General features: G+C 42.0%; 2 protein-coding genes and 24 non-coding genes across 26 annotated transcripts in view; all 26 read right to left on the reverse strand.

Moving 5' to 3' along the window:
- Positions 1 to 29,269: 29,269 nt before the first annotated feature.
- On the reverse strand, positions 29,270 to 121,629 carry efl1 (elongation factor like GTPase 1). Its single transcript, XM_070828464.1, has 22 exons — positions 121,539 to 121,629; positions 120,445 to 120,512; positions 120,246 to 120,330; positions 119,562 to 119,695; positions 117,971 to 118,108; positions 117,560 to 117,768; positions 114,592 to 114,715; positions 111,684 to 111,763; positions 110,499 to 110,635; positions 109,714 to 109,836; positions 107,255 to 107,354; positions 100,864 to 101,021; positions 100,207 to 100,364; positions 99,693 to 99,828; positions 56,879 to 57,010; positions 54,739 to 54,886; positions 42,635 to 42,764; positions 42,229 to 42,355; positions 41,039 to 41,243; positions 40,017 to 40,546; positions 36,515 to 36,699; positions 29,270 to 29,727 (listed from the first exon to the last, which is right to left on the reverse strand). Exons 1-22 carry the CDS (start codon positions 121,624 to 121,626, stop codon positions 29,539 to 29,541), a joined length of 3,384 nt encoding a protein of 1,127 aa, XP_070684565.1. The 5' UTR covers positions 121,627 to 121,629; the 3' UTR covers positions 29,270 to 29,538.
- On the reverse strand, positions 60,412 to 60,518 carry LOC139206784 (U6 spliceosomal RNA). The gene has a single exon (XR_011585019.1). It is a non-coding gene; the product is annotated as a U6 spliceosomal RNA (small nuclear RNA).
- On the reverse strand, positions 60,953 to 61,059 carry LOC139206791 (U6 spliceosomal RNA). The gene has a single exon (XR_011585020.1). It is a non-coding gene; the product is annotated as a U6 spliceosomal RNA (small nuclear RNA).
- On the reverse strand, positions 61,661 to 61,767 carry LOC139206723 (U6 spliceosomal RNA). Its single transcript, XR_011585006.1, has one exon. It is a non-coding gene; the product is annotated as a U6 spliceosomal RNA (small nuclear RNA).
- LOC139206541 (U6 spliceosomal RNA) lies at positions 62,217 to 62,323 on the reverse strand. Its single transcript, XR_011584866.1, has one exon. It is a non-coding gene; the product is annotated as a U6 spliceosomal RNA (small nuclear RNA).
- On the reverse strand, positions 62,910 to 63,016 carry LOC139206553 (U6 spliceosomal RNA). The gene has a single exon (XR_011584877.1). It is a non-coding gene; the product is annotated as a U6 spliceosomal RNA (small nuclear RNA).
- LOC139206652 (U6 spliceosomal RNA) lies at positions 63,573 to 63,679 on the reverse strand. The gene has a single exon (XR_011584976.1). It is a non-coding gene; the product is annotated as a U6 spliceosomal RNA (small nuclear RNA).
- LOC139206564 (U6 spliceosomal RNA) lies at positions 64,114 to 64,220 on the reverse strand. Its single transcript, XR_011584888.1, has one exon. It is a non-coding gene; the product is annotated as a U6 spliceosomal RNA (small nuclear RNA).
- On the reverse strand, positions 64,655 to 64,761 carry LOC139206731 (U6 spliceosomal RNA). The gene has a single exon (XR_011585008.1). It is a non-coding gene; the product is annotated as a U6 spliceosomal RNA (small nuclear RNA).
- On the reverse strand, positions 65,211 to 65,317 carry LOC139206575 (U6 spliceosomal RNA). Its single transcript, XR_011584899.1, has one exon. It is a non-coding gene; the product is annotated as a U6 spliceosomal RNA (small nuclear RNA).
- LOC139206586 (U6 spliceosomal RNA) lies at positions 65,904 to 66,010 on the reverse strand. Its single transcript, XR_011584910.1, has one exon. It is a non-coding gene; the product is annotated as a U6 spliceosomal RNA (small nuclear RNA).
- Positions 66,460 to 66,566, reverse strand: LOC139206597 (U6 spliceosomal RNA). Its single transcript, XR_011584921.1, has one exon. It is a non-coding gene; the product is annotated as a U6 spliceosomal RNA (small nuclear RNA).
- LOC139206608 (U6 spliceosomal RNA) lies at positions 67,168 to 67,274 on the reverse strand. The gene has a single exon (XR_011584932.1). It is a non-coding gene; the product is annotated as a U6 spliceosomal RNA (small nuclear RNA).
- LOC139206619 (U6 spliceosomal RNA) lies at positions 67,724 to 67,830 on the reverse strand. Its single transcript, XR_011584943.1, has one exon. It is a non-coding gene; the product is annotated as a U6 spliceosomal RNA (small nuclear RNA).
- Positions 68,069 to 68,175, reverse strand: LOC139206712 (U6 spliceosomal RNA). The gene has a single exon (XR_011585003.1). It is a non-coding gene; the product is annotated as a U6 spliceosomal RNA (small nuclear RNA).
- Positions 68,732 to 68,838, reverse strand: LOC139206530 (U6 spliceosomal RNA). The gene has a single exon (XR_011584855.1). It is a non-coding gene; the product is annotated as a U6 spliceosomal RNA (small nuclear RNA).
- On the reverse strand, positions 69,440 to 69,546 carry LOC139206630 (U6 spliceosomal RNA). The gene has a single exon (XR_011584954.1). It is a non-coding gene; the product is annotated as a U6 spliceosomal RNA (small nuclear RNA).
- LOC139206641 (U6 spliceosomal RNA) lies at positions 70,103 to 70,209 on the reverse strand. The gene has a single exon (XR_011584965.1). It is a non-coding gene; the product is annotated as a U6 spliceosomal RNA (small nuclear RNA).
- Positions 70,811 to 70,917, reverse strand: LOC139206663 (U6 spliceosomal RNA). The gene has a single exon (XR_011584987.1). It is a non-coding gene; the product is annotated as a U6 spliceosomal RNA (small nuclear RNA).
- LOC139206674 (U6 spliceosomal RNA) lies at positions 71,352 to 71,458 on the reverse strand. The gene has a single exon (XR_011584996.1). It is a non-coding gene; the product is annotated as a U6 spliceosomal RNA (small nuclear RNA).
- Positions 71,893 to 71,999, reverse strand: LOC139206685 (U6 spliceosomal RNA). Its single transcript, XR_011584999.1, has one exon. It is a non-coding gene; the product is annotated as a U6 spliceosomal RNA (small nuclear RNA).
- Positions 72,753 to 72,859, reverse strand: LOC139206719 (U6 spliceosomal RNA). The gene has a single exon (XR_011585004.1). It is a non-coding gene; the product is annotated as a U6 spliceosomal RNA (small nuclear RNA).
- On the reverse strand, positions 73,309 to 73,415 carry LOC139206696 (U6 spliceosomal RNA). The gene has a single exon (XR_011585000.1). It is a non-coding gene; the product is annotated as a U6 spliceosomal RNA (small nuclear RNA).
- LOC139206707 (U6 spliceosomal RNA) lies at positions 73,865 to 73,971 on the reverse strand. The gene has a single exon (XR_011585001.1). It is a non-coding gene; the product is annotated as a U6 spliceosomal RNA (small nuclear RNA).
- On the reverse strand, positions 74,413 to 74,519 carry LOC139206743 (U6 spliceosomal RNA). The gene has a single exon (XR_011585010.1). It is a non-coding gene; the product is annotated as a U6 spliceosomal RNA (small nuclear RNA).
- An 8,636-nt stretch (positions 121,630 to 130,265) lies between the features above and the next one.
- The window catches only part of adamtsl3 (ADAMTS-like 3), a 172,449-nt gene continuing 158,535 nt past the window's right edge, over positions 130,266 to 144,179 (reverse strand). The window contains exons 25-31 of the mRNA XM_070830721.1: positions 143,948 to 144,073; positions 143,184 to 143,438; positions 136,800 to 136,983; positions 133,563 to 133,767; positions 133,372 to 133,475; positions 131,799 to 132,013; positions 130,266 to 130,797 (exon numbers count right to left, since the gene is read on the reverse strand). Coding sequence (XP_070686822.1) covers positions 130,679 to 130,797; positions 131,799 to 132,013; positions 133,372 to 133,475; positions 133,563 to 133,767; positions 136,800 to 136,983; positions 143,184 to 143,438; positions 143,948 to 144,073 — 1,208 coding nt within the window. The 3' untranslated portion in view covers positions 130,266 to 130,678. The remainder of the gene's footprint in view (positions 130,798 to 131,798; positions 132,014 to 133,371; positions 133,476 to 133,562; positions 133,768 to 136,799; positions 136,984 to 143,183; positions 143,439 to 143,947; positions 144,074 to 144,179) is intronic.

Raw genomic sequence — 144,179 nt, forward strand, 5'->3', positions numbered from 1 at the left:
AGCTGTTGAATAAAAAAATGCAGGAACCTCCATTATTGTCAGAGTGGGTGGCATGTAGAGTAGTAGACAGCGAGGAGGAAGAGCAGAGAGCAGACACAGATAGAGATGGAAAGATATAGTGCACTAGTGTGGTTTAGGCACCGGCTGGCACATAGCACACACACACACACACACAGCACACACAAATAAGGTGGTTTTCACTTGGTGTTGCAGACATTTTTCTTTTGTGGTACTGCAAAAGGTGAACTACTGGTTTGTGGCAGGTTAGAAGGAGAAAACTGAGGCGGGTGTGTACGTGTGTGTGCGTGTGTGTGTGTGTGCGTAAGCCACAGAGTGTAACCCGATCCAGACTCAAGGTTAGAGGAAAATGGGACACTTTGGTGTTGGTTGTGGTGCATTTTTACACAAGGTTCTTCCACTACAGGTTTTTCCACCACTGGATGCCATCAGTAAAGTGAAAGCCTGTTTGTTCAAATCAGGGAAATCATTTGGTGTGTAAGTTGTTATCTTCCCACCACTATCCACACACCTCAAAACACAAACACAATCAAAAACCCTTCATAGAACTGAGTTGAAAGATGAGAGCTGTCATTCAGGATCTCTTCAGTGGGAGGAAATGGTATTTAAGTCAAGAACATAATTGGTGCGTGTCTGTTCCGCCCAGAATCCAGGCAAATAACAAATGACAAAGGAAGGAAGAGGAAAATATTTTTTTCATCTTTATGCTGACAGCTGAAGAGGTAGAGGTAACAGAAGTTGGATACGAGCTCATCAGTATGCATGTATTCTCTTCTTGTGTGTGTGTGTGTGTTTTTCTTTTGAATATCCTCCTAGATATTGGTGGAGAAATGAAAAGCTTTTTATTCCACATACATGCAGAGGGGCGGCCAGCTTTGAAGTGTTTGAAGCTGAAATGCTGAAATGGTGCAGGCTATTTGCTGGGATCTGCAGGTATGGATGCAGCACTGTCTGCCTCTCCCTCCCTTTTCTCCTTCTGCCTCCTCCCATTTCCATCTCCTTCTTTCATCCCTCTCTCCCCATCTGCTTCCTCCGTGCCTCCCCCCTTTCTTTCTCCTTGCTCCCTCCTCTCATCTTCCTTACGCCTCTGTGTCTCCTCCCTCCCTCCCCTCTTCCCTCCCCTGTTCGCTCTGACACACTGAACTGAAGTGGCACTGCTTCCCTGCGCTGTGATTGGCTGCCTGCCAGACGCTGGTTGAGCCAAGCAGCACAGCGGCAGGGCAGCTGGAGCCGCCAGCCCACAATGCACCACAGCACACCGTTCACCCTCCTCCTCCTCCTCCTCCTCCTCCTCCTCCTCCTCCTCCTCCTCCTCCTCCTCCATCATCCCACCACCTCCTCCCCCACCTCCTCCTTCTTCCCCTCGACAGCCAGCCACATCCAGCCACAACCCAGCTCTTTGTCTTTGCCTCCCTCCCTCTCCCTCTCTTCTCATATTCAATAGCCGAAGCTCATGGTGTCATGTGAAAAACCCACAACTTCACATTTTAGCTGATTTTAGCCATATGTCATGTTTTCACGTAAAATGAAGGATAATATAGTTCCTCTGGGGGTTGAGATATTCTATGACCCTTTGGGCATATGAAGCTTCCAAAGAAGGAAGAAAAATCCAAAGAAGGAAAAAATAGAAGCAGAGTCTTCTCATTTGTTCAGATGCTTTCAGCAACCCATGTTTACATTAGCTCGACAAGCAACATCTTGTGGTGGCGCGAATAATGACCGTCGTTTCTCCGAAGCATGGGAGAAAGCATGGTGTGACGACAGAGCACAAAACCTCTTAGGGAGTAGGTCATGTTCAATGGCTGAGTCATCAAAAAGTGTGAATTTGACGTGGGACACCACAACAGTCAGTGTTGGTTTCTTTGAAACATGACCACGATCTTTCCCAAACCTTCACCAAGTTGTGCTTTTTAATCATGATTGCAACCTTTTCCCTTTATAACACGACCATGATCATTCCTGTTTTGACTATGATCTCAATCATCCCTGCTCTAACCATGATCCTGAGCTTTCCTTGTTGCACTCTCTCCTCAACCCGAACCTTAACAAAGTAGGTTTTTAGCCACAATCACAGCCGTTCCCTTTTTAACCATGATCGCAGTCTTCAGTTTTAACTCGCTATCTTTCCCGACTCATGACTACATTTTAAAAATGTTTCCGTAACTTAAACTAGGTGGTGCGATCTTTCCCTTTGTATCCGTAATTGTAATGTTCAACCACTGTTATGATCTTATCCTGTCCTTAACCAAGCTTTTTGCAATCACAATTACTATCTTTCCCTGTTTAGCTATGATTACAATCATTTCCTAAACTTCACCAAGGTTTTTTTGAGGTTGCGATTGCAATTTTCCCAATCACAATCTTTCCATAATGTGATTTTTTCCCATTGTCCCATTCCCATGATTGCAGTCTTTCCCTTACCATAACCAAGGGTTTTAGTTAGCTACACTTACCATAACCACAGAGGATGTCATGTTCTGCTCATATGAATTATCTTCAAAACATTCAAATGCATCTTTCTTGAACACTCTACACTGACAAACCTATTTAATCATTTAAGTATGAGGGTGTATTGGAATTATGTTAAGAGGAGCAATGCAAACAAAACAAAAATCAATGTAGGTGTGCATTTTTTTTACAAAAGCAGCAGCAGAATGTTCCACAGAAAAGCACTAATTTCCACCTTTGCAGAGCCTAATCAGTTATCTTCTACCAAACACAACAGAGCCCCCCCCCCCCCCGAACCCCGTCTCCCCAGACTGCTCGCCAGTCACTAGGCAGCCCAGCGGGAAACCCCTTCCCTCTTCCTCGCCAATTCCTCTGCCAAATGAATATACGAGGCCGGTGTATAAACAGTGAGGAGGGAGAGCAGAGGAAAAGAAAACGCTCCATCACGTCTCCTCCTGGCTCAGCAAAATTTAGTGGCCCACACTTATGAATGGAGCAGATAGAAAAAGTGATTTTTTTAAAAACAGCCACACTACAAAGAGATATTTTTCTGGGCAACTGGCCCTTTGAGATGTGCTTTCTATATGTCATTTTCAACGCTTCGTTTTCAAGTCCTGGTCAGTGATGCATTAGTGTATTTAGTGCTGCAGTGAGACAGATGAATGGTTTTGCAGATGTGTGCTGCTGATACTGGCCTCTGATTAAAAATCTAAGCCTGTGGATGAAATCAGTCATTTCTTCTAATTGTGATATGTTGGATGTGATGCAGTTTGTTATACGAACCAACAGTAGTTTATATATGTGAAAACTGGTCACCCATATGTGATTCTTGTTTCTGTTCTAAAGGTTGCTGAAAATGTGCTGGAACAGGACTGATGCTGTACTTTCACAGATCTGCTCAGTTTATAAAAGGATCGTTCACATTTTTTTTCAAGTCTGTCATAAAACACAAGCCCACATGTACATAATTACCCCCAATGGAATTCCCCCATTGTACCTGCCTTAGAATCTATTTATCTGCCTTAGATCTATTTATTGCCAGCATGAGCAGGATATATGTACATGTCAGTTTTGTTTAATGCCAGATTTCAAAAACGTACAACTTATCCATTGAAGTCTTATATTTTCTAGTCATCTTAAGAATGCACCCGTATGACAGAAGTCTTGTCCAAGGTGACCAATGTAAAAGAAAAAAAAAATGACTGAAGTTTCAAATTCCACCGCCTGAAGCTTTAGAGATAAAATATCACCAGCAAAATTCACCTGCTTATAGCTTTAGTGCAAGAATGTGTGTATTGCTTGGAAAAAAAATACTCCAGCTGAAGTGAAATTCTTACACAGCTACTGAACATTATATACAAACTGATGTAAAACTCTTGGTTTTGGTACTGGCCTTAAAAACTCTGCGTCGGTCAACTTCTGATCCTAAATCCTCCTTCCTCAGCCAGAGAGCTGCAGGCGTTCCTATATAAACATTAGGTCATGGTTTCTGGCTCGCTCTGGGTGGGGCTGCTGGCCCAGCTGCATGCAGAGATGAAGGGATGGTGGGGTGGATGGATGAAGGGATGGATGATCGCTCCGGGCAAGCTGGCAGTGATGGTACATTACAGACGTGGAGACAGAGAATGGGCTCTGAGTGATGTTTCCATGGCGGAAATCAGATCTAATGGACTAGAAAATGGCACCAGTGGGCGAGATCCAGTAGAGCTCAGAGGCTGCGGTAACGCACTGAGAATAGAAGCTGCCTCCATTAGTGTGTGATAGAGATAACATACAGTCAGCTGTAATGCCTCTTTGGCGACACCTTAAATCACAGTGGAACGACTCCTTATGATCCTGTTTTCTCTGCTGCAATGCACAGGTGCATTATATGTTAGCTATTACCAATATGCCGTACATAGTATATTGATAACAATAACAATAAAAATCATAATAATGATAACAACAACAACAATAATAATAAATGGAAGTATTCAGTGTGTGACAGTATTATATAGTTTATTTGTGAGAGAATAGTATAGATGAAAGTTAGCATGTAAGGCATACATGCTATTTCTGTGAACATTTATTCAGGAGTTATTCATAGTATGTATAGTACTGTCTGCCATTTATGCACATTTAAATATCATCTGTGTTTTCATTAGTGCAAAGTATACTGACATGCACAGCACTGTTACAGTTGATGGGAACGTCATTGATTTGAAGGTTTTTGCTCATTAACCAGGTTACAGTGATCTGACGATTGGCAGCAGATGGGAAGTCAAGGAATCATAAATGTTCACAAATAGCATCAGTGTCCGCACCCCACTGCATGCCAATCCATCCAACAGCTTCACTCTCAACCACGAAGCTCCATCTTGTTGGTGGCGCTCAGGAAAAAGTCAAGAGATCATCAAAGTCATTAGGACTCATCCTCTGGGGAACAAGAATGTCAGACAACAAACTTTGTGACCATTCATTTTACAGATGTGGGGGATATTTCACAGAATAAGTGAGTATTTTGACCTGTTTTGGCTCTTGAGTGACAAAGATTGATGAAAAATGAATTGATGCAGCAAAGGCCAAAATGACTATGACTATCAGTCCTTGATATATGTAAAACTCCAATAACCAAAAGCAAATTCTGCTTTTCTTGTAATGCAACTCAATCTTTTAGTGCCTGGTGAATGTTCATGTATTTCAAACACCATACCTTCAATTTGTAATAATTCATAATGCCCGCTTTCTGTTGTAAATTTGAAGTTTCAAGCCCAACTCTGACAACAACATCATCATACTTATCTTGTCACACTTGAGATGGTTTTAGAGCCATGGAAGCTTCACAACTCTATTGCTTCAAGCACTACAAATATAATTCCATTCACCCTTATCATATTGACACTGTTTCACAATGATTTGCTCTTTCAGAGCAAAATAGGGCAAACACTGAATCACTGAATTTACTGGTATGAAATCGGTTAAATCCCAAAACCAATGAATACATGTTTGTTGTATCCACTTGTAACCACAAGTGACTTTCAAAGACTGAAGTATCGACGTTCAAGAATCAAGTCAGTCAGCAGTTGTGCAGTTGTGACCCATCTGCTCCTCGCATCACTGTCGTGGACTCGTCCTCCAGCAGTAATGTTGGTCAGGCAATACGGTCATGTGTTTGTGTCGAGTGGCTTTGGAGGAAAGAGTGATGGGAGGGGGTGAGATATTTTCGGTAGAATACATTTGAAATGTAGATACTCTTCAGTGTCAGACCCTGTCTTTAACCATCCAGACTCCTGCTCGTGTAAATGTGCTGACTCCCGTGTAATTAGAGGGGACTTCCACCTGGACTAACGGTGGGGGACCTTGGTTGCAGAGCACTACAAGGTCTCCACCCTTAATTCAGAAGCAGCCAGGCCTGCACTGAAACAAGCACCTAATTTACTGCCATGTTTTCCTGCTGCTGAAAGTGTTTTTTTTTTTTCTTCTTTTAATGGGAAGCTGACTGTAGCAGGTTTGGCAGCATGAATCCAGTCTTTGTCCCAGTGACTGCGCCTGGTTGCTACTTTGAACTGCTTTGGAGAGTGTGTGTGTATGTGTGTGTGTGTCACTAGGTCCACTGTTGCTGGTTGGATTACTCTGAAAAATGTATTCTGGGTCCATTCCAAATGTAGTCCTATATAGTCCACACTGCCTTTTGAAGATGTGGTCTAATCAATCACAGTCATTGACAGGTGACTACGGCTGGAATGGAAAAGAGCATATTTCACTCAAGTGTGTATTTCAAGTGTATACTATTCAAAAGTATCTACGGGTGAGGAAAAGGTTCTATGATCTTTCTTATTAATAGACAACGGGCAAAAGATATGTGTTTTTTGTGACTTGAAAGCAAGAAGAGATGCACTTTTTTAAATAAAAAAAGTGCATTAGCGTTATGTATTGAATCAGATGTTGAGACTGTTAATAGATGTTGCAAGTTCATATATATATATATATATATATATATATATATATATATATATCAAATACTGTGGTAGGTGGGTGTACAGGAATGCTATGCAGCTTGCATGTGCATGGGGAGAACCAGTTATGAGCAGGTAAGACCAGCAATGCAACAACTACTGTGAACAGTGTTGTATACGGGAGTTAATAAATATATACGTACACTGTGATGCATGCAAGTATAAACGATAGTAGACAGTAGTAATAAATATGTATATGGAGATAGAGACACAGGTAGTAAACGGTAAGTCATGGTAGTATGAAGATAAACTGTGAAGCTCAGGAGCTCAAGAGTTAAGCAGTCTTATGGCCTGCGGGATGAAACTGTCCCTGAGCCTGGTGGTGCAGGACCGGATGCTGGGGTTCCGTCTGGCAGACGGCAGAACAGTTTGTGACTGGGGTGATTGGGGTCTTTAATGATCATGTTGGCCTACTTCCTGCACTGCTGGGTGTAGAGGTCCTCCATGAATGGCAGCTTCATCCTGGCAATATGCTGTACAGTTCTCACCACCCTCTGTAATGCCTTGTGTTTGAGGGTTACGCAGTTGCCCAACCAGGTGGTGATGCAGCCAGGATACTCTCAGAGGGCCTCAATATCTTGTCCTGCATCAGAGCAGGGATGATGGTGTTGACATACAGGATTCTGAGCACATCTTAATATAAAGCATTAGCACAGACCACAGCAGTTATCCAGCCAAGTAAATCTTTATTAACTGGGCAAACATTCATTCATATCCAACTAAAGCCAGAAAAGTACCTCAAGTAAGTCAAACAGATGTTGCAGAGGCAAGCTGAAATGACACACATTCATACTGTATAGCGTCTTGGTTTTTAATCACAGCATGGAACAGGAGTCTATAATTGGTTTGACTTCCACTAATCTAGCTTCAGGCCCTCCAGAGTGAGAATAAACAAATATCATGTTGTAAATGTTTTTATTTCATTCAGTGTGGAATTGGGTCAGCCACTGAAATTAGCCAAGCGTCTCTCCCTCTTCCCCCCAGATGACACACCAGCAAGCCTGTACAGGAAAAAAAAAAAAAAGAGGAGAAAACCAAGAGAGAGCAGATTGGTGTTTGTTCAGTGGAGACTGGGGAGAAAAACAGGGGGAGGTGAAATGAGGGAACAATAGTGAATAATTTTCACCCATCTTGGGTGTTGCATATCCTTGTCCTGCAGAGAGACAGATGGATGGACAGTAAAAAAAAAAAAAGGAGCTGCGATTCTTGTTTCCATTGACTCCAGGCTGCATTGATTGGCTGCTTGGCAGAGATCCAGGATGAGGTGAGTCTCCTGGCCTCTCAGCTCTCTCAGGAAGGCTCTTCGCAGCGAGGCTCGCTGGAGCTCAATGCTGGGCCTGTTCTCACCATATGGGTCAGGCCACTATCTGATAACGTAGCAGGTCTCAGCACACAGTGGAGGGCAAATACTCTTGTTCCTCAAATTGTCTCCCTCTTGTCTGGAGTGTATATGTATAAAGGATTGGAAGTCAGCTGAACTGGAAGGAGCCAGTTTACACGAAGCCTTCACTTACTCCGCCTGTTTAAGGCAAAGAGCTGAAAAACAGCAGAAAAATACGCTGGAAATGTAGTTTTTTTTTTCTGTTTTCAGTTGAAAGTGCCTGACAAAAATCAATTTGAAGTGATACATTCAAATCCACTCAGCAGTAGTCCACAAAAGCTCTTCAAACAGGGAGAATGACCTCATCTCCCTCTGATCAGGTAATGGTGAGTGTAATGGTAATAAGGGGAAATTATCGGTGCAGTTTTCACATCCTTTAGATGAATGCACTGAAATTACAATTAATGATGGCAGGTGGCAGCAGCAGCTCCTTGGGCTGCAGTTCCTCCAGTGTGTGTGTGTGTGACTGACTGAGTGGTCCTGTCGTGAGTGGGACTGTCAGTTCATCAAGGCAGAACAAGAGGGAGACCAGAAAATTAGGATCCGTTCAGTGATAAGGTTTAATCTGAGGTACCAAGGGTCTCAGTCTCAGGTATTACACTTTGATTAAAAGTAATTAATGTTCCTTGAGTCATTCTACAGACTGAACTCTCTCTCTCTCTGCTGCCTCGGAGAGAATCGAGACCAACTTCAGCCCTCCATTAAAACACGCAGCCCTCTTACTCATTTGAATGGAGCCGGTGCAGCAGAGCAGTGGGGATGCCAATGCAGGGGGCTCTGACATAACAGTTGAACTTAGCTCAACTTTTACTGCAACACAATGGTGTGTCATCTGGCAGCGTGCTTTGCTGGCCAATCATATGCATGCTTCCTGGTAGATTTCTTTGTACTCTGAACCCTGTATTTCTACAGTTTATCTCACAATCTTCATGACAAAAGATGTAACAGTACCTGCTGTGGTAACCTTCTAATGTTGTAAAATCCTGTCAATGAGTGGCGTCTGTTGTGCCTTTAAATGCTTTAATCTGTTTGTTCAACAGGACTTCCTGTATCGCATTTCACTGTCTTACCTGTGCCTTAAACAACAGGCCCCCAGCAATACAGCCCCCCCTGTGTTATTTTAACTCAGGGCTGTTTTTAGTCTGAAATACCACAAAGAAAGAGTGATGCCGTATGCTGAGGCTGACATTTTTCTCACAATGTGGCATGAATGCACTGTTTACTTGCATTTCAACAACCATATTCATAACTTTCCCAATGTAACACAAGTCATACATCAAATGCAATAGTATTGAATATAAAGAGTTAAAAAATAACAAGATGTTAGATTTAAAAAAAAGACCCATATTTCATGGTTTTTCATTTCCCACCTGCACTCTGCAAGGACCCGCCTCACTCTGCCTCTGATTGGCTAGTACTTGGTTAGACTGCCCCTGGAGGCCCACTGCCCTGCATGTTTTAGATGTGTTCCTGCTCCAACACACCTGATTTAAATGAATGGGTCATCATTAAGCTCTGCAGAAGCCTGATAATGACACATTCATTTGAGCAGCTTTGGGAAACACTGGGTTAAGGTAAAAATATCAGGACTAGAGGCCTTTTTGGTGATGACCTTATATATTCTTTACATAGGTCCATCAGCAAACCCTGCTGATGGATCTACACTACTCACAAAAAGTTAGGGATATTCGGCTTTCAGGTGAAATTTCAGGATGAACCACCACCAATACATTTCCTGGTTCAGTTAGAATTGGTATTTAAACAGTCCTCCTCATCGTGCTGTTCACATTCTGACATCATGAGACCAAGACGACACCTAACAGTTGATCAGCAGCACCTCAACACTGGAGGCTTCAAACAGGAAGTCCTCAGACAGAAGTGTCCACTGAGCTTAGAGGGTCACAGAGTGTCATCAGCAGGTTGCAACAGAGATACAGAGACTGGAAGAGTCACAGAAAGGAGAGGAGTGGACGTCCTTTGGCCACATCCCAATTTTACGTTTACCCTCGTTTACCCTCCACTGTTGGTAGATTTTCTTTCAATAAATTGTTTAAGATGAAGAAACTACCATTGCATGCTGATATTTAAATGTCCTACTTTCATGATATAGTATCACTGTAGCATTAACTTTTTACATTTTCCATAAATTTCACCTGAAAGTTGAATATCCCTAACTTTTTGTGAACCCTGTATATAATACTGCTGAGAAGAAAACAACTTTCATTGTGCACTCTTTTTGCAATTTTGGTAATTTCTTTTAGACAGTCAACTCTTCTGGGCTGCTTATGTACTCTGTGCACACAGACAATGCTTTTTCAAGCCTAGCTAGCGTTACTGTTGATTAGACACAGCTGAATTGTGTTAGTGAAACAGCTTGGGCCATAAGTGAATGTTGATGTTAATTAAAACTGAGCTTTTTCAAGTAAGCAAAGTTTTCTTTGGATACACTGATGGAATACCCCCCAGAAACCAGTCATAGACGGAGGCAAACTGACAGCAAACAAAGGATTCGGCCAGGTACATGTAAAGACTGACTGATGAGGGGAGTGAAGACAGGTGAGGTTAACAAGGAACATGTGCTAGCAATCACAAGAACTGGAAAACACACAAAGGCAGGAGGTCAGAGAAACAAGAGGAAAATACAACAAAACAGGAAGCAATAAATGAGTAAAAAGACCACAAAATAACATAACAAGGGACACGTTTCCGAAATGCCCTTAGACTGTTGTGGAATTGTCTTATTCTGGGACACAACTAAACAGGAGGCAGATCATCACAACTAGTCTTTGTCTGGTATCTGATCTCTGCAGCTTCAGGGAAGCAGTTCAGCCCCCTGGGGGCAACATAGGACACACACACACACACACACACACACCAGCTGTCTGAGGTGGGAACTGTGTGGTTGGCTCAGCCACTATCCTACAGTGTCATTAACACTTCATCACATCATAAAAGACAACAGTCGTGTGACATAAGTACCAACTCAGGAAAATAATACTGAAATGGTGATTATTGTTGTTTATCTGTCTGTTCTTGTTGTGATGTGACAACGGCTCGATAAATCATTATCAATACGATTACTTTTGATTTCTAAATTTTCTAAAGTGGGCAGAGAACAGAGGAAACAAAAGCAGAATCAATGGTCACGCATGAAGTTCCTGTGGTAGGCTACAAGTGATCTGAGCTTGTTCACTGTCAGGACAATGTGACAACCCAGTGATGCTGATTCAATAATATAATGTGGTCTAGAATATGTGGTACTGTGTTATTTGACACAGCAGTTTTTGCTTTACTTTTTAGTAATCAGTAATCAGCATACTATCAAGTTGCCAGATTCTGTTGGCAGGTAAAACATCTTGTTTTTTCTCCATATTTGTAGCCCCTGTATACTTATGGTGCTCCCACACAGATGTTTCCACTTGTTTTGCCTGATTAAATCTCTTCTCAGGATTGTGTGCGTATATACATAGCGTGCTTGATTGACATTTGTCTCACACTCAAGTTAGTTTCATTACAACAGCTGGGAAGATCACCTTACAGCCTGGCATTGTTCCATGTAAGTATATTGGTGGTTAGGTTTGAGATGTTGATGTCCTGGTGACCAATCCCTCCACCGCGATCACTTCCTTTAATGGAGGTTAGGAAATCTCATCAAATAGCTATATATTTTCTCTCATTTTTAACCTGTGCAGAGGTCAGGTAATGTTATTGAAAACACCTGTGTGGTTGTAGAAGCCCTCTAGCTGCATGGTATCATGCATGATTCAGCTGCATGTCCACAGTTCAGGCCTTTTTCACAGCAGACATTTTGACTTGTCATGGCAGGAAAAGCACAGGTGTATCCAATATAACATTAGTGATGGCTCTGCTTCATTTAGGTGTGACAGTAAGCCATACCAGTGAGCCAGCATGAACAATACCAGAGCCCTAGAACCAGCATAGCTAAATGGAATGCAGCCATGCATGTTATTTAGTTATTTGTTACAGTAGTGTATGACACTACAAAATGTCTGCCATGAGAAAGGCCTTAGTATCATATGTCACTGTCCCATGATAAAGTTAAATGATAAAATTTTTGTTTTTAAAAATGTTAAAGCATCTTTTAAAGAGGAATTCCACCAATTTTACACACAAAGACCAGTTTGGTCTGGTTGAGTATTACTCAGGTCTTAAGCCTGTGAAAATGATTAATATCAGCATGTCATCTGTGATTTTAGAGGAGCTTTATCATAGAAAACAAGCCTGGTGATGTCAGCGTTACAAACTGGAGGTGTTGACTGCATTATGGGAAATGTTGGCTCCACTGTTTTTAGAGCTTGATCCTCAGTTGGGAGTATGGGTTGACTTCTGCTCCTTGTATTTCAACCCCTCTAACTGAAATCTGTCTCTTGTGAATCCCCCAATTTTGTGGCTGTGCATTACTAAATGACTGGAGTGCCCCTTTAACCGTGCAATCCAAAACAGCTGAAGAAGGAGGATTAAACCGTAACAGATGCTGTCTGATGTTAATAATGCAGGTGTGTCACTCCTCAGTGAGTCACTGCTTAAACCACAAAAGAAGTGAAATGTGGTTTAGACGCTGTGCTTGAAAAATCACTTCAGCCCCTTTGAACACAGAAATATGCTGACTCAGTAAAGTGATATAAGAATAGGGCCTTTTCTTTCTTTTCTTTTTTTTTTTTTACCATCCTTACAAGTAAGTGACTGGGTCATATGCTGATGTATACATTAATTTGCCAGTGTATTGGGTACCCTACAAGCCCTACAATAAATCCTCCCTTCATGAAGGTTATAATGTTCCGTTTTTGTTGAAAAAAAAAAAACCTGTTTTGGAGAGGTGTAGACTGTATGCTCATTTTGGAGGATGTGGTTTGTGATGCCGTTTGGCTGCACTTTGTTATACGGGCAGGTGTTTCTATTATTTTGTTCACCCTATTTATACGATAGATAGATAGATAGATAGATAGATAGATAGATAGATAGTTCAAGGGCACCACAAAATACATCCTTCAAAATGACCATAAAGTTTAATCTAAACTGCCCTAAAACAGTTTCAACAAAAACTAAACATAACTTTCATGACGGAGGATTTATTGTAGGACTGCTGTTGTTTCAGACTACATTAGTTTAACTAGACGTATCTATATAATGAAACAGTTAAGGCATGTTCAATAGCAGTGAGTCTCTACCATGGCATCTATCCTTTTAATAAGTGAGGGTTAATGTACAGCGAGCCTGTCAGGGTCTACTTAGTAGTATTGACCGCCGCTGACTCAATATTATCCCAATTATTACTCAGCTTTGTACTGATGAAACCAACAATTTGACATAAAATATAGATTTAAAATGTTTTTGTTGATTCAAAAATTCTATAACCTGTGCTATCAGAGCTGCCTCCATAACCATGGTCTGCTGTACAGAAATATCAGGTTGGAGACTGTTGTGATTGACCAATCACAATGAAGTATTCATCAAAGCAGTGTAATATCTCTGCTTGTATACGGCTACTGGGGTTGTGTTTTTTGTTTTAATTTAGTTTTTTGATATATAGGATTTCATCACACTGGTGCATAAACTGCTTGATTCGCAGTGATTGGTATTTATCTCATGGGATGAGCTGAAAAGACATCTATTCCTGTTATTTTGTTCAAAAAAAACGTTTCATATGATTTAATAATATCACAATACTGCTTATCCTTAAGGGTTAATATCATAATATGATTCAAAAATTACATACAGAATTATAGACTTACTTTCTGTATACACTTGCATTGTGACACAGTCAGTGCTTGTGGAGCATAATGGCCATCAACCTCAGTCAGTGGCACTGCTAGTTTTCATCCATACAATGAATCAGTCTCTGATTAGTTGGCTGGAAGGAAAAGCAAAAGGGATCTGGGCTGGTCTATTAGTGAGTAATAATAGGTCTATTAGTATATCAGAGGTGAGAAAATGAGAAGTATACACATTTAAAAGTAAAGTTTTAACTGCCAAGCACAGCCTGTTTTTCCCATGACCACGGGGAGAGAATCTGTTGTGAGATGGTGACTGTACAGCTAAAATTAACAGCAGATCTCCTGCAATATTGCTGCTGGCGATAGCGACTATGTGGTGTTTATTTAGAGGTGTGTGTGTGTGTGTGTGTATGTGTGTTTAAGTCAGCCAGTGTTTACAGAGTGAATGACTGAGACACTGCCACTCTAAACCCCTGCTGTGTGTCAGCGTGATGCTGTCAGGGTGAGAGGAGAAACACTCTCATCAGCCATACTCATATCAATGTAGATACATTCAAAAATAGCTTTGAGTCAGAAAGGCTCCCCATCCAAACTAGTTTTCTAAAGCCCCTTTCAGACATGCTCCCTTTTACATTAATTTGATGAATATGTAGTCTCTTGTCTGAATGAGCACCCTGGTCATGTTTAGTCACACTGGTATTCTTACAAGGTCCAACCTTAACATTTCTGTATCACTGGCAACGCAGCACAAGCCTGAACTGAATGCCATCAGATGAATGTAAGCCAGGTTAAACATGCAGAAAGAGAGAGACAGAGAAAGATGTGAAAACCATTATTCACAAAGAAATAAAATCAGTTAAAGAAAACCATGAAACACTGGTACATTCAGTCTTTTCCTAATCGTGGCTGTCAAGTTCAGTTCAGTCTAAATAGCGATGTATATAAGGTTAGTATCTCGGTGGTTTATTAGTTATAACTAAGTTATCAGATTGTGTGACGGTGCTCTTAGTCAGCCGTGAGGAACTCCACTAAAAGATAAAAGTTACTGAACGCCTACACACACTACAAGATGGGTCATATCTTTAGGTTTTAGTAGTCAGATAGCTGTACAAGTATCAATCATTTAAGACACTTCATTGAGTGACTATTTCATAGTCAGTCATAGTCTGAGAGTATTGATGGATATCTCAATGTCCAATGGCATTAAGAATAAGGAAAATCAGGAATACATCTGACATCAGTGGTACGGAGGGGGTAAGAGGAGGGTATGGAGGAAGTTTCTTCCTTCTTTTCTGTCTTTTTCTCCTGCTCCATCTTGCTTTCTATTTTTTTTTTGGGTGAAAATTCTAGGGTATGACATGAAAAGTATTCCAACTTCTCATTTACTGAGCGCTGCAGGCATAACTGGGAGCCACATTTGTACACACAGAAGCAATGCTCAATCCCCAACCTCCTGCTTGCTCTCTCTATTCACTTAACCACCTACTCACCCACCCACACACTCACTCCCAGTATGAGTGCCCAGCCCTACAGCATCCTCTCTTACTGGGAGTCAGAGCTCCATAGCTTCCCTTAAGGCCGGAGGCAATTCTTCTACTATTTACAGACTGGTATATGTTTCTGTCAGCCCAGAGCAGATTGTATACATGTGGAGGTAGGCACATGACCCATCTACACATTACACTGAACTGAGAATGACAGCATAAGTCATTAGATATCTTAACCACATGATTATTACTATGGTGACCATGGTGGTAAAGCTCCACTAACCTTCATAAAGTAGTAATTTTGACATAAACCATGATTGTTCCCCCACAATAACTAAGTGGTTATAATTGAGACCGTAATATTTCCCTTACCCTAAAACCACTCTCTCCAAAGTTAAAAAACACACCTACACATTGTATCTTAACTGCTTAAGATGTACACTGACTAGAAAAAGTTCATGCTCCAATCTTCATGCTAAGCTAAGATAATCGCTCCACCTCTACCGCCTCTATCCGTCAGGGTCGCGGGGGGAGCTGGAGCCTATCCCAGCAGACTTTGGGCGAGAGGCGGGGTACACCCTGAACTGGTCGCCAGCCAGCCAGCCAGCCAGGGCCACTCACTCTCATATTCACACCTACGGGCAATTTTCGAGTTACCAATTAACCTAATGTGCATGGGGAGAACATGCAAACTCCACAAACCGGGATTCGAACCCCGGACCTTCTTGCTGTGAGGCAACGGTGCTAACCACAGCACCACCATGCTGCCCCCTCAAAGAACTCTCAGCACAAAAAATTAATAAGTGGATGTTAAACTCTTTCTTCAAGAAAAAAAAATCCACCTAACATGTTGAAACTCCACCTGACACCACCTCTTCCTACCATCTGAAGGTCAAACGGCTCAACAATAGAGAATTTCCTACACTATAAGTGATGTTAGCCTACTTAGCTGAACTACTGAATACTAGCCTACTAATGCCACCTGTCACATGATGATCTTTGTAGTGTTGTAGTGGTCCCTCAAACGTTGTCCTACTTCACTTTCATTGACCTGGGATGGAACATTTGTTGACAGCCAAAGCACTTACAAACACCAGGTGTAAATGCAAAGGCCCATGATCAGGTGGCATTATCCACACAGTGTATCCTGTAATAGATCACAGGTTGGTGCTAGATAGAAATGGGGCCTGAGTGATGATACAGTAAGATGGTACAGACAGTGAACAAAGCTAAAAATCAAACAAAATAGTAATAAGAAATCATACCATCATCATTCCTTCATCATAATAACACAACCAAGAGACATCTTGACATATCCCAGTTTTACATTCCTGCTAAGGCTCACAGTGTGTAGGTGGGCAGATTGGACACTTTTGCATCCGTAAAGGTGAGGACAAAAGGAAAAAGCTGGCTGGGAGGCTTTTCACACGAGTCAGATAGGAAGCCAGACTGGGCTCACTGTGCCGCAGGATGCCGATCTGCTGGCCAGAGGTCATCTCGGCTTATTTCTCTTCCCTGCTTTTAGGTTTGGGATTTGAGAGTGCAAAGGCTGATCTGAAATGAAATTGGAGCCTTGGGGCACCTTGTGAGGTACCAAGTATTTCCACAGTCTGCTCATAGCAGGAGTGCAGCTGGAGGTTGAGTCATGGGGTTGAGACGCTGATGTTCACCACCAAACACACCCACACAAAGAATACAAATCTAGAGCACCAAAGCTCAACATTTGTATGTGTAACTACTTAAACAAAGAAAACACACATTCATTTGAAATAAAAACAATGGCAATACACACAAAACAGAAGAAAAACATCTTAAATTAAACATAGCTTATAACATAACATTATGTCATCCTATCTCATGAATACTTTCCAGGGATGGCTTCCTAATTTGCTGCTATTGTAACCTCACTGAAGAAGTGTGCCTCCATTCGACGTACACACTGAAATGATTTCATGAAAGACAGAGAACACTTTATGTGCATATACAAATATACAGTGTGCTAACATATCAAATGCATTTATTCAAATGACAGCTTGTTAAGCACTTGAGAGCAATATGGTTTCAGAACAAATGAATCGGAAGCTCAAGGGTACTCTGGATAATTTCTAGCTCTTTAAAATGCAAATACTGATTCCACTTTGCATGCTAAAAAAGATAATACTTATGCAATGGTCATTTCAATAACACATTCTTTTCACTTGACAAAGAAGGCCAACACTTGCATAAATGTAGCTGTGTGGGTGGATAGAGAGCTTGGGGAGAGATTAAGCCATTTCAGAAGACAAATATACAGCCTATCCGAATTCCAACAAGCGAGCTGAAGGGATCAGGCTCTGCAAGAGGTAAACAGAGCACCAGTCAGGTGGAAAAATATTCTCCATTTTTTTTTCAAATCAAGTAATTAACCAGGGTCAGCGGAACTATTTATTCACTTCTATAAGGCATTCGTGTTGACTCAAAGGCTGCCTCAGTGGCACAATCAACTTTCTGAGCTTGGTGCACGCCGAACAACTTGATTACAGGAGCTCAGAGGTGTTTTGAAATGAGTGTGCTGCATGAACTGCACTGCCTGTAGCTCTTAAAATGCTAAATCAAGTGTAACGGATGGCTTCAGAATGTAATTTGTAGGGAGCAGGCAGTGAAAGCAGGAGGGTGGGTCTCCACACTGATACCATCTTCACACACACAAACCCTGAAACAATAATAAGCATGTGCTTAACTGGGGTTTGCCCGTTTACACTAGAGTACTGGTTATGGGTGAATACCAGAGCAATGTAATAAATATACATTATTTATTATAAATAATTCAATAACAAGTTCAGCAAAACACAGAACACACAAAGTGTGTGGAGGATGATGTTCCATGGACGATGTAAAGATCAGCTTGTGTATTAAAGAGCAGCTGATACAAACTACCAAACCTTTGTCATGCACTCACAAGCCCTGTGCCCAGCGGTTGTGTCTAGTGTTGCTAATTGACGATCGACGTGAAGCAGGAGGTGGTGAGTAGACGCCACACATCCAGGGCTTTTTGGAGTTGGTTTAACACTGAATACTGAGGGGAACAAATTAGCTTTCTTTCCGCCCCCCTCCCCCTCAGCAATTAGGCGCCTGGTGGTGTTGATGGTAAGAGTGGAATTTTGGTTCAGAGTTTTGTGGTGACTGTGGCTCAGTGTTCACTAAAATCAGAGACTCTGGATTCCGTTGCTAAAAATAACCTCTGAAATAGTTTGAAGTGTTTGCAGAGATGTCCACAGAGAGTAATGTTTTATCAGGAGCTCGGTGCGAACCCCTCACAGATCCTCGCTGCAGGGGCCACAAAACAACACACACCGGACTCTCATGCTGACACTTTAGACCAAATAAAAACAGATTTGACGTTTTTGCAAAGGCTGTCAAATTGCTGTCTACACAGCACTATGAGCTAATGGCAGAGCAAGGTCTGTTTAATGATACAACCAGAGCCTCTGATGCACAGGGGGAGGAAATACTGCACCTGGAGAGGAAATATAATATTGTTAGCCAGCTGCATTTACCAGGGGGGGGCAGCAATTTAATGTGATGTGTTCAATTTAGATGCAAATCCGTTCGTCTGTCTGTTCAAACACACTAAAAGTGCTGTTCGATTTTAAGTTTGCTACCAGTTTTAGGCAGATGTCAGGTAAGATATAAAACAAAATAATGTTAACATGGTTTTACATTTTGGGGAATACGCTTACAGAGAGTGATAGAAGAAGAGTCAGGAAGCAAGTCACCCAGATTGGACTGGAAACAAGTAAAACTGTATCTACTGATGAGTAGACAAATATAAGACAAAATAAAGATGAAAATGTATTGCTTTACAGGGACCAGGCATTGGCACTACTATCGCCAGACACAGATTTCCTGGGGTTTTGTCATCACTGTGTGGTTTGCAGGCAAATAGAAAAAAAAAGTCAGGCTAGTGATTTCCCCCTGCTTTCAGTCTTTATGCTAAGCTAGGCTAACCAGATCCTAAATGTAGCTCTATACTCAACAAACAAGTTTGAGATGAGAATAATATCTGTCCTCTCATTTCACTCTGCTTGAGTGTGTTTTCCATCATATCGAACTATCACATGAAAATGGGTTTTTTAATGGATAGAAGGCAGAAAATGTTTAAATGTTGTGATTTTGAAATACACTGGCCACTCAAATGCATGTTATAGTTAACCACCATTGTTTTCACAAGAAGCTACCACATAGAAAATGATTAAGACTTTTAAAATCAATTTGCACTGTAACTGCATCACCAAGCAGCAATAATTGACAAACATGATTGATTTATTGATTGTTGATTAACTTGATAACTTGAAGCTGATTTTCATACTGTACATAACTACAAAACTGAATAGCCTACATTTGATAATGGAAAAATGGTATGTATTTATGAAACAATGTACCACTCATGCACCCTTATCATAAGTGTTTATGTTTATGTTATGTGTTCATTCTGAAAAAGTAATATTAGCTGATATTTTGTAATCAGATATTGATGCCTGCCTGTCGGTCGGCCGTGGCACAGATTACTTTTTGTGCTCTGTGATTGCTGCAGTATTGCACTGCATTGCCCAGACATCACTTGTCAGTCATACCGCACTAATTGCTGCTTATCTGTCAGTATTTTGAACTGTGTGTGACAGGCTTTCCCCCAGCAAATTATCAGAATGTTACCAACCAACAAAATGACACTAATGCAAAGTTCTTCAGCTGTTATTCTTATTGTGTTTTTTAAGTGGCAATGAGCAAGGAACTCAGCAGAAAACACTTTTCACTTTTACCGAGCTGTGGGGCTGCAGCCAAAACAACAACTGTAACGTCTGATAATTCAGGGCACACGGGAGTCGGCAAGTCATAGCAAGTCGTTCATTTTAATGTCTGCCTGTAATGTGAATTCACAGTTTGGAACAAGCCAGGCCTCACTGAGCCTGAATGTGACACAGCAACACACACAAACACACACACACACACACACACACAAGACACAGACAAGAAGAATTGAGTCTACTTGGCTCAACAGAACATTCCTACTGTATGACAGTCTAGTGGATTATGTGTCCATCTTCAGCAGTTTGTGTATACAGTAGACAGGAAAGACAATCTGACACAAAGCCATGCACACACACTGACACACACACACACACACACACACACACACTCAGTGTATCTTTGTATTTCTCTGGAGGTCACAGATCTATTCTCTGCAGCCTTTAATAGTAGGACAACTCATTTTACAGTCCATTACCTCAGAGTCTTGAACTTACTTGACTTGCTGCAGCTCATCTGGCTCCATCACACATCATGTCCTCTGCCACACAATGGAAACCTTTACCCGCTACGTAGGTTGTGTTTTTCATTTTCCTTATTGTTTTGTGTGGGAACAGAACACATGTGAAACACTTTCTGCTCCATATCCGGGCGATGGGGGAACAGCGCTGTGTTTCGTGATGCAGAGACTCAGTGTCAGGAGGGCTGTTTCGGTGGAAACTGATCCATGCTCAGTTCAGGATGTTTGGAAAGACAGCAGTCCACCGACAGGCTGGGGTCTTCAGAGAGCGTGGGCGAGTTGGCCTAGCAGAGTTTGGCACAGTCAGTACTGGTTCAGTCCTGAGATTTTGTGAGAGACAAACAGAGAATGTGCTGCAGAACACAGAACGCTTCTCACACACACCTACACATGTTTTTACCTTTTGTACCAAGCAGATTTATTAGTGGAGGTATCTGCAGGTTTCGGGCATTTTTAGAACCTATTTAATGTTATCTGGACATTTCGTCAGCAAAAGGTGAGAAAAGCAGCTTGAGTGCGATTGCACAGTTAGAAAATAATACATATGGTGTTTATGGTGGCTAGTGTTGGCTAATGTTGGCTAGTGTTCTAGATACAGACATCAGACGCTGTGTGGCTGACATTGCTTAGTGAAATTGCTGACTTTATCACTCTTCTCCACTTGTGCTACTATTACGCTACATTTCAGCAAGTCACAGACTTTCAAAGCATTCACATAGTTTTATCACTAGAGTAAAACTAGAAGTAAACACTGTGCAGCTGACCAGAGGACATGTTTGCTGTTGTATGTTGTTCCATTCCATTCAGTCAGCTTGTCTAATAGCCCTTTTTGCAGAAGACATTTTGACTTGTCATTGCAGCTATTGTTACTAATTACATGAATGGTGGCTTGGTTATATTCAAGTGTCCCCTTAAGCCATAAGAGTGTGACAGTGAGCCAGCATGAACGATACCAGGATCCTGAAACTCAAGCAGCTAAATGGAATTCAGCCATCATTCAGCTGATTATTTACACCTATGACATGTAAGAATGTCTGACATGAAAAATACCTATGCTGCTGTCCTGCTGTCCCAGGAGAATCATGGGAAGTTAAAGTAAAGTCACTGTTTGCTCACGTTGGAATTTTCACTTGCGGCCACGCTGTCGAGATTGTAGCCACTGTGAAAAGCAGTCTATGGATGAGTCGACGAGCCTATTCTATTAAGTTCAACTTACAAAGATCTTGGGCTTGTGGGAAATAGTGTCCATTATAGGCCACTAAAAACAGAAATACCAAATAATGTGTCTAAAGGCTGTAGTTTTTGTAATTTGCATTATTAAAGTGTGAGATTTCCTAACTGCAGGACCGGAAACCGGATGTTTTGGTTACACATCAGCTCTCAATACATCCAAGACATTTTAAAGCCATAAAGGCATAATCTGTGTAAACAAAACAAACTGACTTTAAACCTGATCCCACTTTCAAAGTGAATGACTGGTCTGTAAAAACAAGCACTAACATTTAAACAACTATTTGTTTTAAAAAGCACACAATTTCTATAACTCTTTCACAATCTACATGACTATAGGTGGGACTATTGGACGTTCAAAAATGAACTGCCTGCGTATTTCAATTCACATAAGATCCTTTAAAACATTCCCAGACTTGTTAAGGACGTGCAGACAGCCTGCATATGGAAGTGATGAGGAGAGCAGGGAAACAAAAGATGAGGATAAGAGATTACTTCTACTCACAAAACACATGGCCATGCAGCAGGGTTCTCTAATGGATGAAGACTGGGGCGAGCAAACCCAAACCAAATCCATTAAAACATCAATGTATAGAAACACAGAGCAGCAGCACACACTGTTGCTGTCTGCTTTTCTCATCACTGACTATTAGACCAACTTTTATACCTTCTGTCAGTTTCAATCTCTCGGCTGCGTCTCCGGTTTCAGCTCCTGAAGAACGAAGCCAGAGGAACAGAGCCCATTCTCCCACATCATGCTGCAATGCGATCTAATGGGCTCTCCAAGGTGGACTGTTGCAGTACACAGTCAAATAATAATCAAGGTCTGTCTGGCTGTGTCATTGTCCAGAGCTGCTCCCAGAACACCGACACACACCGACACACACACACACACACACACATATTTCATGGTACTTGTGGGCACATTCAATGAAATCAGACACCTAATGCCAAAGGATCACGCTGAGGTTTTAAGAATTTGTCCCATTGCTAATGTCATCGAGAAGTCTAGAAGTCAGTCATGGTCCAAATATGCAACTTAGATGTGATGTGGAAACTTGATGCCTCCATTGCACACACATTGAGAACGGACTTTACAATGAATTAGGACACGTCATGTGTCCAGCAGTTACACTTTTGAAATCAAATATTTTTCCATATTCATGGATTGTAGATTTTTCAGTGAAGGAGACCAAATAAATGTGTGTCAATGATGTTCAAACTAGAATATTTTTCTTGGTTGTGGTTCTAACCCTTTAACAAAGTTGTTTTCATCCAAACCATGAACTTTCCATAACCAAAACCAAGTCGAGTTTGTGCCTAAACCCAACCAAATGTTAACCATAGAGCCACCACCTCATCATTATTTTCCCAACAGCTAATTTGAATGGTTTTGGAAAAGACAGTCAAATGATGCTGTGTTGCTGATGGGGCTTCATATCAGGAAATAAACTTGTGTCTTTCTAAAGGACAGTTACAAACAATGACTTGGTTGTTTACTTTGGTGGACATGTTGAAAAGTGACTTGCATGTGATGAAGTGTGTGTGTCTCAAAAGGGCTTAGCACAGACTCAATCAGCTGCATCTTTAAATAGAAAGTTAGAGCTTAACGACTAGCTTGTTCTTGTCTTTTAAATAATTTTTTACTGACCACACTTGCTATTCAGGATGTGGGCATTGCTGGCCTGAACCCAAGTCAGATGTATCTGCCTAAAAGGTTATAACCGGAACAGTTCTCACAAGCATAGAGCTCCGAGACACAAGAACACACACACTCTTAACAGTGGCCTATTGGCCTGGCACAAGCTGGCACACCGGCTGGGTAATTGGCCTCTTAACGCACTCCACTCCTCTGTGGCCTGAACAAATGAAGAGAGAATGAATGAAGGCAGAGTCAGCTGGCACATGAATAGAGAGCCAGCCAAAGATTTGCCTGGTAGACAATGCAGCATACAGCTCCAGCATCAGAACACATTCACTTAACCACATCACTGTCCTGGCATCAGTAGGAGTCTGTGAGTGGGGCGTGCGTGTGTGTGTGTGTGTGTGTGCGTGGGGGGGGTCTTTCCAGATGGACAGCAGAGAGTGTAAGGGATCTTGTGTGTTGTGTCTATAGGGACTTGCCAGAGAGCTCCTTCAGGGCATTTCTCTGGGAGAGAAAATCAACTCGGCTCTGCAGAACACATTAGCAGAGTATTGTCTCAGCAGAGAGGGAGGGTGAGAGAGATGTAGAGGAACAGAAACCTCTGGCTGCCCGTTGAATGAGGAGATATATAGACAGAGAGGTAATTCCAAACAGACAAAACAAGTCTTATGGAGAGAAGAAAGAGGAGGGAGACATCATCTGTTATTCAACTGAGTGTGAAGCTTCCAGGAGCTTCACACAGATTTCTGTAGGAGACACTGAACGGGTAGTTTACTTCTTTGGATATGGCAGTGGACTTAATTTTAGTGTTAATCTAAATTTTCGGAACGATCTGTGAATACTTCGTGGTGGTGCATTCAGGTTCTGAATTGAGGGTCTGATGAGAGATCAGCCAAGTGCTGATTTCAGAAGGAGTTCTAAAGATAGAGATGATAACTTGTGACCATGATAGAATCTTGTAAAAGAAAAGAAAAAAAAAGCGTCCGTCTGACACTGTACCAACCACCTGTTTCTCCAAAAGCATTTTTTTGGTTCATGAAATGTATCCAAAACCCAGCTCGGCTTGGCCTCCATTGCTGCAATAAAAGCATTTATGAGCTATAAAGTTGAATGGTCGAATGACAAACTGATACTTCCATGTCTGGGACTTCTTTGTCATGCAATTAATAAGCTTTTAGAGGGAGAATTTTCATACCTTCACATCTATTCTCACTTATATCTATATATAGCTATGATAAAAATTAAATTCAACAATTAAATTCATCGTACTTGTAGGAAGTGAGGAAATAGATTGGGTTTAAATGACTTCTAAACTGTCCTTTAAACCTCAATGATTCACCAATGCTCATGCTAACACTGTCTAACACGCTCACACACGAGGCGAGTGCCTGGCCTCCTCAGCTCAATAGGAGCCAGTGTGGTTTGAGCAGGATAGGGGAGGGGAGGGGAGAGGAGAGGAAGGGAGGGAGGGAGATAAATGAGGTAATGGCAGAGGTAGTCCAGCTTGGCTTGCAGGAAACAAAGACAATTCATTTGAGAGCGGCAGCCTCCAGCCGGGCCACGCCTTACCTCACCTCTCAGAAGACATGGGAGACAGACAGCCAGCTGCTACTGCACGCTCAACACAAACCTGCTCCGCTGTGTTTGTCACACAGCTCCACACTCTGTACAACCTGCCATGGTAAAGACAAAAGGAGGTACTGTTTTACTGGCCATGCTGATGCTGCGAAAAAAACTCCAAAAAAGCCTCCAACAAGGGAATGAGAAAAGGATGCTCGATCTGTTTATAGCATTATTTTGATTCAGAGCACAGTCAGATGTGGGACAGTATCCTGATCCTGTCCTGAAAACAACAGCTCTCATTTATTACTTCTGAAAACAGCTTCTTAGCAATGGGAAGTTCTTTTGTGGTATACAGTATGGAGGCAGAAGGTAATAAAACAGGGGACACACAACAGTCCAATCCTGAAACAGACCGATGTTTTAACGTGGACAGTGAGCCACGTCACCAACAAACTACTCCATTTCCTGCTTTTTGTAAGCTGTGGCTCATCAGGTAGGACAAATGGAGCGTTGGGTAAAATAATCCTTTTAATCCAGTATCACTTTTGCTCTTTTCCTTGCCTTCCACTGGAGAAAGGAGTCTGGCAAAGAGTTATCTTTTTTGGAAGGCATACTGTAAATTAGTAAACCATATCAGAATTTTAGATTCTCTGCAGCTAAGTTGTCTCATCTCACATTTTACCGGAGACATTTTAATGCCTTTTCTGGCAACTAATGACTGCCCAGTGAACATCTAGCAGCCTGTCATGCTATCAAAAAAAAAAAAACAATAAGTGTAATAAGCATGTGCTGTAAATTCAGAGTGTTGAGAGCTCCTGACAGCATAGCAGATGATGTGTTTGAGAGCCAACTCTGCAACAGGGCTGAATGACATCATCGAGTATTCACATCATGATATTCTGGAGCCTTTTTTCATAGCACACATGGTGAAAACCATAGGTGTTACTGAGTACTGTTCCATTTAATTGTAACAACAGGCACAATACTGGAACCGCTAAATGGAATTCAGCCATTATTCATTTTATGATTTACACATGTGTTGCCTTAACTGAGTGACACCAAGCGCACAGCTAATCTGACACTCTTTTTCTGTATCATTATGAATTTATTTTTGGACAAGTTCTCTCCAGGAAAGCAGCGGTGCTAAGAAAAGCCGAAGACCTCAGGAGAGAGAGGCAGAGCAGATTTGTTTTCTGTTCCATTTAGTGCAAACTAGGAAGAACTTACCACGCTTCACTTTGTGAATTACTAACAAACCCAAAAGGTAAAACATCTTAAGACTTGGCGCTTCTCTGTGTTTGTTTCTGCACTGGGGGGGTTTGCTTCCCTCAGGTCCTTCATTCACAGTCATACAGCACTACACCAGTGTGTGTGTGTTACGCTGGAAGGTTCAGCTGAGGGACCAGTCAGGGGTTACATGAAGGAAGATGCCCGCGGGGTGCACGTGTGTGTTGTGTGTTTGTATGTGATGGAGAGCCGCATTAGGAGCCACTCCGTCACATCAGTCAGACCACGCCTCAGGCTACCTCCCTTCCTCAGACACACAGACACACTCACCCGGGGGGCATCTTTCTCTGCGTGACCCCTGACTGGTCCCGTAGCACCATCCTCCAGTCTAACACCTGGGCTAAACTGTGACACACAAGGCCTTCATCAATCAGCACCACACTCCCCCCGTGTGTCTTTTGTGCTCTCATGTTACCTCTTTGCACACATTTGTACACACACTGATACAGATCTTGATCTTTGTTTTCTTTGCTCACACTAGGTTGGAGTTAGTATGTGAGGGCAAGGGAGGGAAAAAAAGAGACAAGAGGGATAAGAGGAAGGAAGGAAAGACGGAGGAGTGTGTTTAGACTGATCAGCAGCTGTCTGGTGTCCACAGAAGTCCCACTGACTGCTGAAAGCATCTGACTGAGAGGACAGATGGGGGAAGAATGAAAATCCTTTTTAATTTAATATTATACTTCCCATAATTTTACACGTCAAAGTCAGTCTATAAGTTCTGAGGACTACAACAGAAGGGAGTGGCCCTGCTCACCCTCGTTAGGATTACATTAAATCATGGTGCATCCAAGTGACTTGTACTAAATGATGCAGCACTATACTGCAGTAAATATGTGTTGGTGGTTTCATGTGGACCCCCCTACAGGGCCTCAGTTTCAGAACAGTCACCTTTATCATCTTAGCCTTCAGTTTTAAGCATTTGGGGCCTATAGATGGATATATCAATTCAATGATCAAAAGACAATGAGAATATTTATCCCCCTCTTGGGAATAAATCAGCAGTGTGGAAATATTTTGAAATTCTGGCAAATCGGACACTTGAGAGGCTGCTCAGCTGTTTCACGTGTTGCTACAAGCCTGATGGACGCCCTGAGCAAAAAACAGCCTCATAAATGAGGCCAACCTGAGATGTCGAAGGTTGAGAGAGAATAACATTAGACTCTACAACATATTGTGCTAACTTACATTGCCACAGAGGTTTTGTGAGGTGAGTGAAATTCTGGTGTGCAGGTTCACCTCTTTAAACCTGGTTTTACTCTGCAATAAGTGAAACTCAGAAACGCTGTCCTATACTGGAAATGAGGATTAAGGGACATTATTTCAACATTAAATATTTAAGTTTATTTCTTAATATCCATATACTGTATCCATATATTATGAAAAATAAATATAATAAAATAATAATAATTGGTCAGGTGGGGCTGGTTTTTGTCAGTTGATAAAAATGTAACTGATTGTGTGAAATGGGCATGTGACATTGTCTCATCGATCGTAGGCTCCTGAATTGAATCAAATCGAAATCATACTGCCTCAACTATCAGTTTTCCAAAGCACTGTCCAATCCACAAGCAGCTCTTTAATGCTGAATAAAATCATCTCCGTCATGTTAGCAGTGAACTTGACTGACTTTTTAGACATGAAAAAGCCAATATTGACAAGTAGAAGTGTGGGTGGAGGTTGGAAATAAAAAAAATAAATAGAATCATAGAAAGTCTAAAGTGTGAGGAGAGCTGAGAGGAGGAAATGACAACAGAATATATCAATATTCTGTGCTGAAGCCAGTGTAGCTTTAAGAGCCATTACTCAGTATTTCTGCTTGTATACAAAAACCACCTCGGGAAAACATTAGAACATCTAGATGCAGAAGTCAGGTTGACTTTATTTTTTTGCTGTGATGTGTAAACAGCCGCGGCTGCTAGCGGAGCGCTGTGGCCTCCCCTCCCTGATAATTAAAACACTTCTCATTTCCCAGTTTTCACCACATTTGTATTTTCCAAATTAAAAAGCTGTCTTCAGGGTCCGCGTAATGAAATTCAAAAAAGCAGGAGGTGAAGGGTGGGAGCTGTGGAATTAATTCGAGCCACTTGTCTAAAGCAAAACTGCCAGATTTTGCCGAGATAAAACGAGCTCTTCAATTATGCATGACTGAAATGGACTCTGTGATGCGAGACAAGCCTGTCCCATCCGTTGCATTAGTCGAGGTCTCACAGGAGAAGCTCGCTAGCCATTAGCAGTCAGTGGAAATGCAGGGGCCGGGCTATCAACTGGCAGCACAGCAGCACAGGCCTGTCGACAGGATGAGGCTATTTGCAGGCTTTTCGAGAGTGTGACATGTGAATCAGATCATGATGTGGCGTTTCATTTCAGCAGTGCAAAAATGGAGCTTTGAAGATGCACACAGTGGTTGTGAAAACCAGTTACCTCCCATGACTTTTTTGGAGTATTTGTATGGTTTGGAAATCCACATGAAATTGTCATTTTCTATTGCCATCAATGCATTTTCTGCGCATTTGACAATTCAAGGAACAAAATTCAAGAACAAAATCCACATCCTCTATGGGCTGTTACAAAGTGTATGTCAAATCAAACAAATTCATGTATGAGATAGATGCTTACACTGAAAACCTGAAGATAAGGACTGTCACAGCAAGTTTGAATAGAAATGATATAACTCGCCTGAAGAAAGCACACGGGAGCTTTAGGCGACAATTTGGAAAAATAAAAGATGTTGAGAATAAAGTTGTAACATTTTTAGATTAAAAGTATTTCATAGCTTTCCCCAACAGTGGCCTTAACATCTCTAAGAGGCAAACAGAACTGTATGTTTGAAATTTGATAATCCTTTCATAGAAATCTATTTTGACATGATTGTTTGAGTTGTTGAGGATATGGGAAACATACTGCAATTCAATATACCTTTATTATACTTAAAGCTATATCACACAATAGTAAATCTGAAAAGCAATGAGAGATAATGTCCATGTCCAAACTCTTTGTTTTGTCAGCATTGAATATTGCTATTTGATTTGTGCGCCTGCTATTTGTATGTGTGAACACATATTTGCCTTGAAAACAAATCAAGACAATGTGATGCATGAAAACAGACTTTGTGATACATATTTCATCCTCATATATGAATCATTCACCTCAATTAATCAAGAGTCCAAAATATGTGTATTGTGTATGTGACATTTATTCTCTTGCAATCAACAGCGTGACTGTAAGAGCAGTTTGGTGTTTGTAACTGCAGATCAGCTGCTGACTGCTGCTGCATTTGGACACGACATCCGTCCCTCTGCAAACAACTGTGAATATCACTGATGGGAGAGCACAGTCCACAGTGTACAGTGTGTGTCTGCAGTCCTGGATAGATGGATGTCAGACGTGTCTCACAGCCTGACTGGAGAAGCTGCTGCCAGAGGTATCTTCAGTGTGCTCTCCTGTCTACTTGTTCTTACTGAGTGTCCTCTGCTTCTCTGCATGCTCTACAATCTTCTCCTCCACGTAGAGGCCTTTGCGGCGGCGGACAGCGTTCATGTATTTGAGGGCCTGGTTGGCAGAGTCCGCTTTTTCCCCGAAATGCAGATATTCTTCTTCCGTGGTGGGAACCCAGTAGGGATCACTGCTGATCACCTGGGACACAGAGAGGAGGAGAGGGATAGAAATGTGATACTATAAGACAACATTCAACATCTGTACATGCAATTTTGGTACTTTTGATTGAATGCACAGTTTTGCCACTTATGACCCAGATCTTCAGCCCCCCCCCCTAAGGATGTAACAAAGTTTTCACTTATTCAGTGAAATATTTTCTGAATTACTGGGTGTGTTATTATGAAATTAAAGGTGTTGGGAGGATGAATCTCACTGATGCTGGCAATCTCCTGACTTTTTCTCTAGCACCACCATGAGGCTGAGATTTTTTTTTCCATCTTCAAGTTTTAATTTCTTGTCAGTTATTGGATGGCTGTGGACTCTTAGTCTTGTTACTTTCCTGTTTGAGTTTGGATTAAACATGATACCACATGTTGATTAGTGAGCTTTAGAGGTGTTGGTAGACACTTTTTTTTTTTATTTTGGACAGAGCTGCTTCCCCTGTTTTCAGTCTTTGGCTATGCTAGACTAACCATGACTGACTCCAGCTCTGTGATTCATCCAAGATACTAGTACTAATGCTCTCATCTCACTGAAAAGCAGCAACCAACATTTATTTTCATTACAGACTGATCTGTTGTTTTTTGATTATTTATTTGTCTTTGAAATATCAGAAGATAGTCAGAAATGCCCCTCACAGTTTCCTAGAACCCAGTTGATGTCTCTATGTGAACTTTACTTTTTTTTACTTTACTTTAGCTACTTCTGTCCTAAAACAGCCAAAACAATCAGACAATCAGTTTACAATGATATAAAACAGAGAAAAGCAGCAAATCCTGACTGTGTGTGTGAAAGCAGCAGATGTTTGGCATTTTGCTTACTTCATTACTTATAATCAATCAATGTAAAAACTGTTGTCGATTCATTTTCTGATGATCAACTCATTGATTATCTGTCAAACTGGATCAACTGAAGAAGTGACTGGAGGGATCTCTCTCTCTCTCTCTCACACACACACACACACACACACACACACACACACACACACACACACACACACACACACACACAGTGTCACTTGGTCCTAAGGACATGAGCAGAGTGTTGATATGTGTGTGTGTGTGTGTGTGTGTGTGTGTTTGGGAGAAGTCCAGACAAACGCTGTCACTGCTGCAAACTTATGCGTGACACATACACACAGCCACACACGCGTTAAGAACAATGACAATTACAGTCCTGCACCTGGCTCTGGTTACACTTGGACAGATGGCAGAGAGTGAGCTACAACAACAAGCGGATTACAGTGGACAACACACACCAACCAACCAACCACACAAACACGTATACGCACACCATGCGTGAGCAGCATATGCTGGAGCACAAAGGGATCCAGTGGGGGGTGAGGAGGCATGGGGCATCCTGCAACAGTCAAGAGTTTGACTGAATTAATGTTGGTAGAGGGCTGGCACCAACAAGTAGTTCTGCTGCTGAGTCAGTGCGAGCGAATAAGTTGTGTAAGTAGCAACTAGTATCAAAAAGAGATGCTGGAGCACAGACTTGTGCCGTGGCACTAATCTGAATCATATCAAAATTAAAAATGTTGGTTACACTCGGAGTTGGAGTTTGACAAGTCAGGGTAATTAAAGGAAAGTTATGGTAATATAAGTCTCCATAGTATAGTATAGTACAGTATAGTACAGTGTAGTACAATTCTGGAGATTTTATGCCTTTACTAGAGAGATCCTTTAGAGAGATGACAGGAAATGAGGACAGAAAGAGATGGGGATTGATATGCAATAAAGGTTCTTGGCAGACTGCATCAGCGGCATTGCCATTCACGGTCAGCGATTTAACCTCTTGGCCACCAGGGCCTCCTGTATTTTGGATTTAATAAAGTAAAAATGACCCTCACAAAGCCCTACATATTAGCAGGCCTACAAAATCCAACAATGCCTAGTATACACACATGATTAGCTGTAGTGTCAGACAGATGCATTGGCTGATCAATACAATACTTATTCACACAATTCTTCAGTCTGCAGCGGAACAAAAGCTCCATTCTAATGGAAATCTAATGTAAACGTCCCCACAGGAGCCACTAACCCTCCAGTTACACAACAATACAACGCTCAAAATCTGCTCTCGATGCCTCTGTGCTCATTCATATGTTAATCCAATATCCTGGCCATATCAAATCGCTGTCAGGAGGAATGTTGACATCAGCACTAAGCAGCGGGTGAGTATTGAAGCTAAGATGGCTGGGGGACCGTGGGGGGGTGTGGGTTCAGGATGAACTCTTTGTGAAGAAGCGTCTGCACATAAATGAAATCAGACAGACAACTTTTAATGAGGTAAAGACAATGGCTGCAAGACAATATGCAATGGGGGGGGGGTCCTATGGAAAGGGCCTATAGGTGCTCTAAAGGCTCTATGGAGTTGCAACATGCAGCACAGTGATATTGTTATACCAACATAACGGAGACGGTCAGAAAATTCCTCTTTTAGCTTTACTGCCACACAGCCCCTAACCGGCATTATGTAACTATTTTTGCTCCATTTTCCTCATTCACACAATAATACGCAGCCATCATTCTCAGACTGATCCACCCTGGAGAGTCTTCTTACAAACTCCCGCTTTGGGTGAGAAAAACACAGGCTTATTGCAGATACAAGGCAAAAACAGAGAGGAAAAAGACACATCTTTTATTTAAATTTGCATTATCATACTAAAATGTATTTCATTTGAATATTTACCCAGTTTGAACCTGCTGTGTTTAAACATATTATGGCACACAACCAATGTAAGTCATTTGTGGAGTTGGGCTTATTCAATTCTTTGAACCCAAGGCTGTTTTTGCTCAGTTTTATGTGGAGATTTATGGCATAGTTACTACAACTTGAAAACGACTGCTTCAAAGTTTAAGAATGAACTTTCATGCTCAATGCCACATATTGTTGTTGTAAGATGTGTTAAACTCCTTAAAAATGCCATCAGTAATCAAAAGTTGTGCGTAATTTGAAATTGTTTTTTGTTTGCCTGTATGTCTGCAGGTTTTCAATGCTCAGCAAATACAATATGAATGGATAGAGAAAAGTGTCAGCACAGAAAACAAAGTGAAGAGGTGTATTACAATTCAGTGCCATCCACCAATACTAAATATAAAGCACTGTTATTAGTTTTCCTGAGGAGGTGCAGGAACTTTTTCTTCTTTGAGATAGAGACACATGGTCCATGTCAAAATGAAAAACGACTGATGAAAAAAATCAACTGTTCAATCACAGTGTAGAAGCAGGACCATGGCAGAGGCTTACATGAGCTGATGGCCACCATGACAGACTTTCACATAAAAACAGATGTGTAAGGTATTAAGGGGTCTGGCAATGGTGGGATTTTTGAGAGAGGAGAAGGACCTTGGATTGAATCCTTTGTGGGACGGAGCCAGGGGAGGCTCTTAAGGAAGGGGGTGATGTGGTCACAGGGGCGGGAGTGAGTGAGCAGGCAAGCAGTACAGATGTTTAGTTCTACATGTTTACTGGAGGTCATTAAGGACTTTGGATGATGTACCAATAAAAAGCCTTGGCAGAAGTAGAGTCTTGGTGTAATGAGAGCATGTATCAGAGATTAGGCAGCAGAAAAGGAGGGTGATGGACAAGCTATTGTGGAAAAGTCAGTGGTGAGGCAGAAGTTGTGTGGTCTTGGTGAAGGATATTTGACCTTAATGATGGTATCAGATTTGTCAAAGTTGGAGCAAGTTGGCTTGCATCCATGATTTCATTTCGGTGAGGCAGCTGGTCACAGAGGAGTGAGTAGCAGTAGATGTAGAGCAGGAGTGTTGCAGTGGAGGTGGAGACCATAACAACATATTATTTTACAAAGGGGGCACATGTAGAGCATGAAAAGGAGAGGACCAAGCATTGAACCCTGGAGGATGCCTTGGCAAAGAGGAGCGGTGGACGAGGTGATGTTTTTGATGCTCATCAACTGTTTGTCTGTTCGATATAATTTTGTCCAGGAGAGGGCGTTACCTGTGATGTTGTCGGAGGATTTAAGGCAGGAGAGAAGAATGTCGTTGATGGTGTGGAGGAGTTGAATTGTGTGTGCGTGTGTTGTGTAGTGCACAATCATTAGTGAGCACTTCAATCAGTCTGCTGGATCAAACGACCTGGAAAAAGGCACCACTTGCTACTGTATTTTGCAGGAACACACACACACACACACACACGCACACACACACACGCACGCACGCACACACGCACACACACACACACACACACACACACACACACACACACACACACACACAGAGTGAGAGTCAATTGAGGAGTGTCTCATACATGGTGTGAGGTAGCAGGGATCATGAGACAAGCAAGGAGCTGAGAAGTGGAGGATGGCAAGGCTTAAAATATTCTCTGTCCACATTTGGAGGTTTCAAACAAGCCCTCTTTCTCACACATACAAAGGCTGCATTGAGTCCATAACTGCAGAGTGTTACTGTGTCTTTACTTCTGCTGTGTCTGGATTACATTTCCTTCATACCCCAATGCATTTTGAAAGTAATAACATTTTTTACACATTTGTTCATTTTTTGGCGTGTAGAAACACTCCCTGATGTTTTCATAGCACCCAGTCATAGTGGGCAAAGGTATCAAATGAAATTTTCACTTCTTCACCATGACACATACTGTGTAATGAACTACTCAGACAGAAGTTGTTTAAGGAAAATTACAGTTTTTCAAAACTTTTGTAGCTCTGCGCATAGTCAATTAAATTATGACAACATTTGTGAACACAAGCAGTAAGACGGGTTAGAAACAAACCCTCAAAGTCTCAGCAGTTAATTTAGTGAGAAAAGTGTTGTTATAGCCAAGAGAACCATTGACCAGAGCTAAGGAAATAAACTGTAATAAACTGTTGATTCCCTTTACAATTATAATCTGTTCTGATCTGATTTGGTGGCATCTTTAACATCATTGAAATGTGCAGGATTGGGGATGTGATTTTCAAGTCTTGATAACCAGTATTGCTGCAAATCCATAAATGAAAATAAGGGCCTGGATAAAAAAAAATAGATGAAAAACATTTCAATCATTCAGTCCGTGTTGTTTGGTGGCACTTGGGGCTATTGGTGGTGATGACATGTACATTTAAACAATACTGGTCCCAGAGTAGACAGGGCAGAAAACACACCCTGAACAGCTACTACTCAGAAATGCAGCAGAAGAAGAACAAATAGTGTAACAGTGTACTTATTCTGCTAAGATAGATAAATGTGTCTGGTCAACAATATATCCAATAAAATCAATAGATGAGATTTGTTAGAAATGTGCACATTCTACTGTAGGGTTACAGAAAGCAGTTATCTATGCTGATAGATATCTAACAATAGAACAGCATGGATTGTAGATTCTATGGTAACCAAAAACATAAATCAAACGGCACCATGATCTTAATAAAGCAGGCGGCAGTCAGTCTGACAGTATCCTGTCTTCACCTCCATCGTCTGTGCTTTAGCAGCATGGCTTTTTAATAATAAAATACATGCAGGATTTAAAAAGAAACTGTGAGAATATTCTTACATGTGGCTGTACAGCAGTGGAGAATCGTCTCTCTCTTTACAGACAACATGACCCATTACCCCCCCCCCCCGGCACTGTTCATATGGCCTGCAGGACGTTGAGACGCGTATGTGTAAGCGCACTGCGGCTCAGGCCAGCCAAGCGGCATGTATAACGGTCTAATGCACATGTTGTCTATCGCGGCTTTGATCCCTACTCCCAAGGGAACCATCTCATTAACCAGACGGCCTCATTGACCTACAGCCCTACATAACAAGCTCAGTTCCACTCCAGCTGTGTGTGTGTGTGTGTGTGTGTATGTGTGTGTGTACACATGCGTGTTTATGTACAACGGCTTCAGAAATTACTGCTGTTTCCACAATTTGTTGCCTTACAGGCTTAATTTAAAATGGATATATTCAAAATTTTTAAACAATTCAAGATCTATCTGTCTGTCTGTCTAGGGAGGATCTTTTGCAGATGTATTACACTGCATTACTTTTAGCTAGTGTACCTACTGGCAACGTCCTGAAATGCACTGGCTTAAGCTTACATGCTTAATGTGTACTGTTTGTCGCAAACTGGTTGGCAAGAAAATACCTGACAAAAAAACCCGTGCCACCCATGGCAATGGCAACATCATATCATGAGGTTGTTATTTTATACATTTATAAAAACCCTGCGAGTTTCATGTCTGTACAATTTTTCATAAGAGAGTGGGCAAGTATTTTAAGGAAGGAGGAGAACACAACCTAAAACAGACATCGAGTTCTACAATATTAAATCCCTGAAGAGGAAAAAAAGCTGACACAGCAAGACAAGTATTGGTGCAGCTCTAAATAAAATCTGCCCAGGAAATGGATTGTTATGAGACATGGACTCCTCCCAGGAGTATCCTCCATCGCCTCCCTTCATCTCACATGTCCCATGTTGTGTAGCGCAAAAACAAGTTGATGCTACACAAAAATTGTTTCTGATTTCTTTTCCAATTTCATCTATGTCGGCCTGTATAGTAAGAAAACATTCTGAAGAGGAGGAAAAGGTGTTTGGTTGAACTGGTCACAACCTGTGGATATACAAACTATGCAAGGGGCCCCATTGATATATACAGAAGTTCTGTTTTAAAGTGCTGTGAGTCAAAATTACTTAGAATCACTGGCCTACATAACGCATCCAGACACTGATCACATGTTTAATTCGAAGTGTAAATGGGCTCATGGGGTCAAATTGTGTATATTAGGGCAGAATATATGAAATAACCAATAATCACCTCCCAGTGGCTGAAGATCAGCTGTGGACTGGCCAATCCGCTGGTCCTCTTGCGGATCTCGTCGGCAAATCCGAAGCTCTCAGCCACAGGCAGAACGGCCTTGATGCTGAATACGTCTGTCCCCTCCTTCATGTCTTCCTGGAGGACGCGACCTTCTCGCTTCCCGAGTACACCATAAACTCGGCCTGACACAGGAGGAGACTAACGGTCAGGACCCACCCAATATACACAGCAGAATCATTTTCAAGGTGAGAACATTTTAACAAACAACCTGAACTATCGCCCAGCTAATACTTGATTGGCTGAATAGTTACATCGATATTTGGGAGTTTAACAAAGTCGACGACGGTATATCAGCCAATAGTAATTTTAAAAAACACACAAACAAGTGACCAAGCTACAGACTGAACACAACGTACAGCGGAGAAATCAACTTATCAGGGCCCTCTGGTGGACCAACTATGTACATACACACAACACAGATTTATCTCCAATAAGCTGATATTGACTGATATATCGGCCCGGCTGATTTATTGGTGCAGCTCTAGTTTGAACAATTCGTTAGGAGGGAGGTGTCTTTGCTGAAGGTTCCCATTTCCTGTGTTTTGAAAGCCTTGTGTGATCTGTAGTTAATAAACACTAACAGAATCATCATAGTTTTTAGTAAAATGATGAGGCTCCATTCTTATTGTCCACTATAGCAGGAGATGATCATGCAGCTGTGAATAGGGACAGAAAACGTCAGAAACAGCTTTCAGCTTTTTAGAAAGACCGATGAAAGAAGTGGCTTGTATTAGAAACCCATTACAGATACAGATAGTAATGAAAGCCAGTGTAGAGGCTGGACAGACTTTCACTGTCTATGAGTCAATCCAGCATAGTTGGAGTTAGCAAATCAAGTCGGTATTATAGAGTCTTTAATATGAAATTTCCTCTTGGACTTCCTGTTCCTCTGACACAACTCAGCAAGGAAACACTGTCCTGGGAAACACAAAGAAGGAATCTTGTACCAAAAATAATTAAACTTTATATAACCACTTGAGCTAAATTACTAAGAGATCTGAAACACATCACACACATCTCATCCATTGAAAACACACTGGGGGGGGGGGCATCTTCAGGGCCAAACGTGAACCTATCCTAAACCCTGACAGAACCTGAAGTCTGCGTATGGTCTCGTGAGTTTGCTGAGGTTCATTACTTGCACACATTAGAAAACACACAGTGTGAAACAGAAACAGGCTTCTGCGTGTGTGAACAATTATAAGTGTGTATTGCAGAAACGCTGTATGGGGCCAGAGAACATGCTTCCAAATTATTCTAGTTCAATCGTACAGCAAGAAGTATAATCAACATCAGACATAGTAAATCACTGCACACAGTAGTGTCTGACGTTAGGTAGCCAGAGATGCATTAATACTGATTATACTCTAACACCAGCGACACCTGAGGATTTACCCAAAGTTATTAAATCAAATCTTGTTCCAGAGAGCCTCCTGTAACATGCGACTAAAATAAAAATTGATTCAGTTACTTACACAGATACGAGGGACTTAAATCTAAATAGTCATAGTCGACTTTCTGACAATGGATTTTCCAAAGAACCCAAGCAAATGGCATAAATCTATACAGCTCAGTAAAGCAACACATCTAATTGGACAGGTTAGAATCATCATCAGCAAAGTTGCTTCTCAAACTCCCAGATGGAGCCAAAAGTCAGGTGCTTTTTGGAAGTTTTTGAGTTAATGCCTCCCTTAATCGTCCTGCTCTGATTCAGCTGACAAAGCATTTCTTAGCGTAACGAGCTGCTGTTGCGACTAACAAGCCTGCAGATATTGTTTACCAACACCTTAAATGGCATTTCAAGCCTCATTTTCATCCTAATGACTTTCAGAGGACAGCAGTTTGCGGAGCGTTGTGGAGCATTAGTCAATACTGAGCTCTGTTCCCTGTTGTTCTCTTGCGGAAATTACCAGCTATGACATTTTAAGGACATGTTGCTCCTGAAAATGAGGGTGGTGTGTGGGGGGGAGCACAGTCACAGATAACATATGACTGCTATTTTTATATATACTACTAGTTTTCTGAGAGCAATGGCAGTAATTCAGAGGGAATCTTTCACCAGAGGTCACCTTTATATTAGTATGGCCGAAGGATGTGGAAAATTACATTGTAGAGATACAACCAAACTATAATCTGCTCATCTACTGTGCTGCCTTTAAGACCTCATTTCCACCTGCTATTACCACATGTTCACTGTGTCGAGAAGTCTCTTGAGGAGTGCTGTGCCTTGAGATTAAGACTGCAATACAACTGCAGATGTCCTCAGTTTGGTCTCAAGCAGCTCTTCCTTTGCAAAGTAAGCAGAGGCCATTCAGCAGCGTCGCTTCAGCAGACTCTGCAGGGACTGCTGCAACATGCGAGACGGGGAGTCACTTGACTGACAGGGGAAGCCAGGGTAGCAAACTTGTCCACTGGCTCAGAACTTTCCTGGATATTAAACATTCCCCCGACAGGAATCCTTCCTGCTAGCTTTACTTTCAAAACCAAACTTTTAAAACATTTAGATTTATTCGTGGCAAGCATGCACAGTACCAGTGTGGATAACAGTCTAGTCAGCCAATTTATCTGAATTAAAGTCTAAGCAGTGTTACTGTGGTTATTTGTACTTTCTGTTAACTAATTTGAACTCATAATGTCCAGCAGATGTTAATCAGAGACTTGATATAAAGGTTGTTGCCAGTGGTCCCTGCTTTTCTATATTTGCTCTTTTTAGTCTTTATGTAAAACAGTTAAACTAAGAGGGTCATTTTCAAGGTGGGATCAGCTTCTTTTTGTCACATGTGGTCTAACGGCTGTCTGTCAAAATAAAGGAGCAGCAAACTGGCTGAAAGATTAGGGGGACATTTTTTAAAGAGTTTCTTAAGTGTTTAGAAAAACCAAACCAAAAACATTGATTAAACTCTCCATCAATAGCTCATTCTATACACACTGAGCCCCACCAGCTTATTCAGTTTCATTATATAAACCATGCAGATCTGGTTTTGTTGGTCTAGCTTTTGATTTATCTGTCTCTGATTTTGCTGCCTCCACCTCAATACAATAGAGGTGAATGGGATTTTAATTGTGTTGCTCACAGGTCTGAAAAATGACACATTTGGCGTTTTAAAAATTCAGCAGCAATGTGTTTTTCCAGAAACAGTGTCCCTGTTAGTCTGGATAATCCACAGACCTCACTCTGAACAGTTCCTCTGGGAGCCACTAAGAACCTGCCCTGTATAAAAATTGCATGTCTGTGGATGATTCAGTGCCACAATTACAGTAGAAAGACATCCTGCTGTTGAATGTTTTAGCGTCATGCTGTGAGCACTACAAACAAAACCCCAACCACTTCCACTATACTAGTGTAGAGGTAGGACTTTTAAAGACAGGCATCTCAAAGAGACAGACTGACCATTGTTGGACCTAAAATATTTCCTTTGTGTGCATAATGCTCTCTTACCCAACACCTCAGCGGTGGCCATGATCTCGCAGGTATACATGGCAGCCATGAGTCTCTGGGGCTGAGCCTGGAAAGCGTGACGGCAGGCTTCCTTCATGGCAGCAATCAGCTGGCCAGATACTGGCCCGTAGCAGTCTGCAGAGGCGGCCTCTGGCCTGTGCCTGGCCTGGGTCAGCCCTGCCGGCATGCCTTCCTCCTGTAGAGATGTCTTACTGCTTCCTTCCACTTTGCGGTCTGTTAAAACCTCAGGGGACACGGGGTCCTCCTCCAAGGAGTCCTGATGTTGTGGGAGGCCAGACGACTGGATGTCCCACCTCTCCACGGAAAAGCAAACTCCCATCAGGGGCTCCTCGCACATGGGCCCTGACAGTGTCGCTAGCTGGAAGCCGCTGACGACGCTGTTATCAAAGTCTCGTATAGCAGTACTCTGAGCTCCAGTCTCGTCAGCTTTGTCTCTCCTGTCCAGACATTGCCATACAGAGGGCCGCTGGTAGCCCTCCACATTGTTCAGCAGAATGTTGGGACCATATCTGAAAACAAGAACATGGTTAATAACACTTCTACTAGGTACTAGAAATAATTAATTTGCGTTAGGTATGTAGGACAGCATCATTCTGGAGGACGACATGTAATTTTAAATGAACACTAGTGCATATTAGCTTTGAAGTGACAGGAAATACTATATTTTTACATTTACTGAAACTAATTGAGATTTTTTTGGAATGATTACAAATCGTTTCAAAGTACAAATCAGCACATGACTGTTGTTGTAAAGCAGACAAGAAAAAATATGGACCTGTACTTAAACCTGAATTTAGCAAGAAAAGAAGTGCTGAATTTGCATCAAACATCAACTTCAAATTAAAACAAAACAGGAAGCCCTCTAGCTAACTAACTAAATAAATAAGTTTATCAAAATACAGCAAATTAATGCCTGCCTCTGATAAAAGGCCTGGTCCCTGGCTATCAAACTTTTCAGGAGTTAGTCCATGTGAACCATGTCACTACAGTTGGCGTCAGACCTGCGAGGCCCAAAGGCCCAGATGCGCTCCACAGCATTCCTCCACTTCCTCCCCTGAAGCAGGCTCTCCAGCTCGGCCTTGAGACCAGCGATGGCCTCCAGGGTCCTCAGGCTGATGTCCAGACTCTTTCCCTCCCTCAGGGACATATTTGCCTGCTCCAAAGTCCGTATCAGCTCTGTGTTACTCTCTAACAGACGGGTCACTTCTGAAAGGCAAAACAACATGACTGGCATGCATGATGGAACACTCAAAACAGACACTTCCCAACTCTATAGCTTCAGTCCTCATTATAGATTCCCTTGTTTAAAATCTGATTTTACAAATCACTTCTAGTATTTCGAGAGCAGTTTTAGTGGTCCTTAACCTGACCCACAAGGTAGTTTTCTATCCAAACACATGGTTAACTGCAGGGTCCTAAGGTAAACATCGCTCCCTGATTTGCTAGAATAAAACCCAGAGGGGTTCAGGTGCAGACACAGAAAAGTGTCTGCTATTGGAGTCGACTTTCATCCAACACGCAAAAAATTCAGAGTTTCACTGGATATTGATTGATTGCATTAAAAAAAAGAAAAAGAAAACATCTGAAAATCACTTTTTCACCTGAAAAACTTTATCCAATCAATCAGTCAATCATTCTTCATTTATATAACGCCAATTCATAATAAGTATTATCTCAAGATGTTTTCCATAAAGAGCAGGTCTAAACCAAACTCTTTGAATAAGAGAGAGACCCAACGATTTTAACAATTCAAAATTAAGGATTCAAGAATCCCCACATGAGCAGCATCAGGCATTAGGCGACGAGGAGACACTCCCCTTTAACGGGAAGAACCCTCAAACAGAACCAGGCTCAGAGGTGGGTGGGATTCTGTCAGCTTCCGTGTTGGGAGGAGGTTGGACAGAGAGAGAGAAGGGAGGGGGGTGCACCTATTCATTTCATTTAAATATACTTGAAAAGAAAGTTCTTGTTGAATGGTCTTCACAGTACCTATTGTCACATTTGTTGTAATTTATGCAGTACAGAATACAAAAGAATGAATGTTTGTGATGGTCTGAATGTGTGTGCCATCTTCCAGACAACAAAACATACAGCCTGTTTGCTTTGAAGCATATCAACAGACAATAAAGTTGAATTGAATTGAATTGAATTGAGACCTTTGGCCTGCGTGGTGTGTGTGTCCAGGTCTTACCCTGTGGTAGGGGCATGGCCCGTACGCTGACAGTGGCTAGTCTGTTGGGAGTGGTCAGGGTGATGAGACCACTGGGGTCCACATGTAGGGTGTCAGACGAACGGCCCTGAGAGGCTTCTTCTTTCACCTAGTAACACATACATACACAATGACATGTTGAAAGCTGTGTTTCAGTTTATCACGAAATCCAACAAATCTGCCCTTTGCTCCAAATTCTAACCGCCCAATTCTACTGATTATTCCACCTTGGTAATGTAAAAGAATTCACTTCAACAAACAGCTGTGTACAATCGTCCAGCAAAGACCAAGGACATGCAATATGTTCACAACAGAAAATATAAAAGCTTTCATGAGCTGGTGACACATTGCCATAGACAACAGTTCAAACACAATGGCGTTAACTCACCTGATGAATGATGGCTACTTTCTGCTGCTTGCCCATCTCCTCGTTCACCATATCTACTTTTGGAGGACGAACCACTGTTTCTCTGAATGGAATGATGGGCTTGGATGCACTGATGTCAATTTTAGCAAACCTTTAAAAACACAAGTGAAAATCTTATCATTATTATTATTATCAACAATAAGAATAATAGTTTGCTGCAGCCCTAAGACAACATTTTATGATGGGGATGAACACTAATCCACCCTCAGCAGGTAATAGGGCAGGATATATGAGATAACTTGTCTTTTTTAATATCCCATGATCATCATCCTGCTGCCAAAAATACTAACTAGAGCACCAAATGTGGATTAATCTGCCACTAAAAACAGTTCCCAACAAATGTGTTATTTCTGCCTGTTTGAAAAGCATTTGCTAAAAACTACAGTGCCCGGCTGTTTGACACAATTACACTACACATTTGTGACCCAACATTTAGAAGTCAGAAAGAACTGAGTTCTTTTTGATTTTGGTCTTTTCATAGGATTTATTGACAATGACATAATTATAGAATTTCCTTTATGTCTAAACATTAACACAAATGTATTTCCAAAACAGAATTTTAAATCTCACTGATATTAACTTGTCTGAGGTGAAACAACTTAAACAAAACAACTTAATTGTTGGCAGTCAGTGTGACTATATTTATAGCGGCAATAAGAAAAAAAAGGATGCTGGCTCTCTGCACGGGATGGAACATCGACACTGATTAGGCTGTCTGTCTGTATTATAGGCTTTACTCAACAACTCAGAAGCAGCTTGGCTGACCCAGGGTCACTGGGTCACTCCAAAAAAGATGTGTGTTTACATTTGTGTTAAGGTGGTGCAGACACAGGGCTGAGACGGCATTACGAACAAATACAGACACAAAGACACAGACAGACACATGCTTATCTAATCTAGTAAACAACAACAGTAAACAGGTAATTCCAGTCACTCACTATCCCTGCCAGTGATATTTGCAACCTCTTGTACTCAGTTAGTGATTTAAAATAAGTTAAAGATACTAGAAGGTCCCGTGGAACGGATGTAACAACTTAACCTTTGAAATGCGCCCGTCTGCCTATGCCTATTCATATGCATTGTAAAGCAAGCAAGCAACAGGTGACATTAGAAGCAATTCAATTGCTGAAAAAACCCAACCAATACAACCACTGTCATGGCTGGCTCCTAGGCCACAACAAAGGAAGGGGTGCAAAAAGCTCCACTGCAAGCAACAACCATTTTATTTACAGAAAACAAAGAGCATGTATGGCTGGATGTGCGAAGAGAGAGCGATCTGGTTCTCCAGGCCGGCCTATATACCCTGGTGCACTGGCCAGGTGTGCCAGGTTAGCTGATTGGCTGCTCCGCCCAGCCAGGGACCTGCAAACCTGTGGCTCAGTGGGTCGTCCCTCAATCAGAAGGTCGGGGGTTCGATCCCCTATGGGTCAACATGTCGAAGTGTCCTTGGACAAGACACTGAACCCCAACTTGCTCCTGAAGCATAGCTTCAGTGTGTGAATGAGATGAGTATGAAAGAATAGTCTCCTCCAAATTAGATCCCTCCTGTGTGAATGAGGATGTCATGTAAAGTGCTTTGAGTAGTTGAAATAACTAGAAAGGCCATTTATAATGTGAGTAAAAACTGCAGAGTACAAACAAATAAACAGTCAGTTTATCATAAACAAATAAACAGTAATAGTGACGGATAAAAATGTACACATGCTTTGGCCTTCCCAAATAATAAATGAAATTATTGAATTTGTATCAACTCTTAAGATCCCAAAATTCCCTATTCCTGGAAGGAGTGAATTGTCTATTAATTGCATTTCTGAGCAGCCTCAGAATACTTGGCACCTGGCCAAGTTCTGATGACAGAGAAGGAAAGAGAGAGTGAGAGATACAGAGCAAAGGGGACAGAGCCAGAGATAGAGATAGATATAGAGAGAGAGAGAGAGAGCATGAGAGAGCGAAAGAGTGTGAGTTAATCCCCTTAGAGTGCTGGGGCTGTGATGTCACACTCTCGTGCTCATCTGAGTGGCTGTGCAGAGCTGACCTCATTCTGAGCGTGACACACTGCAGGTCAGCCTGCTTGCCAGCGATGTCACAAAGGGCTCAGACTGCCATCGGCCGGCGGACATGCCAACCAGTCACCTAACCAGTCAATGAGCCAGCCAACCAAGTTAGTCAGTTGGTCAACCAATCAGCTAGCCAAACAGCCACTTTATGAGCCAGTCACCTAGCTATGAAAACATCTAATGGACCATCAAATGACCAACCAATGAGCCAAACCAAAAAACAATGATCTAGGCATCTAGCCATGGCTCAAGTCATCCACTGAGCCAATCAGGAAACCACCCTGTGAGCTAAGTAGCCAGCCAGCAGGCTAGCCCCTGTCCTCCTTTGCCATCTTTGTTGAAAGCTGTCTGGCCTAGCTCTAAACATAGAAGCAGCATTACACATGGCCTCCTTTCTTCTGCTGGAATCCCACAAATACAGTGCAACAGGCAAGAGAGTACACTGATGTGACAGACTGAGGCTTACTCCCAAATCATGCCTCAGACAGCAAAAAGAACCAATTAACTGTAGGCAAACTGCTCCGCAAAGTATTAGTACATTATTTTTATTTGTATCATATTCTTATTATATAATCAATTATATATTAAGTTACCTGAAAAATAAAAGTCACCTCACCAATTATATTTTCAAGTTTCAGCTCTTTGTTTAGCCGTCCGGCTCACAACTTTACTGTTCTGGTTCACTCTCACCACTCTTATAGCTTTGTTTTTGGCTGCAGAAGGCCACTGCCAAAACCTGCAGCTAAAGGAGAGGGTGAGTACTGGACTCCGACATGACCCCAAATGTATGATGCTGCTCTGTAACTGTATATGAGCAACTGTATGCCAACAAATTTGCTGCAACAACTTAAAAGATATTTAGATTTCAGTAGGACAGCACAGTCTGAGTCTTACAGTTAACTTTATATAACTGTGTTTATCTCTGTGAACAGAAGCACCCAAACACCAGTCATATGTGCCGAGATGTGCTCGATGTTGCTCTGCCAAAACCGGCCTATTACAAGTTTTCGATCTCATTCCCTCATTTTTCACTCTTTTCCTCCTTTCCACACTCTCCTTGTGAACTTATTTGTACTTTGAAGTGTTTCTTTGAGGCTGACCCCTTTCTGAAATATGCTTGATTTCAAACCGATGAAATGACTAAAAGTCTTTATCAATTACTAAAAAAACACACAGATACAAGACTTTAGTAATTATTAAATGTAAAAAGAACACAGTCCAGCAGACAAAAAGTGCTCTTTGTATTCTTGAGCTAAATCTGTTTGCATGCATGTGTGTGTGTGTAAGGAGGATTGTTAAGTGTATATTCACATACACACACGTGCACATGTGGTATGTGTGGCAGGAGCATTTCAGACGTTGTTTTTCCAAGTATAATGAACATAAGTCAATGCAAGTAAGGCTGCTCAATGCTGCTGGCATCCCTGGACACCTTGTCAGGGCCTGAGTTAGGCAGTTAACTGAGTGTTCAACTTGCCAGCTTGTCACTGGCCCAAGTAGCTGTCCCCACATGTTTTAGAAACAACTACAATTGTGTGTCCAAAAACACTCCACTGCACCGAGCCTAAAGGACCTTCGCCCTGTTGCATTAACCCCTATCATCATGAGGTGCTTCAAGAGGCTGGTCCTAGCTCATCCTAAAACCTGCATACCACCCACACTGGACGTCATCCAACAGTTGAGGATATCACATACTTGTCCCACCTGGACAACAGCAACACCTACGTAAGAATTCTGTTTATGGTCTTCAGTTCAGCATTCACAACCATTATTCCCTCCAAGAAGATCTCCAAACTAGGTGACCTTGCCATTGGCACTTCTCTCTACAGCTGGATACTAGACTTTGTCACCAACAGATCCTGCTATGTTAAGCGAGACAACCACACCTTCTCAACCCTCTCCCTGAAATCCGGCACCCATGGGTCTGTGTGTGGAGCTCTCTCCTATCCTATCAAATTTGCAGATGGCACAATAGTGGTTGGCATCAACAACAATGAGTCGGCCTACTAGGAAGCGGCCCACCACCTGGTGATGTGGTGTGCCCTTAACACTAAAAACAACAAAGGGCTGGACTTCCAAAAACAGGTCCATCTGTCTCCTCAGACTGACACCACTGAGACTATGCTTACCAAATGCATCACAGTGTGCTTTGGCCACTGCTCTGTCTTTGACCAGAGCACACCGCAGAGGGTGGTAAAAACTGCAGAATGGCCCATTGCCCTCCAGAGAGGTGCGACAGGACTCTGTAACAGTTTCTTCCTCTCAGCTGTCATCTTGCTGAACTCTGCACCATGGTGACACTTTTTGTTCACACAGTTAACACTTTATATACCATAGCATATCTATATCTGCCCCTTACTGTCTATTCAAACATATGTACAGTGCATAGTTATCTTGTTTTTTCATGTCGGTTAGATGCTAAACTGCTTTTTGTTGTCTCCAGTACTCATGTCTCATAAGTACTATAAGTACAGATATGAATGTACATGCATGTGGTATTTTCACGAATCTAGTCACTTCCCCTATAGGTGGTACTAAACACCTCTGTCTGGCTTAGCCATCTTTAAGCAGCTAAGTTGTTATGTCACTTTTGCCTTGGGTGTAAGGTTGTTAATGAATCAACTTCTGTCACGTATATAGTCTATTACTGTTCCCTTGAAATTAGCTAAATATGCATCCATAATGGACTGCAATGTATCTTATCATTCAATTTGCTGGATGTACTGGCAATAGCTCAGGTAAGAATAAGCCAACCAAATGTGCTCTGAATTAATCATACAGCACATGGAAATGTGCTAGTTTATAAAACTCCTGTGCTAAAGTAAAAGGAGTAGCATGTGTGTCTTTTTTTCAGTTGCACATCAAAGGAGCATTTAAGGAGCAACTTTGCTTATTCTGCTTCTAACAAAGAAAACAAATGGGGAAAAAAGTAGAGTAAGAAAGAACACTATTCCGGGATATCCTGTGAAGCAGTTTAACTTTTTGATTTCTTAGATCAAGATTTGCGTTTTGTTTGTACAAAACCCCAATTTCCAAGATGTGATGTATCTGTCCCCTGAACAGAGGGAAAGCAGCATGGGCTCTCAACATCAGTAATTTTACATGAGGAACCATGGCTCTTGTGTCAAAATCAGACACTTTTGCAACATTGACATTATAATAACATGATAATTCCACCACTGCTTCTGAGAAAGGACAGTCAATGTTAACAAGCTTATAAAAAGTTACACCCACCAGATTTTCAAAATGTACAGGAACATGAATCCAAATAAAAAATATCTGGGCTGTCACTTGTTGCACTCTACATACACTGCATTCAAATCTTAGTCCTGACTATCAACTCACTTACCAAATTGACAGTGTGGGGAAGGGGAATAAAAGGCACGGCTATGATTAAGCATGACCAGCACCAGCCACTAACACCCACCCATATAATGTATGGTAATGGATTCCACTCTATATTCAGGTGCACAATGGGTGCACTGCACACTTCTTCTTGCCCCCCCAACAAAGTGCGTCAGCATGTACTACGCACACAGGGTATGATGCACTTCACTGCTCTTTGAGTCCTGTGCTTTGACTGACCCTGTTTCACCCTGTGAGTTGTCTTTAAAAATCCTTTTTAATGCTTTCTTCTTCCTTACTAACAGATGCCTGGCAGATCAAATTGGCTTCTCCTTCATGCTAGTGCTGAACACTGGAGCCCCCCCAGTGATCTGTGCTCATTACAAACTGGCATGGGATGAGCATGGCCGAGGAGAGGTGGGCTTTGCAGCAGGCAACTAAAATCACCCGGAAAAAAAACAAACACTGGTATCATCTACCCAGCATTGGTGATAGGCTGAGATGAGGTGTCTGCACATAGGTCAAAGGATACTAAAAGCCAATGTCCACCCGAGCCACAGCCTGTTTACCCTGCTGTTTGGCAAATGACGCAGAAGTATCCACTGTCATACCACCAGACTACAAAGCTTCATTCCTCAGTCTGTGATACTCCTCAACTCATTCTCCAAACTCCACCATAAATGCATGACATCAAACTTTACACTTACATTGCACATACTGTGAACAGCTTCTGGGTGTATACGTGTTTAGGTTTATATAAATAAATATACATTGTTATCTTATTTCATCTATTTTATTTCACCTTATTTTATTCTAAATGTTTATGTTACATATGCAATATGTATGTGTGTGTGTGTAGCAAGATGGCACTACCACATACTTTTGTACAATGACAAATAAAGGGTGCTGATAACTTGAAAACCCATTGAATCATTTGCTTTCAGCTAATGTGTCTTTCCGTGTCTCTGCTCATTTCCAGATCTGTTTTGGTTGAATCAATATCCGCCGTCTCTTTATTGCACTTAGAGTACAAGTGGATGTTTTGTGCTTTTGGTCAATAAGCACATTCAATCAAATCTAATTGTTCAGGTTGCAGGATAATGTCAAAAGTGACGTGAGGTGAGAGTTGTTGTTATCACTACCAATGTCCCTCTATTTACACAAGATATTATATTCTATGTTCGATTCAGAGATTTGCTGATTTTTTAAAACACAATCTTAATACATTATAATTTAAATACATCTGACCATTAAAATTCAAATAATAGCACATTATAGCATAGTATTATTTGAACCCTAGACCAGTTTTCATTCACTTTATCCACTGGCTGATACTACATATCTAACTAGGCATGCCATATGCTGTTATTTTCAAGGTAAGATAGGTTCTACTATACCATACTATACAACTTATAAAGTTTGTTCTGGTGTCATGGGATAGTACTAGTACTATCTAGAGGTCTCTGCAGGGCTGAAATGATGAACCCGAACCCTACTGTGCACAGGAAATTCATTCTGAAAGGACATGATGTATTTTTCTTGACCCACTCTGGTGCTGCTAAACCTTCTTTTCACTCTTGTAATCTGATCCTAATGGTCAGCTGTCATGTTAGACACCACTTATGCATGCTGATCATGACTATTGATTATAAGGCATGGTCTGGAAGCATCTGGAGTAAATGGTTTTATGGAAATTTATTCTCAATGCAAAATGCTGAAAGTTATGACTAAAGGTGTGTTCAGACCAAATGTGAAGAAAACTTTCATATAGTATCATGGAAATACAGCCACTGGTGTGTTTTTTGGGGTATATCGCAAACTGCTAATATTTGTGTGTGGGGGGGGGTCCTTTTGACTATACCTACTCAGTCCGTTCCATGTATAATATTTCTTACTCGTGCAACAGGTTTCAGTCACTTACACATCTTACTGCTGGAATATACACAGATACCTAGAAAGATACAAAATTACACACCGTTAACTGTCTAATATAATGTGTAATGTCAGCAGCAGTGCTTGGGGAATACTACTCTGACTTTCCTATCAGTTGACTTCTATTCCCCCCCTGAAATGGCAAAGGCAGCTGAGATGTTCTCCACATTGCCACATCCAGCTGAGGCTAAAAACATGCTATCACACATCGTGTGGAATGTTCCAAAGCTGATGATTCAGCAAAATGTACAGGCAACACGTGGGATAATAAGGATACGGATTACCATTTATAAAATGTGCTAATCTCATTGTTAGTAAAGACAGTTGCACTTGTTACATAAAAGATGGGCCAGAGTACTTTGATGGATTACATAAATGACAAATGCATTCTCCTTTAATCAATACTTTGGGTATTACAATTCTAACATATACAGATGAGGTTTCGAGGAAGGTCAGGCTGAAGGGTAGGGGAGGTCATCAATCTCTCAAACACCGTCTGTTTCCACCTACCACTGCAACCAGCAGCCTTTTATAATGTTGGCTACAAACAGAGCCCCAGAAGAACAGGCAATCACATGTATCTTCTGTTTTATTCTTATATGCAGTAGGCCCTGTTTGTATATTTGAGAGGTTAGGAAGGCTGTATGTTTGATATAATTTATGTAGAGCATGTGGTTGTCTTGATAGTGATTCATCCATGCAGCTGCAGCTAAAGAGGAAAACAAGGTTGTGTATTTCTCATTTGTCTATATTTTGTCGACCCCACGTCTTTTGGCTGCTGGTGTGGTTGCTGGTATGGTTGCTTGTCGTTGTGTTGTGTGTGGCTGATGCCAGAAAGTTTATTGGTAACACCTTGGTCTGGTCTTCCCTGAAATGAGTGTGCACCCCACTTGTTTTTCCTTTGCTTTCCATTTTGCCTCACAACACCCCACTTACTATGCAATCATTCATACATACTCTAACACTTCCGACATAATGACTGCTTTTACTTCTCTTGTTCCCTCCTGTAATTTGTCATGGTTTTTAAGCTGGTCATGAAAAATCCGAGGCCCAGTTGTTTTGATGGTGTGCATTTAATTGGTTTTCCTCTTTGTGTTTAAACAAGTCCAGGTGCTACTGATTGTAGGGGTTTCGAAGGCAGTCTGATTGGAGGGACCAATCAGTGATGGGGTTGGTATGCATGTCACCGGGTGTATAACTGAGGTTGGAGAAAACACCTGGTGGAGCAGAGTGTCCTCGTTCATGTTAAGAAGGGCGGGGATGGAGTTGATTTATTTATTCGACCAAGGGAGTGCTGGCATGCTGGTGTGTAATTGTTTTGGAGCTAAAGTTATTTTTATACAAATCTTCATTGATCTTGCAGAAATTCTCAAGAAGAGCCAATGCAGCTTCACAAAGAATTAAGAGTTTAATTTTATTAAACCCCATTTTTGATGCTTTTCATGGCCTGCATTTTCTCAGCAATTGCCTTTCTGTGTTTACCTTCTGTAACGGCATCTCTATACACAGAGGTACTTCTCATTGTAACTGACATAGTCTGCCTTTAAAACTGCATAGCCACACACAAGATATTAAACATTGCATGCACATCCAAGACATGATGTGGAGGACAAAAGACAGCACATGCACCCATTTCACATAATGTGGAACACAACATTTCATCATGAGTTTAATATACAGGCTTGGGTATGCTTCATATGAACTAATCCTAATTAGTTACTAACTAGTTACAAAGTAACATTTGACCACAACTATAGGCAAAACTGTCTTTTTCAAAGGGCAATTATTAGTTCAAAACAGGCCTGTTCACTGCTTTGGGGAGAGTTAGATGAGAGGGAGGACACCACTTTCACATCTGTGCAGTAGATATGAAGCTACCGTTAGCAGCTGGATAGCTTAGCATGGCGCAGACACCGGAAACTGGACAGGGGGTGGACTCCTAAGCTAAATTGTCTAAACGTACCAAAGTCCACCAGCACCTCCAAAGCTCACAAATTGATATTTCCCATATGTTGTATTTGTAAAAACACTAAAGATGTCTGTGAAGATTCTCAGTTATCCAGGTCATAGTTATTCCTTAAGAGTTGAGTCAACTGGACTTGTTGAAGGTACATGAAGACGTTTCGCCTCTCATCTTCAGTTCTAACTGACTGGTAGGGAGGTCAGGCATATAAAAACTGGGTCGTTAGGCCCTGGTTGGGTCCTATGCGTGTCATTAACCAGTCGTCATGTGAGTCGTTAAGTCGCATGCTTCATGGTGTCACCCTAACGACTCACATGATAGCCTGGTGTGTTAACGAACCATTGCTACACGGGGGTGACTCAACACCCATTGACACCATGACTCCATTTTTAAGGAACAAAAGATTAATGACGACAGTGGTCAGTGGATGACTGTGGTTTTACGGGAGTTACGTGATGGACGATGGCTTCGCCAGGTGAGGTTACTTGCTCGAGTTTTGTCACCTGGAGGCAACCAGAGAAGACTCCAGAAAGTTCCTTTGCCCAGGGCAAGACATAGTTTATCACATAACCTCCTGTAAAACAAGTCTAAATGAATAATCTATTTAGCTTTAGTAAAATGCCTGTAACAAGCATTAGCCTGTGTGTCAAACCTTGAGGTCTGTATTAACAATCTGAGCTGACTGTATCCCCTCTTTGTCTATCTCTGTTTTTTTCAAAATGTTCTTCAAGCAGTTCACCATACTTGTTTTTGTAAGTGGTTCCAATACAAAAAAAAACATTTCTTGAAACCGAATGTTTATTTGTATTCATTTGGAAATGTATCCTGTAAATGTTAATGGCAAGTCCAGTGTTTTACAAAAGGGTCTCAAGTGAAGCTCCATAGTTGCTCTGAAAACAAGAACAAACCTGTCTCTCAATTTGGTCTTAGCTGAATTTGTATTTTCATATGAGAACGCAGCAGACACACTGGGACAAAATCGAATTTTCCTGTCAATGAGTCTGTGTTGTTCTTCTGCAGGGACTGGCAGTGGCCAGACAGACAGAGGCAGCAGTCAATATGTAATGATTGCCAGATAATGATAGCGCTGAAATTGGAATGAGAACAGCCCCACTCCCCTTACCCCCCTCACCAATTCAGTTTAACTTCTAAGAGAGAAAGAGAAAGAAAGAGTCTGCCCCTCCCTCTCTCAGGTTGTGGCATATTGATACAGACTGGAAAACAAGATATGCCCCATCTCCTACTACTAGATATATTTTAATTTTTGAGAGGTAATAAAGCTCTTTGGATTCTGAGATTACGGAGTTGAATTTGCTGAAGTAAATGTTCCTTATTTCATTGTACGAGATAATGCATCTCTGTCTCAACTGTGACCACATATTCTGTCTCCTTTGGGTTGCCATGATTTTTTTTGTCTTCCTTTTTTGATGTTCAGTTTGTGGTCACTAAGCCTGTAATTGGTTAAAGCTGGTCTCTGTGTTCTATGTCAGAGGAGAGGTAGTCTGCCAACTCATAATCTCTTTCAAGGGCCAGATAACACTCTAGCCTACTTTGGAATTTGGTTTCTTCTTTCCAATGTTCCAAATAGGTTTCTCTACATTGTGTTTGTTTTACTCTGACTGGTGTTTGGAAAGCAGTAATGTTGTGAGACTGGTCAAAGTGTGTCAGAGGGGGTACAGTTAGTCTCAGCACTAACTGACGTAGGGGGCTCCTTTCTGGGCTCAGCTCTTGGGCTTGAAGGCCTTTGGAAAGCAGGGTATCTGGATTTAAGGTAAATAAAAAATGGGCTCTCTTTTGAATGTTTATTATCAGTGGGCATACGCCTAATTCTGCTCTATGTGCATTTGTAGTTTTTTTCTGTGTACATGTAAAATGTATCTTTAGACTTCTGCATGTAAAGATTCTATATAGCCATGATGTCTGAGGGGACTATATAATTCACTAACATACAGCACAATGGGCTGGATGACACTATTAAATATTTCAAACCAGATTTTAATATCAATTTGCAGATAATTGTTTTCTTTTAATTGCATTCAGGGCTCTTCAGGCTTTTTCTTTTAGGGCATTCACTGCCATGTTGAAACCCTCCAATGTTGTTACGGTTACCCCAAGGCAGGTATAAATCATGCCGCGTTCAGTGATTTTTTATAGTAAACTGGTGTTTGTTCTCCAGAAACCAAGGATGTTTTTGAAAAATCATGACCAGTTTTTTTCCATTTCACTGCAAGGGACCAGTTCTGACAGCACTTTTCTACATGTCCAGCTGCTGCAATAATCCTTCAGTAGGAGATGGCAGAACAAGGTCATCAGTATAAAACAGAGACTTCACTGCCAGGAGCAGCACATTGATCCAAGTGAACAGTACAATCATTTAAATAAACATTAAAGTTGTACTTAAATTACACCCCTGATGAGCACCACTTCTATCTGTGAAGAGTTACGTTTTTTCTCCAATTTTAACAGCAAACCTATTCTCCAAATACAATGACTTAATCACATCATACATATGGGCCCCTATACACTCACTCTCACTCATACTCTTGCACTCTTTGTGTATGACACACACTGTATACAACCTGCACAACAAACTGTAACCAAATACATACAGTCAGTACACAGAAGCCCAAAGACAAATAGAGACAATCTGACTTAGACAGAAATGCCACATATGGACAAGTACAAAAATGGATTTGAATCAAAGCAGACACCACTCAAGGAGCAGAGTTGCAAATAGCAAAAGAATATTGGCAGGCACACACACTGACCGGTCTTGGAGATCGTCCAGGCAGCGTTGGAGATGAACTTCACCAGCAGTCACCAGAACATGTTCACCCGTTTCCTGGATCAGAACCTCAGCACAGGGATCTGCCTGGTTCAACAAACGCATCCCACGCACCAGCTTTGGCATCTCACCTGATGGACAAACAAATAAGTTGAGAACCAAGTTATTGGTTTGTCTGCATTAGATGTTTAGTGGCTATAACATCTACAGGGTGAGGAAAAATGGTATCAGTGCACCCGTAGTAGATGGGATGGTGGCTTTTTCTCGTAATCCTTTAAAACTGAGTGATCCTAATTACAGAGGGATTTATGATTGTGTTTCTGTTCTTTTGGCTTCAAAGCTTAAATCCAACAAGACTAAGTGTCATATTTTCATTGTGCAAGCACATTGATTTACAGACTATCAAGCCTTGGCACACTGCGTGTTTGGGCATCTCCACCTGCTATTTTGGTCCATGCATGTACAGCATCACAAAGGGGTTTAGAGAAGTGGAATATAGATAAGAAGTTGTGGTGACTACTAAATACACTCTCAGCCAGTCACATCATTGGTCTCATTGTTCTGAAACAGCTGGGCCAATCACAGTGAAAATAAAATGACAGAAAATGATGGAGAACCATGGTTATTACAATTCATCACATGGAGAACATTAATGTGAGTACCAAAGTTCATGACAATCCATCATTTAAAACTACAAATATCAACCTCATGGTGGCACTACAAATCAGAAGATCACTTAAGTCATTAAGATTTATCTTCTGAAGACCATAAATGCCTGCAGTAGATGTTGCTCAGTAGATGTTGAGATATTTCCCCTGATAGGTAAAGATTTTGACCTGCTGATGGCGCAAGATGAAAAGTCAGAGAATCACCAAAGTCATTAGAATTCTTTTTGAGCACCACAAATTTCATCTATCCAAGAGTTGTTGAGTTATTTCAGTCTCGACCAAATGGTTGACTGACTAAACAGTAGACGAATATTGCAACGTGTAGCATGGCTAAAAATAGAAGTGCCTCAAATCAGTTTGGAGTTCAGTGCACTAGGTAATAGATCACTACGTAGCAGAGGTGGACCCTACGGGCCTTGAAGGTATTCACTGAAGGCTTAGAAGAAATATTGAAAGTTTTTTCTTTCTTTCTACTGAACTATTTTAGATTGTTGTCATAAATCTGTGTGGGAGTATAGAGAATTTGCTTTAACACTGGTGCATTTTGTTGTAGTTACTTGTAGCTGACAGATAAGCTGCAGAATGGCCTTCGTGTGTTGTTTTAGGTAAAAGAAACCTTTAATATGCTTAACTTCCATGTGAGACAGGGCTCCGGCTTTGTTTGATTGTTTAATGCCACATGCGGTCCCCATTCGAAGGCACAGGGTCTAGACCCAATGCTATGTAGTGATTTGGAACACGCTCACAAAATCAGACTAATGGACCATCAAAGGATAGGGTTAGTGATATTCTGCATTATATCCTTGTCAATAATCCTATGAACAGAGCAAAACCAAAACTAGATGTGTCCTACAGACAAGTATTGTTTGTGTATCCGAATATATATATATATATATATATATATATATATATATATATTATTCCTCTGTGCCATAAAACTCCACTGTTGTACAAAATCTATTAAACACATCAATAAGCCCCACTAGGTGACATGTTCCTTCATTACTATGAACACACAAAGTACTTTATTTTAACTCCCATGTGCACTGTCCTGCTGCTATAATTACTTGTATGTATTTTTAACCTCTATTGAAAAAGGTACAGTTTTGATGCAAACCTAGTGCTTGGAGATTTCTGTCACAATTGTAAACACAGGATCTCCTTGCATTTTATTACCACAGAAATTCTGGCGTTGTCCACTCTTTCTAGATGTCGTGCCAGTACATCAGTAGCAGATTTCATTTGTATTGTTTTGTACTATAAATCACTATAAATCAGCCTTTTCGGTGTTATTGTTGGCCGAACTGTCTGTCTGACAACAGAATGAATCTTACTGTCAGTGTGGTGTGTACTATCTATCGATATAGATAGATATTCCCCAAATATTTAGAGTTACGTAAAATGTAAAACTAAAAAATTAATTGTGTGTGTGTGTGTGAGACTTCCAACACCTACTTGGATGTTTGGGTTCTATTGCAACCCGTACAATGGGCGTGGCCTCAAAGTTGAGAGGGGTGAAGGGTGGGCAGGCGGGGGAGGTTGACAGGGTTGCCGACTTCAAGACACACTCCTCCAGACCTCCAATACCTGATAGGAATAGATAGCAGAAGAACATCAGATAACACTAAACAACATCACAGTAGGGTTAGTGCATTTCTTTTTTGTCGCCACAATCAAAGAGTGGCTGACTCGTTCATACACATAACCGTAATCTTTCATTACTGTCCCCTCACTCTAACTCTCACTCCTAACTCTGTCATGCATCTCTGGATGAGGTCCCATGACGAATACATATGGATGTATACATTATGTTTGTTTTATTTTCATGTACAATAGCAGTCACTCAGAATTGCTACTCCTTACCACAGGCCTATTGGCTGCCAGCTGGCTAGAAACCAGCTCCCAGCGAACTTGGTGCAAACCAAGACTCTTAAATTGCATCAATATCTCAGTCACTTGAGTCTTTTCCTTGCATCTTAGTACCTCATAACAGGGATGCATTGAGGGATTACCCTCAGTCCTTGGTAATACATAACAGCAAAAGTTGTGCAGAGGCAACTTTTGGAGAGCAAAGGGAAAGTGGGCTGGGAGGAGTCTGGGAGGGTTCACATGGAATACACCTGCCTTTTACACCATAAGCCCAAATACACAATACAGATGCTCCAAAAAATAATGTGATTACTGTTGCGCCATTTTCCTCCAAGACAGACAGAGACACAGAGACACAGAGAGAGAGAGAGCTCTGTGATCTATCTTTCAGCAAAAGAGCACCCTTGGCTGCAACGATAATCTCTCTGTCCATGGGTCTGACAGGATTCTTAACAGTTTTACTGATGTACATCACTGCCTCCAAAATACTATTTGCTGCTGTTGCTTTTGTCCATTTGTGTGTGTCTACTGTGGTTTTAACCATACACACCCAAAATATTATTCCTGAATAGCCAATTGTTATACACATTTTCACATCTCTACCTCCTGTTCAAGTTTAACACAAATAACACAGGGATGCTTTAAAAATAAGATAACCAAACACAGAATTAGTAGTGTTACAAAGGCTTTTGCAGTCAGTGTGACAATGCAGAACTTATATAGACAATTAAATGTGAAGAAAAAGGTCCACAGTAATGCAAATCATGTGTTTGGGCTGTCTGACTTGTGAAGGGAAACACATGTTTGAACACACTGTCACACTGTTTCAACTGATTTCACCAATTAAAGTGACCACAATATCCCAAGAAGTCCTTAAGAAATCCCAGAATTTGTATGAGTTGTTGAGTAAGCGAAAACCTTTTAAACATTGTGAAACGCTGTATACAACAAATTCTTAACTACTTAACTTAACTTCATGTCATTTTGGCGAAATGTTACACATGACGTCATTTATTTCTTTGTGTAAAAACCATTGTTGTTAAAATCCATTGTTTCCATGGTTATTTCTTTCTGTATATCATTAATTTCCCACCTGAACAATTATCTATAATTAGCTAATACATAAAAACAATCTGTTTCAGTGTTATATTTTCATGACCTTAATATGATTATGGCCCAGTGAGCAACTGCATCTGGTTTTGCAATTGTAGAAATGTGACTATAGTTTTGTTGAAGGATAACTTGCTATATGTACCACATCTCTCTCTTGCCACGCCAATGTCATGCTATTGTACAATACTAGTATACGAGTCTGCTTGAATGTAGACCAAGGCCCACCTTTTCAGACGTGCTAAGTTCGGTTGTTTGGTCTGCTACAGGGTTCAGTTTACAGCTTTTACAATGGCGTACGGTTAGGTGTGAAAGAACCCTAATTCTGGATACGTGTAACATTATGGTGCTTAATCACAGCTGTCAACATGATTAACTTTACTTGTGTTGGTTAACTAAACAATGCACAAGCTACCCAGCTATTAGATGTGGTCTGAGGTAAAAAGCTTGCTAGTTTAACGTCAACTTCTATCATTAAAGGAGTTCATCATCATCAGCTGTTCTGACATCCACTCGCATAGTGCTGTCTGCTTGTGAGTTTGCCTCCAGTCATGTGGGGGGTTCACTGCTAGACTGAATGACATTCCAGCAAGTTTATTTTCTTCCTCGTTGTATCCCTGATTGTAGATCTATTTTCATTATTGCTTCGGTATTTTCAATTCAACTGTTGACAACTTTTGACAACTGTAGTTATAACTGTATATCTAGTTTCCCTTCTTTTGGGAATATGCAGAAAGCAACAATAAGGCTTTTGAGTTATGTTGACTATAGTGCATTTTTGTGTTTTGGCTTGCTTTTACAACACACTGGTGATCTTTAATAGAAACAGATAAGTAAAATCAATGAATTGTATGAATTGAAATGACTGGACTGCAAGGATTTATCCAAAACACATATTTGATGATCTTTTGGCAAAAAATGATTCCCACTAATAAAATCCTGGTTACTAGGCAGTTAGATTTGCTGCTGTGGAAAAGCAATGCTGATTTTCAGGAACCTACTGTGGGTGTTATGTGGGTAAGGTCACATCTCCTTAAAAAAACAAACAAAAACTTAAGAGCAAGATATAGACAGAGCCTGTTAGAACATCCTGAGGTTCACTTGGAGAGGGATGAGAGCCATCAACAAGAAAGGGCTCAAGGCTTCTGTTAATCGATTCTTCTCCAGTCTTTTGCATCATCCAGTTCCACACTTGTGCAGCGAAGCTCCTCTTACATCTCAAGCTAAATCTGACAGTTGTGGGAAGAGTACTGGTTTTGTTTATTTGGATCACAGGACATTTCCACTGTTATTTGCATACCTGTGGACATGAGGAGCAATATAAAACATATTCACCAGTGCTTTAATTTTGTCAAAGGAAATTCCAGCCCATGAAATACATGTATTGAGTGTACCATAAGCAGCAAAAACTTTCCTTCAGCTTTACAATTCAAAAAAACAAAGACTAATCTCGGTTTTATTGATATTTGCAAATGAGCTAAGACAACAATGTGATTGGATATACTGACTGAAAACACTTACTCCACATGGTCTCAACTGCAGCACTTCAGAAGCGAGACTTGTACTTGAGTCCGACTTACAGTAAGTCACAAGAATGATGACTAAAGGCTTGGCCTGGGTGTGACTGTTGGCTAATTGAGAATTCACTGCCAAATGACTTGACTTTAGACTTGAAAGCAAAAGCATCAAACTCTCCAGTTTCCGATGCTGACTCACTTAAATGAGCAGCATTCAAACAAATGTATTTTGACTAACAAAGTATATGCTTATATTAAGACTTTCAGTCAAAACTATCCCAGAGGAATGCACTACATGCATAAGTGCAGTGCTGCACCGCTGGACTGACCATTGCTGCTCACTGGCTCACTGTGCCCTCCCAGGGTTGACACGCAACCAGCGACTCCAGCTGCTTGCGCAGGACACACATGGCCCCGACCAGGTGCTCACGAACCAGACGCAGATCACCACCACCAATTGCTCAACAAGCGGCTCAGCTTAACGGAGGAAAGTCAAAATGGAAACGCTTCACGAATTTGCGTGTCATCCTTTCGCAGGGGCCATGCTAATCTTCTCTGTATCGATTCCAATTTATTATATGTGCTGCCTGAGCAAGCACAGCAGAACCAAGGTGCTGCCTCTATTTTACTACCCTGCTGGCAGGAGGACTCCTTGCCACCGGTGGCGGCTGGAAACACCAGTGTGCAGCATGCATTAGCATGACAATAGGGAAGACTGCTCTCTCTCTTTTTCATATCAGCTTTGCTATTGGTAAGTCTGCTGATTCTGTCTGCATCTTTATGAATGCACCTGCCTCATACTAATCCAGAGGAATGCACTACATGCACAAGTGCAATGCTTTGTGATTGTCATGCACCACTGGACTGACCATTGCTGCTCACTGGCTCACTGCGCCCTCCCAGGGTTGACACGCAACCAGCGATTCCAGCTGCTTGCGCAAGGACGCACATGGCCCCGACCAGGTGCTCACGAACCAGACGCAGATCACCACCACCAATTGCTCAACAAGCGGCTCAGCCTAACAGAGGAAAGTCAAAATGGAAACGCTTCACGAATTTGCGTGTCATCCTTTCGCAGGGGCCATGCTAATCTTCTCTGTATCGATTCCAATTTATTATATGTGCTGCCTGAGCAAGCACAGCAGAACCAAGGTGCTGCCTCTATTTTACTACCCTGCTGGCAGGAGGACTCCTTGCCACCGGTGGCGGCTGGAAACACCAGTGTGCAGCATGCATTAGCATGACAATAGGGAAGACTGCTCTCTCTCTTTTTCATATCAGCTTTGCTATTGGTAAGTCTGCTGATTCTGTCTGCATCTTTATGAATGCACCTGCCTCATACACTTTGAGTCAAAACTATCCCAGAGGAATGCACTACATGCACAAGTGCAATGCTTTGTGATTGTCATGCACCACTGGACTGACCATTGCTGCTCACTGGCTCACTGCGCCCTTCCAGGGTTGACACGCAACCAGCGATTCCAGCTGCTTGCGCAAGGACGCACATGGCCCCGACCAGGTGCTCACGAACCAGACGCAGATCACCACCACCAATTGCTCAACAAGCGGCTCAGCCTAACAGAGGAAAGTGAGCTCACTGCGCCCTCCCAGGGTTGACACGCAACCAGCGATTCCAGCTGCTTGCGCAAGGACGCACATGGCCCCGACCAGGTGCTCACGAACCAGACGCAGATCACCACCACCAATTGCTCAACAAGCGGCTCAGCCTAACAGAGGAAAGTCAAAATGGAAACGCTTCACGAATTTGCGTGTCATCCTTTCGCAGGGGCCATGCTAATCTTCTCTGTATTGATTCCAATTTATTATATGTGCTGCCTGAGCAAGCACAGCAGAACCAAGGTGCTGCCTCTATTTTACTACCCTGCTGGCAGGAGGACTCCTTGCCACCGGTGGCGGCTGGAAACACCAGTGTGCATCATGCATTAGCATGACAATAGGGAAGACTGCTCTCTCTCTTTTTCATATCAGCTTTGCTATTGGTAAGTCTGCTGATTCTGTCTGCATCTTTATGAATGCACCTGCCTCATACACTTTGAGTCAAAACTATCCCAGAGGAATGCACTACATGCACAAGTGCAATGCTTTGTGATTGTCATGCACCACTGGACTGACCATTGCTGCTCACTGGCTCACTGCGCTCTTCCAGGGTTGACACGCAACCAGCGATTCCAGCTGCTTGCGCAAGGACGCACATGGCCCCGACCAGGTGCTCACGAACCAGACGCAGATCACCACCACCAATTGCTCAACAAGCGGCTCAGCCTAACAGAGGAAAGTCAAAATGGAAACGCTTCACGAATTTGCGTGTCATCCTTTCGCAGGGGCCATGCTAATCTTCTCTGTATCGATTCCAATTTATTATATGTGCTGCCTGAGCAAGCACAGCAGAACCAAGGTGCTGCCTCTATTTTACTACCCTGCTGGCAGGAGGACTCCTTGCCACCGGTGGCGGCTGGAAACACCAGTGTGCATCATGCATTAGCATGACAATAGGGAAGACTGCTCTCTCTCTTTTTCATATCAGCTTTGCTATTGGTAAGTCTGCTGATTCTGTCTGCATCTTTATGAATGCACCTGCCTCATACTATCCCAGAGGAATGCACTACATGCACAAGTGCAATGCTTTGTGATTGTCATGCACCACTGGACTGACCATTGCTGCTCACTGGCTCACTGCGCCCTCCCAGGGTTGACACGCAACCAGCGATTCCAGCTGCTTGCGCAAGGACGCACATGGCCCCGACCAGGTGCTCACGAACCAGACGCAGATCACCACCACCAATTGCTCAACAAGCGGCTCAGCCTAACAGAGGAAAGTCAGCTCACTGCGCCCTCCCAGGGTTGACACGCAACCAGCGATTCCAGCTGCTTGCGCAAGGACGCACATGGCCCCGACCAGGTGCTCACGAACCAGACGCAGATCACCACCACCAATTGCTCAACAAGCGGCTCAGCTTAACAGAGGAAAGTCAAAATGGAAACGCTTCACGAATTTGCGTGTCATCCTTTCGCAGGGGCCATGCTAATCTTCTCTGTATCGATTCCAATTTATTATATGTGCTGCCTGAGCAAGCACAGCAGAACCAAGGTGCTGCCTCTATTTTACTACCCTGCTGGCAGGAGGACTCCTTGCCACCGGTGGCGGCTGGAAACACCAGTGTGCAGCATGCATTAGCATGACAATAGGGAAGACTGCTCTCTCTCTTTTTCATATCAGCTTTGCTATTGGTAAGTCTGCTGATTCTGTCTGCATCTTTATGAATGCACCTGCCTCATACTATCCCAGAGGAATGCACTACATGCACAAGTGCAATGCTTTGTGATTGTCATGCACCACTGGACTGACCATTGCTGCTCACTGGCTCACTGCGCCCTCCCAGGGTTGACACGCAACCAGCGATTCCAGCTGCTTGCGCAAGGACCAGACGCAGATCACCACCACCAATTGCTCAACAAGCGGCTCAGCCTAACAGAGGAAAGTCAGCTCACTGCGCCCTCCCAGGGTTGACACGCAACCAGCGATTCCAGCTGCTTGCGCAAGGACGCACGTGGCCCCGACCAGGTGCTCACGAACCAGACGCAGATCACCACCACCAATTGCTCAACAAGCGGCTCAGCTTAACAGAGGAAAGTCAAAATGGAAACGCTTCACGAATTTGCGTGTCATCCTTTTGCAGGGGCCATGCTAATCTTCTCTGTATCGATTCCAATTTATTATATGTGCTGCCTGAGCAAGCACAGCAGAACCAAGGTGCTGCCTCTATTTTACTACCCTGCTGGCAGGAGGACTCCTTGCCACCGGTGGCGGCTGGAAACACCAGTGTGCAGTATGCATTAGCATGACAATAGGGAAGACTGCTCTCTCTCTTTTTCATATCAGCTTTGCTATTGGTAAGTCTGCTGATTCTGTCTGCATCTTTATGAATGCACCTGCCTCATACTATCCCAGAGGAATGCACTACATGCACAAGTGCAATGCTTTGTGATTGTCATGCACCACTGGACTGACCATTGCTGCTCACTGGCTCACTGCGCCCTCCCAGGGTTGACACGCAACCAGCGATTCCAGCTGCTTGCGCAAGGACGCACATGGCCCCGACCAGGTGCTCACGAACCAGACGCAGATCACCACCACCAATTGCTCAACAAGCGGCTCAGCCTAACAGAGGAAAGTCAAAATGGAAACGCTTCACGAATTTGCGTGTCATCCTTTCGCAGGGGCCATGCTAATCTTCTCTGTATCGATTCCAATTTATTATATGTGCTGCCTGAGCAAGCACAGCAGAACCAAGGTGCTGCCTCTATTTTACTACCCTGCTGGCAGGAGGACTCCTTGCCACCGGTGGCGGCTGGAAACACCAGTGTGCAGCATGCATTAGCATGACAATAGGGAAGACTGCTCTCTCTCTTTTTCATATCAGCTTTGCTATTGGTAAGTCTGCTGATTCTGTCTGCATCTTTATGAATGCACCTGCCTCATACTATCCCAGAGGAATGCACTACATGCACAAGTGCAATGCTTTGTGATTGTCATGCACCACTGGACTGACCATTGCTGCTCACTGGCTCACTGCGCCCTCCAAGGGTTGACACGCAACCAGCGATTCCAGCTGCTTGCGCAAGGACGCACATGGCCCCGACCAGGTGCTCACGAACCAGACGCAGATCACCACCACCAATTGCTCAACAAGCGGCTCAGCCTAACAGAGGAAAGTCAAAATGGAAACACTTCACGAATTTGCGTGTCATCCTTTCGCAGGGGCCATGATAATCTTCTCTGTATCGATTCCAATTTATTATATGTGCTGCCTGAGCAAGCACAGCAGAACCAAGGTGCTGCCTCTATTTTACTACCCTGCTGGCAGGAGGACTCCTTGCCACCGGTGGCAGCTGGAAACACCAGTGTGCAGCATGCATTAGCATGACAATAGGGAAGACTGCTCTCTCTCTTTTTCATATCAGCTTTGCTATTGGTAAGTCTGCTGATTCTGTCTGCATCTTTATGAATGCACCTGCCTCATACACTTTGAGTCAAAACTATCCCAGAGGAATGCACTACATGCACAAGTGCAATGCTTTGTGATTGTCATGCACCACTGGACTGACCATTGCTGCTCACTGGCTCACTGCGCCCTCCCAGGGTTGACACGCAACCAGCGATTCCAGCTGCTTGCGCAAGGACGCACATGGCCCCGACCAGGTGCTCACGAACCAGACGCAGATCACCACCACCAATTGCTCAACAAGCGGCTCAGCTTAACAGAGGAAAGTCAAAATGGAAACGCTTCACGAATTTGCGTGTCATCCTTTCGCAGGGGCCATGCTAATCTTCTCTGTATCGATTCCAATTTATTATATGTGCTGCCTGAGCAAGCACAGCAGAACCAAGGTGCTGCCTCTATTTTACTACCCTGCTGGCAGGAGGACTCCTTGCCACCGGTGGCGGCTGGAAACACCAGTGTGCAGCATGCATTAGCATGACAATAGGGAAGACTGCTCTCTCTCTTTTTCATATCAGCTTTGCTATTGGTAAGTCTGCTGATTCTGTCTGCATCTTTATGAATGCACCTGCCTCATACTATCCCAGAGGAATGCACTACATGCACAAGTGCAATGCTTTGTGATTGTCATGCACCACTGGACTGACCATTGCTGCTCACTGGCTCACTGCGCCCTCCCAGGGTTGACACGCAACCAGCGATTCCAGCTGCTTGCGCAAGGACGCACATGGCCCCGACCAGGTGCTCACGAACCAGACGCAGATCACCACCACCAATTGCTCAACAAGCGGCTCAGCCTAACAGAGGAAAGTCAGCTCACTGCGCCCTCCCAGGGTTGACACGCAACCAGCGATTCCAGCTGCTTGCGCAAGGACGCACATGGCCCCGACCAGGTGCTCACGAACCAGACGCAGATCACCACCACCAATTGCTCAACAAGCGGCTCAGCCTAACAGAGGAAAGTCAAAATGGAAACGCTTCACGAATTTGCGTGTCATCCTTTCGCAGGGGCCATGCTAATCTTCTCTGTATCGATTCCAATTTATTATATGTGCTGCCTGAGCAAGCACAGCAGAACCAAGGTGCTGCCTCTATTTTACTACCCTGCTGGCAGGAGGACTCCTTGCCACCGGTGGCGGCTGGAAACACCAGTGTGCATCATGCATTAGCATGACAATAGGGAAGACTGCTCTCTCTCTTTTTCATATCAGCTTTGCTATTGGTAAGTCTGCTGATTCTGTCTGCATCTTTATGAATGCACCTGCCTCATACACTTTGAGTCAAAACTATCCCAGAGGAATGCACTACATGCACAAGTGCAATGCTTTGTGATTGTCATGCACCACTGGACTGACCATTGCTGCTCACTGGCTCACTGCGCCCTCCCAGGGTTGACACGCAACCAGCGATTCCAGCTGCTTGCGCAAGGACGCACATGGCCCCGACCAGGTGCTCACGAACCAGACGCAGATCACCACCACCAATTGCTCAACAAGCGGCTCAGCCTAACAGAGGAAAGTCAAAATGGAAACGCTTCACGAATTTGCGTGTCATCCTTTCGCAGGGGCCATGCTAATCTTCTCTGTATCGATTCCAATTTATTATATGTGCTGCCTGAGCAAGCACAGCAGAACCAAGGTGCTGCCTCTATTTTACTACCCTGCTGGCAGGAGGACTCCTTGCCACCGGTGGCGGCTGGAAACACCAGTGTGCATCATGCATTAGCATGACAATAGGGAAGACTGCTCTCTCTCTTTTTCATATCAGCTTTGCTATTGGTAAGTCTGCTGATTCTGTCTGCATCTTTATGAATGCACCTGCCTCATACACTTTGAGTCAAAACTATCCCAGAGGAATGCACTACATGCACAAGTGCAATGCTTTGTGATTGTCATGCACCACTGGACTGACCATTGCTGCTCACTGGCTCACTGCGCCCTTCCAGGGTTGACACGCAACCAGCGATTCCAGCTGCTTGCGCAAGGACGCACATGGCCCCGACCAGGTGCTCACGAACCAGACGCAGATCACCACCACCAATTGCTCAACAAGCGGCTCAGCCTAACAGAGGAAAGTCAGCTCACTGCGCCCTCCCAGGGTTGACACGCAACCAGCGATTCCAGCTGCTTGCGCAAGGACGCACATGGCCCCGACCAGGTGCTCACGAACCAGACGCAGATCACCACCACCAATTGCTCAACAAGCGGCTCAGCCTAACAGAGGAAAGTCAAAATGGAAACGCTTCACGAATTTGCGTGTCATCCTTTCGCAGGGGCCATGCTAATCTTCTCTGTATCGATTCCAATTTATTATATGTGCTGCCTGAGCAAGCACAGCAGAACCAAGGTGCTGCCTCTATTTTACTACCCTGCTGGCAGGAGGACTCCTTGCCACCGGTGGCGGCTGGAAACACCAGTGTGCAGCATGCATTAGCATGACAATAGGGAAGACTGCTCTCTCTCTTTTTCATATCAGCTTTGCTATTGGTAAGTCTGCTGATTCTGTCTGCATCTTTATGAATGCACCTGCCTCATACACTTTGAGTCAAAACTATCCCAGAGGAATGCACTACATGCACAAGTGCAATGCTTTGTGATTGTCATGCACCACTGGACTGACCATTGCTGCTCACTGGCTCACTGCGCCCTCCCAGGGTTGACACGCAACCAGCGATTCCAGCTGCATGCGCAAGGACGCACATGGCCCCGACCAGGTGCTCACGAACCAGACGCAGATCACCACCACCAATTGCTCAACAAGCGGCTCAGCCTAACAGAGGAAAGTCAAAATGGAAACGCTTCACGAATTTGCGTGTCATCCTTTCGCAGGGGCCATGCTAATCTTCTCTGTATCGATTCCAATTTATTATATGTGCTGCCTGAGCAAGCACAGCAGAACCAAGGTGCTGCCTCTATTTTACTACCCTGCTGGCAGGAGGACTTTGCTCAACAAGCGGCTCAGCCTAACAGAGGAAAGTCAGCTCACTGCGCCCTCCCAGGGTTGACACGCAACCAGCGATTCCAGCTGCTTGCGCAAGGACGCACATGGCCCCGACCAGGTGCTCACGAACCAGACGCAGATCACCACTACCAATTGCTCAACAAGCGGCTCAGCTTAACAGAGGAAAGTCAAAATGGAAACGCTTCACGAATTTGTGTGTCATCCTTTCGCAGGGGCCATGCTAATCTTCTCTGTATCGATTCCAATTTATTATATGTGCTGCCTGAGCAAGCACAGCAGAACCAAGGTGCTGCCTCTATTTTACTACCCTGCTGGCAGGAGGACTCCTTGCCACCGGTGGCGGCTGGAAACACCAGTGTGCAGCATGCATTAGCATGACAATAGGGAAGACTGCTCTCTCTCTTTTTCATATCAGCTTTGCTATTGGTAAGTCTGCTGATTCTGTCTGCATCTTTATGAATGCACCTGCCTCATACTATCCCAGAGGAATGCACTACATGCACAAGTGCAATGCTTTGTGATTGTCATGCACCACTGGACTGACCATTGCTGCTCACTGGCTCACTGCGCCCTCCCAGGGTTGACACGCAACCAGCGATTCCAGCTGCTTGCGCAAGGACCAGACGCAGATCACCACCACCAATTGCTCAACAAGCGGCTCAGCCTAACAGAGGAAAGTCAGCTCACTGCGCCCTCCCAGGGTTGACACGCAACCAGCGATTCCAGCTGCTTGCGCAAGGACGCACATGGCCCCGACCAGGTGCTCACGAACCAGACGCAGATCACCACCACCAATTGCTCAACAAGCGGCTCAGCCTAACAGAGGAAAGTCAAAATGGAAACGCTTCACGAATTTGCGTGTCATCCTTTCGCAGGGGCCATGCTAATCTTCTCTGTATCGATTCTAATTTATTATATGTGCTGCCTGAGCAAGCACAGCAGAACCAAGGTGCTGCCTCTATTTTACTACCCTGCTGGCAGGAGGACTCCTTGCCACCGGTGGCGGCTGGAAACACCAGTGTGCATCATGCATTAGCATGACAATAGGGAAGACTGCTCTCTCTCTTTTTCATATCAGCTTTGCTATTGGTAAGTCTGCTGATTCTGTCTGCATCTTTATGAATGCACCTGCCTCATACACTTTGAGTCAAAACTATCCCAGAGGAATGCACTACATGCACAAGTGCAATGCTTTGTGATTGTCATGCACCACTGGACTGACCATTGCTGCTCACTGGCTCACTGCGCCCTTCCAGGGTTGACACGCAACCAGCGATTCCAGCTGCTTGCGCAAGGACGCACATGGCCCCGACCAGGTGCTCACGAACCAGACGCAGATCACCACCACCAATTGCTCAACAAGCGGCTCAGCCTAACAGAGGAAAGTCAGCTCACTGCGCCCTCCCAGGGTTGACACGCAACCAGCGATTCCAGCTGCTTGCGCAAGGACGCACATGGCCCCGACCAGGTGCTCACGAACCAGACGCAGATCACCACCACCAATTGCTCAACAAGCGGCTCAGCCTAACAGAGGAAAGTCAAAATGGAAACGCTTCACGAATTTGCGTGTCATCCTTTCGCAGGGGCCATGCTAATCTTCTCTGTATCGATTCCAATTTATTATATGTGCTGCCTGAGCAAGCACAGCAGAACCAAGGTGCTGCCTCTATTTTACTACCCTGCTGGCAGGAGGACTCCTTGCCACCGGTGGCGGCTGGAAACACCAGTGTGCAGCATGCATTAGCATGACAATAGGGAAGACTGCTCTCTCTCTTTTTCATATCAGCTTTGCTATTGGTAAGTCTGCTGATTCTGTCTGCATCTTTATGAATGCACCTGCCTCATACTATCCCAGAGGAATGCACTACATGCACAAGTGCAATGCTTTGTGATTGTCATGCACCACTGGACTGACCATTGCTGCTCACTGGCTCACTGCGCCCTCCCAGGGTTGACACGCAACCAGCGATTCCAGCTGCTTGCGCAAGGACCAGACGCAGATCACCACCACCAATTGCTCAACAAGCGGCTCAGCCTAACAGAGGAAAGTCAGCTCACTGCGCCCTCCCAGGGTTGACACGCAACCAGCGATTCCAGCTGCTTGCGCAAGGACGCACGTGGCCCCGACCAGGTGCTCACGAACCAGACGCAGATCACCACCACCAATTACTCAACAAGCGGCTCAGCTTAACAGAGGAAAGTCAAAATGGAAACGCTTCACGAATTTGCGTGTCATCCTTTCGCAGGGGCCATGCTAATCTTCTCTGTATCGATTCCAATTTATTATATGTGCTGCCTGAGCAAGCACAGCAGAACCAAGGTGCTGCCTCTATTTTACTACCCTGCTGGCAGGAGGACTCCTTGCCACCGGTGGCGGCTGGAAACACCAGTGTGCAGTATGCATTAGCATGACAATAGGGAAGACTGCTCTCTCTCTTTTTCATATCAGCTTTGCTATTGGTAAGTCTGCTGATTCTGTCTGCATCTTTATGAATGCACCTGCCTCATACACTTTGAGTCAAAACTATCCCAGAGGAATGCACTACATGCACAAGTGCAATGCTTTGTGATTGTCATGCACCACTGGACTGACCATTGCTGCTCACTGGCTCACTGCGCCCTCCCAGGGTTGACACGCAACCAGCGATTCCAGCTGCTTGCGCAAGGACGCACATGGCCCCGACCAGGTGCTCACGAACCAGACGCAGATCACCACCACCAATTGCTCAACAAGCGGCTCAGCCTAACAGAGGAAAGTCAGCTCACTGCGCCCTCCCAGGGTTGACACGCAACCAGCGATTCCAGCTGCTTGCGCAAGGACGCACATGGCCCCGACCAGGTGCTCACGAACCAGACGCAGATCACCACCACCAATTGCTCAACAAGCGGCTCAGCCTAACAGAGGAAAGTCAAAATGGAAACGCTTCACGAATTTGCGTGTCATCCTTTCGCAGGGGCCATGCTAATCTTCTCTGTATCGATTCCAATTTATTATATGTGCTGCCTGAGCAAGCACAGCAGAACCAAGGTGCTGCCTCTATTTTACTACCCTGCTGGCAGGAGGACTCCTTGCCACCGGTGGCGGCTGGAAACACCAGTGTGCATCATGCATTAGCATGACAATAGGGAAGACTGCTCTCTCTCTTTTTCATATCAGCTTTGCTATTGGTAAGTCTGCTGATTCTGTCTGCATCTTTATGAATGCACCTGCCTCATACTATCCCAGAGGAATGCACTACATGGACAAGTGCAATGCTTTGTGATTGTCATGCACCACTGGACTGACCATTGCTGCTCACTGGCTCACTGCGCCCTCCCAGGGTTGACACGCAACCAGCGATTCCAGCTGCTTGCGCAAGGACGCACATGGCCCCGACCAGGTGCTCACGAACCAGACGCAGATCACCACCACCAATTGCTCAACAAGCGGCTCAGCCTAACAGAGGAAAGTCAAAATGGAAACGCTTCACGAATTTGCGTGTCATCCTTTCGCAGGGGCCATGCTAATCTTCTCTGTATCGATTCCAATTTATTATATGTGCTGCCTGAGCAAGCACAGCAGAACCAAGGTGCTGCCTCTATTTTACTACCCTGCTGGCAGGAGGACTCCTTGCCACCGGTGGCGGCTGGAAACACCAGTGTGCATCATGCATTAGCATGACAATAGGGAAGACTGCTCTCTCTCTTTTTCATATCAGCTTTGCTATTGGTAAGTCTGCTGATTCTGTCTGCATCTTTATGAATGCACCTGCCTCATACTATCCCAGAGGAATGCACTACATGCACAAGTGCAATGCTTTGTGATTGTCATGCACCACTGGACTGACCATTGCTGCTCACTGGCTCACTGCGCCCTCCCAGGGTTGACACGCAACCAGCGATTCCAGCTGCTTGCGCAAGGACGCACATGGCCCCGACCAGGTGCTCACGAACCAGACGCAGATCACCACCACCAATTGCTCAACAAGCGGCTCAGCCTAACAGAGGAAAGTCAAAATGGAAACGCTTCACGAATTTGCGTGTCATCCTTTCGCAGGGGCCATGCTAATCTTCTCTGTATCGATTCCAATTTATTATATGTGCTGCCTGAGCAAGCACAGCAGAACCAAGGTGCTGCCTCTATTTTACTACCCTGCTGGCAGGAGGACTCCTTGCCACCGGTGGCGGCTGGAAACACCAGTGTGCAGCATGCATTAGCATGACAATAGGGAAGACTGCTCTCTCTCTTTTTCATATCAGCTTTGCTATTGGTAAGTCTGCTGATTCTGTCTGCATCTTTATGAATGCACCTGCCTCATACACTTTGAGTCAAAACTATCCCAGAGGAATGCACTACATGCACAAGTGCAATGCTTTGTGATTGTCATGCACCACTGGACTGACCATTGCTGCTCACTGGCTCACTGCGCCCTCCCAGGGTTGACACGCAACCAGCGATTCCAGCTGCATGCGCAAGGACGCACATGGCCCCGACCAGGTGCTCACGAACCAGACGCAGATCACCACCACCAATTGCTCAACAAGCGGCTCAGCCTAACAGAGGAAAGTCAGCTCACTGCGCCCTCCCAGGGTTGACACGCAACCAGCGATTCCAGCTGCTTGCGCAAGGACGCACATGGCCCCGACCAGGTGCTCACGAACCAGACGCAGATCACCACCACCAATTGCTCAACAAGCGGCTCAGCCTAACAGAGGAAAGTCAGCTCACTGCGCCCTCCCAGGGTTGACACGCAACCAGCGATTCCAGCTGCTTGCGCAAGGACGCACATGGCCCCGACCAGGTGCTCACGAACCAGACGCAGATCACCACTACCAATTGCTCAACAAGCGGCTCAGCTTAACAGAGGAAAGTCAAAATGGAAACGCTTCACGAATTTGTGTGTCATCCTTTCGCAGGGGCCATGCTAATCTTCTCTGTATCGATTCCAATTTATTATATGTGCTGCCTGAGCAAGCACAGCAGAACCAAGGTGCTGCCTCTATTTTACTACCCTGCTGGCAGGAGGACTCCTTGCCACCGGTGGCGGCTGGAAACACCAGTGTGCAGCATGCATTAGCATGACAATAGGGAAGACTGCTCTCTCTCTTTTTCATATCAGCTTTGCTATTGGTAAGTCTGCTGATTCTGTCTGCATCTTTATGAATGCACCTGCCTCATACACTTTGAGTCAAAACTATCCCAGAGGAATGCACTACATGCACAAGTGCAATGCTTTGTGAGTGTCATGCACCACTGGACTGACCATTGCTGCTCACTGGCTCACTGCGCCCTCCCAGGGTTGACACGCAACCAGCGATTCCAGCTGCTTGCGCAAGGACGCACATGGCCCCGACCAGGTGCTCACGAACCAGACGCAGATCACCACCACCAATTGCTCAACAAGCGGCTCAGCCTAACAGAGGAAAGTCAAAATGGAAACGCTTCACGAATTTGCGTGTCATCCTTTCGCAGGGGCCATGCTAATCTTCTCTGTATCGATTCCAATTTATTATATGTGCTGCCTGAGCAAGCACAGCAGAACCAAGGTGCTGCCTCTATTTTACTACCCTGCTGGCAGGAGGACTCCTTGCCACCGGTGGCGGCTGGAAACACCAGTGTGCAGCATGCATTAGCATGACAATAGGGAAGACTGCTCTCTCTCTTTTTCATATCAGCTTTGCTATTGGTAAGTCTGCTGATTCTGTCTGCATCTTTATGAATGCACCTGCCTCATACACTTTGAGTCAAAACTATCCCAGAGGAATGCACTACATGCACAAGTGCAATGCTTTGTGATTGTCATGCACCACTGGACTGACCATTGCTGCTCACTGGCTCACTGCGCCCTCCCAGGGTTGACACGCAACCAGCGATTCCAGCTGCTTGCGCAAGGACGCACATGGCCCCGACCAGGTGCTCACGAACCAGACGCAGATCACCACCACCAATTGCTCAACAAGCGGCTCAGCCTAACAGAGGAAAGTCAAAATGGAAACGCTTCACGAATTTGCGTGTCATCCTTTCGCAGGGGCCATGCTAATCTTCTCTGTATCGATTCCAATTTATTATATGTGCTGCCTGAGCAAGCACAGCAGAACCAAGGTGCTGCCTCTATTTTACTACCCTGCTGGCAGGAGGACTCCTTGCCACCGGTGGCGGCTGGAAACACCAGTGTGCAGCATGCATTAGCATGACAATAGGGAAGACTGCTCTCTCTCTTTTTCATATCAGCTTTGCTATTGGTAAGTCTGCTGATTCTGTCTGCATCTTTATGAATGCACCTGCCTCATACACTTTGAGTCAAAACTATCCCAGAGGAATGCACTACATGCACAAGTGCAATGCTTTGTGAGTGTCATGCACCACTGGACTGACCATTGTTGCTCACTGCACCCTCCCAGGGTTGACACGCAACCAGCGATTCCAGCTGCTTGCGCAAGGACGCACATGGCCCCGACCAGGTGCTCACGAACCAGACGCAGATCACCACCACCAATTGCTCAACAAGCGGCTCAGCTTAACAGAGGAAAGTCAAAATGGAAACGCTTCACGAATTTGCGTGTCATCCTTTTGCAGGGGCCATGCTAATCTTCTCTGTATCGATTCCAATTTATTATATGTGCTGCCTGAGCAAGCACAGCAGAACCAAGGTGCTGCCTCTATTTTACTACCCTGCTGGCAGGAGGACTCCTTGCCACCGGTGGCGGCTGGAAACACCTGCATTAGAATCACAGGAGGGAAGACTGACTTTTCTCTTTTTCACGTTTCACGGGGATCCCCCTCCAAAGGAAAACCACAGAGCGCATGTTGAAGAACTAATGCAACACGCAGCCAGCGATTCCAGCTACTTGCGCAGGACGCACAGTGTTATAGCCAGGTGCTCATGAACCAGACCCAGATCAGTTTCACCAGTTGCAACAAAACTAAGAATGACCCCCTAGTGCGTTAGTGTTGCCACTGCCTAATGTCTATCAGACACAACAGCAAAAGTTTAATGTTAGCTCCCATGAGCAACACTCCAACTTTTTGTGAGTTTCAGACAGGTTAGACAGACAAAATAAAACAAAAGGTAATGACTTTTGATTTGACTATGATTTTTATGAATCATAGTACACTTTTCAAGGGAAGGGAATTCTGAATACTTTACTTAAATTTCCACAACACAACATTTTGACTTTTTCTCTTCATTTCTTTCTCTCCACTAATCCCTTCCTTCCCCTTTGCTTTCACTTCTTCTTCTCCCTCTTCTTCTTCTTCTTCTTGGTGTGATCAAAAAATAAAGTCAATCTATACCCAAGGGGCCAATTCAACACCCAAATCCACTGGGTTATAAAAGATTTGCCAACCATCACAACAAAGATGGAAAGACCCATTTGCTTCTTTTTCTCACATATACCAGGCACGCATCATCCCAAACCCTCTTACAGATGTGTAAAATCTTGGTTTTGAATAAGAATGTGTGGCTGAGTGTACTCAGCATGAATACACAGACACAAAAGGCAAAAAGTTGGCTGACTGCTAGAGCAGATGAAGAACATTGTTGGCTGCTTCCTGTGTAATATGACACTGTAATTACCCCAAGGTGACTAAATGCCTATAGCCCTTCCAAGCTAACAAAGAACAATAAAACTCAATGAGCGAAAACACACACTCACTAGCTTCCACACACATTTTAATAAGGCTGACTAGCAGAAAAGCATGGCCAGAGGCAGATAAGCATAACTCATGCACTAAAGGGACAGTTCATTGAGAAGTAGAAAACAAAAGAGGTTTCTCAGAGATCAGTTAAAATGTATCCGATAGGATAAGTGGATCATTAGTATAAGGAATCAAATCATCCTCTGTACAAAATAGTAAGAGTAACAGGCCTTAGTGCCTACATGTGGAAAATGCTTATTTTGAAAGGCTTCAAATTAAGATAATTTAGTTGTGGGTTAATTTTTCAGGAACCTGGACTAACGTGTAATTTGTATCCAACTGGAAATGCAAACTAACAGCCACTCTTGATTGACCAAACTTGAGGCAAGACTGAACTGCATGAATGTACACAAATATGCACACTCACATACTGTATGCACACAAACCCTGGGGACCAAGCCTGGTCCGACTGCAGAGCTCAGGATGACTCAAGCCTGAAGACATTTTCTCCAACCACATGTACAGTTGGCTGTGACTCTGGTTATATAAAAATTATATTTTTTCCCCATCCACTTATTCTAACCCCCCACCCTCCCAACCACCAGTCCCCCTTCATCCTTCATTAAAAATGGCTCTGAACCCACCTAAAAGAATGAGAGAGAGAAAGGTAATGAAAATAGCAAGGAGGTATGAAGTGAGGCAGAGCGATATAAGGACATGTAGAAGAAACGCATCTTGGTTTCTTATCTCTGTTGTTTTCAATGTTTGGGATGTATTACATTATTTTGTAGAAAATATTAGTTGATTTCTTTCCTTGTGCTATGACCCTGACATCTGGATGTGGGTATGTCTTGTTGCAGCTAGTTAGTCAAAAACGGTTGGCATGTGTCCTCTTGCTATCTCTAGTGTTGAGGTGCTGCCAAACAGCTGGAGAAGTTTGAGAGCGCAGACTCAGAAGTGAGCATGCACATGATCAGAATTGCAAGCTCAAATCTTCTTTTCCTTGAATGAATCTGTGTTTGTGTACTCTCAAATGATGACTTGGAGACTGAGTAGCACTCAGAATTTGCTTTGTGCTCTCTCTCATTTGTCCTGTATTACTTTTTACGGCTCTATATGTTCCCCTGATAGACTGTGCAAAATTGGGATGACTGATGTTAAAATTGCAATTAAAGCATGAACTAAAAGCAAAATATACAGACATGACATACAGGTCCATCATGACAATTGCATATACCTGGAATTAGATTCATGAAAGAACAGGACAAACTTGCCTTTACCTTGAACATGAGAAACCAGAATAGCACATGCAGGTATTTTGTATTGTAACAACACTGAATCATCAGCTATGAATAGGTAGTACTGTTCCAGTCTATGTTGTTCCATCAGAATCAAACTGATTTCTTCATTAGAGTTCGACAGAGATTCAGTTTAGCAGTGGGGTGAATGAGGATGGGGAACAGACTTTGTCCCTGATACCTGGATGTAATAGAGGGAGCCTGTCTGTCATTCTCAGGAGGCTTCACGGAGCCAGAAGTATGGCATGAATTAGGTTTAACTTTTTGTCATCTCACAAAAAAAAATAAAAAATTGGAGCAGTGCTGTAGCAGTGGAAAAACAGCAGATTGAAAAGCAATAAATACGCTGTGGGACTGGAGATTGTTAAATGTTCTGTGTGGATTGTGTTTTATTAAGTACAAGGCCAGAGCATCGGAAATCTGCTCCCTTTTAACATCCTATGGAATTTCCCTTGTACTGGAAAGTCCCACTTATGCTTCAGTGAGCCAACTGTGAATATGTGGGTTTGTGTGCTTGCATAATGTGAATGCAGTAGTGGAGGAGCTGGCCAAATAACACACAGAATAGTATAATACTACTGTTGGGCGATATGGCTGAAAACTATCACAATAAATTTGAACACACCATGTGACAAGTGCAGTGATCATGATATATACATTTTTTTAATGAAAAAAAGAGATCAGTTATACCACATCATAAAGAAATTGCCCTAAATAAGTGCAATAATTACATTTGCTGTGTTTTATCATACTGAATTACATTGCTATTTTACAAGCATAGCTAATCCTGCTTTGCAAATGGCCAAAAAATACATTTTATTGACTAAGTAAAATACTAAATAAATGTACTATTCTTATTTCAAGTAAACCAGGGCTGCATTTAAAAATAATTAACTGTCGCTATGTCAAAAAATCAAACACAATCTATATGGTCTATTAATGTTTGGAATTAATCAGAATAACAGAAGTGATGGCTATAAGTGATACTGTCATAACAAGTGAGAATGTGAAAGGAGTCATTCATAGTGATGAAGGTTAAGAGAAGTATCGGCTGAATCTGCAGCTCCCCTCGGCTTTATGGAACTTTACACTGAGTTTCAGCTTATTGTTTAGTTTACTTTCAATAAACTAAACAATAAGTTTAAGTTTGTTCGCAGCGCTCTCATAGAATCTACTCTCTCAGCTCTCAGTCATTTTCAGGCAGTTCCTCTCAGCTAGAAAGCTCTAAAATCCCTCTGCACAAAAACAGCAGACGGACATAGTAAGAGACTAGATTGTGAACATAGTGGAGCATTTAGCAACTAAGGAGCCAGATATTTCCCTTAGGAGTTGGTAGAGACAAAAACAGAGCTAAAAGAGTGAATATCAGCTTTGCATTTGCCAGATGGCCACACACACACAACTCCAAATGAAAGCTAAAGTTGCTGTATAACTGCTGAAGGCAATAAGCAGCCACCAGGTTTGCCACATCAACTTAAAAAGGTAATATGTCAATGTTCACAGCTTGTTTCTGCTGTCTGATGGCAAAATTAAAAAATATCTGTGATTGCAAAAATAAATTTAATCTCAATTTCCAGAAAAGCTAGTAAACTGATCTTCAATTAAAATGTTTTAGTGTTTCCACAAACAAGAATGGTCTTTCAGGCTCATGTTACTTTCCATAGGCACTGATTTATTTATTTTTTTGTTGAGAAAACTGCCCTCGATTCAGTGAGTTTTCATTTTATTTTATTCTTTCCCCATTAAGAACACCTGAGTGCCTGAAATGTTTAGGTCCAATCTTCATAGATGGAGGACTTTGCTGGATTAGGACTACTGCCACTCATGCCTTCATGAAAGCAGTAACAATTTGCATTTCTGACTATGTTAGTAATGTATGTCAGTAATATTCAACCAATAAGGCAGATCTATGCTGACCTCACAACTCATACGTCTGTGTGTGTGTCTGTGCATATAGACTGTGTTTAGGTAATGGCGTTGTGTGGGCTAGATGATGGCACTCTGACAGGCTCTTCTATGATTCTCTTTGTCTGAACACCTTCCTCATGACTCAGGCAAGGTCTGATTACATTCACTGAACATGTGTCTGTGTGACTGTGTGTGTGTGTGTGTGAGAGAGAGAGAGCCAGAGAGAGAGAGAGAGAGAGGTGGTAAAGGGGTTGCCTGACATACATCAACAGATTGTGCCTGTGGTTGATCTGCGTGTGTGGACAATGAACTTAACAGCTCATACATTCACGTCATTCACATCATTGTCATGTTTGCTTTTTAAAAGCTGGGGGTCTGACGCATGAGTGCAAAGACCAACATAACGTGGCCCCAATCCCCCACATTTCAGGATCCAAATGGCGTCTAATTACAGAGAGCCTCTCTTTGTAACTTGCACTCTGACAAATGACTCACCTGTAAACTAGCTGTAGTTGAGGCTGCTTTAATTGCCAGACGCTGAATGGATGCCCCGACCTTCTGTTTAAAGCACAGCCCAGAGCATTTGCTGTGTGTGGGTGTTTTTACATGGGCATAAAGTGAGAGGCCCTTTTTCCGTCTTTATCAATCTGCAGTCTGGATACAGAGACTGAAATCACATACATCTCAAATCCAGTGTGATTCCACAAATTGAGCAGTTCAGACACTTAAACCAAACATAGGCGATCAGAGGTAGTGTAACGATTTGATACTACTTTGTCATCATATGGTGCCAACTAAAAACTTAAACACTTAAACAGTAACATAAAACTTTAATGCAGCAAGGGAAATACAAGAATTCCAATGTCAGCATCTAGCTCATCTCATATTGATGAGTCACTGGAGCAGCCAATGCAGATTAAGTGTGACTACTAAATGTGTGAATCCAGCAAGTCCCATGAGTCCAATTCCACCCAATCAAAACTGTACAAATCCCAAATAAGGCAGTTCAGATCACTCAACAGAAAGAAAACGTGCCTCCGTTTTTAACTCTATGACTGGCTTATAACCAGAAGTACAATGCAGCAATGCAGCTCCTGATGTACATGTCTTCTATATGGATCATTAACTGGTGAAGATGCTGACTTTTTGCCTGACATCCAGCATTAGCCAAATCTTTTTCCATCATAACACAGTGCTAAGTTAGTGAAATATATACTATATATTATAATATAAAGGACAACTCCCATCCCCAACATGGCCTGTTCTCCTTGCTGGCCTCGGGCAGGAGGTACCGCAGCCAGAGAACCAGGACAAACAGGTTCAAGAGCAGCTTCATCCCCCATGCCATAAGACTCCTGAACTCAGGCCCCACGACAATCCAATGAATGTATATGTGCACGTATGACTGTTAGAGTACGTATGTCTGTAGGTGAGTGTATACATATGTCTGCAGTTATGTGGGTAGGTGTATGCATGCATATAGGAAGGTATGTGAGTATGCAAGTGTGTGTGTATGTATGGAGGTGGGTGGTGTACTGTATGCATGAATATGATGGATGGATGTGCACAAAATGTATAAATGTATAGATTTAAGTGCAATATGTGTGCAGTGTTTCATTTTTATACTTTTTATATTTTTATATTTCTTATTTAAGGAAGATGCCGTTGGAGAACAGATGCAACGAAATCTCGTTCATATGTGCACTGTGTGTATGTCATGAATGACAATTAAGTTTTTGAACTGAACTGAACTGAACTAATAGTCATGTATGTATCCATCAAACACATATTGGGTTGGTTGCTCAATTTCGAATCAATCAAATATAAACCTCACATGCTATGCAGTTACAGTTAATTACATGTTATTGTTAGGCTAATTTTGAGTTTGTCCGTTGTAGCCAAGACACGTTCTGCTGGCCAGAATAAGACAACCAAAAATAGTTAGAGTTACACATTAAATCTCAAAATAAAACATTAAAAAATTCTACTTCACACACATTCAAAAAATTCTCTCCCACACTTCTGCTCCTTGAAATTCGCCATAAAGTCACATTTCATATCTTAATCATTGGGCTGGATCTGTTTACATAGGCACTAGGGGTTGGCTGTAGACATATGAGCTCTTATCAGGGTCGGCACATTGGGGGCTGACTGTCATCTAGACCTGATCTGACCTGGGAATGACAATGGTAGATCTCACAGGAGTGGACTGTGTTTCAGCAAGTGTAACAAGCATTGGCTTGTTCAATGCCAATGTAGTAAAGTTACATCTTAAAATCATTCCACTGCACAGTAGTATTTCCAAGCCCTTGATGAAAAGCCACAATGCTACACAGACTAGCATGCTAAAACACTCAAGAATGAGTCTTAAAACTATAATACAGCAAGCAGGAGGTGGTGTTAACCAACACTATTTAGGCTAAACATGCCCCTTCTAAGACTCTCTGTAAAGAAATACTATTGAAAGATTTGGAGCTTCAACTTGGCTGACAGGAGCTCTGGTTTAAAGGTGCAAGAACAGACAGGTTGGTCTGTGTAAGATACAGAAAGTTTGAGGGAGGCGTGTGAATCTGAAGCCTCAGTCTTCATTTACAGTGAGAGAGACGATGAACGAGAGATAAGAGACTCCAGTCATCAAGATCAAGATCAAGGCTGTATTAACACATGAAACAACACCATTACTGGTTTCCAGGACTATACATTCTCTCTCTCTTAGACGGCCAATTAAATCTCTGTTCATTCCCCCACTGCTCAGAGATCACCAATGATGATGTTTTAATACAGCCAAATTCACAGTCAGTCCATAATTGTACTTTTTTTTCCCCCTTATCTGTTGTCAGACATTAATTTCTGATCACGACATTGTTAAGAACATAAGCTGTGCTGTGAGGTCAGCTCACTTACATTTAAAATAAGTGATCAAAGCACACTAAATGTCTTATTCGTTCATATAAGTAAATAAAGCACCTGTTAGCAAATCTAGAAAAGCTGTAAATGTGTATTAAGCTTGAAAATCACAAAAAATATCAGCAAAACAACTTAAACCCTGTTATACATGTGGCTGCTGAAGAACAGATTTACCTCAGCTGAGGCTGACAAAAAAGTCAAAGTCAAACAAATTCAAATTTTGACTTGTTGATGGCACTACATTAAAAGCAAGCAATCCAACAGCTGCTGAAACATTTTCCTTAAACCATACACTAATCTCATGGAGGTGCAACGGGAAAAGTCAGGGGATGGCCAAAAGGGGTTACTCTGTAGGACATGAATGGCTGTGCTAAAGTTCATGGCAAAACATACAATAGTTGAGATATTCCAGTCCGGACCAAAGTGGTGGCCCATCTGAAAACACTGGCACCCCTACAGCCATGCAGCTTGTGCAGAATAGACTGTACTTGCCAAATTCATAGCTAGGAACACAGTAACATCAGACATATTGTAAAAGTTTAGCGAGACTATTAAAACTAATTTCTTTAGTGGCAAACCTAAAGCAAGCCACGGCTAAAAAAAAGTTACTTAACAAGGCAAACTGTGTACATACACAAATACTGTAAGTACGGTAGGTGCTGCTGGAGAACATTTTGCCCATATTTATCTCATGCAAAAACCTGCATATCAGTGCAATTTGTAGGAAATGTGGCAGAATATTGATGGTACTTTGTTCGCTATCATTCTAACAGGCTTGTCTTCCTGCCAACAATGTGGTGAGCTGACCAAAAAAAGTTTTAATTTATGCATGACAAAGGACAGAAGTGGAGAGCCTGCTGGAGCAACTTCCTGTTTTTCCTTATGAATGATACATAGGGCCAGTGCTATTAGTCTAAATGCTAATAAAAAGCCTGTGTTTTCCACTTCAGCAGAGCCATCAGGCCCTTACTGATTTCTTTCTTATTATACCAAGGGGAATCAAGGCCCTGGCTATTTTAGGGCGAAGAAAAAAGGCTCCACAGAGATCTTAGCTTTCTCCTGTTTTACAGCCAGACTACATATTTCTTTTTGGCAAGAAAGATGTATGACTCACAGAATGTATTCTTAAAAGAGGAGGCTGAAATGTCAGCGTAACTGCTGGCTTCATAAAGTAAAATGTTTAATGGTGTCAAAATTAAATTAAAAAAAGGAGTCAGTACACCCAAATCAGAATAACATGTTTTCTCACTTACCTCTAATGGTATCTAGCCAAGCACACAGCAGGGTTGTCAACTTTTCAGTTTTGTTTGGTTTGAGATTTGGTGTGGGTGAAGTGGTGCATTTTATGGGTGGGCCCTCGGTTACATTGCCCACCGCGGGGATCGGGGTCATCACTCCTCAACCCCCAGGAATTCTATTTAAAAAAAGGCCAGCAGCCGAGTTCACAATTTTAAAGCATTTATAGACAGAAAGCCAAGTGAATAGTCATGGTCAGTGATTATTACTCAGTATGGTTGATTAGCATACTTGCCAACCTTCAGACATCACAGCCTAAATCGGAAGGTGAAGCTTAACCAGGGTATCTGAGGAACTTCTCCCAAATTTGTTGCTAATGTGGGGTAGGGGGGTAATTGGGAGAAAAGTGCTTTGAAAAAATAGGACTGCTGCTCAAAGCATTGACAAAAGACATTCAAGAAAGAAACAATGGCCTGGTTATTATAGATAACCCAAAGACTGAACAGTTTTCATAGGAGACCTTTCTTGAATGTGTTCAGGTGTCCAGTGAGGTCAACTCCAAAAAGCCAGGTCAATTTCAGATCTCTGAATAGCACCACTCCAGAAATGTCCCATAACTATGTAAGTGCACATCTGAGTCCGTATATGAAGCACAGAGCTCCATCCGGCACACTGAGGTGTTTGGTTCTTGTTGTGAGTCACACGAATGGCATCTCTCACAGCATGTGTGTTCCCTGCCTCGCCATTATCACTCTCTTCAAGTGCCCCAGAGCAAGACACTCGCAAACGATAAGTATTACCTGTTCAATTTAATCAGTTAAAAATATAATGAAATGCATTGGCTATCCTGGAACATTTATGCAAGGGAGACCTAAATTTGAATGCCAGATGAACAAAAATCAATTAATCTCTGCTATCAACAGTTGCATACTAGACATTCAAGGATATTCAATTGGCCAGCCCACTGAATTCTTCCCAGAGTCCTCTTTGACAGGCATGTCTCTTTCTGTCTGCTTAATACATCTTTAAAACACTGCTTCCTGTTCAGTGTAACTTAATCTGCGTCTGTTACAGCCAGTATCTGCCTTTGTTCTTCTGGTCTCATTGTCTGGAGTGTTAAGAGCCAGACAAGTGGAGCAGCCGTCCCGCTTTCACTCCTCACTCACGCCATCTATTGGCTGTGTTGATACTGTTAGCATGCCTGTACTGCATGGCTCAGACAAAGAATGAGGGCAGGCAGCCAGCAGTACTCGCACTGAGTACCAGCAGTACTCGCACTGAACAATGGAGAGTGAGTGAGAGGGAGCCATGTAGATGCTTATTATGGCCGATGGCTCTGAGATGTCTCTGATGCTGTGGGATGAGGTCAGCAAAATCTTGGATCAGTGCCCGAGACCTGGTTGCTGCTGTACAGAGGTGAAACAATGGAGGTGAGCAGGAAATGTAGGTTAGTGGCCAAGCCCTGGGGGCCTGTGCCGCCTTGTTCTGCCACCTGCCTGCAGTCACTTGCCGGAGGAAGATACCCTCCCCTCTGCCCTTTCTCCTTTTTGCTCTCTCTCTCACTCTCTCTGCTGGATGCCTATTTAGGCCAGTGACTTTCTAACTTTACACTGCTCAGAGCTGACCCAACTAGAGCCTGCGTCTGGAGTTTTCTCCCACTGATCAGCAGATGGTTAACAGAGGAGACCTTTGTGGCAGACAAGAGAAATGCACTCGCTCACCATCACCACCCTTACTAAAACTACTATTACTATACATATTACGAGCACTACAGTCACTGCCAGAAGCATTGCACCATAGGTGTTGGGCCTTTTAGAAACCTGATGATCAACTGTAGCTGCTAAAAAGGATCACTTTGGTATTGTATTGTATTGTATTGCAAGTTGGGAATTATTTTTGCCCATTATTATTTCAGTTATGATTCTGATTACTCTTAAAGAAATGGCTGAAATCTTTGAAAATGCTCTCACCATTACAATGAAGTCAGGTGGATCAAGAAACACGAGCAGTCAGATGATCAAAAACAGTTTCTTATTTATCTAAACCACTTTATATGACGGTCTAACAGAAAGCGAGTGCTCTCCTGAAATGTCACTAATAATCCCTGAAATCATGGTAACAGCAGGTCAACGTTGAAGCAGGAAGTTGACTCCAAGACTATGTGTCTGATAAACGTGTAAAAGGACTAAATAAAAACAAGAAACTTTTTTTGAAATATATGAAAAAAACATAAATCTTAATATAAACAAAAATACTTACTGGATGTATTGACGATGCTCCATTTTTGATGCTGAATGTGCTTTTGTTTGATTGTGCTTGTTGTACACATTTGTCTTTTTGTTCTCTTTGTCTCTCTCTCTAGCTATCTAGCTGATAGCTGCAGTGGTGGGATTGTGTCCTGCTGCAGCCCACTCAAAATAGCAAAATACAGAACACTGATGTCTGCAGGTGCCAGACACGGTGGTAACTGTTCACTGTCTGAAAGTATGTGCCTGAATCTGAAAATGCTGTTCAGAGCTAAGAGCAATGTGCAAACACACAAGTGTATTCAGATCATTTCTGTAAACAACTCACACTGTCTTTATTTATTTAAACCGTTTCTAGCTCTGTCCTCAAAAAAAATGTATAGAATTATGATTTTATCATGGCCAACTATGTTAACCAAGCAAGTAGCACTGGCTTTGCTGAAGTGAGACGTTGATCAGACCATATTTTATGATCATGAGCATGTCTAACCGAATGAACTAGATTAATGACAAGATATGTGATTGAGTGTCAAATGAGTTTTCACTGAAAGCATTAGAAGTGTGCCACACATGCTCCTACTGTAATTGAGCAAGTATAAGTTTTCATTTTCCAGTTTCCCTCAATCACACCAAAACATGAGGCATCCATTTCCAGATGTATGCACTCACAAAGCTCTGTAAATGCATGTAAAAGTGTTACATATAACATCTTTACATCACTTGCGCTCAAACACAAGGGCAAGAGTTTATGGGATCTGAGAATCAAGGGTTTCAAATGGGGATACTGGTACTGATAGGTACTGTCACTAGGCATGGTATCTGTTGGAATAAGCTGTTAGTTCGTGATGTTTGGGTGCTGGTGCTTCAGGCAGGCTTATTGAACGCAAATTACGCTAAGAGCACATTAAGATAATCCTGAGTAATGTAGAGGTCTTTCTGCCATACATCCATGATTTCTGTTCTGAGGTCTACTAACAGTGAGTCTACCAGCGTGCTGCTGACGCACAACATAGTGCACTCAGATGTAAACATACAAATGAAGTGAATAGATTGGTCAGTGGATTAACCCCATTGTCAGCAATCCCCAATCCAGCTACTTTAGTCAGTATGAAAAAGGCATTAAGCTCAGCTGCGACAATCACATTGGAAGAGATAACCTGTTGCTAATTTTGCATGGAGTTCTGGAACTCTGAAGAAAGTAATGTGGAGTGATGATAAAACCATTTGCTCTTCACTCACTGCGAGGTAGGGTGCAGAGATTACTGCAGATTGCAGAGGCAAAGAGCAGCACAGGTACACAGCATTGCTTCTGGCTACATCACGCACAGCTGTTACCTCATTAGCGGTGCTTTTAACAGTCAGCAGCAACCAAGGTCAAAGGTGAAATCACTTGAGTTAGCAGCACTTGGTGGAAATTTCGAGCAGTGTGCCATGCCAAAGGTAACGCTTTCACCTCAATGGGCACCAGCGTCCTCCCAATAGGAAAACAATGACACATCGAGCACAGAGCGGTTTTACCGCTGATCATGTGTGGGCGGCCTACAGATTTTAAATGAAGGGGAATCCCTCTTCTTTTCATCTCTTTTTTCCCAAGCTACATCTTTGCTCAAACAGACTTGTTAATGTGAGCTTCAAAGACCTGAAACTGTTTCAGGAAAAAAGGCAGAGAAGAAAAATGTAGATCAGCCAGGAAGAGAGAAAGTGGAAGGGAGACCTAGACAGAAAGAGGGGACAGTGAGGAAAAGAGCGGCGGAGGAGAAAAAGAGAGAGGAGAGGAGGGGGTATGAGGGAAGAGGTGGTCAATAAATTTCCGAAGGGAGAGCGGAGGACTGATGAGGTGGAGAATGTTTCATGGCTGTGGGATCCCAGCAGGGCTCGGCTGGGACTGGAAACTGTGTCAAGGACGACTGAGGAAGAGACAGATGAGTCAGGAGCATCAGAGAACTCTAACTGTTTCTACCACACACACACACACACAGGCTCGTCATGTAGCAATAATGGTTCAATTCCATCTTTGTCTACATCAAAGTTAATCTATTACTGAATTTTGACAAATCAACAGCACTTTACTCAAAGACAAGTCAATATGAGAAAACAGATGCAATACGTCCTTTCAGAGACAAAGCAAGACTCGACAAAGGGATTCTTCCCTCCATTTGCCAAACTTTCCTCTCAAATTCAAGGCCATCATGAATGAGGAACATTGACAAAAGCATTGCAATGTCCACTTTTTACCACGTCCATCTTCACTTCATGCAAAACTCAGCCAGCCAATTAGAATCTCTGTGCTGGATTAGGGTTCAATTTTGACCTTCATCCTGTTTTTATGAGAGAAAATGTTTGGGCTTTAGCTTTTTAAGAAGAAACACATGATGTTAGCACACTAGTTGGTTGAGGGGAACTGTACATGTGGCAGGTATTTAAGCCAGATGGAAACCCTGAAAAACCAGACACAGAGCTGTAACCCTAGATTACAGAACTGATGACAGTCATACACACTGATGTTTGTGATTAACTTCCACTCTACATGAGATAAAAGTGGCAATAATACCTGCATTCATACCGAACCTTGGGACATCCAGTTCAGAATGTGAAACTCTTTGTTTGGGCTGCTGTCGAATTATTGAATTAGCCTGATACACTTTCATTAGGTCTTCATCTTATGTGTACGGCATAAATACAGCAGTTGCTGTATGCTGGTCATGTTTTATATAGTTAGTATAATGAATGAGAAACCAGGCATGGAAAAGCCTCTCTAATATAATTTAGCTTTTGTTTGGGAGCATTTTAGTAAGGCTTAGCTAAAACAATCGGAGTGAATGGTAAATGGTCTGTATTTGTATAACGCCTTTCTACTCAAAGCGCTTTTACATCACATCTTCATTCACACATCGTTCATACAGGAGGAATCTAAGTTGGAGGAGACTTTCACCCACATTCACACACTAAAGCTGCTTCAGGAGCAAGTGGGGGTTCAGTGTCTTGCCCAAGGACACTTCGACATGCTGACTCATAGGAGCCGGGGATCGTACCACAGACCTTCCGATTGATGGACGACCCACGGAAGAAAACCATGGGCTAACTAAGTCTGGGTATAGGATCCTTTTCACAGTGTGATTTTGCCCTGTATGAGATGATGGATCCCAGATCTTCCAGATCTTGCTGTGAACACATCCAGCGACTGCCAATTCCGGGCTTTGGAAGTGAAAGACAACCTGTGGCTAAATTCTGACAGTGTCACCTACAAACCACAGCTACGGACCAAACAATCAGAATACGACATGAAATGACACAGAAGACACAAGCCAGTGTGACACTTCACAGGGGTCATTGTTATAATAAAGTTTATGGGAAAAAAAACATGTGTCTGCACAAGAAAAATTCAAGAATTATCCACTACTCCAGCAGTGGCAATTCAAACTGGAGACAAAACAGAATATTAGGATAAACCACTGAACTGAATATAAAAAAACAAACTTCACTGTTAGCCCTTAAGGTGAATTATCTTATGCCAAGTATAGAGCCATATGCCTATGTAGAATGTTGGTTAAACTAACTAACTAATGGAAATTAAGGGGCTGAAGGCGAGAAACTCATGTAAGTGGGCAAAGGTTTCGACCATCCAAGTTTTTAAACAGGTGAAAACAATATACCAGCTAACACTTCAGCACTTCAACTGCTCTTTATACTACAAGGCAGGGAAATCCAACAGCTGGTTTGCAATACGATAAACACTAAGTGTGTCGTTATTAATACGGGACATGTGCTTGGATGAGTTATGAAGTTTGTTTCAATGAACGGAAATAAATATGCGATACTGATATATTGCGATTGAGAGTATCCAACGTGTTCGTGCTGCCTTGTTGTGGATTTGGCCATGTGAAGTGTAGATTGTGTGCACAGTGCTAGAAGTATGTTAATAACAGTTTGATTACATTTCCCTGGAACATTAGGGTAATTAGTGGTTTCTAAATAACTTTACACCTCCAGGAGTGAGCTTTTATTTCCAGGCCGACCAAAAACTACACTTCTGTGTTTCCTCTTAAACGAATAGACATGACTGATTCTCTACCAGGTTCTTCACAGTAAAAATCAAATGAAGGAGCGTGCCGTTTTGTTTAATAGTATGGAGCAGAAAAAGAGCAGGAGCAACAGCTGACACACCCAGCAAAGGGGAGCAGGGTGGGAACTGATCTGGTGCAAGTCTTGTGTGCACTCTACTACATTCTGTCAATAGAAACAAACAGCCTCAACTCAAGGTCCACTTACTTGCTCACTCTGGAGCTTTTGGCCACTTGACAGCTTAAAGCTCAAGCTTCTACACTTCTGTGCCTATTTGGCAAACTCCATCTGTTGACGGACTGAACTTACCAAGCTCAAGAATGTACTTTGAAGCTCAAAGTCTGCATGTGCTAGAATCAATATATTTCTGCATTTCTGCATGTGCTGGAATCAACATATAAATAATACAGTTTGTTGAAACTTTTGATAGTGGGTAGCAGTTTCTTGGTGCTACCAGTCTGTACTGAAAGCCAGGATAAACACATCTTTGCTTCATACTGATCTTCAAGTCTTATAGTGAGTTTGTCAAGTCCACTGGTTTCTAGCATGACTGGAAAAGTAAATAAATGTATGACAGCACAGAGATGAAACTGATATCATCTCACCATAAGTGAGACTGGGAGAAAATTGCTGTAGAAATAAATACAAATGTTGTGTTTAAATGCCACAATTCGCAGTCAGTGGATTAAAAAGCAAAACTGCACTTTGCAGTGTTGGAGTACAGAGGTGTGCTTTACAGAGCTGTCCTACGGTTTGAAGCGGAACACAACAAGAAACTGTCATTGTTCATGATCTGGTCTGATCTGTGCTGCACTGAGATGAACCCAGCTGGCCTCTGCCATCACCCGTGTGGTTGACATCAGTAAAATCATTCAGTCAGTGTGTTCAGCTAAAGATCTGGGTCGCTAGTCACCGCTGGCACGCCAAGAGAGAAGCCTAATGCAAAACAAATGTTTTCATAAAGTCGCCCAGTGTTGAATCAGCATCATTCATTTCACTCAGACTCCTTTTTTCAGTCCTTTTCCCTTTTTTTCTTCCCCAAGGACGGGTTTGGATGACTTGGACTGTGGCTGCGTCTCTACAGACAGCTGCTTCATATTAGGCCCTGATGATGAGAGTTTGATGTTGCCCACGTCTTTAACCTCTGTGACAAACTGCTGGCCTTACTAAGCTCACCATCAAATACGACTGAGCTGGCGGTGTACTCTCCCTCAGCTGCAATCACAGATAAATCCCAACGCTGGCTGGGTGTATGGTTCTAATCAAAAGCACTGAAGAGAATTAAACAAAGGACTTTTGTTAAGGTAGTCAGATTGTTCCATAGCGCAGACAGTGTTAGGCCCAATACATGCCATTCTGCTTTTTATGGGGAACTATTACACCAAACTGCTATTTACAATTTACTGAATCACATCTTTAGATAAAAAGCACTCTTCACTTCAACACAGAGTCCACAAGCAGTTCCTACTGCTCTATTGTCGTGCAGTTTAATACAGCTATATGCTACAAATATGCTATAAGGCCAAAAGTATGTGGACACAAACATTACACCCTTAATTGACTTAAACATGCCGATCCAAAACCACAAGCTTCTATAACAGCCTGCACTCTTCATGTTTTCCACCTGGCTGCAGGGACTTGCTCCCATTCAGCCAAGAGCATCCAAAACAGTCCAAAACTGATGCCAAGTGAAAATGCCTGGCTAGAAGTCAGCACTTCAGTTCATCCTAAAGGTTTTGGATGGGTTTGAGGTCTAGACAGTGCAGGCCAGTCAAGTTTGTTCATACCAAACTGAGAAACTAGTTTTTATGGCTGGAACATGCTTCTCTGTGCCCCATGCAAGCAGGACAGCCTGGATGTCGTTCTGCAGTTGTTAAGATTTGGGACGTCTGAAAAGTGGCTCCTCCTCCTGCTCTAAGAGCATAGAAACTTTTACATGCGTCACTGCAGAACTATAATTTTCGCTTTAAGCATCTTATGTTGAATCAGGTGTTATTCAGTGTTATTTTTTCATCAATTAAAACCACTATAAAAAATATTCACACTTGTGACAATGGCAACACTAAGCATTTAAGATGGTGAAAGCTGTAGCCTCTGAATGCTTAGAGGACTTTACAATCAAACAGGACAGTAAGAAATACAGGCATTACAAATATGATGAAAATTTGACTAAAATGAAATAGAGCATAACAATATTCAACTAAAATGTGGAACTAATTTCCTTTTTGCGTCAAAATCCTAAAACTAAAGTAAAATCAGCTGCCAAACTGAACAGTGAAAAACACTGTTGTCAACAAGCCCAAACTATGAAAAAGAGATGAAGCCCAAAACTACACTCCTGTCCACACAGATCATTTCCAAAAGGGAAAAGAATGAAGTAACGGTGTTTGACATGCATGACTAAACAGAATATATCACTGAGATCCGTATCAGTTCTAACATTATAAAGAAAGTCAAAATGACTAACGCCTGTCTTTACCCAGAGGGCTGATGAACCTGAATCATTCTGAGGAAGTGATTCTGCTACGTCACTATGGACTGTTAAGAGACCTGGTAAACTGGTTAATTCCCAAAGATAATCTAAAAGACCAGATAACCCAGACGACGCCCTACTGTGATCACTTATGAGAGATCAACATGGAAATGTGAGCTGGAGGCGTCTCAGCATGAACACTATGATCTGCAGAGCTGCAGTCTTACACACTTCTCTGCTCCTCCATTAGTACAGTCACCCACCCAACATCCCATAGAGACTGTGTCCGTCCCCCGACCACTCAGATCATTTAGATCTATTAAGTCCAACAGGAGAGGAGTTCAGCATAAACACGTAATCAGAATTAATACCACCATTGGTACTATGAAACAGGACAGGAGAGTTAAATGTGGACTTTTAAACATCAGATCTCTGCCATCCAAAGCTGTTTTAATAAACGATCTGATATCTGACCATGAAATTGATTTATTGTGTCTGACTGAAACCTGGCTATGTCTTGAGGAGTATGTTAGCCTTAATGAGGCCACTCCTCCCAGTCATATTAATACTCATATTCCCAGAGATTCTGGAGGTAGAGTTGCAGCAATCTTTAACTCAAGTTTGGGTCTAGGTTGGACTATTAAACTAAATTATAACTTCTTTGAAAGCCTTGTTCTTAGTTTTTCACACCCAACCTGGAAAACTCTAAAGCCAGTGTTGGTTGTCACAGTGTACCGCCCTCCTGGCCCGTACTCTGAATTCTTAACTGAGTTTTCAGAGTTTTTATCAGACTTAGTCCTCAGTGTGGACAAAGTGATTATAGTAGGTGATTTTAATATTCATGTGGATACTGAAAATGCTGCCTTTGTCTCACTTTTGGACTCAATTGGCTTCTCCCAGAGTGTAAATGCACCAACTCACTGTTTTAACCACACTCTTGACCTTGTTTTGGCTTATGGTGTTGAAACTGAACAGTTAAGAGTCTTTCCACATAACTCTATTTTATCGGACCATTACCTGATAACATTTGATTTCTTGCTACAAGACTATGCTCTATATGACAGGGAGGTCCTCACTAGATCCTTATCTGATAGTGCTGTTGCCAAATTTAAGGAGGTGATTCCTTCAGTATTTCAGCCAGTGTGTCCCTGTGCTATGGATGACCCCCATGTTAATCTCAGCCCCTCCCAAATTGATTATCTGGTCGATAGTGCTGCAGGTTCACTGCGAATGACACTAGACCCTATTGCCTCTCTAAAAAAGAAGAGAATTAAAGAAAAGAGACAAGCTCCCTGGTATAACTCCCAGACACGCGAGCTTAAGCAACACTCACGAAGGCTAGAAAGGACATGGCGGGCCACCAAAGTGGAAGAATCCCGTTTAATCTGGCAAGATAGTCTTAAAACCTATAAAAAGGCCCTCTGTAATGCCAGAGCCGCCTACTACTCCTCATTAATAGAAGAAAATAAAAGCAACCCTAGATTCCTTTTTAGCACAATAGCTAGGCTGACAAGGAGCCAGACCTCTGTTGATCCTTGTGTTCCCTTAGAGCTCAGCAGTACCGACTTCATGAGCTTCTTTAATGATAAAATTCTAACTATTAGGGACAAAATTCAGCGCCTCCTGCCCTCAACAGGGTCTGGTCCAACTTCAAACCTAGGAACCATAGAAACAGCTGTTACACCTGATGTGTACTTGGACTGTTTTTCTGCAATTGATCTTGCTGAATTGACCTCAATAGTCTCCTCATCTAGACCATCAACATGTCTCCTAGACCCCATTCCTACTGGACTACTTAAAGAGGTCCTGCCCCTAATTAACACGTCCTTACTGGATATGACAAATCAGTCTTTACTAACAGGCTATGTACCACAGTCCTATAAAATAGCAGTAATTAAACCTCTCCTGAAAAAGCCTACTCTTGATTCAGGTGTGTTAGCTAACTATAGACCTATATCCAACCTTCCCTTTCTCTCCAAGATCCTGGAGAAAGTTGTAGCTAATCAGCTGTGTAATTTTCTAAACTCTAATAGTCTATTTGAGGATTTTCAGTCAGGTTTTAGAGTGAAGCACAGCACAGAGACAGCACTGGTGAAGGTTACAAACGACCTCCTTGTGGCATCAGACAGAGGACTCCTCTCTGTCCTGGTCTTGTTAGACCTGAGTGCTGCTTTCGACACCATCGACCATCACATCCTGTTACAGAGACTGGAACAGTTCATTGGTATAAAAGGAACTGCATTAAGCTGGTTTAAGTCCTATTTATTAGATCAATTTCAGTTTGTACATATTAATAATGAATCCTCTGTCCACACTAAGGTTAGACATGGAGTTCCACAAGGTTCAGTGCTTGGACCAATACTCTTTATCTTATATATGCTTCCTCTGGGTAATATTATCAGGAAGCACTCCATTAATTTCCATTGTTATGCAGATGATACACAATTATATTTATCAATAAAGCCAGATGAACCCAATCAGTTGGCTAAACTTCAAATCTGCCTTAAGGACATAAAGTCCTGGATGAGCAGCAACTTTCTGCTGCTAAATTCAGATAAAACTGAAGTTATTTTGCTCGGCCCCAGACACCTCAGAGACAGCTTTTCTACTACCATAACTGCTCTGGACGGCATTAATCTGGCCTCCAGCTCCACTGTGAGGAATCTGGGAGTCTTATTTGATCAGGATTTGTCCTTTAACTCCCACATTAAACAGATTTCTAGAACTGCCTTTTTCCATCTACGTAATATTGCCAAAATTAGGCCCATCATATCCACTGATGATGCAGAAAAATTGGTCCATGCATTTGTCACTTCTAGGTTGGACTATTGTAACTCATTATTATCAGGCTGCCCCAATAAGTCGTTAAAGACTCTCCAGCTGGTCCAGAATGCTGCTGCTCGTGTTCTGACGAGAACTAAAAGAAGAGACCACATTTCTCCTGTACTGGCTTCTCTTCATTGGCTTCCAGTAAAATCTAGAATAGAGTTTAAAATCCTTCTCCTCACCTACAAGGCTCTTAAGGGTCAGGCTCCATCATATCTTAAAGAGCTCATAGTACCGTACCACCCCACTAGAGCACTGCACTCCCAGAATGCAGGCGTACTGGTGGTTCCCAAAGTCTCCAGGAGGCAGAGCCTTCAGCTATCAGGCTCCTCTCCTGTGGAACCTCCTTCCAGTCTGGGTTCGGGGGGCAGACACCCTCTCTACATTTAAGAGTAGACTAAAAACCTTCCTTTTTGATAGGGCTTATATTTAAGGGCTGGCTCAGGCCTTAGACCAGCCCCTAGTTATGCTGCTATAGGCTTAGACTGCCGGGGGACTCCTATGGTGCACTGAGCTCCTCTATTCTCTATCCTCCTCTTCCTCTCCATCGTCTCATGTCAGCCAAATGTCTGCCTCTAACTTGCTATCTTCCCCGGAGCCTTTCTGTGCTTTCTCATCTCTCAGGTTCCTGTGGATCCTGTGGATCCTGGTCCTGGCCCTGCTGATGTGGTTCTCTGGTTCCTGTGGGTCCTGGTCCCGGTCCCGCTGATGTGGTTCTCTGGTTCCTGTGGATCGTGGTCCTGGTTCTGCTGATGTGGTTCCCTGGTTCCTATGGACCCTGGTCCTGGTCCCGCTGATGTGGTTCTCCACCAGCCAATGGATGTGCGTCTGTCCAAGGCTACAGCCTGTCCGTCCTTGGGAGCTGGATCTCTCCTTCATTGTGGTGCTCCTGGAGGTTTCTCTTTTCCCACTGGGTTTTATGAGTTTTTCCTTCCCGAAGAAGGAGGGTCATAAAGGGCAGGTAATGCCTCGGACTGATCCACCGGACTGATCCATTGGCCTCATCGACTGCTGGACTCTTTATTAGATTGTTTGTTTGCTTACACTTGTTTATTTCAGTGAACTTTGTAAAGCACTGTGAGACAACTCTGAATTGAAAAAAATTGAATTGAAAATTGAATTGAATATGGTTAAGATTTTAGAGACAAGTCAGTGAGAGAGAGAAGTGGGGTCGTGAGTGAGCAGGATCAAGTACGTGATATCAGCAATGAAAAATAAGAGCAGTGACAAACACTGCAGCTCAACAACTTATTAATAAGATTGCTATGACATGCTTTGGTACTTCCTCACGTGTATGAAGACCTAGTACGTCTATTCATATTTAACAACTGATCAGGAAGGAACCTGTGGAATGAATAATAAGTTCACCCACCCGGTGCAAAACCAAATTCTGTGATACACAGCAATCTTCAAGGGAAGAGTAGGATTTTTCTGTTAGCTATGTAATGTTTACCAAGTTCAACGTTTTAATGTTTAAACCAAATTCTATATTGAAATTTGTTTTACAAATGTCAAGAAAGCTATCCTTTCTATAGCCCATAACAGCAAGTTGTGTTTTTCCTTGTGTGAAGTTTTATACAAAGAGGGTCAAATTAATTAGAATTACATTCCAAATATAATGATTACATGTTTATGTGAAGGAAGGTTCCTTACTTTGGGACCATGTCTTACAATGTTATTTTGCAAAAAGTGTTGGTAACCACCAATTCCTTTAGCTGCTATCTGCTCTACTGTGTTCACCAGCTTCTGCCTTACTTTGTCTGCTGTTTGGTGTTGGGCAGGTACTGTAAAGAGGGTTTCACTTTATTTTTCCTTCTCTTTTTTCTTTTAACTGAAAACAGCTGCCTGTAGCTGCAGAAAACAAGGTTGATGAAAGCATAGCTGCAGGATGGAAAAACCAAAACAATTAGCAGAAAGATGGTAAAAAGCTCAGTACCGATGTCTGGTAATAATTCTCGGTGGGTTTGTCTTCATGAGGGACTCCTTTAAAAGTAATTTCACCCAATGATCCATAAAAAAAAAAATGATTGATGCAACTTTAAAATAATTCTTGTAGCACTTTGAGGCCATCTGGTGGTAATGTAAAGAATGACAATGAGGCAACAATGCATGTCACTATACCAAAGATCATCTGTGGCACTGAAACATGTAATCCTGTGTTTTGATGTATAAAACATTTTGAAATCCGTTATGACGACTGAATCTACCCAGCCAGTGTGATGCTGACCTTCAGTGAAACCTGGCACTCACCTGGAGTTTAAAACGTTCTCCAGTGAATGATTGTAGGTTGTATTCAAAGCTAAGTTGTCAGAGAGCCGGAACATGATGTTGCCGTTTCCAACAGCTGGCAGAAAACAGAGGGGGGAGGGCGGCACAATACAGCACATACAGTACAACAGCTGCCTTTTCTATTGTCTGCCTGTGTGTGTGTGTGTGTGTGTGCATATGCAAGTTCTCTGCTAATCATTATAAACAGCCATAGTGGAGGGTGTCTCACTCCCACATGTATGCTCATGACACACTGACTCGCAGACACACACACACACAAAAGAACCACAGTGCTTTGTCATGCAGTCCATGCAGTGTGCCGTCATGTGGTTAACTAGAAAATTATGTTTCCGACATCAAATGCTGCCTTGTGTGTATATTTGTGTGAGAAAGTTGTGTGTGTGTGTAATTCTTTCCCTCTCCAATTACTTGCTCCAGCCGTCGGATAATAATGGGGGTCTAATCAAGGCCAAGCCTGGTGGGGTTTACACACTGGTGCTCCAACTTCCTCCCTGCCCCCCAGTCCACTAACAGGACAGGAATGATGGCTCCCATATGGCCCAGTCACACACAGAAAGATGTGTGTTTTTGTGGATGAGTATAGGGCAGAAATTGTTTGCATACCGCCTGCCTCTTTCTGCTTTCTACTTAGTCATCAAGCGTCTTGGTGGAATGCACTGAGATCCCAGGGGACACAAACTGACTAAGTCTTACTACATCAGTGCTAAGCATCGCAGTTAACGGAAATCAAGAGAAACTCCTCCCTCGCACTTTTAAACTGCATCAATCTGCAGTGAGCGCCCCTCAGAGAGTAGCACAGTATCATAATAAAAACATACTAATATGCTTTTATTTAGCAGTTTATAATGTTTACCATGTTCACAATGTAAGTCTGGAATGTTTGCATGCTAACATTTGCTAATTAGCACGAAAGACAAAGAAAAGCTGAGGCCAATGGGAATGACCGTTTTGTAGGTATTTGGTCAAAAACCAAATAAACTCTGACCGCATGATGGCATTAGATGAAAAGTCGGGAGATCGCCAACATCATCTGATAAATGTATTCATCCATTTTTTGTGCCAGTCTGTTAAATAGATGTTGACATGCGGTATTTCACTATATAATCAAAGAAAAGCTGACCTAGCACTACAGACTGAAATCATTAAGATACATCCTCCAGGGACCATGACTATCTGAGTGAAAATTAATTCATCTCCATCCAATAGTTGGTGAAATATTTAGAGACTAGGAATGGTTCTGCAAAATGTTATTCTGTTTCACAAAGACTCTTAGCACTATAGAATGCTCCCTTTGAAAAATAGTTTTTTCTGTAATTAATTTGGCAAGTGTAGAATGGTTCAAGCCCAGGTTGGCTCTACTGGCATGTGAAACACTTCCAGTTGGACCAAAGTGGTCTTTGCATTATATTTCTTCCACAGTAACATTAGCTGAAACAAAACACATAAACATGAAATTCGAAGTTCCCTTGATTTTCCTGAAGGGGCCCATTGTTTTTCACCATGGTAGCTCAAGACACATCGATACTTTCCATTTCCAACCATAGTGTTACATAACAAGTAAGGGGTATTTAAAAGAGTCAAGAAGTCTAAGTACATTAGATCTAAGCCAAAGGTTAAGTCTATCTCTGTGCATCCAACCCAAGAACTGTGGGCTCCAGCCTCCCTCACTGTGTGGGCCACACCCAAAATCCATTTACAGCCCATATGGGAGCTGACAGTCCAAACTAAATAAGGAGCAGAGGGATCTGAGATGCTCACTCAAGGGCGGATCGTCTTATTGATAACTTGTTCCTACTGTGCATTCTGCCCCACACCCATACACACTGATGACTGTGCGTCAATATCCTAATGCACGTCTCCTTCATAATTCACGATACTCTCACTGGACGAAATCACACTTTCATTCAGCATTGGCAGCACTCAGGAACATTAGTGTGAGGTCACATCAATACTACACAAAGTACCAATCTCCACATGCCACATTACTTACACATATATATATATGATTCAAGCACTCACAGCTAAACACGCTATAGAGTGGATCTGAATATGTTCTGATTGAACACAAATTATAGCAAATTTCAAAGTAGGAGCCAGTAACAGAATGCACACTTTCCACTCGTAGAGCATATAAGTACATTACGGAAAATCCATCTTTACAGAGCTGCTAACTATGATGGCTAGACCCTGCAGGGGGTGTATATAGTGCTTAATTAGCTGTAACAGAGAGTGAACTTTACAGTGAGGATGTGGGAATCTAGGAACGGATATGGGCTTGAGTCAAGCTCATATCCAAGTTTTAAAAGTGAGGCACGCAGAACAGAAGCACATGTCAGGTAGTAGTGATACTATTAAGTACCAACATTATACACACAGCATACACACCAATAGCAAGAAGGTTGGTAAAAATGTCAGAAATGCCTTCCACGCATTAAACGTGAAACCAAAAGTACAGGGTGTTGGTCAAAACTGAAGCAGCACAGCTGAAGACATCCTGACTAGCTGTGCCATACTGTGAATCATGCTCTAATAATACTAAATCCTACATTTCACATGATACAACCAATAGCATCTTTCTGTTAGATCCACCCTGCCTGGTTAACTACACATCACTGATACGTTTGTACTCTGTAGAAACAAAAAATACATTTTGGGCTGACACCTGCCCTTCCAAGCCTCTGAAGTGTTCCAACTGCCAGCCCTCTAACATTATCTACGTGAAAACTGAGGATATTTTACTTCCAAGAAATCCCCAAATGATTCATCCTACTTGACAGCTCTACCACATGATGTACACCAGACAGGGCCAAGCACGTCAAGGTCGACACACTCATTTATCACACTTTTCTACAGTCACAAGACTGGAATCAAATGTTTTGATGGTTCACCTGCAACGCAAAAACCAAAAGAAGAGATGGAAGTATTTACCCAGGACATTTCCTGCAGGCACCTCCTCCAGCTCCTCCAGTTCTCTCCCCATCAGCAGGTAGAGGCTTTCCACAGAACAACAGGACAGATGAGGTACTTCAGGCGCACAGTCTGCAGCACTGCAACCCTCTGGTAGCTGGCAGAGATGACAGAAGGAATGAATGTAAGGAGAAAAGAGGCTCACAAGTGTAGCTTTTACAATCATCGATTCTTTGGGATCACATTGCCTGGACAGCTATGTTAGTATTTCCCATTTAGTTGCAATGGAAAAGCAAAGAGAGGAGTTGCCCATGTAGTGCTGTCAGTGATCGGATTATATATTATATCATATTAACTGAACTGAGCAAATATATTTTACCAGGCCTAAAAAAATAATTTTACAGTAAATACTGGAACTTTTAACTTATACGTATATATTTAGATATAAAAAACTCAGTTTTACAGCACATTTGTACAGCATATAGAGAACAGAGAAGAGCAGAGCAGGTACTGTAAAGGTAAAGTGATAACTTACCATGTTCAGGCCCCGGGCAGGGTCATACTTTGGTCCTAGTACAAATACTCTCTGTCCTTTCTTGACCACCCCACTGTAGATCCGTGCAAACGCTATAAAGGTCTCCTTCTGCTCCTCTTCCTCTTTTGAGTCTTTCAAGGTCAGACTCTCCATCTTAGCTGACAGAGAGAAATAAGACACAGAGAAAGGGTGTCAAAGTGAGAGTCAATCCAGTGAACCATCTTGTAGCTGCTCTGACACTGGATGCTACAACTTGTTGTCTTTCCTTTTTTTTCCTCTTTATTAGGTCTAAAACATGTAACAATTTTAGCTGCATCCAAAGAATAATGACTGCTTCTACCTGCTTATTCTTTACAGCCATGTAATAATGAACAATCGTCACGTATCAAAACGTAATTAAATAGCAGTTTTCAGTAAAAGAAAATGTGGCTCCAGGTGGTTGGTTTTGACTCGGTGCTAATATTCCATGGATTAAATGTGGCACTTTCAGCCAATATTTCTTTGAGCATTTAATATTTCAACCTTACCGCCAACCATTCCCCACAGCTCCCATCAATCTGTCACCTACTTGTAAAATCCATACAAAATATTGGTACTGGTCTTTTGTTGTATGTTTAGAGAAATAAAAAGAGATGAAAAGTGGAAAGTTGAGCTTACCTCCGCTGAGCCCTGCAGGTTGGCCGTCCTGTGGCGTACTCCGTGATTGGGCAAGGTCTGTGTGGCTCTCTGCTGCTGTCTGATCTGCTGCCATCCTACCAGCATGTCTCTGTCTAGCCAGCTCCCTGCGCTGGGCAATCTCCTCCTGGGTCAACGGCCTAAACACACAAAGTTCATGTCACCAAGGACCAACCTAGCAGCCCTGTGGAAAAATGCTTCTCATTTTGTACTTGGGTTAGTAAAGGTTATCAAAAACAATCAGGTTTGGAATTACAGCCTGAACAAGTTCAACTCACTTTGTGATAAAGGCTATTATATTCATCATCATCATCATCATCATCATCATCATCGGCACACCTACTGTTACCACCCTATGACAATACGGATGACATCATTGAAATATCATTGATGAGCTCAATCATCTGTCACATAAAATAAAATAAGTACATTCCATTCCATTGTATTTGGAATGGGACCATATATAAACACATGCGTTGAGCACTGCGAGAGCATCACTGGATTGGCAACAGGAGTGTGGGAGTTCTGTCAATGCCTGAAACATTCTGCCTGCATCTAACCAAAAACTATTTCTAACATGGAGCCTGTTCAGTAAATATTCTTGTCAAACTTTAAATTCCACAAATAGGTATCTTAGGGGCGAGAAGCAATCCACAGTTGTTCCTATATTAGTTTTGCTGTGTGAAACTGTGTGTGTGCGCATGCAATGTGGTTTGCGTGTGCACGGGCAGTTTGGTGGGAGTGTTAGCATGTGTATGTCTGCATATGGCCTCTTCAAAAAGACCACAGTGACTATAGCAACACAGCTGCTAACAATGGGCCTGAGTGACGGCATCCAACACAGAGTTCAGCTCCATGATGACAAACCACTTAAAACAACTCATAATTTGCCCCTGACAGCAGCAGCAGCCCTGCCGACTCACTTCGACTGATTGCACCTCTCTTTTGCATAAATTGGATATAAATGGGGCCACTGACTGAATTCAAGATTCTAAAAGGAAACCACAAAAAAGCAAACCCCACTGGATGATGGCCTGGCCTTAAAAACAAATAACTTCTAACCGACTTGCAGCTTCAAACTGCACAAGTCAGCTCGCTCGGTAAAGCTCACTTCTCTCACATTACTTCCTCCAAAACCAGAAAGACAAACCAAAAGCGTACAGATGTTAAAGTGAAGGTTATCGATTTATTTATTTGAGCCTAGAACAGGTCAAACACTGCTGCGTGGTACATACAAGGCTTCATGCTTTCCATCAGGTCCACAGCTGAGTCCCTGCTTTTTTCCCCTCAAGGGGTCAAACCAGTCGCTCATTGGTAATAATGGGAATGTCAGGATTTGGTTTCTGGCCGCGCCTGCTGCGGTTATGAAGTAATGGCTTCCAAACACTGGAGCCGGACGATCGGAACCACAAACAGGCCTTTTAACATTGTGAAATGGGAGGAAAAAGTGTGCTGGAAAATTAAAGAATATATTGATTTTAAAGCTGTCTGCAAGACACACTTCATCACTTTTGCCGCTAAAGTATTTTGATTGAAGATGTTTTCCATTCAGGATCGCATGTATGAAAATGTAATTGAGCAGAGATTCAGATGAGATTCTTTTTGACATTTTAATGTATGCTGCATGTTGAGAAAAATTAAGTTGAAGGCTGTATTTGTAAAACTCTGAGCCAGTTTTTGAGCTGTCATGATGGAAAATACTTTGTGCAAGGAGCTCTCACTGAAAATATGCAGGTCGGCAGGTCCAGAAGAGTTTGATGAACACCATAATGTCATGCAATGCTCTGCAGGATATGGTGTTTACATTCTGCATAGCAACCCGGAATGCTCCAAGCTCAAATTGAAAAACAGACTTTCATTTCAAATCAACATGCAAATTTTAAGGCGGAGTGTATAATGGTTAGTTTAATGAGTTATCTATATACAGTGTTGGTACCACTGTAATTTGAGTTAGAGTTGATTTAACTCCATAGGCATGTCTTAATATTTTCTCAGGTTCTAAATAGTAGCAACATGATCCTCTCCACATCCTGAAGATTGCATGGCAGTGATTTCTAATGCCACCACCAGAGTTCCATCAGCTTTTACTGCTTAGGTCATTGTCTTGGGTTGAAAGTGTCACAGTGAAACCAACTGTAGTTGACTCTGGGCTGTCATGCCATGGTGACATACAGGATTGTTTATGAACCACTCATCTGTAGGCAACCTTGTAGCCATGGGCTGCCAAAGAAATGTCAGTATTGTGTATGTGTTCCTGCTGCAGGTAGAGGGCAAAAGAGAATGGGGGCTCTGGCTGGCTCATTAGCAGAGATTTTGGACAGGCTTTTTCCTTCCTGGCTCACAGTCTGAGGTGACCTTTCCTTCCTTCTTGTAGAATGCCTTTCTTCTCTCCCTCTCTTTCACATATTTGTAGCTCCTCTACCCAATTCTCTAACCCATCTCTGACAGCCTGTCTATATCCGCTCCCCTCTGCTTGCCACTCTGTTTCTCTTGTAGTGCACTGGCAGAGTCTGCAATTAGGATCCAGGGCTGTGACAGGAGGGAGAAGGAGAGCAGAGATGATGCCAGAGGGTTGAAGTAGGATCTTTCTACTCTGAATCAGATATGCTGGAGATCAAGAAGCTGAAAAAAAGAGGGATAAAGCATGGAGAGGGTGTGCAAGCAGCTGCGAGCATATATGCTGTACACGGTGAGCACCGTGTATTTCTCAAATTTCAGATCATCAAGAAGACACAAGTATAAACTCCATTTTTACTCAAACTTCCAAAGTTCTGAAGAAGTTAAGATGTTGAAGGTTTGTTTTGTTTCTTAGAAAATGCACCCTCTGAGAGAGGGAAAACAGCCTGATCCCAGATGTGGCAAATAGAGCAATGTCTAAACTCAGAGTAGCATTTCCAGGTTAGATAAGGCCTCCCCACCCTTTAAGTGTGAGTCTGGTGATATTTTTATACATCTTTTATTACCATGTAGTCTGGCTCACAGGATGGAGGATACATCCTTTGACCGACCATTACTGAGCTCCAGTCGTGTGTTTTCAAAGTCGTATTACCAACAAAAAAACAGAAGCTTGAGTGAACTTGAACGTATCGGTACATTACATACATACAAGTCAGTGCCAGTAATGCAATCCACTACCAGAGATAAAGGATGGAATATCAACTCGGACAGCAATGTCAAAAAATGCATCAATATCTGGCAAGAGAGTTTAGCAAGAACGAGTCTGGGCTTTTCCGACGTGCATTCAGCCTCTGTGATGTTGGTTTACACACTGCTATTAAATCATCTGTAGTTAAATCAGTCCAGAGAGCTCCTCCAGAACTTAAGTATAGGCAGGTCTCACCTCTAGAGCACTGATGATCCAGTAAGGTTTGTCTTTTTTTATCTGTTAACATCGTATCACATAGTCAACGTGCACTTTTTACTGTTTGTGTGGTGATTTGTTTTGTGGGGATTTAGCAGGTTTACATCAGGGCTCCTCTTCCAATGTCATGGAAATGCTTCACCACAACAAATGACCCCCTTTACCAGTTGCACTGGATGACATGTTCCTTATTAACATTTGCTAGCCTGGCTAACGATCTGTCTTCTTGTTTACAGCGTGTCTGATCGTCTGACTGCTAATGTTGCATGCCTTGTTGGACATTATTGTAGCAATGTTGTTGTGTATGGAGACCCCAAACCAACAAAAGTCAGTAAAGGCATAATTAGGAGGCCAGAAACTATAGATTGCATTAATAAATAATAATGTTAGTTAAAAATCAATATGAAGTGTAAAAAGATAAGATAGTTGTAATAGCTGTGTCAAACTGGTAATGCTGGTACAATTATTAATTGAGGACAGCTGTAATGATCATCACAGGAGTTTACTATACTGCAGTGGAGCAGTTTACAGCTTCAGCACAATTTAGCAAATGCAGATCGCCCTTTAGTGCACAATGAGGTGAAGTGAAGACAATGAGCTCTCTCTGGTTCTTAATAGCTCACACACATGCTCCACAGATCAGGCTATTAAACCAGCACTGGGACCAACACTTTTAATGGATCCTCAGCATCAAGCCCAGTCCCCTGTAAGTATCTGCTTCCAATGAGAAATGGCAAGAGTCTACTCTGCTCTAACATGTCATCCAGGCCTTTTAAGTGTGAGGGTGGCTTTGCTAGTCATCTCATTGGAGGAAGTAGCAGACCTTGTCTTCCAGCTTCATAAAGGACTTGAAGACGGAATCAGTGACACCAGGCTGAGATTAATGGGCCAGACACTGAAGAAAGGAGCTGTGTGACTCCGTCTATTACTGACTGTGGAGGAGTCAGGAGCCAGTGGTCTACCACTCAGTTCAACTTCAAGGAGGACACACGGATCAGGGAGGACTACTAACTGTATCCCATTCAAGAAGAAAGAAAAGCTCAGAAGAGGTAAAGGTGCGCCAGTGAAAGAGATGCCAACACTGAGAACAAATGGCAGACTAAATACACAGGTCAAGCATGGCATGTCATAACAGACCTGATTTTTGCCTCCTTAAACACAAGTTTCTAACTGTGATCTTAAAGTGATCTTATGTGATCTTGTTTAAGCTCACAGTTGTGTATGTACCATCTGTGTGTCTGTTAAACATTTCTGTAATGGTGTTAACAAAAATCAATCATTGTTTTCCACCAGTTTTTCTGGGGGCCGAAAGTAACCGCCTACTAGTAATTAACGTTCATGAGTAAAACACTGATTGGCTAAGCACCGCGTGCTGACACGTTAGCACTGTCAGCGTGGCTAACGCTGCTACGAAACTATTTTGGCTAGGCCAGCTCCATGGTTGTATGTGACATCAGAGGAGAGAGCCAGCTGGCCCAGACACAAAACGGCTTCCAAGACACTATGGCTGCTGACCTATTTTCCAGGCAAACTGTTCCACAACCCACTGGGGTGAGTTTTTCCTTATCCAGTGGGAAACCCCCTCCATGTTGACAGATAATAAGCAATTCTGAGCAGTTTGTCACCATTCCATACCGCAGGTCACCTAAGCAGGGTCCACACAAGCTAGTGGAAACCACAGCCGTGTTGGGTACATGTCAACTAGCTGAGACCACCACCATGTTGGGTGTATGTCAGCTAGCTGAGACCACCACCATGTTGGGTGTATGCGAACTACAGGAAACAACTGCTACGCTGGCTTGACCACTCCTATGTCTGCTTGGGACATCAGAGGTGGGAGCAGCATGCATGTTAACCCTTTGTGGTTCCAGATGAAGTCGGTGACCAAAACACTACAGCACTGGACAGTTTCCCAAACAATTCACCCCAAAGCCGAGTGTTTCTTTCTTTACCAAGTTTGCACATCATTCACAAGCGGACATTGCCATGCCAAAACCAGGTAATCAATAAAAAAATCGCAATCAGATCAAAGTCTTATTGGCTTGTAAAGCTGGGAGGTGGTGTAGTCGTGGGGAGCTAGAGGAATGTCAGTAGTAAAAAAAAAAAATGCAGTTTTTGCTTTGGATATTACACAGAGCTCATTTTCAACAGTTCTCATAGGGACAACTTTCAATCAAGGAAGCAGTCTATTCAAACACTCTCAGTGTGTTCAGTAGATTGTCCACAGTCATCAGGACACCGTTGCTGGAGACATATGTTGCTGATGAATTTTGCTGAGCACTTGCTGAGCAACTGTAATCGACTCCATTATATTAGGGTGCAGTAGACTGCAAAGACAAATACCTTAGAACTTGGACTAATAAAGTCAAAAGTCGCTGTATGAAAGGTAGAACTGGAGGGAAGTGAGAATCTAAGTTTTTTTTTTTCTGCAATTTGTGTGAAACACCTCCTTAAATAATGTTCTGTGTCCACTGTGCTAAAGCAGTGATTAAAGTGGTATTTATGAGCTTGTTCCTACAAAGTTCTGGGTAACTTCAGGATAACTTTTATTGTTGACCCTGAGGGCTTTATGTGAACAGGCCCCTAATTATGTGAAAGGTCTACTAACCCCTTATGGCCACCTTCTTAGATCGGCTGATAGTGGCCCTCTGGTTGTTCCCTGAGCCCGACTGGCTCTGACTGAGGGCGATCTGGCTTTTTCAGTCCAGGCCCACAAACTCTGGAATGCTTTACCTGCCAAGAATAGGTTTGCTAAATCTATCGCTGCTTTTAAATCTCTTTTTAAAATGTGGATCTAAAAAAAATGCTTTTATCTGTGTCAATTTCATTCATTTGTTTTTATTGATTTGCGTTTTATATTTTCTAACTACGTTGTAACGATGCCTTAGATACAGTACAAAGCAGACACAAGTTATTTGGCAAGTCCACAGCTTTGTGAGGTAAAAAGCTTCACTGCAGCACCATCTACTGACGACACTGCCTGCACACACACACACACACACACACACTTACCTCTGTCTGTTCTGAGGCAAGGCCTTGGTGTCCACAGCAAACATCTTGGACACAAAAATGATGACTGGAGCATTTTCCTCACTCGAACACTGCAGGAACGCTGGAAAACACCCAAAAGGAATTAAACACACATCTGTAATAACTCCTCTCAGCCTTTTTTTGGCAAGTTGCTACCATCAAGTTGCTCACTTAGTTTAAATGGTGAAAGCGATGATCACTGCTCATTGTACACTGCTCTTTACTAACGACAAAGCATAACAAATCCATCTGTTTTGCCAGCCTGTTTGTCAGGATATAAAGTCAGTCACTGACGCACCGAAATCATTTCTCACACACACACACACACACACACACTTGTGACTGCAGCACTACCAAGCTGAGGACAAAACAAAACAGTAAAAAAACAGATCAGCATTTGATCAGGTTTATCTTATTGGATGCTGATCCATTAAAACATGTTGCACAGTACTGCATTATGTCCATCCTGAAAGAGGGATGCCTCCTCTACAGTTCTTCCTGAGGTTTTCCCCCAGAGTTTTTGTCTTATCCAAACTGAGTGTCCAGGGATAGAACATGTCGTATGCTAGATTTTAAAGCCCTTTGAGGCAAATTTGTGATTTTGAGCTATATGAATAAAAACGGACAAGAAATTAAACTTCAAATTACTGCAAATTGAAATTATATGCTGTAAATGTAACATTATAATTGTACTTCAATTATGTAATTTTGAAAAGAACATTACATGCAAATAAACTTTACAGTAAATAAACAAAATAATTAGTTAAAACTTTTGAGAGCCCTCAAAAACTGGAATGAAGGGATTTTAGAAAGTCCTCGGTGAGGTGCTGTGAAATCACTGATGTCTGAGTCAGATCAGAGTGGCTGGTGGGTGAGATTTGATCATCTTCTAATCAGACTACATTAACGCTGGCAGGGCCAGGTGATGCAAAGGCAGTGAGCATTCAAAAAAGAAACTTCCCTTCTGAAGAGTGAAGGTTTTTATTTCTTTGCTGTCTGGCAGCTTTATAAAAATGATCTGACTTTCACAAGTACAAAGAGATATCCACGTTTTATCTATCCATGATATCCAGTCTGCTACAAAATGTATTCAGTGACTTTCCAATATTTCTATTCTTGTCAAGGTTGAAAGGTCTCTGAAAATCACAGGTTGGACTTGGACTGGGTTGCATCAGCTGCTTGGAAATGCAACACTAGCTTTGTGTGTCATGTCATTCCTAACTATTAACTAACTAGTTATTAAGTAACTAGTTCCTAACTACTAGCTAGTTGCAAACTTGCAATTTAGTGAAGTTGCATCAAAACTTTTTGGCCACTTGGGGACAGCGGGAACAAGCTGTAGCCAAAACATTGACAAATGATCACCCGTCAATCTGATCAGCTAATGTGTTAGCACAAAGCAACTTCAGCGTTCATGACGGTTGTGCTTCTGGTCACCTGAAATTCAATATTCACTGTCCTATGAGCTCCGTTTTGGTCTCCACCAGCTCTGAAAGTCTCCTTAGTGGCTAAATGCTCCACTATGTTCAGCAGGTAGTCTACCTTGGCAGCTGTTTTTACATGAGTAGTAAGGGTTGAGTTTAACTTTTACATCAGCGAACACATTGATACTAATTGAGTAGAACGGTTTGTAGTGTAACTAGCATATTTTCTGACACCACTGCAGGTTTTTGAAAACTGCTAATGCAATGTAAAGATGTATGTACCAATGTACAATGGTAGACACAATGGTGTTCTATTTTAGTGATGTGTGAATCTCCACTTAGTTCGAACTTAAGAACTAAAACCAGCTCCCGACCTGATTGTTTATAAAATGCTGCTATTAAATCATTACTCCAACAAGCAGAGTAATATTGTTCACAAATAGTTAAAGCTGAGCAAGGCAATTTATTTTTGGTCCCATTGGGTAAGAATTCCATAATAACCTTTCAGCGTATTGTAATTGCAAGTGGTCTCAGAGAAAAATACATTTCTGAACCTCCGCTTGGCTTTAGAAAATGTAGCCTGTGACAATCGCAAGTCCTCTCAGAGAGAGAACATTTCTACAAATGCAGATGTGCGTGCATGTCCATTCAGATGGCGGTGAAAGTCTGATTCAATGGTGGAAAGTCGTGTAGAAAAAGGCTGTGGCTACATCCATTTCATGTTTATGTAGTTCACACTAGCTAACTTTACACCCTTGAATCGCAGTATATCAAAGGGCTTTACTGGTCCCCACATGAGCAAAGCAAACTGGACTAATTCTCATAGAATTACCGCTATACAGTAAATTGGCATTGGGATCACAAACATGATCAGAGAGAGGGAGATCTACAGAAGGAGAGATGCCTTTTTTTGCCTTCTCAAGAGAAGTGCCTTCCCCAGCTTTAACTGACCTTTATGTGTAAAGTTGGTGGAGGTTCCCATTAATTGAATGACACAGATATAGTGCATGTACGTACCTCTTTTAAGTCCTTGGGTCTGTTCTGGCAACAAGTCGAATCGTCGCGCTCCAACACTCATCAGCTTCTCCACTCTCTCTGCCATCATATCTAATGGACTGGGAAGCTTCTCACACACCATCACTACAGTCTGTGTTAAAGAAACCTAGACACTAAATGCACAAACATCCCCCCAAAAAATGCTCAGCTGGGGAAGCCAAACAAACATTTTACATTTCCCCATAGGTGAAATGCGCTAATGTGCTGCGTGGCTCCTCGGGCTCTGTGGCCCTCAGCTTGAACTCCGGAGAGACTGTCTGTAGCCAATCATGGGTCAGTCACACTGGGTCACTTGTGTTGTCTGGCTAAACCCGGAGTGTTTGATGACTTAGTCCAGGTCTTGTTACTTAATATGGTCAGGTTGAGTTTAGAAAGGTAGAGGTGTTGTTGTTGTTAGAACTCAGTTAAAGACGTTTTAATTACTGTTCTCTCCTTGCCAGGAAGCCTCCCACAAGACCGCTATGTTAGAAATCAAGTTCTTTTAAAAATTGTACTTTTCTTTTTGGGCAGTTTTAATATTGTGACTTTATTTCAATGTAGGATTGGTTTGTTTGTTGTTTTGGCCAGGGCTCTCCCTGATTTTAATTCAAGCTTCCAGATCAGGCATTAAAGAGTGGAACACTGGATACCTTGACTCCTCATCTCCTTCACCTAGATTTATGTTACTCCCCTCAATAGGACATCGAAGTGAGCCAGGTTCTGTTCCACAGCCGTTTACAACAGATGAAGACAAAAGAAAAGGATACAGAGGACAGCCTGGGACACCGGTAACCACTGGCTGCAGATGGCAGAGAGGAGGACTTTGGGGTCGGAGTGACGGGAGTCCCTGGCCATCACCTTCACCCCAAGTGATGTCACCACCTTTTCCACCTTCTCCTTGTCTCTAGTCACAGACACACAATAGACATCTTTACAGAAGGACTGTTGGGCATACAGCCCGCACTGTCTTAGAGCAAGGCCGAGGTCAAAGATGAGTATTCAGGCCAGAAGTGAACTTGAAGAAAATGAAAGGCCTTATTTTTGGAATTATTGACTTATGGTTATGAAAGTATTGCAGAGTCCATGTCGCTATGCAGGCTGACATACTGACCTAGATGTAGATCTCCAGGTAGTTGGCTATAAGGTCAGATCGAGGAAAGTAGTACCCCCCTTTTTCCACCTTTTACTGACATCTTACTGTTTTAAGCGGGGTGGGGGTGGGGTTAGTGATACAGCTTCATGTGGGCATGCATATGAAAGCATGTCTATACATTTAAGTTCTCAATATGGACCTTGAGCTAATGGGGATCCAAATAAATAATAAACAGACTTGATCTATAATCTGCCATCTCCTGTCCTGGATTCTATCACTTTGTCACACGCCATTTGTCAGATGCCAACATCTATTGTCACCATCATAACCATCGTCTAGCATTATTTGTACTTCCATACTTTCTGAGAAGAGGTATTTTTTGAGCTAACATGTTCTCAGTAGTTACCTCATTGTGCATCAGTAGGTGTAAATAACATGGTAAGATTACATATATTAAATATATATATTTATAATATATTAAATAATGTTTTTGGCAATGTTAACCCTCTATGTACACACACACCTAAAGTCTTTAGGTTTAGATTGTAATGTACCCCTTCCCCTTGTGCTACACTATATTTTCATATTGAAACATTCCATTACAACAAAGAGTTGGTTCCACTAGTGCAGTGCCCGTTGAGGGTTAGGGCTGCTATTTGCAGCGTTCTGAGGAACTGCTCATCCGATCGACTTCACGCTCAACACTGCTCTCCCTTGGGCCCTCAGCACCCACCAGGTCGATCATATGAACGGTTGTCAAGAACATCGAAGGACCGACATACAGACAAAGAGTAGTTACCTGAAAGCAATACTGCTTGTGATTTTAAAACAGTTTGTCAGGTTAGTATCTTTCACCCACCTCCTAATGACAACTGCATCATATAAACTCCAAATGTTATCCAGCACAAGTTGCACAAACAGTTGCTTCTTTCCTTTGGCCTGCAGCAAAGAGAGAAGAATAAACACATACAAATGAATGTAACAGATAAGGAAAGAACAGAATAGATAGAGTGTGACTGCACACTTGTTTTCAGTAGATTAAGTATAATGGACTTTAAGGCCACTCCAATGCACCAGTTTATACCTATAGAGATTACAGAGTGCTCCTGTAATCTATTTAAGTGTTTGAGTTTTTTATTTCTCTGACATTTCTCTAATGTTGTTGGCAATAAGAAAAAAACGACTGTAGTGCACCAGTTATATAAGCTTATCTTACTGGGTTGGTATAAGAAGCTATAACCAATATTAGTACTTTTATAAGAAACATTTCCACAGCACTAATTCCATCAGTACAAAAGGAGAGTCAAGCTACTCACTGCTCTGATATTCTCTTTAACAAAAAGACCAATAAAGACAGTTTTCATACACTTTTTTTAAATTTTCTTAAGCTACCGTTACATTTCTATCTATGAAACTCAACATTTGCACAAAAGCACCGATGGTTCACATTGAATGCTAACAGGGAAAGGGAGGAAATTCTGTCTTTTGAGCCACTGGAAGGTTTTTAAAGTGAAATATCTGTGGAGGGAAGAACTGAGTCACATTAACTGTAACGGCTTAACTCTGGTTTAACAGCAGTGTAGAAGTGTCTGGGTGAGTCAGGACAGCATTTCTTAATAATAAAAGAGAAACTCAGAACAGCAGCGTGGCAGTGTGACACGACTCAGTTCTTGTGCCTGATGAAGTTAGCGCTGTGGAATATAGAGACAGACTGCATCAACAGCAAACAGCGCAAAATTGAAACAGATCAGAAAACTGAAATATGATACAATCTAATTATCAACAGACAAAATCAGGAAAAAGGCTCGTCTATAATACGAGCCTGGTTTCAGTGAACGTGTGGTTCAGGTGGTTAAAGGCCCCAGCCAGTAAATCCTTGATCACCAACAATGTAAGCAGCCAAAATATGACATATAAATTGTCGTGTAAGAATATGGTGAAGCTAATTTGGTTTTTTTTTCTCTGCACCACCCACGCACAGAGAAATGCACAGACAGTTCACTGGGTCAGTCTATACAGACCATTCCCATCCTGTGAGTGTGCGTCTCTCTATAAAGCCTCTCCATTTCATCCATAACCCCAAAATGCCAGTGAATGGGTGAGCGAGCAGCAATAAGAGCTCAGCCTCTCCATTGCTCTGCTCAGCAGGCACCGCTGCCTCCTCTGCTCACCCCTGGCTCTAAAAAAGAAAGAAACGCTCTAAAAACAGGGGTGCCCACACTTTTTTCCGCTCGTGAGCTACTTTTAAAATGACCAGGTCAAAATGATCTACCTACATTAAAAATGCTAAATTCATTTCTATATATACTGAGTATACTTTAAATATACAATATATGTTGGCATACACTGCAACTAATGTAACCCTTGGTGGTATTACACAGCAGTAATGCACATGGGTGCCAAACAGTGATGGAACCATCAATATTGCACACAAGTAACAAGAGTAATTGGAACATTCAATACATTTGTGGTCACTACCTTACTCTGATCACAGAGTTTTGCGGTAGCTAGAGAGTTTGACAGCGTGCAGGTCCCTGCCCGCGAGTAAAGAAGGTGACTCGCTCTCTGCAGTCTTTCACTCTCTGGTAAGATAGTTAAAAACCATATGTGTACCACCTTATTAGATGGAGCTTTTAAATCGGGTTTAAATGGGATCCCATACTCACGGGACGCCTATGGAGATAACTTTGCAACTTTTGAGCGACTGGTAAATGTGGTTTGGTCATTTCTTTAGATATCTGCAATTGCAAAACTTTGGAGCATCACACTCTGACTGCTTCCCTTTATATCCACCTACATCCCTGCAAAGCTAGGGCCGCACTGCCTACCGCTACCTGTGCCTGACGGCGACCTCAGTGAACTGCTGCAGCTTGCACACATGAGGTGTTCACACAAACAGCGAAGCTGCTACAGTATTGATGCTGCGCTGTGAGCCTGACTAATTTGCTACATTGAGTTTGCCTTCGATAATCGCCATCAAATAAAAGCCCCGTTAACAAATGAAGGGATCCTCGCAGCACAGCTTTTCTACAGACACTGAAACCATTGTGAAAGGTGTAGAATGTTGCTGGTATCACAGATCCTTTTCACTGTATTTTTGCTGTGAACATGCATGGGTCATTTGAAATAAATAGACAAGACTCCAAAACTCTAGATGAGCGGATGAGTCACACTGCTCACATGGGCTCTTCATTTGGTCTTTACAGATCTCATGAAACAGATCTAAACCAGTTTTCCCCTTTTTTTTGATTATTTTTTTCCCCCATAAATCAAGGAATTGGATGCTTTGTTGGTGGGTAATGCAAATAGACATTGCCTTTATCCTTTCCACTGAAACAGGATTTATGTCAAATACATAAAGAACAACTAATAAGAATTCAGAAATGAGAGGCCACATCTCCATGAGCCACAAAATGGTTTAGCAACCACTAGCAGTAACAGAAAGGAAATGCAAAAATACATGAAAATAACCAGCAACCTTCTATTCCTGAAAACACACCTTACCCGCAATGATTAGTCCATTCAATGTTGCCAGATTTTGTTTTGGATGGTCACTTCTTATAAGCAAGCATCCCCCACCTCCATTTCTGTGTCATGCATAGAGCGAGGTGATTGACAGCTTTGGCAGTTTTAGAAGTCGCTGCAAGGTGCTTTATCTCACTCTTAGGCAGCAACTTCTTTGCATTTCTATGAATAATGCAGTGACAATAGAGTTGACTCTAACCTCATCTGATCTTAAGACCTACAAGTACTCATAGTTACATTACCTGAGCTCCTTTCATGATCTTCTTTGCTTTTGCATTGAGGTAGAAATCTCCCCACAGGGTTTTGAGTAGCACCTCTGCCTTAATGCCCATTCTCTGGCTGTAGATGTGGGCAAACTGCTGGATGCTACAAAAAAAACAAAACCAAACTTAGTCTTCCATTTCCATTTTTTATACATGTTCATTGACAATAGAAAAGTACTGACTTTCTTGCAAACCATTCTACAGTGTTTAGCTTTTATTAAATTGGGCTTATTGGCAGCTTTGAGTAAAGTGAAACATTTGTAACTGCTGACAGACTTCAACAGGATCAGGGTAAACATGATAGTATAGTTGTCTGGGTCTCGGCTTCCTGCTCCTTTGTTACAGACGGTAAACGCACGTCTTGAGTTCAGAGGCGGAGAAGACTCGACTGTCTCCGCTGGGACTTCATTGATTTATTTATAGCAGAGACTGATGACAAGGACACAGCTACCCTCGAAACTAGGTCTTCATGTGCTCATCATTGACTGTCACACACTTCCAGGACAGCGTGGAGATCTGTCATCGTGTCGGAGTGTAAAACAACTGTCGTAAAGTAAAAGACACAACTGTCAATTACAAGTACAGAGGAACGAAAATAAGAAGGTTTTACTTTAAGTTCAGAACTATATGAAATAATTGGGTCTTTTAAAAGGTGATAAACATGTTGGACTTTGTTTTGTTTGTTAGTCTCTGTAATAATGCTGACAGTCACAAAGCCACATTTATTAAATCTAAGTTGACAGCACCATCTAGTGACATTTGAAAGTGTATTCAGGTGTATCTAACAGGAAGAGAATGAGTACACTGTAAATTGTTTACTTAATTAATTAACTTAATTACTGATTAAGTTAATACTGTATGTTCATATCCGGTTTGTACTGTGTTTCTCTCAGGTAAACTGGTGCTAGGCTGGACTATCTTTCAGATCGTGTTAATCAACTCTCAGTGGAATTGTGACGGTATAATCAATCCATGCATAGTGTACTCATAATATGACCAAATTAATATGATCAAAAATGGTCACACCCAAAATTAGTAAAACCAATTCAGTATCCAATCAAAGTTGAGTTGTGGTATTGAATAATGGCCAGATAAGTGTTTTTGCATAATATTAAAATGTCACAATGAAGCTGACTTTTGACATTTTGGACATTAAATGTCATCACTTCATTTTAACCTGTTTAACCTGTAGGTGAAACGTTGTCATAATTAGCATATGAATCATTGAGTTGTGGCTAAAAATGTGTTTTGTGTGCAACTTTGGACCACCAAAATCTAATCAATGGACATTTTTGCCAGATAAAATTAAATTCCCTTCAGGCGTTGTGAGATATCACGTTCATGAGAATGGAACAGAGGTGCGGTCAGAGTGAGCTTGAACTTTAACCTGTTACCAACAAACTCAAATCAGTTCATCGTTGAGTCAAAGTGGACGTTTGTGTTAAATATTAAGAAATTCCCCTCAAGTGTTCCTGAGAAATCAAGTTCATGCCAACGGGACAGATGGAGAACCCTAAAGCATAATGCCACTGGCCACACCTATAAAAAAGTTTATATTAACTTGAACACCAAGCACACAAATGCCCCAGGGGGACATTACTGAGGCGAGCCAATCCAGTCACTGCCAACATGCCAGGCCTTCCTCTCGCCAGTCTTCCACTGTTTAGGCCCCCCGTCTGGCCCACAGGCAGAGACTGTCTGGGACCTCTCACAGTGAGCATACTCTTCAGATGCTTAACAGCACGCTGCGTACATCTTGAACTGCTCGACAGTACGGATGCAAATACATTTTCAGTGGCTATCAGAAGATTTGTATCACAGAGAGTGAAACCCTTTGAACGCCTTTGTTGACCGTGGGACTAATTTCAGAGCAGGACAGGCAGAGCAGTAAAATGCCTTCCAGGGTTTGGCACCACACTGATAGTAGCAAGTGGCCCACACACAAGTAAACTTTCAATAGTCCATCTGCTCCATATTACAGTGGAAGCTGGGAAAGAGAGATTTAAAAAATAATAAAAATTACCATCCGTGAATTTAGAACCTCTCTGATATATCTTCTCTAGGGTTGCTGATTGACCAGCATGGCTCCTGTCCTCCAAGGCAAGTTAACGCCTCGGCACGGGTCGATGGTTTCACAGTCAGATCTTAGCAGATCATTTCTGGATAACCTTCATGCCCCATTACCCCTGTATCCTTGCGCATCGTGGCCTATTAGACTTAGACTTCTTTTATTGATCCCCCATAGGGGGCAATTTACATTTATTGGAAGGATAACTGGAACCTACCCTAGGATGGATGGAGCGGTTTACAATTCTAGGGTCATCATTCAAGGTACGTGTGAATACATACGCCCTGTATCCACATTAATCCCATTCCCTGAAACCACTGAGGATGAAACTATATGAAACATTTTTGCTGCATAAACTCACAAGTGGCTGTTGGAGCCTGCAAGCGTATTGACCCTCCTCTCCACAAGGAGACGCCAAGTGGTGGATCAGAGTGCTTGTTGTAGGTCCTCCCACTTTATAAATAGAGGCCTGGATAAGGACTTCCTCTTCTTTGTCACCTTCACCTTGATTGTTTGCCATGTATCTTTTGAATATCCTTCAGTGTAAGTAGAATTTTGCTTAAGAATCGACATGAAGGTTAATGGATAATCTATGATTTTATTTCTAAGCAATATAATGATGAAGAACGCATTTGGCTACTAAATATTTATGGTACTTTCATGTGCAAATGTTTTACTTGATTTAAAGTTTGGATTCATGGTTTGTTTGGGCAACATATTGTAATCTGTGTCTTTGTTTAGAATCATGGCATCATTTTTCTAGATAAATAAACTGGACAATTGTTTGCAGCCCTCGTTTTCCTGGTGGTTTGTGGCTCCTGCTAGAACCTTAAATTCACAAGGAATCATGGTTGCAGCTCAAGAGGGGACCAGCCTCACCTGAAGCCCCATCCATCTATGGCGCTGGCAAAGACCACGTTTCCTTGGTCTGGAGAAAAGTAGAGTTGAGAGTCGTCGGCCTCCTCCAGCCCAGCACTCCAGTCATAAACCTGATCTCCACTCGGTGTCTCATTTTCCTTTTCCTCGTCTTTCTCTGCTCGCTCCTCCAGCACTTTGGATGTGAACAAAGCCCCCGTCACTGCATTCACCTACAAGGAAAGAATCGCACGCCAGCGCTTAGTTGCAGTGGGCTACAAAAATGCTACCAACTTTTCACGTTTTCTACAAGGTAATAGAAAATAGTCACTTTTAATGATTCAAGGCAGCTGAACACAAAAGTACAGTTTCACTGAACAGATATTCATAACACAATGTTGTGGCTGAGTGTTACAGCCCCCCCCCCCCCCTCACCTGTTCCAGGATCTTCTGCAGGTGGCCGTAAGCTTCCTGAGAGGTGAGCTTCAGCTCCATGATGAGTCGGTCGATCTTATTGATGACCAGAACGGGTCGAATGTTCTCCAGCCATGCCTGACGCAGCACAACCTGAGTCTACACACATTACATATTTGCAATGAAGAAAAAAATCCACTTAAAAGCAGAGGTTTTGTCTTTAGCTCATTAACTTAGCTGAGACGGTCACTGGGTGGTGCTGTTGTGCTACAGGTTCGCTCACTGAGCCATTCATGGACTCTCATGCACATGTGCACGAGGAGACAGAAACACGGATTACAACAGAGTGAGTGTGACTTCATTCTCAGGTACCCATTACTCAAATAATACACAAAATATACAAATAGTCATGTAATGCTATAATAATGCTCTGAATGGTCATAGAGAACCTTAATGTGATCAGATTGACAATGCTCTGCCTGTAGCTTCATATTTAATGGGCAGTTAAAAAACAGGGGGAAACAGATAAGTGGCTGTCCTCTACTGCACTGACAGTACAAGTTCTCAGTAGCGCTGTCCAATAATTTGAAATATTCAATCCGTTAAAATGCAATTAATGCAGCTGTGTTTTGCTTATTTTCTGTTTAGTGGGCAGTGATCGTCTCGAGCTCTGCTGCTCTGAATCTAAACCTGAAAATTAATTTTCCAATACCTCTGAGCCATAGGTAATACCTATGCAAGCGAGAAAGCCAAAAGCGGCTTACAGCTGCTGCTTTACCACTGGCAGCAGCTCCTTCAAGATCTGCTACAGTTTTGTTTTAATGCTATTTTTGTTCATCTGTATTACCGAAACACATGAAACCCTTTTCACAGTCGCAGTGATGCCACCAGTGTAGTGTTTTTGGGACTGTTGGCGCTTGTCAGCCAGTATTTCTCTTCAGAGCTTTGAACTGCATCTCAGTTTTCGTTTTGCAAATGAAGACTGCTCCGTTGTCGTCCTGTGACCCAAGCATGAAACATCTGTCCTAACGTGTGGTTGTACGTGGGGGTGAGAACGTAACCAGTCTCTATTCAAAAATAGTTGTTGGCATCAGATGTGAATAACCACCTTGATCAGAGACGGGGGTTGCGCCCTCCTCCTTGTATAACACCAGTCACATGACCATCAGTCTATAATTAGGTCATGTGACAACGCTTGAGCCAGCTTCATTTACTAATTAGGACCGTAAGACGAGAAAGCTCTGAAAGCCATTAAGTGGATCTTTATGCTTGGATCATCTTGTTCTACATGCTGTTCCCAAGAGTCCAGAACTAAAGTTATTATCCAAGTCTAACCTTTGGGCTCATGAAAGTGGAGGCTATGTACTTCCTACACTTTCCATCTGAACTTTTTGAAAAATGCAAAAAAATGAATCAGACATTTTAATGTCAGTTAATTTCACATATCTAATAAAATCCAACGTACTTGGGTACAGAGAAATCCAAATACTTACAAACTGCAGACTTGGCATGTTCACAGGTAAGAATGTGGATCTCTATAGTAAATAAGATGTCTCTTCTTTATTTACCAACAGCTTACAGAGTGAGACATTGAGTCAACATCGACACTTACCTGTGGACACACTCCCTCCACAGCATCGACGACTACAATGGCCCCATCACACAGCCTGACAGCCGTGGAAACTTCCGAGGAGAAGTCGACGTGACCGGGGGAGTCGATGAGATTTAGTAAGTACTCCTGATCTCCTGAGGAGACAAGAGGTACACAAACAGAGTCTTCAACTGGGAAATAAACTTGTTTAGACTGCAGAGAATTTCAGCAATTATTTGCTAGAATGCTTTTTAGAGAAAAAAAAAAAAAAGCAGTAGCAAGCTAGGCAGCTACTTCATTAGAGGCAATAGTATTAAATGCATGAGTCAAAGCCTTGGAGCTTAAAACGACTACATAGTTGAAACTGTCATCTGTCACAATAGAAAATATAATAATATAATATCATAAAACCAAAGGTCATACTCAGTGCAAGTATTCATACTACTATATGCCTCATGTTAGATCCTTCATTTTGCTCTCCAGTCATACTGGGAGAGATCCAACACTGAAATATAAAAACACAAACATATCTTGCTCTGTTACCTTAATCGCTATTACACTCTGCAGTAAAACCAATAGACTATACAAGTCTTTGGTTCTCTTCTGTCAAATTTAATTTCTAAAAAAGGCAATTGAAAAAAATCTAGAAGATCCAAAAGTCAGACCGTGAGGATTTTACCTCGGGGGTAACCTGAGCTGCCTTACCATTGCTGTAATGCAGCGAGATGGCGCTGGATTTCATGGTGATTCCTCTGATCTGTTCATCCTCCCTGCTGTCCAGATACCTCAGCTGGTAGATTAACGCAGCACAAATGATGATAAAAACAACTTAAACACACACAGCGTGTACGGGTCATGGAGCAGGACTGTCAAAAAGGTTTGCGTAGCAAATAAAGTCACTTACCTTCCCAGCCAGTCGACTTGAAATGATGCCATTACTTGCCACTAAGCAGTCGGCCAGAGTGGTTTTGCCTGCAAAGATGCAGATGGTTCTAAATGATTTCACCACCTTACAGCTTACACCTTCACCTGAACATGTGGACCGACACCAAATCTGTTTCATTTCCTAATGAGAAATAACCTTTGATTAAACTTTAACTGTAAAGACTCGCTGCTTTTCTATGACATTATTTTAAACTAAATGTCTTTTAAGCTTTGAACTGCAGATTGGACAAATAAACATATGTTCGGCATTGGGAAATTATGATGTCCATTTCTTTTACCATCATCTTGTATACTAACAACCTATGAATTAAAAATGATTAATGAAATTAATCAGCTCTAAGATTCTTTAACCCCAGTTTGCACCATGTCCTACATAATTACTTCCATGACCAAAAAAGTGTATAATTGAATGGAATACAGTTTTCAACAAAGTCCACCACAGTAAAACATTTAACACTCCTGTACATACGCAGTATTTACTGTCAGTGGTTTGAACTCTTGCCTCACAACAATCTCTTGTTCACTCCCAAATCAGGAAAAAAAAAATCCACTCTGATTAATAAATTTAGTTTTTCTTCAATGATGAAATTTTGCTCCACCTAAACTGTAAAAAGCAATGGATTTAAAGGGTCCTAAATCAGATTTCGAATACCTTGAGTGAAGACAATGATGCTGTGTTAGTTGTATCCATATGGCCCAATCCCAGCTTCACATGTCATTTCATATTCATCAATATAGCCACAAATAAATATGTTGTTTTTGTCAAACAGTGCAAGTCAAACAATAGCTACTTATATCCGCATCGATTACAAAGATGTTACAGTTCCTGGTTGCACCTGCATTATTATAACTTATTAACTTTGACGTGTCATCTATGATGCATGGCATGTGCCACATTTACAGCAACTTAGGATGTAGCTTTATTTGAGTTAAACATGCTCATCACCTGTCTGCAAGCAGCTAAATATTAAGTTAACTGACTTCTAAATGGACTTTGGCTTGCTATAATCTGCCAAGCATTGCGCACAATCTGCAATAAAACTGTCAGCTCACCATGATCAACATGTGCCAGGATGCACAGGTTCCTGGTGTTTGCAGGGTTTCTCTGCAGTGCAATGATCTTCTCCAGGCGGAGTCCCATGGCGCACACCTGAAACACATGTCAGTGAACAGCAATCAGCTGGTAGATGGTATAAACTGCTTTAAGCTTGTTAATATGGGAAATGATTCAACACAGCTGACTGAGATCTCCTAATCAGACCCTTTCCCAACTCATTCGTACCACTTCTGATGCTTCCTCTTACAAGTTAAGATGAGTTTAGAGTCATCCGGCATTCACATTAGCTGGTACTAATGATGATATAGTATGGTGAAGTGTGAGTACAGCGACAGCACCATTACATTCAGTTGTGTTGCAGTGAACGCTTTGCCTTCTGGCTACAGCTAGCTTTCAAAAACTGTTAATTACAGTACAGTCAGCACAGGAGAGAGACTGGACAATAGGCGCGGACAGTCATTTGCCTGTGAGTTGTAATGGGGGACATCTGCTAACGCAGCAGCTAGCTCCATCCAAACTTCTCCCAGAAAGAATAATAAGACACAACCCCGCTTCTAAAGTCTGCACACAACACCACTATCGCGTGTTCTGCTGATGTGTCGAGTTAAAAGAAGAATAAGAAGAGAATAAGCGCTAATTTTGAAGACATGTGGACATTCTGAACTCACGTTGTTTACCCGGAAGTTGATGCGATACGTCATCCACGCCCGTTTGATAGCATTGGTGCTGCATTCAGGGAACGTACTGAAAACGAGCTTTGTTTTAACACAGTCGTGACTTATTCATTACCGCTGCACTGTTTCATAAAGGCTTCAGGCTGTGAATACCGGCTAGAATACAGCAATAATTCAAATCAGCATAAAAAAACGTCACGACTCTCTCCTGTTAACAAAGTTTACGTTCACTAAATAGCTCTTCTTTTTTAAACGCGTGGCTTTGAACGCAGCATGTCGCTCAGTGGTGTGACGCTCTGTCGTTGCTGGGTTACCAGACAGAAGAACCCTTTTTAAAAAGTTGTGGAAGGTTAATTGAAGATGTCAGAAGATTGTTTATTACACTGATGTTTGGTACATTCTAAAAGCATGTACTCAATAGAACGGATGAGGCCGAGGGGATGAAAGGCAATGATCATAATGGAAGAATGGTGCTGCTGCTTTGGCCACCAAATATGAGATGCTGAGATTAGAAATCAAATAGAAAGTAGAAATTGCTGCACTCACCTGGCAGGACCTTGCAGAGTCATTCTAGTGATTTCTGAGGCGACTTGGCGTTTGACAGACATTAACCTACCTATCAATCTGAATCACCAGTGACAACCTGCGACACATAACTTACAAATAATAATAGGCTATAGACATTACTTTCATCCACTATCACCACTGATAGTGGTGGGGATTATTTGAAGTCTTCAAGGAATAGAGCAAAAGTTGCTAGTTGGTAAATACAAAACTAAATGGCACTGCTTTCCGTGAGGGATGATGCCTGACGAGGCATCATATATTATCAGGACTTCATGGAGTATGGAGAGGCTGACATAATGGATGTATAAAGAGAATTGGATACAGTGTTGGAGGCGAGGCTCCGTTTGTTCTCTTGAAAGTTGCTCAGTGCCACTTCTCGCTGTAAAGAAATTACCTAGAAGTACCATGTACGCTCTATGTCCTGTAGAGATAGCACAGTGAACTAACTTCTATGCCATAATTGCTTAATTGCTGGTGTTACCCTCCACAGACTTAAATGGGGATAAAATCCTTTTATTGTGCCACTCTTCTAGACTTTACAAATGTTCAATGATCAAATATCAATCCATTCAAATCCACAGTTTTACAGGCATGTCTATAAAGAAATACATATAAAGATATATAATAATATGAAACGTATACAAATATGTTGGGGCCCAATAGCCTCACGTGACAGACGCTGTTGTCGCAATTACGCAGTTTAGCCACTATGACAAATTAGCTTCAAAGTCTTATGCATTTCCTGGGGGCTTGGTTGCTCGCCAGATGGTTGCATTCACTGAATCCATTAATTTCCTTATTACAGAGAAACTTAGTGTGTTTTGCAATCAGAATGTAAAGGCTTTCACAAATCATAACTCAGTTTCTCTTGTAATACCTCAGGGTTTGACTTATACCCTGAGCAATCACCCAGACTATTGTATAAAAACAGATATCCATTACATACATTCAAGTATCTGTTGTAAACAATATCTCCTTACTTACTCTGCAAAAGGATTGTTTTCTTAATTTGCCTGTCTCATCTGTTTGCATGTGTTTTCTTAAGTTATGGTGTGTTGAGCTGTCACGGCCACGAAAAGGTTCTCCTCGTTGAATACAGCCACAGTGGTTTAATTAGCATCCAGAGGAACTCATCAGAAATGCTAACCAAGTATAGGCTTTAAATGTTCATATGAGCAAAAAGACTTACCACGGTCTTATTGTCAGTCTCAGCTAATAGGTAAAACAAAGTCTCTTCTCTTCTGAGAGACCGGATGCATTATCTGAAACCATTTAAAAAAAGACTACTCTGTTCATCAACTTACCTGTTACGTGATAGGAACTATGATGCTGTTGTCACATATAAAGATCAGATGATGTTACTTGGCACTGAAAAACTTTTTAAAAATGACATTGAAGGAGCAAGTTGATAGGCAGGAGTACAGTTGATATAAAAAGTCTATACAACCTTGTGAAATTGCAGGGGTTTTTTTAAATTTTTTTTAATCTAAAGACAGAAATGCCACCAGTATGAATGTCAACCTTGTTCCATCTTTAATGTGATCTTCCAACAGGCAAAAACAAAGAAAAAAAACATTAAGAACATTTTAAATAAAGGAAACAAAGAGCACAAAGCCGTGATTGCAAACGTATACAATCACTGTTTTGTGCTCTTTGTTTCTTTAATTTAAAATGTTCCTAATGTTTTTTTTTTTCCAATGTTGATGAAGGTAAGGAGAAACTTGTTAGGGAGGCAACCAAAAGGCCGACAGCAACACTGAAGGAACTTGACCTCCATAGGCCAAGGTTGTATTTTCAGGCCCTAATTCTAAAAGACATGTTTTGTGCAAAGCCAAAACGGATCATAATTGTAGGAATACCATACGGACTGGAGCATGGTGGTAGTATCATGTTGTGGGCGCTCTTGCCAAAGTAGACTGGATAATGAATAGCTTCAGAAATCTATTCAGAAATGGCACAAAACCTGACCCCATGTCGGACAGCTGGAGATTAAGAGGAATTTCACATTCCAACATATAATTATAGTATAGTATAGCAATAATTACAAAAAGTAGTAATGATTAATTACTTGATACTTAATATAGTAATAATTACAAAAGGTGCTTCTACAAAATATTAGTTGGATGGGGTTTGCAGACTAATCAGGGTGTTTTTTTGGTTAGTCTTTAATCTAAAATGCTCCTAATTATTATCTGTTTTTTATCTCTGGGTTTTTGTTTGTTGGAAGATTCACAAGTCCAGACCAGGTCTCTTAAGCAGGTAGTTATACCACAGCCAAATTAACCTGCTGGAAGTTTCTGGGGAAAGAATTAGTTGGTATGCCCTAGTTAACCCCTTACTGCCTGAATTTATTTACAATTATATAAAAAAATAAACGATGTGTTTTTGCATTAAAGCAGATGCTAAATTAAGTGGAGATTGTTAATTTGAATATAGCATAGCATAGAATGTGTATATATATATATATATTTATGTATGTATGCATCTATGTATATCTAATGTATACATAGAATATGCATCAACCAGTATTAGTGGGATACAGAGGCCACCTCAGCTGCATCAAGACCAGAAGAGGTTTGAGGCGAATTCGTGACAACAGTCAACAAGGGGTTAAACACCCCTCCCTCCCCTCCCTGTGCACAGTGCATAGTATATCTATGGTGGAATATTTAGTGACCCTAGAGTTGCTGCGTGGGCCGCCTCTCCAAGATAGACCCCAAGATTAAGAATTAAAGGACCCACCTGAAGACCCTGATAATGATAACAATTAAAACGTCACAACCCAGTTGCTTTACTCTGAGCTGGAGGCTTTCAATGGCTCCTGGGGGTCTGAGGCCGTCAGACACCTTGATCCAATCTTGTTTTAGCTCACAGTATCAGCCAGAACCGATTACACTCCAGTGTAATGCTAATGCTTTTAGCAAAGTCGCACATGAGTTCTAAACATCAGAATATTTGGGGATGCTGTTGTGCAATGTAATAATCAGGGAGTTTATTTTTGAGGTGACAAACCATGTGTTGAAAAGTCAGTCCAACTCATACAGGTCTGGACAAGAGACTCAGAGAGAGTCTCAACAAGAAAAACTGATCGCTGTGATCGTTTTATACACACATAGCTTCTCCCTCTGCTGACAGTAGGGACTGTGGCTGATGTGTATGTCTCAGCTGTATTACTGTGCAAATTACTTAAAAGTCAAGTAGTATCTTGCAGTGACTTCTTGAATAGCTAATGGCACCTTCTTTGAACAGTGCCTAATTCATGTGTCATTTGGTGAAAATGAAAATAACTTTCAAACTGAGGCTGTCACAACCATATCCTATCCATTCACAGCTAGAAATGTATGAGTGGAGTTTATCTTGGGCACCAAATCCAGGGCTCAGCAGGTGGCTATATTTCTATTGCTGCAGGATTTTATCCCATGTCTTACTTAGTCCTTGTTGCCTGCAATATATTTTTAATTATTGCAACTGATGCACGTCTTCCTGGTGCTCTCCTGCAATAAACTATATGGAATCCCATAGTGTGTTGTCTGTGTTGATCTGTGGCTGGAATCCTTTCAACCATCAGCAGCACTTTGGAAATGTGACAATGTCATGGATGAGGACAATGCAATGCCAGTGTTCATCCTAATACATGAGGTACATGTCCTGACTATGCTGCTTGTGCGAGCTACCCAAGTCATTTCCCAGTGCTTCCAGTCTTTGTGCTCAGCTATAGTTAAAATGTCCTGGGCCTGCCTCTATGCATGGCACAGAAACTAATCAGCTCTGATTTTGAGTAAAACAGAAACAAGCAGAATTCACTGATTGAGATCCCATCCTGGCACATTTTTAAAGATGCAAAAATAATCCCTCCCTGAAAATTCCAGAATATGAATATGCGCATATATTAAATGTGTGAAGCTGATTCTTGAACTTGGAAACGAGGTAATTTGACAAAAAAAAAATCCTAACTCAAAGACCATTTACTAGTGAAGCTTTGATGAGCTCCATCTGCAGAGGAAGACTGACATGTGGATGAAAGCACATAAAAAAAAAAGCTAGCAAGTGGAATTTGAGTTAAGATTTATTTTGATATTCATGTATAATTTGTTCCAAACTTTTAACCACAGGACAAAAGCTGTAAACGTCACTCAACTTCCAAGTCGTGCTTATGTGATTTGCATATTAGGTTAGTTGTGCTGTTGCTATCGCTACATGCTATTTCTGTTTAAAAGTTTGATTTTAGGAAACCCTTTACCTTTAGAGCTGGAGTTAGATGTTTTTCCCCCAAAATAAAACCAGGTAAAAACTAGGTCCACATTTGGAAGTGATCAAACTGTCTTTATTCCTTTGGGTTTTATCTAAAGCACATTAATGATTTGTTGTACTACCTCACCTTCCCCCAGTCAAGCTGCAAGTCCACAAGCAGTGTAATGTCACCACATCAGATATACTGTATAGCCATCAGTAGCCATGGAGAAACACTGAAAAATGCATGATGCCAAGTGGCATTTCACAATGGAGCTATAAAACATTGGAGATTGCGCTTAAACACATGCAAATAAAATCAGGTGACTGGTAGCTAACGTACCACCCAATCAACATATACACGTGCTTTATAGTCTAAGATTTTAAACAAGAGTTAAAAAGACACCTTAACCAAGAATAAGTAACAAAATAAAAGTCTCACACAATCTACATACACTCAATATACCATATTGCACTTAGAACACAGTATATACAAGACATTTTACAATGCAGCACATCAGTATGATAACCAACACAAAGGTAGCATGAATAAATCCATCTATCACAATCAGTGTTGTGCTGGTGCCTCAGCTTTATCTCAATGAACCGCATGTTCTTCACTTCACCAAATGTCCTGCACTGTCATGGATGAGAATCATAGAGTGGTGTTGATGAACGTGAGTATGAGTCGATGCTTTCACAACTGAAGCTCCACCAACAGCAGCAGCTCTTTTCTCATCAGTGACACGTGACTACAATCGCGACCCAGTACCTTCACAAAAGTGAATGGTCTGTCAGGATTTCCATCCTAGATTCTGTTTTATATACATACACGACCTGACATTGATATTATAAATTAAATACAAGACTCCCACTGCTTGGTTGTGTGTACATAATGGTTTGGCCAGCCTAGTATCCCCAGGAATTACGTTCATACTGGATCATTCCGCAGCACACAAGTTGTGCCAGTGTTCAGTGCCAATGCAAGAGGCAATCTGTCCTTTAAAGTAGTAAAGTAAGAGTGTGGAGGCCAGGGTGGTCTATAGCCATGTAGCACATCTGATTTTCATATAAAAAATTGAGGCTTGTGACCTAAATGACACATTAGCCTTACCGTCTTTTTCCCACTGACGGTTCCCACCCTGGAAATCCTTTGAATCTATCCTATTGACCACCGGTTCATTCTCATGTTAATCTCAGCTTCCTCTTCAAACAGCTTTGCATCTTTGGCTCTTGAACTCTAAGCCTTGTCTTAGGGCATCCAATCCCAGGTGGTTTGGATGCCCCTCCTGGCTAAATGGGGGGTCCACATGGTGTGTGACATTAGCTAGCCTGTGCCTCAGCTCTTCATTTCAAACTGTTAGTCGATGGAAGCTCTCTAACCTAACATTAACCACCAAGTAAACTTGATCCCAAAACTTAAAGGATAACTCTGTTTTTTTTAAACCTGGGCTCCATTTTCACATATTTTGGGTACGAAATGACTAGTAGGTACAACTTTTGAAATTGGTCCAGTAGATTGCCTCTACTGGCAGCCAAAACTGGGCAGCAAATGGGCTGCAATGGCTGCAATGTAGGTCAAATCCCTTGAGGCAATTGTGCCTGATCAAAGTACAACATAGATTAAAAGCGCTTGTTATTGCCACTGACAGGCTCAGACTGTTATTCGAAGTATCTGACAACATTAACGAAAGGCTCCCTGCAGAGTTAGACCTGTATGTCGTATCACGTTATTCTAATTGACCAGACTCCATTGACAGAAATGGTCATTTTACCTTGCAGAAGAAAGGAGTGGCTGGTCTACTGCTGCCTCGATCAGTTAATTTGTGTTATTGTGCATTACACATATATTGTATTGGATCCAAACCAACCTTTTCAAATACCATGTCACACAAAAACATGAAGAAACTGATTGAGGCAGCAGTAAACCAACTACTCTTGTGCTCTGCATGGTAAAATTACTGTTTTTGTCAGTGGAGTCTGGTGGCTTTGAACCAAGCAATATAACTTTTTGGTTAAACGAAAAGGATGTTATGTTATGTCATTTGCTATAACAACCTGAGCCAGTCACTGGCAAAACAAACGCTTTTAGTGGACGCACTTTGATCTGGTGTTATTGCCCCGGAGGATTACATTATATGGCCACTGAACTTGTTCACTCTCTGTTTTTACCTTTCAGTGGAGACAATCTACTGGACCAATTCCATAAGTGTTTGTATCTACAAGTCAGTTTAAAACTCAAAATATGTAAAAATGGGGCCCGAGAGTTATCCATTAATCAAGTATATTAGTTACAAGTCCTTAAACCATACTTTAACAACTGCTTATTTGCCATAACCAATACTTGCCCTAACCATAGCCATCCTTTTATTTTCCACTCATAAATGCATAATTTCAAAAACATAATCTGGGGTTTTGCTAAATCAACATTCCATCAAGTGATAGGTTTGGTTTTGCTGATATAAATGATACATTAAGTCACCAATAATTGGTTTTGTGATGATTTTTTTTTACATCAATATCTTTTAAATTGGATCATTTCATGTCAGAGAACAAGAATTCAGTGTGTCTACCAAACTTTTAAACTTATCAGGATGGAAAATGCCCTCACATCATGGGACACTAAAACACGTGGAACACTGGAACCCACATGAAAGAACTTCGCTCAGGGTTAGCAGCTCTTTCAAGCAAGGTGATATACCGTACCTATTTAATGGTATGGAAGGTCAGGGATGGATTAAAGGATAGTTTCTATTTATTGCAACTTGGGTCTTATTTTTGCAGTTTTGGAAATCATTCATATTGCTAATAATATTATTTGGCACTCATTTTGGGTACATTCACTCTTTACCATCACATAAAGTGGCAAAACTGTTGGCTTCTTTACGAGCAGTCTGATCGCCTGACCTTTGCAATGTTTCTTTGTTGCCAGATCTCAACAATTACCTCCGTGAGTAGAAATGATGGCTAAAACTATGAAAATTAAACCCAAATTGTAATAAATTGGAATTTCCCTTTAACATTTTTAGATGAATCATTTCATAAAAACACTTTTGAACAATTACACAAATAAATAAAGAAAAGTTTAAAGTAGCAGAATGTATAACTGCAAATTTTCTAGGCTGTTTTTATGGAGATGCTGATATGATGACACCACTTGTATCAAGAGTGGATGACACGTCTGGCTTATATCTCATATCTAATGAAAGGTCAATGCCGGCAAACCAATACCTCAGCCTAAGTCTTGTTTACAGGAGAGCAGTGGTATGCTTTCTTACAATAACTTACAATAAAGAAAAAAAATTATTACATTCATTTTTGGCCACACCACCTTTCTCGAATGTTTGCTTAATGCTGAAAACTAAATGTTCTGTCATTGCAGGAAAAAAACTCCACTTGATCCACATAGTGAACACTTCATATTAGGAGGTTGGGTCCAAATCAGAAAATAAAGCCCCCATCATCCTTCCAGCCATTTGAGGCTCCAGTCTGTTTTATTTTAGCAAGTGAAAGATTTGGACTGAAGCTCGTCCTATTTACATATATGCAGTTCTTGAAGCATCCAGTCACAGATGATGTCCTTTCAGTCTTTGTTCAGTCACTCGTCTCATCATGTAGTCCAACTGTTTAACAAAATGTAATGTGGTTATAGCTGCTCACTGCCACTAGGTGGAGTCAGCATCGTGTGAACACGAACCGCAGCACCTCTGTTTGTACATGTCCACGTAGCACAGCTTCAGTCTCTTCACCACACTGCAGTACTGGGTGGTGTCCTTGCATTCACCTGCATGAGAACAAAACACTCCATGTAATCAGCAGTGAACACTATATGGTAATAAGGAGACATGTGATGGCCCCGGATGCAGTCATTTGGTTTTCTCTTCTGCATCTAATCAAGCACATGCTGTTTTCAATCATACTTTGTACAGTAAATGTACTTTACTTCAGTATTTCCCCTAATGAGACTTCATGGTTAAACTCCAGTACAGTAACTTTTACTCTGCTACATTTATTCAATAGCTGCAATTACAAGTTAGTTGGCGGGTAAAGATTTTAAACAGTAAGCAGAATAATTGCTTAATAAATGATGCAACCCAGCCATATGCAAAGTAGTTAGAATAAGTTCTACCTTGACTTGCTACAACATTAAAATGCTACTTAATACATCAGTATGACTAAAGCCAACGGTAAAATAAAAGCAATAATGTAACACTGGAAAAGTGAGGGCTTTTACTTTTGATAGTTGCCTATAAATATTACTCTGCAATTTCTAGTATTTATTTTATAGTATTGCTGTATTTACTTAAAGTAGATAAAGGTTCTGAAAACTCCTCCCACCAGCACGGAGTCTGGTAAAACCATCATCTAACAACTGAGTCCATGCTAAAGGAAAACTTTGTCCACTGATCAACTGATTGCTGATAAGCATAGAAGCACATTTTGTAAGTTATGTGTGTATATATTTAAATACATGATGTGTGACCTATATTATATGTATATAATATACATATATATGTACCACTATATTATAATATATTACTTCATTACTTTCAGTTAATAAATGCTAATGAAATGCTACTGAAACACAGGTTTTTAGTTGGTGCATAGCAGATCAGCGGAACAAAAAAATGTCTTTGTGTAGTTGTAAATTACAGAAAAGTATCACTTTAAAAGTATTCACTATTCAATTACATTCAAGTTTCTTGGTTTCAAAATATCAGACCCTACAAGTAAAATGGCATAAAACCTGCAGAGTGCTTTAACAAATTCTACTTGAGGACTTACTCCCACAGCTGGTGGTGTTGCAGTGCTGCCAGGTGGGGGGCCGTTGGAGCCAGGCACAGTGTTGCTCAGCCAGAGTCCTGCCACTCTTGCGGTGAATGCAGTCCACTTTGCGGGACTGAAAGCCACTCCCACAGACTACTGTGCATGCCCGCCATGCACCAGGACGCCACTGCACATCGCACAGGTCTGAGGAACAGTTGCGCACTGATGCGGGCCTGAAAGAGAGTAGTTTTAGTTTTCTCTTTAGTTCTGTGCACTCATTGTTGTGGCACTTCTGCACTTCACTTTCAGTTTATTTCCTGAGACCTGTTCCACAAAGCAAATTTATTGTGTTAACTGGAGAATTATGCAGCGTGCAGCAGGAACCCAGTCAAATCTGAAACAAGGACTGAAGTAAAAAGACCAGATTTGGGTTTCTTGTCCAGATAACTTGGTTAACCACGTCTGTATCACACAGCAAGGTTGGTAGGCTAACTTTGAGCTTAACTCAGGCTTTCTGGTATCTCAAAGCTGTCTCACTTTTAACTGGTAAGTGTAGGTCACCATGGTATATGCTAACCTTCAGAGTGCAGACAGCCTATTAACCAATTAACTCACTGAGAAAATGGACTTATCACTGCCTCTGTAGTCTCACAGGGAAAGAAGAACCACCAAGCCACAACAGTTTTTTTTCCATGGTAATGAATGACGGCAGCAAAACCATTGTGAGTGTTAAGCATATTGAATATATTCTTCGATAATCAGGGACACGTGTCATTTCTTATTAAAAAAATCTTTGGAAATACACTTATTTTATTCATTTCAATAAGTGAGATGAGGAAATCAATAGCGGTGCCTGTCTGTGTGCTAAGTACAGAGGAGTAGTCAGGACGTGATTAGTCTAGCTTAGCATACAGATTGGAAGCAGAGGGAAAAGGCTACAGCCTGGCTCTGTGCAAAGTCTAAAAATATGCCAACCAACACCGCTAAAGCTCACTAATTAGAACATCAAATCAATCTTCTCACCCCGCCTTTGATAAGAACATTATCTATGTTGAAGCATTCTCTCAAATGAGCAAAAACACGTTACAAACAGAAAATCTTACAGCTATATCTATATGTCTACACTTCCAGGCCTCTTCATTAGGTACACCTATAAAATCTAATGCGATCAAGTACAACATGTCTGCCACTTATTCTACTTCATAATCTATAGCTTTTGTTAAAACCTTCCTAGATATGTTGATTCAACTATATGCTTATTACTGAGCTTGTACTTACAGGTGGTGGTGTACTGCACTGAGTTATATTTAAGTCTTACTAATATTCTACCCCCCTTTAGAGGCTTAGAGTTGAGCTGTTGTGTTGGATTGCATTAGATTCGACAGGCGTACCCAATAAAGAGGATATAGATGATACAGTAATTCAGACATTTATAGTATAATGGCTATAAAATGACTCAGTTTTTATATATATATATATATATATATTCAGTTATACTATAAAGCAAAGTCATTTAATGGCCAGCTTGGTGAGAATGTAGACATGATGTATAGAAATAGCATTTTCATTGTGTTTGAGGGTTTGCGTGTACCTGTCCCTGAGAACACAGTCTGTGTATGAAGATCCATTGGCATGTTGGCAGATGACGGATCTCTTCTGTACAGTGGTGGTGGGGCCTAAACACCTCCCTGAACACTGAAATTGAGTAACATAGAGTTTACACTTAACAATAAATTTTCTACAGTGTGTGACATGCACGCATGTTTAATTCAGTGAATGTACCTTTCCCCATGGACTGGTTATCCAGGTTGGACAGTTATTAGCGCTGCACTGCTCTGTGTCTGCTGGCCGGCTCATCCTCTCACAGGCAGCTGCTGTCAGAGTCCTCATTGCACCTCTGGATTCCAACAGCTGACAGGAAACCTGCCTCTGTTTCCAGCCGCTGCCGCAGGAGGCCGAGCACTTTGACCACTCTGATACCACCCATCTGAAAAGATGACATGAAACAGGAAATACACACACGTAAGTGGGAGGTAGCTCTGCTTGTGAATACTATGTAAGTGATAATGACATGCAACCAATAGCCATTATTCTAACTGTCCAAAAACAACAATCTGCCAATCACGCCTACAACACATCAGGCGATCAGACCGCTTGTAAACATACCTCCAGGTTAGCCTAAGGCAAAGTATACAATGAATAAGACTGAATGGCAATGGTGAAGACCACCTGTTACATCTTTATTGTATAATGCTGTGTAAACACCCATAATAATTTAGTAAGCCCTACAGAAGTATTTCCTCTGTGTATGCATGTATGTGTATATGAATAATTGTATATTTTTTTGATTTTATTGTTCTTCTGTTCTATATTTAATTATTTATACAAATGCTCTTTGTGTGTAGCATAAAGTGAGCAAACTAAACTTATTTTTTCTGGGAGGGCCAATTGGGGGCATTGGAAACAACTACTGACATTACTGATATTATCTCCACCAGGTCCTGTTTCTCTTAAAATTCACCCCCACTGACCACGACATAAACCAGCCCAGTAGGGTTTAGGGCTGCTGCCGGTAAAGGTACGGGGACACACTTTAGTAGCCTCTAACTTTCTCTGTGATCATTCATATGAAATGCCAATAAGCGGAAGCTGTTGTTATTAAACCTGGATTTCTGTAGATGTTGTCAGATGACGTCACCATTACACAATAAGGATTTTACTAATACAGCACAGCGGTGTGGGAGTGACTGCTGGTTAACAGGCAGTGTTTATGGGATGTGCTTATATCACTATGTCATGCATGTTCCATTGTCTGACAACAGAAAAATATGTATATGAGAACAATTCTGCTTCATTAAAACACATTTGTCCTGCTGCAGGGAACAACACTGATTGTAGCAGTGAGACTGAACCAAACAGTGAAGATGAAGGTGGTAAAGCCAAAACAACGAGCTGAAAACCACTAAACAGCTTCATCGAGCTAAGGGGACCTGTGGATGCTGGGTGATAATTCTCTGTAGGTTTATCATTACAAGCCACGCCTTTCACATTACACATACTCATTTTACTTATTATTATATAAAACTTAGATTTTTTTGTAGTTCTGAAACACACACTATCTGTGCCTCGTCAATTACCGTATGCACTGTACATTATAGAACTGTTGTAATGTACTTCCCTGCATGTTTTAGATCCCTGCTACACACCTGATTCAAATGAATGGGCTGCAGAACTTGATGACGAACTGATCATTTGAATCAGGTGTGCTGGAGTAGTGAAACATCTGAAATATCCACGGCAGTGGGCCCCCAGGAGCGGAATTGGGAAACACTGCATTATAGAATACATGTGTATATACTTAAACCTATGTATAAGGCTCAGCAACTGATTCCTGATCTGATCTTTTGTCTGATGCCAGTGAAAGCAATACATCTATTTTGCAATAAAAGCAATTCTATTCTGAAATGCTTTGCGTACATAGAAGCCAAAATCCGTAGTAAAATGTTATGTTGCTCTTTTTGCTAGAATCCAAACTATTTGATTGAAAGGCCCTGTTTTCTTTGTGTGTGTGATAGGGTGCGTGAAACATGTAAGATTCTATGTTTTTGTGCTTGTCTATGAGTTTTGGCCATTTTCTTAATGTGGACAGTAAAAGGTTAGCAGCAGAGAGAATGAGAATTTAGTGCCTGCAACACCACAGTCCTGGCTTGAGTTGAACTAATGGCGGGTAATTTGTGTTGCATTAGTGAGTGAAGCTGGCTCAGTGTGTGGCAGCGGTGTGGGGCTGACTGATGGGCTGTATGAAGAGTAAAGGCCGGCTGGTAGAGCTGGAAACAGTAGGGAGCTGAGGATGAGAATTCTGCTGAGAGACGCTCTTCTCGTTGTGATCTGGCTGGCCTTCGTGAATTCATTAGCAGCTTGAATTTTCTGTGTTTCTCTCACATGAAAGAAAGCGTGTGAAAGAGTATATGCTGGGTATGTAGACTTACAGCAGTAAAGTAAATATTCATCAGTCACTGTGATGCAACTGTGTTTGACTGTATGTTTATTGCATAATCACCCAACATAAAATTATCCATTAAGAACCAATATTCTAAGTTTCAGTGGACATACTCTGCACAGGTGATCTAAATGAGTTTGCAGAAGCTTCACCTAAAGAAGTTGAAAGGCTGAAATACCTAAAAAGCACACTCTCCATATGTCTGCACTTGCTGGCCACAACTAAGGTGGCACTCTTGGCCAGATGACAGCATAACAGATATAAATATTGTGTATGTATTTAGAAAGGTCAAAAATGTTTAATTTACTATGCCCTATCAATGCATGAGTTTTGTGCTGGGTAACTGTGGCTGGCTGTAATTTCTCTGCCTGTCTTGTGCAACTGGCTCACTAGCTTTTCCAATGAATTTGCCTTGATTTGTGGAAGAATCCGGTCATGCTCAGTGAGTTTACAGGCTGACAGCGCACAGGCAGGCAGGGATGTATGACTGGACGCCCGTCCATTCTTTTCATGCGCACCCAAGGAAATGATTGGACAGGCTTATCATAAGCCTGGACAGCCATGTCAAATCATTTGATTTACTGATTTGCTGATATGACAATTTCAACAAATATGGTAAAACTGCTTCTAAAATAAGTTACATACCCTGCCTTTAAGTGACCTTACGCAGTTAACACATATGACATTACTGTAATTGCCAGCCATTACATTATGATTTTTTTTTTTTTACAAATTGTCTTTTATTTTCTAAGCCAGTGGTTCTATCCATTATGATAACATTCTACTCAAAAGAGTAACTGCTGAAATCTGGGAACGCAGATGCATGTGTAAAAATAGTTCAATCGTCACCAGAAACATGAGCAATCAGATGATTAGACAGGTTGCAAACAACAGGTTTGCCAGATAAGATACCACTTTATTCTAAACTCCCTTTGCCAGGAGCTGGCTCTGAATCCTTCCTACCCTGATGATCTGCCTCGAGTTATGTGTCATATCCTGACGTCTACATGTCAGTGTACCTGGGAGGGCAGTCCTGTCTGTTGCAAGGAACTGGGGAGGTGATGGGCTTTGGTATGTGCTGACACATGGTGGACTGAACATCTTTTCCATCCGCAGTGACACAGCGGATCCTCCGCAGCCAAGTCCCTCTGTTGCCACAGGAAGTACTGCATGTGGTCCAGTCCCCAAAACGCCAGCCAAACTCTGTGGACCCAAATGTTCAACATTAGGATTCATTGGATCAAGGACACAACCAACAAAAAAAGATTTTAAAACACTTGAGGAAGCAAACAGCTTTAACAACCATCCAAGGATTTGCTAAACTAAGTGTACATGGGTCCTCTGCGCAGGTTCTTAAATTTTTAATTTCAGATTGAAATGCCCACTGTATAAAAACAATGCCTGAGGCAAAGCTGAGACAGCTGGTGGGGGCACTATATAATTCATACAAGAAAACCTGAATACAATGATGTACAATGATGTACTGTGTTACTCTGTGGACCGATTTAATACAACATGCTGACGGAAACCACATTTTTCCATTTATTTATCCATCTTACTGCCAACTGTCATCCACCAAACACCAAACCATGCTTTAAATAAAAAAGAAAATGTCTTCTAAGTCTTCTCTGTACAAACATAGTTACAAATTTTGAATGTAGACATGGACATTGTGAAGGAATGGAACAGGGATTGAAAACTGAGAATTAATTGGAGTGTAGAATAACATCCCCTCACTTCTAATAACTACAATCATCAACTACGTAAAACTGGTCCAAAAGTATAAAATTATTCATAGGTTACGTTTCTCCAAGGAACACCTGCCAGCTTGGAGTAACACTATTAATAAGACTGACACATTCATATGATGTGCCCTGGGGTTAAACCCTGATGGGTGCAGAAGCAGAGCATGATTTCACATGTAGTGTGGTTTAATATACCTCCCCTCCTGAATATAATATCACAACCTGCTTCTTTTTCTCTCCCCTCCAGCCATATCTCCACTCCTCCCAGACCCACCATTCTCCCACCAGATGAACTTGGACTTTCCCTCCTTTCATGATCACTTGACCTCCATCTCCCCACCTGTTACCGATTCCCTAATCACTCCTGCAGTGTGCTGACCTTCCCAGGCCTGTTCATGATCTATATATACTATATATACCAGTCCAGATCCTTCATTCTCTTGTCAGTTCATCCAAGTTACTATGTTGATTTGCTGCCTTGTGTTTTTGCTTTGGAGCTTTTGTTGCTTATACGTGAACCTGAACCTGGATCTGTACCTATAAGCCTTTGTTATCATTAAAAAACCCTGAAAATCATCCTGCTGCCTGTGTTATCTGCACCTTGGTTGTATCCCCATTACAGTGCAAAGCAAACACTGACAATAAAACTGATAAGAGATAAATCTTCACTCATTTTAAATGGGGATCAGAAGAAACATTTACAGAGTGGATTGATGTGCAACAAATAAAGCTACTATTCATGAGATGGAAATCCACAGATGCGTTAAGTTTGCAGGAATGGTACTCGTTATATTTCAGTGCTCTCTCTGTGTAACTGTCTAGTTCTTGATCATATAGAACAACAGGGCAAACTATAGAGGGTTTCACAAGTGCCCTCGATAAAGTACAGTATTTACTATAGGATATGAATGTGAAGTATTCTCATCCAGTGTCTGCTGGGATTGCTTCCAACCCCAATGTGACCCTTAAGTGAGTGATCCTGGCCTACAGTTCATCTTAATTCATGACATAAACATTTACCACTTCCCCATCACCAAAGAACTAGCAAGGTAGAGTTTGCTGTAATGACTGCCACACTCAAACGCAAGCCTCCATGCTGCCAAAACTTGTGTACAACATTCATTCAGTAAGCAAAAATGCAGCAGAGGTAAGTAAGCAAGTATTGATATTAAAAACAAAGTTGTGAAGTCAAGGACTTATGTACAAAACTGACTCTGAGTTCCTTATTTAGTCCTTAGTTTAGTTTTTGGGACTCCTGAGTTTCAGTGACTATTGGGTAAGGCTGGTGTGCCCCTGCTAACAAAGACAGTAAAGATACCAAGTGGAGTATGGTAAAACTAGTAGCGCTGTAGATTATGTAGATGTGTGACATCTGCACCGTTTGTATCTGTGAACTATGAGCACAGCGGAGACATGATACATATTCCTGCAAACTGCAGACAGCCATTCCTCTCAAGTACACTCAACACTCAGGCTTTAGTGTCTCAGGGACTGCCACACTGTAATAGAAATAAAAAGTGCAATCCTTATTCAGTGATAAAAAGCCAATGCAATCACTCATCCCAGCCTCAGCTGCTGTGCTCTTGACTCTGTCCAGATGCACTGACGTACAGTAGAGGAATCAAGAGGCAGAATATTTCATTTGATTTGCTGTAGAATGACCTTATTCTGCATCAGAGCTGAGAGCAGCAATGTGATGAGTGGAGAAGAAAACAAGAGCACAGAGTGGCTGAAAGCAAAAGAAAAATGTATGAAAATATGTTGATATTTCTGAAAGGAAGCTGGTTTTTCCACGGCTGCTATTTTATTACTGCATGATTGAGTCACATTTACTTTGTCATAGCATAGTTAGCATAGTAACAGCTTATTTAGGTCTATTATTTTGTGATTCTGTAGCAAGTTACAATATAGCTTACATTTCAAAATGAAAGTGAGTCTAATATAAAATCTCTGTATCTTGGGAAAAACCAGAGAAGAAGGCTTGATTGTCCACCGAACAGGGATTGGTAACTGTAGGTTGTGTAGCTGTAGCTCCCTACTTTTCTAATGCTTAGAAATTGATTTAAAATATCTTCAAACACATCTTGAATCTTGAGCTGCTTCATTCATGCTTCACCATCAGTAGCTAATTTGTTAATTAGTTCCTTGGCTACCACCTGACTAGCTCCATCTCACTGTCTATTCTGCTGATATACCCATGCCAAGGCTGTATGCTGCCACAGCTCTCTCCACCACCCCAGCGTCCTTATGTGCTAATTCTTTTATGCATGACTTCACTAAAATCTAATGTTCATGTATGTTTTTACAAGGGGCATTAGCTCTCTCGGTAGAATCCTCATTCCTGCTCAGATTAGAGTGCTCCACGAGGAGCAGAGCCCTTTATTTTCTATTCTTATCTATATTTTTATTTTACAATAATGTGGCAGAATTTCACAGTTATCTGTCAGTTGTAAAAGGGATAATTTCAGGAATGTTCAGTTTATCTGACAATGTAAAGGTTTTGTAGCCAATCTGGCAGGTGTGACACTATTTTTTTTATTTTCTTAATCTTAACAATTATTCAACTTAAAAAAAACAACCCTTTATTTCATTTTAAAACTGAGATCCTCAATAGCTACTGATGTAGCTCCCTTTCCTCGAGTCCATAGGATAAATTGAAATATTTAGAAGCTTGGTGTCACTTCCAGTCAGTTAGCCTGAACAAATGAATTGTAGGTTACATTGGAACTGTGGCTCTCAGAGAACAGCTTCTCTTTGCCACGTTTGTGCTTCATTTTTGTTCATGTTCTCAGCAATGAGATGAAATATGCAGAATTGCTTGTCTTACTTCAAAGAACCCAGTTCAAACATAAAGTCATAAAAAAACATCTTGAAATACTGCAATAAAAAAGCTCATTCTCCTTTGAGTCCAGATTTCTGTGAATGGAGCACTCACTGTTAATGAGGAGAATATTATAATATAATATAATGGTATTAATATTTAAATAGATTTTTCTGTAAAATGTTGCAAACAGACAGTGATTCAAATCAGTTGTTAAAGGCTGTTATTGGCACAAGCAAGAAAACCAAGAATATTGTAGGTCAGTCCATTCAGTAAAAACTCTCTCCCCATTTTCCTTTAAAACCGTGTGTGTTCCCACATTCAACTCAGTTCAATTTAACTTATACAAACAATGAGATACTCAACTCAAAAATCTACACAAGTTTACCACAGATCCCAAAAAGCAAATCAACAAGTAAATAGAAATAGAAAAGTTAGATTTTATGATCCCAGTTTAGCATTCAGCAGAGACAACAGGAGTACTCATGGGGAATAACCAGTTCTTACACAGATTAATCCAGAGAGGCAGCCTGCAGAGAAGAAACTCCCCACTCTTCCACAACACAAACTTGAGGATATTGGATGCTCAGAAGTAAATCGTTTGTTTTCTCTTCCACTGACCAACTTTTCCAGGAGGCAGGCTTCGCACTGTGTGGATAATTTGTAATGTTATGATTGGATTAGTGGATGACTATGGCTGTAACAGTCGCAAATGTGAATGAACTGCATTTGCCACAATAGATCCAATACGAATGAAAATCAAACATATCAAACAGTGTAGTAGTGTTAAGAGCTGACTTTACATGTAACACCCTTCAAACTCAGTGGAAACAGCTAGACAAGTGCTTTTTATACCTTTCTAGGTGATTCCAGATAATGGCGCTCTGATACTGCAGGGTGCTCTTCCACGGAACATTTTAATTGCAGTTGGGATTTTCAACAGAAATCCTTTGCTTCCTGTGCTGCTGACCTTGTATGTTCATTAGGAGCCATCTTGCACCCAAGCAAGCCACCATCTTTTTGATGACCTTAGTCTTATGCAGCTTCCACTGTAGGCAAGAGCCCAGTGTCACACCTTAGTATGCAAAAGAGAAGAGCTGTTTGTGGATCTCAGTGCATCTAAGTTTTTGAGGAATCTCAAGGGGCATGGATTTTGTTTCTTTCTTTGAGGATTTAATTGAGGATTTCTCAATTTATTAAGACTAAACCACAAGCCCCTCAGTTGTTCCTCTGCATACACATGACACAATTAGTCAGCTTTGTTGGATGGTCATTTTATAGGGATGGAACAACGACAGCTTTCCTCGTGCTGTAAGGCTCGATAGGTTATAGTGAAGATCTGATTGCTCCAGTCCACAGGGAACATTTATTATAAAGGTGGCCTCTGCTGTTATGAAGGCCTTTTAGGACTGAAATGTATGAACCTGAAATGCAAGACAACACCAGTCATTCACTTTTCATTCTATTTTAGACACATTTTGCCAACTGAAATTATGCATGCTCTCTCTACCCAAAATGTTGGCTGTGCTCCTGGCCCACATGGATTAGTAGCTATGTTTATAAATGAGCCTCTCAAGTACTTATCTCACTTTCTGATTTCATTTGTCCTTGTGTGCTTGCAAAACTTCCACCTATTTGAAAATGTGCTAAAGTTGCTCTTCACAGAGGAAATGACCTGCTAGCTCTAGATAATCATAGATGAATTTCTAGAATTTGCATTTCAGTGAAAATATTTGAGAATCTAACTTTTAATAAATTATCACAGTACATGAATAATTCTAATACTTTATCCCCATCTCATTTTCTTTCTAATCTGTTTAATTGATACATTTTCAACGATGTATTTTCATTTTTAGATGGTCAAGGTCAATTTATATGTGTCATTTTTAATGATTTAGCCAAAGCTTTTAAATTGGTAGACCGTCATTTTCTTCTTGATACACTTGACTGATGTTTCTCATTTAGCATTGTTTGATTCATTCTTACTTTCACAAACATCATCAGTGTGTTTCTTTTCTTTGCAGCCAGATTATTCAACTTTTGTGAAGGGTGTAGCACCAGGGTCTATTTTAGGGCCATTAGTTTTCTCAACATTATTAATGACCTTCCACAAATCTGTTTAATTGTTTTGTTCAGTCCTATGCAGATGGCACTGTTGTATACATGTTACTCATAACTCAAACTAAATCCAGAAATCTGTGCAGTCAGAATTTTGTCTCATTCAAAAATATATCATCTGCTCAGTTGGATATTCATTTTATTGATGGATCTCTTTTAGGCCTCATATTGATTTTTTAAATAAATAGAACCAGCCAGGCCCATAATACTATATCAGTGTTTTACTCTCCGGGTGAGAAAACACGTCTTGTGGCTCTTTCCTGTTATTGGTTATGATGATAACATATACCAGAACACATCTTCATCATTTAATTTAGTTTTCAGGTTTGAGGTACTGAGGTGTGTCCTTACTGTATCCGTCATGTATGATACAGGTAATTGGTTACCATTTAACTGTAGGAGACATTTCCATTGGTAGCTCTTTGTTTTTAAATGCATTTACTTAATTCAAACATGAAGCAGCTTTTTTTTTCACAATTTACATCATCATACTCACTTAGGCACATCCCTTTCAAACTCCCTTATCTATACTCACTCACTCACTCACTTTCATTACTTCAAAAGGTCATTGATTGCAGACTGTATGTACTTTCATTGTATATAGGTAGGCTCAGTACTATTGATATAACTGTATTCATATGGCAATTCTTCAAGTTGATATCTGCACAGGTTTATATATGCACACTTTACATGTGCATGCAGATCAATTTAATGCTCACCTTCAGCGTGAACGTTTATCCAGGCAGACAGTATTTGTCTGGTGCTGTTGATGAGGGTCTGGCATCGGTACTGGCCTGAGAACTTCGCCTGGTTTGTGTTGACCTCAAGGACACGGCCTCCCACCAGCATCCGGTACTGTGGACTCTGACCCGGACCAGAACCCTGGGTCTGTGCTGGACCTGAAACCTCCCTGAGGGTCTGGTTGTTGTAGTCCCAGCGCACTGGCAGTTTGTGATCAGGAACTACTGGGCAACCTATTGAAAGACACAAGCAGCTGAATGTAAATATTGGTTTTAAGGAGAACTGTTTCTTGTGAAAAACATTATATACAGACTTCTGCAGCTCTGTATGAATCTCCATGAATTCTGATAAATAGCATCAAGTGATGTCAATTGAGTCAGCGTCAGTTGGTGCCATCTCCCCCTCCATCTGCTGCTCTGAGTTGATGGATCTGATGCTCTGTTCCTCTCTATCTCTCTTTCCTTCTCTCCCAGGCTCGGTCCAGGAGTTGATTGTGTAAAATCCTAGTAAATCAGGAGCTGAATGCACATTACCATGTGCCAGTTTCGTACTCTGGCCCAGGTCTTGTCATATTTATACAATCTCATACAAGTTTTTATTTTTTTTTTTTCCTTTGGAGGGTTTGGAGATATTTGGCTCTGAGATTTCCCATGTCTCCATGGGAGTACAATAGTGGTGAACCCAATCTAGTTTGCACATGAGCATGTGCAGGCTTTGTATGTATGTACGCTTGTGTGTGTACCTATACGTAGATTGTCTCCACGTTTGATAAAGACACTTGTTCCACGTCGTGACGCCATGAGGACTCTTCTCCTGTTCAGCTCTTGTGAGACTGCAACAACCCTACTTCCTCCAGCAGGATATGGACCTGTATACACATGCAGACACACAAAAATGTGCATAAAACCCAAATTTAAATCCAGATGAAGGCTGCCAACTATGATCGAAATGAACAGTTTATCATTATCTGAGCA

Source organism: Pempheris klunzingeri, chromosome 1 (genome assembly GCF_042242105.1).
Source record: "Pempheris klunzingeri isolate RE-2024b chromosome 1, fPemKlu1.hap1, whole genome shotgun sequence".
In the NCBI taxonomy this organism is placed as follows: domain Eukaryota; kingdom Metazoa; phylum Chordata; class Actinopteri; order Acropomatiformes; family Pempheridae; genus Pempheris; species Pempheris klunzingeri.

Bases quoted from the DNA above. Each gene is read 5' to 3' on its own strand.
- efl1 (XM_070828464.1), bottom strand. From the start codon at position 121,626: ATGGGACTCCGCCTGGAGAAGATCATTGCACTGCAGAGAAACCCTGCA. The intron at 114,716-117,559 runs GTGAGGCTGGTC...TTTTTTTTGTAG, and splicing joins ATAGATGGATGGGGCTTCAG to CATCCAGCAGTTTGCCCACA. The intron at 110,636-111,683 runs GTGGGTGAAAGA...GTCTGTGACTAG, and splicing joins GATGCAGTTGTCATTAGGAG to AGACAAGGAGAAGGTGGAAA.